This window comes from Apodemus sylvaticus, chromosome 15 (genome assembly GCF_947179515.1).
Source record: "Apodemus sylvaticus chromosome 15, mApoSyl1.1, whole genome shotgun sequence".
NCBI lineage: Eukaryota > Metazoa > Chordata > Mammalia > Rodentia > Muridae > Apodemus > Apodemus sylvaticus.
Genome location: NC_067486.1, coordinates 78,724,999 through 78,846,894, shown reverse-complemented (window position 1 = coordinate 78,846,894; position 121,896 = coordinate 78,724,999). Strand labels below are relative to the sequence as shown.

The following is a 121,896-nucleotide window of genomic DNA, read 5'->3' as shown; positions in this document are numbered from 1 at the left end:
ATAAAACAAAACAAAGCAAAGCAAATCCCACTTTCTTCTAGTTTGTGTTCCTGTTGGCTGTGCCAGCTCCACGTCAGCACCCACCTCTACATCTGCATCCCTTCTGCCGGCGGGGGTGGGACTGATGAGCTCCTCCAGCCCCCACGGCAACTAGCCATCTTCCAGCAGTGGTCTTAGCAAGGCAGACAGCCTGGCGCCGGGTGCCAGCACACTCACTGATGCACTGAGTGCCACAGCAACCCCAGTAGATTCTGTATGACAAAAGTTCCGAGCCGGGCAGTGGTGGCACACCCCTGTGATCCCAGAATTTGGGAGGCAGAGGCAGGTGGATTTCTGAGTTCGAGGTCAGCCTGGTCTACAGAGTGAGTTCCAGGACAGCCAGGGCTACACAGAGAAACCCTGCCTCGAAAAAAACCAAAAAAAAAAACCCCCCCAAAAAAAAAAAAAAAAAAAAAAAAAAAAAAAAGTTCCGCAGGCTGAGGCGTTTTACTCCGAGGGGAGGAAGTCTCCTGGGAACCGCTGCGGAACTCTCTAGTTAGAGGATAATTCTGTGCCGTAGTTCTCAAAGCACTTTGTATTACTTTCAATTTCTTCTTTTCACAAGGTGATCCTAATAGACTGGGCCGATAATCTGTTCTCTGAAGTAGAATCACTGGCCACAAACTTGTTTTTAAGAACTACAACACTGGCTGGAGAGATGGCTCAGCAGTTAAGAGCACTGACTACTCTTCCAAAGGTCCTGAGTTCAAATCCCAACAACCACATGGTGGCTCACAACCACCTGTAATAAGACCGGATGCCCTCTTCTGGTGTGTCTAAAGACAGCTACAGTATACTTACATAAAATAAAATAAAAAATAAATCTTTAAAAAACAAAAACTACAACACTTTGCCTCATAGTCATTTACATAATCACAACCCCCCAGCAACATGCAAATTTATATGGCTATGCGTATGTAGAGGAGGGTGGCTCTGACACTGTGGTAGGAAAGCATTGATTAAGTCAAGAGGTTTTTACAAGGTAAAAACTAAATGTTAGATAAGGATCACTCATGGAAACTCATTAAGACCCAGGGGGTATAAGAAACTTTAAACTCTCTTTAAAGGTTTACTGATAACTACAAGTGACTCTATATTCCAGTCAGAAAAATTGATGTTATCTGTAAATTGATCCTCTAAATCTGTTACATGGGAAACTTATACCTAATTGATTTTGCATTTCCTTGTGCCAAATGGTTATAATTGTGCCTGCCTCACTGGCTACATCTTTTGAAATGGTAATACCAACTCTTTGTGTATAAAAATCCTTACTTTAGAGCTCCTAAATACATTCAGATTCAAGACACCTCTGTGGTTGTTTCTGTTTGTCACTTGCTGAACCTGTATCTCTCCTGAAATCCAAAGTCCTCCCTCGGTCTGAATCTTCCTCCCCCAGCCCCCAACGCTGGGACCGTCTGTGACTTTGGGAGGTTTTCAGCTCCCCCAGCTTATAACATGACAGTTGTTAGGTTTACGTATTTTAAAGCTATTTGTTGGTATTGTTGCTTAAAACAGGGACAATCTGAAGGAATGCGGCTAATTCAGTGGTTCTCAATCCGTATGGGTTGAGACCCCTGGGTGGTCAAACCCTAACAAATAAAAAACCAAGACAGATATTTACAGTTCTTAACAGTAGCAAAATTAGTTACGAAGAGTAGCAACAAAATAGTTTTCTGAGGAACCACACTAAAGGGTCACGTGTTAATTAGGAAGGCTGAAAACCACTGAGGATTCTTGGCTTTGCCATGCCGTCTGCCCGCTAGTGGGTAGCGCAATGGCTCGCAGGGGTGAAACCCTGCCATTGCACGGAGCCCAGCGGTGATGCAGCTCGGCTGTCTCACGGGGGTTGGGGGTTGGGTGGGGGTGTGGGGGTAGGGTGTGGGTGGGGCCTGCACAGCCGCCCTCTGCTTCCCTTAGAAGTGGGTGGCCAAGGAGCTGTCCATTGTCCACCTGCTATTCCCCCAAACCTCAGGCGACATTCCCGGAGACCCGACGCCCAGAAAATAAGACACCACAACACCAGGATCTTGTTAGCTTGGATATATTTTTTTCCTTTTTTTTTTTTTTTTTTTTTGTCACAGAACACTGTTTGCAGTAGAGGAAACCGGCATCGCAGTCTGGTAGTGTCATGGTTTCTTCACATAACCAGGACGTGGTCATCCTTCAGCGCAAAAGCCCTCACGGCACGTACCCTATTGAAATTCAGGACGGCTCCAATATTCTCTGTTTTTCTTTTGTCATTTTTTTAAAAATAAACATTTTTAGGTTTGTCCACAAGAAGGCCACGTAGGCTCTTGGCTAGCGTTAGACAGAAGAGCTGCCGCACCCTGGGCTGCCGCCCGCTCGGGGCTGGCAGGTCATCTTTTTTTTTTTTCAACTCATTTTTATTAAAAAAATAAAAAATGCTCCAACTATCAGTTTTACAAAATCTCTAAGGGAAACACAAGAGCAAGGTGCTGAGGTAAAAAACACCTGAGGTAGCTTTATTTGTGTGTTTTTTTCATTTAAAAAAAATCTGTAAATTTAACGCCCTGGGCCAACAACCTCGTATAAATTGCTATTTTCCTGCGCTTTAAATTTTTAAAGAAAGAAATAACTTCACTAAATGTTGATGGCTTATATATCAAGATGTAAAAAGAAAGTACATTCTTTCTTTGTGGAATTTTCCGTTTGGTTGGCTGATATGGTGGGTTCCTGCTTTTCCTCTTCCAAATGCTAGGACAAGTACCGCCGACTCCTGTTCGCGTGAGTAGCCAAGTGTATAGGCTGAGGCTGGTTTGTGTGGTTCCTTGTGTGTGGCATGGTATTCAGAGCACTGCTTTGCCTGGGTGGGGCAGGGGGTGCATAGATATGGGGAGCAGAAAAAGGATGAAGGGATTCAAAAGAATTCTGGGTAAAGAGGATGGAGGGAAGCGGGGAGGGAGAGAACGAGACAGAACTATATAGATAGCAGTATGCAAAAAAACCAGTTTAAAACCTGTGAAGCTGAGAAATGGGTGTATGGGATAAACAGGTGACAGGGCCTAGGGCCCCTCCTCAGGGACAGTATCCCTTCTGTTGACAGACACAGGTGACCCTCAATTGCCATTAAATGTCCTTGACAAGATTTCCCTCCAAGTGAAATTTTTGTGTGGGTGGCTCAAAGTTCCTTTCTATACCAATGGACCTCACCCAAGACTTTTATCTTCAAAGTCTAGAAAAGCCTGCTTTCTCTTCAAAAAGAAAACAAAATTAATCACTGAGTAAAAATTGGAGTTAGTTGAGTTATCTGATATATTATTTCTAAAATATATTAACGCTGCAGGCACCTGTGTAACCCACAGGCCACGTTTCCTAACCTCCTTCTCCTTCCGACATGTACATACGTGTGCAGAGACGACTTTCCACAACAAAGAAACGGCTAGGAAGCTTGCTTTGCTTTGAGCGTGTTCACCTATGTTAGTTCAACTGAAAGGGATAGCGTCCTGGGAGCTGAGGAGAAATTTGAGTTGGATGGGCAGTGGATGGCTGTTATGCCTGCGGAAGCCAGGGGGAGCTGCGGGCAGGCCGGGCGAGTGGTGTTTCTGGAAAACCTGGCCTTCCCTGGGCCCTCCTGGACCCCAGGACGTGTAGGGTCTGCAGGCCCTGGCCGCTCTGCAGACTGTTCCCTCCTCGGGATGGTCTTTGGTTTGCTCCCGGGCTGCTGGCTGTTTGGTCTCGTCTGTCAGGTGTTGGGAGGGCTACATTCGTCTGTTGTTTGCTGGTGCCTGTGGGAGCCTCACTTGCTGCGCGGTGGGGCCACTACTCCCTGAGGGTATTTCTGCTCCTGTTGCTTCACCTGCTGGACAATTTCCCTGATCTTGCGTTGTGCAGTCTGCAGTGGAAAGAAGGGAGGGGAGGGAGGGCACAGGGAAGAAACAATCCCAGTTCTGAGGCCCCATAGGAAACAGAGGGCTGGGGCTTGGGAGAGGAAAAGTTAGATGCTCAGGCCAATTTCACCTCCCCCAGGCCTGGCAATCAAGGGCAGAATTCCTCTCCACCTCACCCCAAGCCTGCCCGGTAGAGGCCGAAGGCCCTGCCACCCACGGCTGCGCTCTGGTGTGTCCCCACTCGCCTTTCCAAAGCTCTAGAAACATCAGGAAAGGAGGGAGAGACCACAGCCCAGGCATAGCCTGAACATTTGGAGCCCCAGCTCCCCACAGGCTGAACCCTGAGATTGACCCAGGCAGCAACTGCAGGGGTTAGGTCAGAAAGCAGCGGGAAGTCACCTACAAGCACGAGAAGAGCTTTGAGCGTCACAGTTGCTCTCTTCCAACCCTCTCAGCAAACCCATCCAGACACTTGCAGTGCCGGCCTCTCTGGCAAAGGCGCACAGTGAAGTGGGCGTTCTGGGAAGGTAGGGAAGAGAGCAACAGAAAGCTGGGGCCTTCCTGAGCATTAGCCTTCCACAGTGAAACCTGGTGTCTGGCTGCTCTGCTGGGGGCTTGCCTGACAGACACGCGGCTCTCAGAGGAATCCCGGGAGGGCTAGGGATGCTGCAGTCCCAACCTAAGCATGCCAAGGGCTTTGCGCCAACAGTTTCCTGTCCCTGGGGTCAGGGGGCCTAGGAGGGGGTCCACAGCGTGTGTGGCAGTGGGGAGGAGCTGGAGCACGCGGCCACGTGACACAAGTGCAAAATCTGAGCTAGTGGGAAGAGCGGGCAGGAGGCGGCACCCTCGCAGTACAGTAGTACCTGGCTAGCAAAAAAATGCCCGATAATTCTGACGATCACTTCCTCATTCTCGTCCGGCGTTTGGTCACGAGGCACGATGACTTCTGCGCTTGTCAAGTTCTGCAGCTCGTTCACCTGGGAAGGTGGAGAAGGCAGGGGCTGAGGCGGACCCCCACCCCAAAGCCAAAACTGGAGCAGTGGAGGGAGGGGCTAGGGATGGGAGGGGAGGCTCAGTCCTAGTTTCCTTTGTCCTGCCTAGGCCAGGTGTGGGTTTAGGCTCCAAAAGACTGACTGACAGAAAAATGGAGTGTAGCCCTGAGTCCATGGGTCACGTCCAAGCCGGATGCTCTAATTCTGTAGACGCTCGTGGGCACCCCAGCAACAGCCCCCTTAGAAAAGCCTGCTTCTGAACCTGCTTCCTGGTTGCTAGCCATGAGCTGTGTGGCCAGCTGTCTGACACAGCATAAACCACCAACTTTCTTCCCCTTCCCTCCCCTCCCCCTCCCTTTCTTCTGAGACAAGGCTGGCCTTGAACTTGCTACACGGGTGGGGATGACCATCCACTTCTGACCCTCCATTCTCCTCTGACCCTCCATTCTCCATTTCCAGAGGGCTGGGATTACAAACACACAGAGGTCCTGTCTGTCCCTGACCCTTGGCATGATGGGGACGCAGTCATAAGTACTCTGGGCTTGGCCTGCACGTGTGGATCCAGAGACTGTCTGCAGTCCAGGCCAAATGTATTCTTTTGCACATGACTGACTCACTACACCTAGAATCTGAGCTCCCTGGGGTACTGCAGTTCCTGTCACCCAACAATGTCACTTTACATTAATTAATGCACCAAGCTCTAGAGAAACTTATCCAGTCACTCACTTGTTGAGAAAGCCATCTTCCAGAACACACTGGTACCCAACAGATATCCTATTCATGTCAGGGATTAACATGTTTCTCGGAGGGTCCGGCCATTGAACCAGGGCCCCATACTTGTTAAGTACCTGTTCTATCATTGAATTATACTTATATATATTATACCTCCATTTCTGGAATTTAGGTGACATGTATTACACCTTCAGACTAAAAACTTAAATTACTTTACAAGTAAAGTTTTCTCACCCTTTGTTGAGCTAACTCCCCTACAGCAGACAGCAGACTTATGAAAGAACTAGAGAATGGGATGGACGGTAGGAGAGGGGGGGGGCCCTTGAGATTGCCATCACAAGAAGACCATAGGCCAGAGTTGCAGTCTCTGGACTTGGAAACCAGGTAGAGTGGTGTCAAATGGCCAGCAGATACTTTAGGTTCTACCTGTGTGTGTGTGTGTGTGTGTGTGTGTGTGCATGTGTGAGAGAGAGAGAGAGAGAGAGAGAGAGAGAGAAGCGGGGGAGGGAGGGAGAGAAGGAGGAAGGGGGAGAGAGAAGGAGAGAGAGAGAACGTATATGCGTATGAGTATGCGTGTGTGTTATATGGTGTATACATGAGAGTATGAATGAATGTGTGAGTGTATATATATAAGCGTGTATGTGATTGTGCATGAGTATCTGTATGTGTGAGTGTATGTATCTGTGTGTATTGTGGTGTATATGTGAGTGTGTATCTATGTGAGCGTATCAGTGTATGTATACAATCGTATATGTGGTTGTGCATGTGAGTGTGTGTACAATGTATATGTGAGTGTGTATCTATGTGAGTGTGTATGTATATGAGCATATTTGTGATTGTGTGTATGTGTGTGAAGATGGCCTTCTTGTCTTTGGGATATGAATCAGGCCTGGGTGCCACAGTATTCAGGAACAGTGTGGCTTCTGTTCTGAGCCCTTAGTGCCAGCAGTGCTGTTGACCTTTCTGTCCTTGGAATCCTCATGCTTCACCCATGTGTGAGGAGAAGCCGCGCCTGTCAGCCTAATGCCCTCACATATGTGAGTGAGCAGAAGAGGCGGTGGCCAGGGCAGGGAAGCATCCAGGAAAGGGAGTCAGGAGTCAACTTACGGTTTTACCACCTTTGCCAATCACCCTGCCAGCTGTTGACGAGGGAACTCGGATGTGGGCCTCCAGCTTCACCTCTTCTTTGGGATTAAAGAAGTTTTCTTCTTTCAGTTTCCCAAAGATCCGTCCCTGAGCCTGAGAAGAAGACCCGTCCCTGAGAAGAAACTGGTGACTGGGCCAGTGACTGGCCCTGCCTCGGTTTCCTCAGGCCAGGGGGTGCCCATATACTGCCTCACTCTGCAATGTCACTCGGACTGCTGAGCTGCATGGCTTGGCACTGCCTCCTCTAGGGAACGCGTGTGTCTATGCTGGGCCAACTGGTGAGCCACCATGACTACATTCTTATTTCCATATTCCCAGTGCCCCTAAGTGTTTGCTTGGTTGCATTGGTTTAAGACTTTCATAACTCCCTTTCCACTGTGTGCTCAGTTCTGTGAAGGCCATGAGAGCGGTGGTGACAGATGTGGCGAGTCTGAACCTGCGCTGCTGTTCTAGTTTCCTTCTGTGGTGCTGGGAATCAAACTCATGGCCCTGCATGTGCTAGTAAAGTCATCATTTTAGCATGCACGTTGGCCGCAGTCAGTGAGTGCTGTGGGACCATCACCACTATCTGTAATACTGTGGCTCTAGCCTGTTACCCATTAGTGGTACCATCCCGTAATCCCAGTTTCTCAGGAGACTGAGGAAAATAATTATACGGTCAAAAAAATAAAGATTAAAAAAATAACAAATTGCAAGGTCAACCTGAGCAACCTAGTGAGACCCTGTATTAAACTTAAAAAAAGAAAAAAAACTTGGAAGGGGGCCAGGAGTGTGGCTCAGAGGCCAGGAGCTTGCCACCCCCTATGTATTAGGCCCTAGGACTGCCCCGAACCCCCAACCACCACAGCAGTCAGCAGCTGGTCCCCCCTTCCTGCTCCCATTCTCCAGGGACCCCCGTTCCCCTTCTTTCTCTACGGGTTGCTACACGGCACTTCACATCCATGGAGCCGCAGCCTACATAGTCTTATGTGTCTAGGCTCACCCTGAGCATGCACTGATACTTCATTCTTTCATGGCAAAATAATATTCTTTCACGTAGTAAACCACATTTTGTTTGTCCATTACAAATTAATACTTCTTGAAATTCAAGTTTTAATTTCCCTAGAGGAAGGACATCAGAAACAAGGGACTCTCTCCATGTTGCGAGAATTTCTTCAGGGGCTGTTATAACTTCTGCACCCACAGCTGAGGAGAGGCTGAAGACAGTCAACAGAATGGACACTAACTAAAGACCCACCTTTCTGAGGAGAGAAGGCAGAGAGCACAGAGAAATGAGGAACCGGGCCCAGAGTCTGACACCCACAAGCAGCAAGAGAAATGGAGACTAGGATCCCCAGAACTTAAGCTGTCTGCCTGGACCACGCCCTTGGCACTGACCTTAAACTGGGCTTCCGGGGACCCGGTGATGATGACCATCCTCTCACTGACATCCGGGCCTTCTGCTGGAGCGATCTGTGGTTCAAGGAAAAAGCAATGTGCTGATACCCAGACACCCCCCAACCCCCAACCCCCGCTAGCACTAATTGTTGAAGAAGCTTCTACCTTCAAGCCCCATGCCCTGTCTTACACTGTGCTGCCTCAGCCTGGAGATCACTCTTGTGGTATTTTTGGGAAAAAAAAAAAAAGTCTAACTGGGGCTAAATTAGAGAGTTTTGGATTAATGGCATTGGCAGAATTTCAAGACAGCCTAGTGCGGAGTCTGCCACATGGTTATCAGGGGCCACTCTCATAAGCTGACCAAGGAAAAATATAAAACATACAGTCTGAGGCGAAAAGGAGCACCAGGAAGTGTAATGGAGTTATGTGTTGTGCTCAAGGAGATAAAAGTGTAAAGAAAAGTCTTATACTAAATAGAATAAAGATAGTGACCTCAGAGCAAGACCTCATCCAGCCAAGCTTCCGACTCGTGGAAAGGAATTAAACAAAGGCTTAAGCTGTGAAGACAGTAAAGTAACAAACACAGAACGTGAATGAAAGCAGTCTGAGGGCCAAGTTCCAGTCCTGGCAAAGCGTGAGAACTTGGCAGCTTTGGCCACGTGGTTCCGGCTTTAGAGTCGAGAAAGGGGTTGTGGATCCCTCAGTAGTCAGGGAAAGCCACCAAGGACAAGCCCGGGACAAGTTCTTGTTATACTTCCCCTCCACCCTCACTTAAAAAAATCTTTACAGGAAGAGGAAAAGAAGTGGACAACAGGGTTGAGCTGGACCTGGTGGTTCCAGGCAGTGGTTCCACCCACTGAGGAGGCCAAGAAGGAATTGTGGTCCGCCTTGGCAGATGCTCAGGATCCCAGTGGCCAACGGACTTTCTAAGATTGAGGCTGACACTTCGGTGTCTCAGCCCCTAAAGCCCTTTGGTCCAAGCTGTCTCCCTGCAGGTTTTCGATTTTTTGGTTTGGTTTGTTTACCACCTCAGACTACAGCATTGTGGTACGAACAGAGATCTCCTGGGAGCTTCAGGCTGTGGTCATCCTGGCTTTCTGCATCATCTAGGCCTCGGTATTATTACCCGTGCCCAGCCACTGGGCACAGAGCACCCCACGCCCTCATCACACACAGCCACGATGGGCTAGCTACCCCCCCAGTTTGAACGTGAGCCTCTAACTGCAGGCATAGGCGGATGCAGCCTCAGAGGGCACAGGTGCCATCTTCCGCAGGGCGCCACCGTCCTCACCATGCAGTTCAGAAAGCTTTGCTTATGGCTTTCTTCCCTGTCACACTTGCTGTGGGAGAAAGTATAGGCATTCATTCTCTCTCTCTCTCTCTCTCTCTTTCTCTCTCTCTAAGTCATGAGACGCGGCTTAACCCTGGGTTATTTCACGGTAGCAAATTCGTTCTGATAAGAAGGGAAAGCATTTCCTGAAGCGCTTCATGGGGCTTTTGGGGTCATGGCCTTGCGCTGAGTCAGAGCAACAGCTATGGCAAACAATCCCTGACAACTGAGGGGACAGAACACGGCTAATTGCAGCCACATCTGCACACATCAGTATTACAAACCAAAGGGACCTCCCTCTCCCAGCCTTCAGCTCAGACCCGGTCTGTCAACAGGAGATGCTATCAGCTTTGACTATGACTTTATCAGCACTTTCCAGAAAGTTCTTCAATTTGCTGTCCCATAGTCTGTAAGTCCTTGGAGCCTGGGATAAAAGCAGCATGGCTGTGCTGAGTGTCAGGCACCACAAACGCTCCCTCTGCTCAAGTGCACCCCTTAGCTCGGGAAAACCTTTGACCTTCTTTATATTCCTGGGAAGAGGGGACAGTGCTGAGCCTTGGGAGGACCAGGTGTGATCATTACTAGTGTCTTTCTTCTAACTGCGTTGTCTGGCCGAACGGCAAAGGGCTAAGATGAAGAGTGGGAGCCCGCAGGCATGGTTGTGGAGATCGCTGCAGCTCCGTCTCTCGGTGCTGTGACAGAGGAGGCCGGTGGGGACAGGTAGCAACAATCTTACCTTGATGGAGGCACCAGCAAATCGAGCCAGCTGTTTGATGTGTGCCCCCTTTTTCCCGATGATAGCGCCCACAGCCTGGGTCGGGATGAAGAGACTCACAGTCTCCTGCTCCGGGTACTAGAAAAGAACACGTACACAGCTGTCACTCTGACCTACCCCGTCGCAGCCCAGCCACGTGCCGTTGAGAGTCCCAGCGTGGGAAGGCCTCACCGTCTGGGGAGATAACCAAAATGGTGTGGCGGCGTGCGGCCTGGGGCTCTACAGGTGAATCTGAGGAGCGAGGTCAAACCTAAGCAAGGCTGCATGAGCCTGCAAGGCCCTCTGAGCACCTGTTTGTGGGGCGCATGTCCCTCGGTTCTCTGACGCAGATTTGATATTTTTGCTTCCTAGGTCTTCCTCTAAGAACCAAAATGGGTTATTTTGCAATGGATTTAAAAACAAAAAACAAAAAACAAAAAACAAAACGTTTGTCATGCAAGCTTGCTGACGTGTGTCCAATCCTGGTAGAAGGAGAGAATTCCTGAGTTGTCCTGACCCCCACACAGTGCTGTGGTGGGTGTGAGTCTGCACATATGCAATAAATAATACATAAAATAGTAAAAAGGTATTAAATAGGCCTGGCCCCAGGACAGGGAAAGCTGTGCAGCCCATCCTGTAACTGCGAACGCCACCTCACAAGACGACTCCCCCTGCTGTCACCTGGCCCCATGGTGAATACCCAGGAAGGTGGGCAAGCCGCCTATCCCCAGAAACCCCTGAAGAAAGTCAGAGGCTCTCAGGCCGGGCTGCCAGTCTGTGGGAATCATGTGTCTTAGTTGCTAGACTTTGATAAAAGAATACCAGCAAAAAGAAGTGTGGTGTAGTATATGCCTGTGTACATGTTCATGTGTGTGTACACATGTTAGAGGCCAGAGGCTGGTGCTGGTTTCTCTGTCACTCTCTCTCCACTTTAGTGCTGAGGTGAAGGACCCTACGGAACCCAGAACTCACTGAGCTCATTAGAACACCTGACCAGTGAGACCCAGGATCGCCTATCACCAGCCCCTCAGTGCCAGGAGCCCCCGGCACACCTGACTTTTCTGTGGGTGCTTAGAGTTGCCATGCGTGCGTGTACAGCAAACGCTTTACCAACCAAGCCACGTCCCCTGCCTGCCTACTGGAAACTTTTCTTTGGTTTATCATTTTCTAATTGGTTTTTCCTTTGTGTTTTTGGTGTGTTTTAAAAAGTGTGTGTGTGTGTGTGTGTGTGTGTGTGTACATGAGTGCAGATACCTGCAAATAGAGACACTGGATCCCCGGACCTGGAGTTACAGGTGACTGAGCCACCTGACGTGGGTGCTGGGAACCGCAGTCTTCTCGAAGAGCAGCATGCACTCTTAATGACTGAGCTGTAACTCTATAGTCTTTTTGTTCTTTAAGGAAGGATTTTACTCTGTGTGCAGCTTGGGCTGGCTTGAACTCAGTACACAGCCCAGGCTTAACTCGACCTGTTAGTATCACCTGAGCGGCCACAGAGGTAAGGGGCCTCCCAGGGTGGCTTGGTGCTTGCACTCGGAGCTGCATTACTCCCCAGGCAGCCTCAGGCCATGGCAGAGACATTCACAGGCGCAGTCAGCAGGGGATCTAACGTGGCGCTAACCCAGAGCAGGGAAAACTGGGGAGATGGCGGCTGGGGCAGAAGTGAGGGGCACTTACGGAGTGATGGTGCGGGAATGGGCCGAAATGGTGATGAGGGTACAGGCTGGAGAAGTATCCGGAGTGGGTCTGCACATTAAAAAGACATTCAGTGAGTCGGAGTCCATGCATCCTGTCTATGCGCCAACACCACCATCACATCTACAAACGTGTGCCTTTGTATCCCTAAGCTCTGCTCAACTCCCTCTACCATGAGAGCATGGAACCCAAGGCAAGGTGTCTCCTGGCTTCTAAGATGACCCTGGGCCCCTAGGAGCTCAGCGCACGCACCTCACTGCTCTCACCTGCTTTGGTGGAGACAGGCCTAGTGGCTCCTATTTTATAGGGGAATTACAAGTTGTGCATTACAACACACAGAGAGCACTGGATAAAACCCAAGAGTTATTCAGAACAAATAAATATGATCCTAGGAAGACAGACCAGTTAGCTGCATCAGAGATTTCCAGAAGGAACAGAAACTCAGTGGAAAAACTGAAAGTAACAATAAGGGAAATGAAGCAGATGGGTAAAGGCCTCATGTGCAGACGTGGGGAGAGAGGGGGCAGATGTGGGGAGGGAGGGGGCAGATGTGGGGAGGGAGGGGGGCAGATGTGCGGAGGGAGGAGTGGAGCAGGAAGGCAGGTGTGGACTCATGAAGCAGAGCTAGCTATTAAGAAAATCAAAGTTGGGGGCTGGAGAGATGGCTCAGCGGTTAAGAGCACTGACTGCTGCTCTTCCAGAGGTCCTGAGTTCAATTCCCAGCAACCACATGGTGGCTCACAACCATCTGTAATGGGATCTGATGCCCTCTTCTGGTGTGTCTGAGGACAGCCACAGTGTACTCACATAAAATAAATAAATACCTTTAAAAAAAAAAAGAAAGAAAATCAAAGTTGAAACAGCTGTTTTTTCTTTTAATTTATTTTTTTATTTATATGAGTATCTCATTACGGATGGTTGTGAGCCACCATGTGGTTGCTGGGAATTGAAACTCAGACCTTCAATAGAGCCATCTCTCCAGCCTGAAAGAGTTGTTTTTTAAATTGATTACATTACAGTACAGCAAAGACTGATATAATCTATTTATAAATTCTTTACTTCATAGTGGTCCTGTGAGGCATATCTGAGTCCATATTCCTACTGAAGTCAGCCAAACTCTGCTAAGTATGTTTTACATAAAGTCAAGTAAACCCTGTACTCACTGTCACCACCAGGGAGGCAGTGACAGGCGCAAGGTACACAGCCTAGCCTGTCACAGGGAGGAGTGGCTAAAGCTCACGTTTGAGGAGAGCTGAGGACCCTGACCACGGTTCAGCTGAGGTGATGTGCACGTCTTCCACCATCCGCCTCTCCGGCTAGACTCGGCTCCAGATCAGGCTGCACACTGTGACCCCTTAGGAACAAAGCCTGTGCTTTCGAGCCCAGAGAGAAAAGAGTTCTGAGCGCCCTGGAGGCTTCTCAGGCTCCAGGGAGGGGATCCTCATCCTGGGCTGTGCCTTGGTTGGACTGAGAGACAGAAGAGGTGTCTCAGCCCTCAAGAGCATTCTACCCCACCAGTGGCCTCAGGGAAGCCTCACACTCGGAAGGAATGTGGTCAAAAGGCTCTCTTGACCCCGCCTCTTCTTGAAGACTGGGAAGCACATAGACTCCAGGCCTTTCCTATACATGTCTAGGGTTTGGAAGGTAAGCACAGGGAGAGGACCCCCTCGGCTTCTCTGTTCAAATTTCTAACCAAGGGAAAGGAGGCCTCTGCCTGCCTCTGGCTAGAAGCAGCTCAGCTATCAGAACAAAAGTGGGTCACTGTGAACCGTGAGTCTGACACTCACGGCCACTGTGAACCGTGAGTCTGACACTCACGGCCACTGTGAACCGTGAGTCTGACACTCACGGCCACTGTGAACCGTGAGTCTGAGTCTAACACTCACGCAAAGCCAAGAACAGACCCGCAGGACAGATGGTATTCCGAGGCCTCAAGAGTCCTAACAGGAACACTGCCAAAATCAGTCCTACCATGGGACAGAGATTTCTAATCTTTAGCTTGTAAAACAATAGTGAGGTCAGATTCCCGTTATCCCTAGTTAGAGCTGAAGGATTGCTAGAAAAAAAGAATTCAGCAGGAGGTCATTTCCTTGGTCTATGCCTTGGCCTGAATTTCTAGCTCTACAAGCAGGACCATTTTCCCCTGGTCTATCCAGACTCAGATGCCCATATTTGATTGTATTTGTTATCCATTCACTCAAAGGCTGTTGAGCACCACCATGTGGAAGGCCTTACTCTAGGGGAGAGGGACACAAGAGGACAGATGGTTTACTTGGGAGACAAATGTAAAAAATAACTTCAGAGAAGTCTTTTTTTGTTCTGTTTTGTTTTTGTTTTTTGGATTTGGCTTTTTTGAGACAGGGTTTCTCTGTATAGCCCTGGCTGTCCTGGAACTCACTCTGTAGACCAGGCTGGCCTCGAACTCAGAAATCTGCCTGCCTATGCCTCCCAGAGTGCTGGGATTACAGGCATGTGCCACCACTGCCCGGCTCTTCAGAGAAGTCTTGAGCCGGGGTCACCAAGCTTGAAAAGAGTGAGCACTCCAGGGCCTTATAGACCTGGTCCAGATGTGGACTTGACCTCACGTACATCTATGAGCCAAAAGGTATGACTGTTTTTAGGAAAGTAAATTGTAAAGCCCAACCTACTTCAGTTTTGAAGAAACTAAATTTTGTGTGAGACCAGGGGCTAAACTCCAATTCCAGGAAGAAAACCACAAAGTCCACTTGAGCAAACATCCCAACAGCAAGGCCAAGGTACATATAGATAACTCAAGACATCCTGCAGAGAACAGATAACCTGGCCATCCTGTTTGTCAGGTGGTTTTGTCCCTGTGTCCGGTTCCTGCAGGTCACACCAGAGATGAAGTTTTTAAAATATTAACTTGCTGACCCGTATAGAAATCCCCCAAGCTTGCTGTAACCACAATAAATACCCTGTGCCCCAAGACTCAGGCTCTCCCTCTGGCCCGCTGCAATGGATGATGGGAATCCTTGCTCACAAGCTCGTAATAACAGACCCTTATGTGCTTGCACTGGAACTGGCTCCTCCGAAGTCTCTGGGGTCCCTACGGCTTGGACATAACAAATGAGTATGTATTTACAATGATGTAGGTGTCTAACCAGTGTCCTTTCTGTTTCCTATCCATCTCCCCACACTAAGATGGAGCATCTAATGGAAAGGGATCTTCAAATTAATATTTCCTCTGGTGACCAGACAGCAATCTATGAATGACCTAAGGAAGGCAGGGTGCAATCATGTAACAAAAAGGCCAAGGCATGCATATATATATAAATGCATATATATAAAAGCTTTATCAGTGTGTGTGTATGAGGTAGTGTTTTGACGAAGGTGACAGCTAGGTGTGCCTCAATACTGACAAGGGAGAGAGTAGGAGGTCTTTTTTATACCCTGGCCCATTAAAAACTCCCAGTTTGACTCTGCCGGTGGGCAGACAGATATACAGCAGATACCCATTTGTGAAAATTCACAGGCGTCACCACCAGCTCGCTTACTTTCCAAGAACTGCAGGGTGCAAGGTAGAGAGAGGCAGGAAAAACCAGAGATCAGAGGTGTGAACACTGAGAAAGAAGTATTGAAGGCTGGGACCAGGCTAACGCGTTATACTCAAACGCCTCAGTAGCTTCGATGTGATGACAGACTCATCCCTGGCTGAAGAGGGAGTAGGTGTTCCCTCTGGGAACCAGGAAAAGCAAGGACTTGAGCAGTTTTCCATGGTTAGGAAAGGTTCATTGTTCTATCCCAGGCTGTCAAAATGCCTCTGTCCACAGCAGTTTATCCACTCTGGGTTCTCTTAGGACAATGGGGGGCGGGGCACAGGGTGAGGAGGCTGGACACTGAGAAGCGAGAATCAGAAGCAAACTGAACCTGGATCTAGATCAGACTCTGCAGCTGAGATTTTAACCCTGACGGCTTCCATACCCGCACATGACTGGAGCAGTCTCAGTGAGGTGGGGCCTCAGGAGAAGGCTATCAGTAAACTCCCCTATGGACCCACTAACATATTCTCTCAAGTTAACTTACATACATGAAAGGACAACTAAACTTTTTCCAAACAAAAGTTGGCAGGGCAAGATGTCTTATGAGTAGGATTGATCATAACCAAACAGAGTAAAAAAAAAAAATTATAGTTTCTTCAATTTGTCAATAGTAAAAGCTGCCATTTTTCCAATTCATTCTTTGAGGATGAAAAGGCAAGCTTTCTGTTGCTGCTGTCAGAAAGCGTGGGTCTGCAGTGACTTCTGTGGAGACACAGTTGACTAGACTGATGAAGCCCAGAAACAGGCTGTGAGACAGGTGGTGCACTCACCCTCAGGGAGGTGGAGGCAGGAGGATCAGCCGTTCAAAGCCATTCTCAGAGATAGCTGAAGACCAGCCTGGGCTAAGAGAGACCCTGTCTCAAAAAATCAAAGCTAAAACAAAGGGCAGGGTTGGGTTTCAAGTTGACTGATAAAACAGCAGATTACTCAATAACTGACTTTGTTACACACTTAGAAAACATAATAAGGTTAGATCAAGATAAATTCCCTGTAAAATACAGTATAAACACCCCCTCACAGAAACAACAATTGAAAATTAGTATAAGGAAAACATTTTTTATAATCTTGAATGAAGAAGAAGCTTTTTCCTTAGCGTGACATTGCCAAAGCCCCAAAAGAAAATATCACATCTTTAATTTTTATTTATACATTACATTTAACCATGTAACCCAGGGTGGCCCAAAACTTTTGGAATCTTCCCCCCTTGGGCTCCCCAGTGCTAAGAACTACCATTCCGTAATTATGCTTAACCATCCCTGCACCAGTTTGGTCTAAGAGAAAGCCATGGTATTTAAATTGCATGCATCATTTTAAACTGTAATTTCAGTTATCGAGGAGTCTAACTTCCAGATGGACTCTGCAGGGCTCCCTACGCAGCCTCTGGCCCAGGAATGATACATCTTTCAGAGTTTTATAATGGTGCTAAGGCAGTTATCACATCTCACAGCTAAGGTAAAGATGGGACCGCCACATCCAGGTGCGTCTGCTGACCCTCCATTACAGACACACAGACAGTTCAGGGGCATCCATCCTTCAGGTTAAGGATGTTCAGTACAGCACGCTGTACTGCCAAACACCTCAGAAGAGGTTCTAGGAGCAAGGCAAAATGAGCTGTGTCTGGGATATGGTGCCAACTCATGTCTGCTTTCTGGGTGTGAGCACAGGGGCCCACAGAGCCATCAGCAATGTCTAGGCCAAACAGCGCCAATCAGCAAAGAGCTCACCCACTCACCCAATCCTCCCCGCTGACATGGTTTCTACACAGGAGTAACCAAATCTGCCCACAAAATAAGTCCTCGTGTTTAGAGAGGAAGACGGTGGGGAAGGGTAGCCATCACATGTTCAGTGGCTTCAGTCTCCATGTGTAATGTACTGGTCTTGAATGATGTTTATGAATAAGACTTACAAGCAGACAAACATACCATTCACATTCTGCTGAAATTAAGACTCAAATATCAGGTGGTGTGCTGTTTAGACACAAACACTGCGGTGTCTTCTTTCTAAAAGCTTCCTTTCAATAAATGTACATTTGAGTTACAGACAAAGATGGAAACGTGTATCTACTCAAGGATAACCCAGGATTCCTATCTAACATTTGTATTAAATAACTTAACACTCATGAATGTTGCGTGAACAACTCATTTTTATAAAACACACCTCGAGTTAATGAACCAGTGAGGAGTTCCTTCCCATGTGGCATGACAGCATGTTTGACAGCACACGCTCAGAGCTCAGTTCAGTATCCACCCCCCCCCCCCACTGGAAAAGCTCTTATTCAAATTACAACCACTCATCAAGCCAGACTGCATACAAAAGAGTTTGCCCTTCCTCAACATAGGGAAATAGCTGAGCTGCCCGGAGTGCTAGCACAGTGGCCCATGCGTGGGACACGGAGTTACTTACAGCAAAGGGATGGTAGGGGGGACTGGGGGGAACTCCACGGGGCCCTGCTGGTGGAGGAAGCACAGACAGTCCTGTCGAAAAGATGCCAAGTGCACTGAGGTTGAGCCCTGGGATCAGATTGGCTTGTTGCTGGGAATAGAAAAGAAGAAACAAGATGAGGGAGAGATGCCCGGGAAGCCAGGCTCGCTGTGGCCAGCCTCCATCCCACATCCGCATCGCGCCAGCATTTCCCAGTCAGTCAGTTCCACCCCGGTCGTGTCTTGGACTTCCTCACCTCAGCTATTAAAAACAATGACTTCATGAGATTCTTAGGCAAGTGGATGGAGCTAGAAAATATCATCTTGAGTGAGGCAACCCAATCACAAAAGAATACACATGGTATGCACTCACTGATTAGTGGATATTAGCCCAAAAGCTCGGAATACCCAAGATACAGCTCACAGATCACATGAAGCTCAAGAAGAAGGAAGACCAAAGTGTGGGTACTTTGATCCTTTTTGGAAGGTGGATCAAAACACCCATAGCTCACAGCCAACCAATAGACTGAGCACAGGGTCCCCAATGGAGCAGCTAGAGGATCCAAGGAGCTGAAGAGGTTTTGCAGTCCCATAGGAAGAACAATAATATGTACCAAGCAGTACCCCTAGCGCTCCCAGGGACTAAACCACCAACCAAAGAGTACATATGGAGGGACCCATGGCCCCAGCTACATGTGTAGCAGAAGATGACCATTTCAGACATCAATGAGAGGAGAGGCCATTGGTCTTGTGAAGGCTCAATGGCCCAGGGTAGGGGAATGCCAGGTCAGGAAAGGGGGAGGGTGGGAAGCAGGGGGAGGGGATGATATAGGGGATTTGGGGGGGGGGTAAGGAAGAAAAAGGGGGATACCATTTGAAATGTAAATAAAGAAAATATCCAAAAATTTACGTCAGTAGAAAGGCTGGGAAGAGATAGAGATAGAGATAGAGATAGAGATAGAGATAGAGATAGAGATAGAGAGATAGAGAGAGAGAGAGAGAGAGAGAGAGAGAGAGAGAGAGAGAGAAGGCAACAAACCTCAGCCTGACTGTTGCATTTCTTCAAAGCTTCCTGGCCAGCCTTGGGTATAACTCCATCTTACTGCTGGTCAATGATATTGTCACTAGCTGCTTTCCTGCTGAGCCCTGGCCCCCACCCCACTAACCCTTCTCCCTACCCTGTGCCCCGCTGTTTCTCCCCGCCCCCTTCCACCTTCTAACACTCCCACTTCCTCAAAGATACAAGATGGAGTCATGGGGCTCAGAGCCTCCCTCCAGCCTGGCTTCCTCGAGATCAGCGACTGTTTAGAGTTGTGTGCAGTGTCTGCTATGCTAGTACTCAATACATATCTGTTGAATGAAAAACAAATACCAGTCTTTTCTAGTTACCCACAGGTGAGTCGGAGCCTGCACTGGCACCAACACACAGGCAAATCTCATCATCTGATTGGATGATAGCAACTTTTGTCATTTAGCTGCAGCTTCAAGATCAAGTTACTTTACACTTTAACCTAGGGCTAGAGATGGAGAAATGTCCCTATGCTGGCTGGTACCCCGCCTGCCCTAACCCTTGGCTTCCCAAACATGAACAATCGTCTAAGATTTTCTGTTTCTCTGTGGGTGAAGTCACCCTGCAAAGCGCCCCTTTTTATGAGCATGCAGAGCAGCAAACTTGGATCCTTCACCATCACTGTGAGTTGTATGTTAGAACCTGGTGATTTTGTGATTTGGCTCACAGAGCATGGATTTGGCACGGATATCTAGTGTCGTGTTCTGATATGGTTATGTGAGGCACGCTTACACCTCTTCTGAGAACATCCAGATTACATGGAAAGAGATGTTTAGCAAAGCCCACAGGAACTAGTGTCTACGTGACATTTGCACAGAAGGACGCTCCTCCCTCTCACAATTACTGTGCGGTCGGTATGGGGCTGGAGAGGTGTGGGATGGACTGATAGTCCTGTACAGAGTCTCTGCTGTCAGAGCTGGGGCTGCGCCGGGTCACTTTGTCAATATTCACTTCTCTATGAGATGTGGGGATGAAGTAGTAGATGAAGATGCAAATGAAGGCCAAGGAGTTAATAGTGACCGACCCTTTCCGTTCTCAGAAAATTATAGTGAAACATGAAAGATTTTCACTCTTCCAAGCTGAGATTTGCTGACGGATACATATTTTTAGATAATTACAAAGTGAGAATTAAGTAACATGAAGAATGTGTAGTCTTCTGCAAGTGACACAGAACATTCAAGTGGGTGACAGCATTTACTTACTAGGTGAACTAAAAGTGCCAACCAGCAAGCGAGAGATGTCAGTCAGAAGTGAGTCCCTTCTTCTTTTCCCACAGGCAGCCTGAAACGCCTGCTTCAATCAGCCTCAGCTTTAGTCCCCAAGCAGCCCAGGCTAGACAAGGTCTCTGGGCCCTGTGGTAACAATTGTTTTTGGCCCTGCATAATGAATGAACTCTCGGCTTTAAGTAGGCTGCACACATATTACCACAGAAGAGCACCTCCATCCAGTTCAGTGGATATATTTAGACAGACAGGAAGGAAAGAGGAAAGAGGAAAGAGGAAGGGAAAAAAGGAAAAGGAAAAGAAAAGAGGGTCTCACTACGTAGCCTCAGCTGGTCTGGAACTCATTTTACAGACCAGGCTGGCCTCAAACTCAGACATCTACCTGCTTCTGTCCCTCAAGTTCTAAGATTAAAGGAGTGTGCCACCAGGCCTGGCTAAATGATATACTTGAGCTATACCAGCTTAGAAACTGTTGAAATATTTTCCTGTCCAATCATATTAGGGCAGTGGAAGGCCTGTGACTGGATAGGAAAGGGGAGGCAGAGCTAGGAGTTGGGGAGTCAGAGAGGTCTCAGGAGGGGGGAGGATGAAGAATGGAGGCCGACGGGATGATTTCACGAGGCTTTTATCATTATCATTTGACTCTGAAGCCACTGTCTTGGCATCTTGTAAATTGTGATATTATTGATACATAGATCTGATTAGATAATCAGATTAAGCTTTAAGAGTTTTGATTTACTTGGTTACTGGAGTGTGGGTCTGCCGATTACAGGGGTTTATGGCTGAGAAACCACAGCTGGGACGCTGTGGGAGCTGGCCGGGAGAGAACGCTGGGACAAGCTGATGCAACATGGAGGGGCAGGAGAGATGGTAGCATATTAAATATTAAATATTTCCCCACAACAAGAAACCAGGGAACCCACTTTGCTGGCCCTATTTTATTCTCATGTCCAGCACCCAGCCCTGTTCACCTGCATGTTCTGCACACACAGGTGCCGCCCAGTTCTGACTGCTTCCTTCTCTAATACAGAGGTCATGAGCATAACCCCCAACACCCTTTATGGTCTAGATGGTACAATTTCATTGGCTCACACTGACTTGTGTTTACCGCAGTTTTACTGACTGTTTTCTTGTTTTGGTGCCTTTATTCTAGGAAGCCAGAAGTTCTTCACATGTCCCAAGGTACTTCCCCATCAGGGAGCTGTCCTTACAGAGCTACGGGGAAACTAGCAGAGATGGAAGCACTAGGCACTCACGTTAACGGCCAGCATGTCGTTTTCAAAGGCCTCTCGAAGCTTCTTCATGATCTCTATCTCAGCACTGGCACAGGCCTCGATGGTACCTTTCACCGTAATGGTTCTCTCGGGGTTATAGATGCTCAAATCCTGCAAGCTAGCCAGTGGGGAAAAGACAGGAGAATAAAATTCCAGACCACACACATGTTCTGGTAAAGACAAAGAATGGATTTCTCCTAACACTACTGCACAGAAAGAATTCCTGCTACCTAAGTCTTACTAGTGACATTGTTCACATGGGGGGAGGGGGTTCTATGGCTTGAACATAAGGCCTCACTCATGCTAGGAAAGGCCTTCTACCCCTGAGCTGTATCCTCAGCCCCAAGTCTTTGTATTTTGAGAAAAGTCTCACTAAGTCTTCCCTTCAGTTCACTGTGTGGATAATGCTGGCCTTCAACTGTTGGTTCAGCTGTCTCTTCCCCCGAGAGCCTAGATGACAGACCTGACTGATTTTTATTTGAAAAACTTCATGGTGCTGGGGATGGAGCCCAGGTCCTCCCTCGTGCCGGTGCGTGCTCGGTAGGCTATGGGGCTGAACTATGCATCTGCTTCCCATGATGCTCTGGGTAACCACAGCATAGCTGAGTGTACCCCCTCTGAAGAAAAGCGGGGATAGGAACGCTAGCATCACCCTCTCCTGTACATAACCAGTCAGAAGGGGTGGCTTACGATGAGATGGTAATCTTGGTCCCTGTCTCATGCTCTATTTTCTTCAGATTTCTGCCTTCTTTGCCAATCAGTCTTCCAACAAAGCCGTTGTGGGCCAAGATTTTCAGAGGGACTTCCTCAGCCCTGAAAAGACAGAGAGGACCCAGCGGTAGGACAGCTGCTTAGCTCCCAAGGCCCATCGCGCTCGCTTTGTATGAATGGAAACCCAATTTTTTCAAGTTCTTTTTCAAACTAGGGAGCTGGGGAGCTAAACGGCAGTGGGTCCATGTGTCAGGCCTGGCCGGAAAGAAATGACAAAATAATTCCATAGCATCCCGCATAGTCACATTCTGGGTATATATCAAAAAATAGAAATCTTGCCTTATATAATATATATTACATATATATTAATACCTATATCTACCTATATCTATACATTCATATTCATTCTATCATATCTGTTCCTCCAGAGAGTTCTGAGGAACACAAACATGATCTCTCTACCTGTATTGAGTAACACGCTTAGATCTTTTAAACGCATCTCTTAATCTTACGGCACTGACTGGTCCGGGGTCATACAGACTTACAGTTTGGTCTCATCAGCCTCTTTCTGCATAATCTCAAGAATCATGCGGCATGCTTCCGAGGTGCCTTCTGGGGTGGCGTGGATTGTGACAGGCTTCTCTGCAGCCCCAGAGTTCTCCTTCCTGTGGATGTCTACCCTATAGGAAAAGAATCAGGAGCCATAACACAGCAGTATGGCCTAGGGCCCAGGCACAGGGAAGCCCAGTCCCAGCAGACAGTGAGGACAGAGGGAAAGCCGGGAGCACGCCTGATGCTCAGTGCGAGGGGCTCCGCCCTGCCTTTCTGACCCGAGTGCTGTTAGACCAAGGCACAGAGCCAGCCCGTAAGAGCCAGTTTGGTTAGTGAGGTATTTTTTGTAGCCTTTCCAATGCCTGTAGAAGTGGATGGTGAAGCAAGGAGGGAGCCGCCCACAGGAACAGCGCAGACCTCTGCACCCATCACAGCTTTTAAAAGCCATATGCAAACCCGAGTTCCAGCACCAAATCCCAGCATGCTTTATGGATCTGCGTGTCTACAGAGGGACAGCGTCGCGCCTCTCTCTGCCTCCCTAAGCTTTGGGTTTCCGTTCTGTCCCTGTCTGCCATCTTCCAGGCTCTTAAAACTAGTGGCCTAAGAGTCTGGTGACTTTATCAGACCTCTCTGGGTCCTGCTTGTTTTAAAACTTTGAGAGTCACAGAATGGATTCGCAGCCAGTTAGAAGGAACCCAGCCTTCAGCGTGCTGCTCAAACTGGGACATATTTTAAGAACTAATTTCACTTCACTGAAACTTGTTTCCTTTTGAAGCCATGATACACAACTTTTGGAATCAGAGCAGAGATCAATAAAAATTACTTTACAGTGGTACAAACCTGGGCCAGGAGGAACTAGCTTTTAGAATAAAAGGAACATCAGGTCGCAACTTATTTCAGCATTCCTCCAAGGGGTCTGCACATTGGGTCACACAACATGAGTGTCTGCAGCTGGGGGTGCCCCAGACTCTGGAGGAGACTCTCTCTTTCAGGGTACCGGGCAATTGCTCAATGACCGTAATAAGGCATACCAGCTCAGCCAAGAGTATTTGCTGGTAATCTGATGCCTTGCAGAGTGAGCTCAGTTATCTGCTCAGTTGATGTAGGTAGACCACTGTGGCTTCCTTTTCCTCAGAAGCAATTGATACTCAAAGAGGTGAAATATTTTATAAAAACTTGAACACAAGTCACTGTTCTCAAGGCCTGTATCTTCACAGCGTGCTGTGTTCTTATGACATATAAAAATCAACAGCTGTACAGATCATTTTGCCCAGGGGCTGCCTGCCTCCTGTCTAGTCTCCTTAAACAGAAAATCAGACACAAAGCCAGACTCTCTTGCTTGATGTAGCCGTGACCCACAGCTTCTATATGAGGCAACCTAGATGGCCACAGCAACACTGACTTGGCAGGAGGAAAAAGCCCAGACCGGAGCATCCTATGACCCCACAGAGCACATCTCCGCTCCTGTGAAACTAGATGTGCTCCTAGGATGTTAGCATAAAGGGCTATCCTTCCTGGAGGTCCTCAGTGCTCTCTTCAGGGATGATGGTTATGTCATTAGCGTGAACACTCATCACAGCCCCCAGTCTGAGGTGAGTCTGTTAGTAGTGCACTGGAAGAAGCACAGTTCCACATGGCACAGCCTCCCACTACAGCAACAAAGGACCTGACAAGGCTTAGATGGAATGCAAGCGACCCCTCAGAAGGAAGCAGAGGGAGCTCTGGAGGCACCTACCGGGACTGGGTCTGTTTAGTGATGTTCTTTATGGTCAAGCCCTCCTTTCCGATGATGGCACCAACAAACTGGGTAGGGACCAGGATCCGCAGCGGGAAATCAATCTGTCTGGCCTGAGGAGAGCTCCCGGGGCCGTGGCCTTGTTCCCGGGCACGATGAGGGGGTGAGGGGGAGCTCACCTCTTCATCAGGGATGTAGGAAATCTTGAAGGAGTAGTCCTCATACTGATGCCCACTTAGCTTCTCAATTGCTCTGAAACACAGCAGGGTAGGAAAGCCTATCAGAGAGTACACGGAGACTCTCCGGAAGGCTGACTCATCCTGCTCACTGGCCATTCATGTGGTGCCTGTGCCAAGCACTAAGGATACAGGGGCGAGCAAGACAGACACTGCCTCAGCCCCTGCAGTCTCAGGAAACAAAACGAAACAAGCTCTTAGATACAATCTGTACCTCATTTCTCTTTCCCTCTTGCCAAAAGCTGTAGCTAAGGGTCCAAAATTATCACTTTCTTTTTAATCGTAGCACATCTTCATGATTATTTTAATCATATCACAAAATTTAAACATATCTGAGACATTCAGAAATACCTATGCATGAATTAAGGAAGACACTTATTCGATAGCTTCCCTATCTTTATATACACTACTTATTTAAAAATGAATATATTATTGCTAATCCTTACAATCTAGCTAACACTCTATAAACATTTTACATTATCAACAATTTTGGTATGATTCACTGGCCACTCCACTTGACAACAACTTTAAAACGAGGCCAGATCTATGTGGGTTCACAGAACATTTACAAAGGGGCTTCCCTCTGGAGTTATGCCCAGTTCTCGGAAAATCACACATTGTCATGGATACATCTGAAGTTAAAGCTCCTCCTCTGGGGCAAATACCTGGGCATTAGAAGGCCCAGGGTCCATCTGGCAATGTTTCAATATTTACTGCTCTATAGAAGTTAGAGTATATTTATGACCTTAATCCTCGAGGTTACAGATTATCCAAAAATAGCTATTATAAGCAGCAATTCACTACTGTATTTAAAAATTATACATGAAATGGGACAATGCCTTTACACATTTCTGCAGCAATCCTACTAGGGTAATGCTGAGGGTTTGCACATTTATTACAAAACCAAACCTTCAGAATTCAATGAAGATGAGAGAGTACTGTGTAGATACCAGGTGGCTGGGCTATGGCTGTGTTAGCCGGTGATGGCCCAGGCCGCCCAGCTTCACAGCAGAGGTGCTCACACTTTTAATGGTGAACAATTAACCAACCTCCTGAAGATTGTTGGTATGAAAATGGGCAAACAATGTCCTCACAAGGGCAGCGAGGGCATGCCACAGAGATGGGTGTGGGCTATTCCACAGCCATGAAGTATGGACAGCTGTGATACATCCAAGTTACACTGCCAATGAGGCACTTCAAGGACTTCCTACCAGAAGAACCTTCTTAGCTAGGCCTGGTAGTACATGCCTGCAATCCCCCACCCCCCACAAATGAATGAATGAATGAATGAATGCCCAAAAGATTTAAAAAAAGAAAGAAAGAAACTTGGCTTTTGCTATTACTTAAAAAACTTAATCCTAGTCTACTAATAGTAAACTCAGAATTGATCATTATTGGAGCACCAGAGTTATGAATGAGAGCCAGGCAGGTCGGTGGGACACTCGCACGTATCTAAGCCCGCTGTTGTCACGGAGGCAGCTCCTTGTTTTAACATCACACACAGGGAAACGGCTGTTTTAGTCTCCATCACTGAGCTGTGCACCTTCCTCATGGAGACCAGGGCATGCTCTGGGTAAAAGGGCCCCAGAGAGTCTGTCAGAGCAGAGCCTATAGGTGCGGCAGCATAAGGCTGGCTCCCCCTTCCTGACACAGTTCCTGTCTTTGTTGATGCCAAGGCTCAACACTGTTCAGGACAGTCTGTGTACCATCACCAACAGCCTGGTGGGAACTCCCGGGGTTGTTCAGGCGTGTCCGAGAGGACGCAGACTGGCTGGGACCTGTCTTCTCTGCCAAGGTTTCCAGATGCAGCATTCACAGGAAACCAAAGGCAAACCCAAATAAACCCAAGAGGGAATAAAACCAAGCACACTTACATCTTTGCCTCTTCTCTTGTCATATAGGTGACGTTGACAACAGCAGTTTCTGTATCTGTGTTGACTAGGAGAAAAGTAAAAGCTATATCATTTAAAAGTAGCTCTCATCCGTGGGGCCAAGGAAGGATGGGAACTTCAGAGGGAAATGCGCTAACCACTGTATCATCTTAACTGTAGTTATGTGTGTCTCTGTGTCTACTAATGTGTACCCGTAGGATCTATAAATCAAATGCAGGGAACACGGTCATCAGCTGCATCTATGACACGCTGCCCTCTACTTCATGCCTTGTGTAAATACTGAGGAAGCGTGTGTGTGTGTGTGTGTGTGTGTGTGTGCGCGCGTGCGGGGACTGTCCCCGTGTATTTATGTATTTTCACTTTTAATATTTGCACAGAGTTGGCGGAAGTCAACAGTTGTGGACTGCCTTGCAGGTTAGCCCTTTGGGAATGTGCTGTGTCCAGCACTGTCATCCTAAGTGCTGCCGAGTCGCCTCTGCTGTAAACACGATTTGATCTTGTTATTCTTCTGAATTTACTACTTCAGGCTAAAACCACAGAGGGAAAAAAATGGGTGGAAGAACACGACACCATGAAAATAAACAAAAACTGTTCTTCTAGACCTATTTATTATTAATTTTAATAATAATAAAACAGTGCAAAACACACAGTATGTTTCCTATATTCAGCTTTGTAGAGCTACAGAGAAGGCTGTAGACCCAGACTTCCAAAAATGGCTGGGCTTGAATCTTTTAGTAAAGACATCCTATGTGTGTGTATGTGTGTTTGAGTATGTGTGTGTGTGTATCACATACTTATGCTTATCATATATATAATTATAAAAAAGTCAATTATATCTATAAAATATATCTGTGGCATGCAATAAGTATCTATATCCATCTATCCATCAAGGCAGCATAATAACCCTGGGCTATATAGATAGGTACTATTTATAACTATCTGTAAATACACACACACATACACACATACACACACACACACACACACACACACACACACATACACACACATTAATTCAAAGGGCTTGATTGATAAAGCCAGCTTTAACCTAAAAGACCTAAATGAAAAATATGTTTTCACAAAAACCAAGAATGGCAATCAGATCCAGTCTTCAAATATGACATTAGGGAATTTAAAGTTAACAGCATTAAAGATAATTCGAGAAAAATCACAATAAAGCTGCCTTTCAAAGTAGCTAAGAGCACTGGCTGCTCTTTTAGAGGACCTGGGTTCAATCCCCAGCACCCACATGGCACTTCACAACTGGAACTGTTCACATCCAGTTCCAGGGGATTTAACAACCTCACATAGACATACATGCAGAAAAAAACACCAATGTACACAAATGATTCATTCTTAAACTTTTAGGAGTTCTATGACCGTCCCACTTGCTGCATCAAAAAAGGTAAAGAATGTAACTCAGATTCTCAAAGGAATTTGGCAACCCCCAAATGTTACAGACTCTGGGATAAAAACATTTCGCCTAGTAATTTCAAGGCAGCTACAGCCTTGGGTGGGGGTGGGGGTGGGAGGACACTGGGGACAGGTAGGACATACACTGTCATCAACAGTAACTGGCACTGATCCCAGCCCTGGCCTCTGCCCAGGAGCACTCTGAATGCTCTAGAGAGATGCTTATTCAGGGATGCCCACACAGTGCAAAAGGGGGCCTTGTGGTACCTATCTGTAGCCTTCTAGACTGACAGAGAAGGCTGTAGACTCAGATTTCCAGAAAAGACATCCTCTAGGAATCCCAGATTCTTAATTTTGCCCTCACTTCTTTTTTTTAAAAAAAGATTTATTTATTTATGTATATGAGTCTTCTATTTGCATGTATGCCTGCATGACAGAAGAGGGCTTCAGATCTCATTATGGTTGGTTGTGAGCCACCATGTGGTTGCTGGGAATTGAACTCAGGACCTCTGGAAGCGCAGTCAGTGCTCTTAGCCACTGAGCCATCTCTCCAGCCCTTGCCCTCACTTCTTACTAATATTTTTTGTTCTTCAAAAAAGTCTGTCTTCTGAGAGTCACGTGGTCCTCTGATTGTAGAGCAAGCTGAGCTCCAGTCCAGTAATTTATTTCACTGCTCACTCACGTTCCTAAGATGCCACTGGTAGGTTCTGCTGGGTCAGAATCACCCTCAAAGCGGGGAACAAAAGAACAGCTCAATAGTTGACTTGGGGCGCAGGCAGCCAGGCCATCTCCAGTGCACAGGCACTAAAGGGCTCTGAGTTGTCCCACTGCCCTTGAACATCTCCTCAGGTAGCGCCATCCTGAACTTATTTCCAGGTTTTAGCTGCTAATCAATCAGTCTCCTCCACCCGAAACTGGGATTTCAGGCATGCACCACCACATCCAGACCAGCTATCGATGTTGGTCTTTAAACTGTTTTCCAGTTTATATCTGTAAAGTCATCTTGCCCACTCTCTCCACTAGAATGCCTTCTGTTCAATAAGTGAAAACTTTTTAGAAAGCATTTTTTCCCCCCCTGAGTGGTTTCCTTTCAACTCTGAGCATAGGCAAGCAGCACTGAGAAACAGTAAAGTTCTTGCCAATTGCAGAAGGGAGAATACCCAAAGTGCTGCTTCAAAACACCTACGCTAACTACCTGGACAGACTGAACCCCTGGTGAGACATAGGATTCTCTCTGATCTCTTCCCGGGGATGTTATGATCCCTTACAATTGTGTACAAAATACACAAACGGGTTTGCATTGAATGATGCAACCATTTGGTGATACAGGAATGGGAGAAACCGGGTCATTTTATACAAGTGGAAACTGAATCAGAGGTTTTGTAGAAGATCAAGCTCTTGAAGAGGCAGTCAAAGCCAACGCAAAAATAATCCTTACCATACTTAGCTGTTTACACTGTTAGGATCTTAAGATCCAACCTTTCTAGGATGCCTAAAGAGCTAAATAAGACAACAGCTTCAGGTGCCTTTTGTCCCCCCTTAAAACATCAGTGCTTCAGGCTTTACTGGAAAAGGAAGTGTTTCCTGGCACCTGCAGGGATGTTCCTAAGATGGTGGGTCTCAGATCTGAGTGCACACAAAACCACTCAGAGTTTTCATCCATGAGGAATGAGCCACTTTACCCCTAGTTTCCAGAGTATGTGGTGGAACCTAGGAACCTGCACTTTCATAAGTGTGACAGGAATCTCGGTGTGGAAGTCATACTCACAGTGAACAGATGCTCCTGTGTATTCTCACCTCCTAGTGAGCTGCAGCTAGTTAAGGGGCAGCAGCGTAAACTCAACTACTCTCAGACGCAGTAGGCTTGCCCCATTCCAACTGTGTTTGTCCAGCACTGCAGATTTAATAAGCCTGGTGGGGTGGCCACACCTTTAACCCCAGTTTTTGGAGTCAGGAGGCAGGTGAGTGTCTGTGAGTTGGAGGCCAGCCTGGTTTATATAATGAGTTCAGGTCAACCGGAGCTACACAGAAAGACCCTGAAATAATATTCCTTGAACAAGTAAACTGTACAGATATATGGAGTGAATGACTGACAGACAGCTACCTCTGACAGGCTGGTGGATAAATACACTAGAGGATGCATACTTCGGAGGTGCTGGGACTTAGTACTTCTCCCCATGACCCCAGCCTGTAAGACACAGCAGGCATGGCCCTTCAGGTTCAGGAGGCTAATCTCCTAAGTTGGGGTTTAACTTCCACACTTCTTACCTTGCTCCACGTTCTCCACTGTCCCATACTCGGCCAGCAGTCCATCCAACACCTGCAAAGATACAGGAAGAAGGGGTCATAAAGACGACATCAGTTTCCCTCTGCAGGAGAAACACGCTAATAAAAGGGCACAGGAGTGATGTAACTAAGTCGGCCCCACAGGTCCTCATAAAAGATGGAACTCAACGAATCTGAGGACCCAGGGCACTTTTTCTTTCCTTTTATTTTCCTGACTGGTTCCCGACTGTCTATTCACTAAGGTGACACCACAATGTTGGAGCCTTGGTAAATGAACAGCCAGAATCCTATGCCGACCAGAACCAGGCTACTGAAATGAGAAGCAGAGGAAAGGACAAGCTCCTACTCCTCAGGGTTAACCATCATCCCTTCGGCTTTCCCCCAGGGGTCTCCTTATGCTCCTGCAGAGGTCCCGAGTTCCCTCCTAACACCCACTCGGCAGCTCACAACCTGTGAGTAGTGTTCCGAGGGATCAAATGGCCTCTTCTGGCCTCCCGCGCTCCTGCACTAATGTGGTGTACAGAGACCCACACTGGTACACATAAAAAATGATATATCTTTTTACAAGTGTGTTAGTTTTAAGATTTATTTTTGAGACAGGGTCTGGCTGTCAGTACTCTGGCTGCCCTGGAAATCCCTATGTAGAGCAGGCTAGCCGCAGACTCAAGAGCTCTGCCTGCCTCAGTCTCCTAAGTACTAGAATTAAAGTCATGCAGCACTGTGCTTGGCTTTTTTGTATTTTAGAGTGGGGATATGTGTGTGTGTGTGTGTGTGTGCTGTAAACACACACACACACACACACACACACACACACACACACACACACACACACGGACAGGTATCTGCAAAGCCCAGAGGTATTGGATCTGGGGTTAATGGTAATTTGGCTTACTGGAAATTGAACTTGGGTCTCTGCAAAGATAGCTCGGACTCTTAACCACTGGGCCAGCTCTCCGGCTTGGTCCTTTTTCTTTTTCCTTCTTTCTTCTTTCCTCCCTCCACCCTCTCTTTCTGGCTGTTTTAGTTTCCTGTGGACCAGGGCAGTTTGTCCTTAATAGTGAGGCCAGTCCTTAAATTCTACTGTATTTTATATTAAGATAGCAATCTCAGAACTTTTAGTGCTCTGAAAATATATCTTAATTGTTAGTCATAGCAACTAACTCAAAACAAAAAAATATGTATTCTTTTAACAAACTTTAAACTTTGTTTTAAACTTTGTTTCCACAGGCTTCCTGGTGTCTCAACCAATCCAAATGGGAAAAGATAAAAATCTATTCATCAAACCACGTGGTGAGAATCACAGGAGGCGCATGTGTTGTCTCCTGGCCAGAGTGCTGGTACTTGATGGCCAGATACCTGAGGGACCCAGCTGTGAGGGGCCAGAGGGCACTGGGCCAGAGGGGGACAGAGAGAACCTCTAACTCACTTCATACCCTGTGACTGGAGGTTTTGGGGGGAAGTCTGAAGACCTTTAATTCCTAAAGCAAAAGGAAGGTGGGTCAAGGAAGCACGCGCGCCCAGGCCTACCTCCCACTGCAGGTGAGGCGGGATGTTTCGAATCTGGATCTTTCTGCTCCTGTAAAGACAAGACCAGTCTAGAACTTTTTCTCCGCACACTCGAACTCAGAAAATAACAAAACTTCAGATATGAGATCATAATCAAGTTTACTGTCCAGCTGTATCTACCAGACCGTACACAGACATTCCTGCTGTAAACAGTTGGCACCAAAAGAAACCCAGAAAGAATAACAAGTTAAAGAAACAATTTAAATACAGTCTTACATTTCCAATTTCCTACCCAAGTAGTCAGAAGCTAAAGCCTTCATATACTATTTCTATGATCATTCTCTCAAAATTTACATGGTTGCCACTGATCCTATCCTAAACTCAAACACAACTGGTAAAGTCACAACTGGTAAAGTCACAAATGGGCTTTAAAAAAAAAACAGATTTTATTTCAATTTTCATTTAAAATTTTATTTCTGGTAATTTTTATAATTCAATATTAAAACATAAGTACATCTCTTCTCCCAAGCCTCGCAGTCAACACTTGTTTCTGCATATCCTCCAGTTCTACGTAAATACAAGCTTTTTTCTCTTAGAAATACACCTGCGTGCTCTCCATGCCGGCTGGACCGCCATGGTTCAGTAAGAGCAGCGCACTGACAATCGCCCCATCTTAGACAGAGAGCTTCCTCCCCATGCCGGTACTAACTCCATCCACCCAGTCACTTGCCTTACCACAGTCATTTAGACCTTTCATTACGTTTTATTCTTTAGATGCCCTTATTAGGACATCCCGCTAGTCTGATGGCTCTAAATGATTCTGGCATCTTCTGGTTTTTAACATAAAAAAACAAGTCAGGCACGGTGACTCAGGTTTCTTTCTTACACTGACACTCATGAGGCAGAAGGATCATAAGTTCAAGGCCAACCTGGGAGGCAAACAAGCAAGGTCTTTTGTTTTGTTTTTTGAGACAGGGTTTCTCTGTATAGCCCTGGCTGTCCTGGAACTCACTCTGTAGACCAGGCTGGCCTCAGAAATCTGCCTGCCTCTGCCTCCCAAGTGCTGGGATTAAAGGCGTGCGCCACCACCGCCTGGCTAAGCACGGTCTTTTTGTTCCTATCTTCTGAGAGGATATTAAAGCTTTAGAAGAAGGCACATCAGTGTGCAGAGATGCAATCACTCATTGGGGGGGACACTGGAGAAGAGATGTCGGGTTCAAGTGGGTCCCCATTCCTTTCTCCTTTCTTGTGCCAGTATTACCAGACAGTGGCTACATACAGTCACATACTCCCCCATGGCTTCAACCCAGGCCAGGCCTTAGGGAAATGTTGTGATTTAAGCAGAGAGAGGAGGAAAAACAGAGAAGTTCAGATTAGGAAAAACAGAGGCAGGGGTTTCACTTCCTCCATGCACAGGCAGGTTATGAGAAAGTACTTCCGGAAGTTTCATTCCCTCAGACACCGGTAGCCTTGAACTTCTGGACACGGATGGGTCTTCTCCCAGGGTTTAACATGGTTTCAGAAGACAGGCCACAGGTTGGCTGAGGCAAGGTCACATGCTAGGTAATAGATGGAGGGTGTTTGAGACATGGTTTCTCCCTGGCTGTCCTGAAACTCTTTGGAGACAAGACTGGCCTTGAACTCACAGAGGTCTGCTTGCCTTTGCCTCGTGAGTGCTGGGATTAAAGGCCTGCACCACCAGGCCAGGCTGTTGTGTAACTTTTATAGTGTGAAAATGCTTTAATGACCAGGATGGGCTAGGATGCAGAACCTCATGTCTTGTGCCAGGCCAAGAAAAGCAGCAAAAGACTCAAGAGCTACTTTCTGTCCCTGGGTGGGGAAGGCTGGTATGTCACACTCTTCAGCCATAGTTTTTAATAAAGAGGCATGCCTATGGTGGCTACATAGAAATTCCCTACCTAAGGGGTCACCAAACTCATTTGTAGAAAAAGTCATCAAAATTTTCAAGAGAACAGAATATTTTTAAAGGAAAAAAAATTTTTTCAAATATAAATATTGACTCTGATAACCAACATAGCCCATAGAAAGAAACTCATTCACGAGCTCAAATATATTTGAACAAGGATAGCTACTGTATACCTACCTACCTACCAGCAGATGATAAGCAAGGACAGAGCTGTAATATACAGGAACACGCAGCTGGAAAATGGAGCAGGCATATACACATGTGCCCAAGCGGGGGACTCTCCAAGGCGTGTTGTTACAAAAAACCAACCACTAATTAAGTTGACCCTGGTTTTGTTACTTACTTACCTTCCTTCCTTCCTTCCTTCCTTCCTTCCTTCCTTCCTTCCTTCCTTCCTTCCTTCCTTCTTTTTTGTTTTTTTGAGACAGGGTCTCTCAGTGTGGCCCTGGTTGTCCTGGACCTCACTCTGTAGACCAGGCTGGCCTCGAACTCAGAAATCCACCTGCCTCTGCCTCCCAAGTGCTGGGATTAAAGGTGTGCACCACCACCGCCCGGCTGTTTTGTCACTTTATTATCTTTAATTGTATGTATATGTAGGAGTGTACCCTATGTGTGGGTGCCCACAAAGGTCAGAATCAGAGCCCCTGAAACTGGAGTTACAGGTGGTTGTGAGCCAACCAGCAAGGGACCTGAACTTGCAAGTGCAGTCTGTGCGCTCAGCCACTGAGACTCAACAAGAGCCTCCGAACTTTCTTAAAAAACAAAAACAAAAACAAAAACAAAAAACCTATAATGTACAAACTTTTATTTTGGCTGGCTTGAATTTACTATGTAGCCAAGGGTGGTTTTCAACTTGTAAAGATACATTTTTCCTTTCTCGGCCTCTTGGCTACTATAGGAGTTTTAATTGTTGACCTTTATTAAAGCAAAGCAAAACAAAACAAGCACAAGTAAGATGGGGCTGGAGACACAGCTCAACGATCGGCGCTCAGCACTGAGGAGTGCTTATCTACACGTGTACACTGCAGGAACCTCTCTGATGATGGCTGGGAAGGCATGGTCTATGAGCAAGGCAGATGTTGTTAGGAGTCATTTTGTTGCTGTATTCCTTAAGCAGAGCAGCAGTATTTGGTTTTGCCCTAGGTCCCTGGCCTAGCCACCAGGGCAGTGTCGGCAAGGATTCCATCTTATGGAGTGGGCCTTACGTACAATCGGGTATCGGCTGGTTATTCCCACAAGCTTTATGCCACTACTAAGCCAGGATATCTTGCAGGTCATCAGAAGGGTTTGTAGTTGGGTTGGTGTTTCCCTTTCTCCTTCGGCAGTGCACAGAGTACCGTAAACACTAGTCAGAAGGGGTGAAGGGTCTAGGTAGGCACCAACTCAACTTCTCTTTGTTTAGTGAGTTGTGATGGTGTTGCCTTCAGCAACGGGGACTTACCCTCAATGTGTGGAGAGCCACCCATAGCCTGGGTCGTTTAGGGGTTTCCATGGAGCCCCTTGGGTCAATGACTTGAGGGGATTAACCCATTTCCTTGCACTGGGAGTTTGGTGAAGAGAGATGTCTAGTTGGGATTTCATTTGATGATTCCATTTAGATTTCTTTCATATATATATTTCAAGAAGCTTTTACTGGGCACTGGGGGCACACACCTTCAATCCCCAGCACTCAGGAGGCAGAGGCAGGTAAAAGAGAGTTCAAGGCCAGAGTTTCAGGACAGCCAGGGGTACATAGAGAAACCCTGTGTTGAAAAACAAAAAAAGAGAAAACAACAACCAAACAGAAGAAGGGGAGGAGAAGGAGGAGGAGGAGGAGGAGAAGGAGGAGGAGGAAGTGGAGGAAGTGGAGGAGGAGGAAGAAGAAGAAGAGGAAGAGGAAGAGGAGGAAGAAGAGGAGGAAGAGGAAGAAGAGGAAGAGGAAGAAGAGGAAGAAGAGAAAGAAGAGGAGGAAGAGGAAGAAGAGGAAGAAGAAGAGGAAGAAGAGGAGGAAGACAAGAAGAGGAGGAAGAGGAGGAGGAAGAGGAAGAAGAAGAGGAAGAAGAAGAGGAAGAAGAGGAAGAAGACAAGAAGAGGAAGAGGAAGAAGAAGAGGAGAAGGAGGAAGAGGAAGAAGCAGCAGCAGCAGCAGCAGCAGCAGCAGCAAATGACAATTTACCTTATTAGGTTTCCATATGACTCCTCAAATGGTCCCTCCTCATACTCCCTCTCTTACCCCACACTTCTTTTCCCCTCTCCTGCTTTGATCCTCCCTCCACCCCGGAGATCTCTTTCCCACCCACCCATAACTAACTATTGTATTTCTCCTTCCTAGGGAGAACCCTCCCGCACCTGACCCTTACCCTATACCTATCTTCCGTGCTGTGGGTTGGTGGGACTGAAGGCTTGTACACCTAACTATGGAAAACAGTGTGCCAGTTCTACAGATGCTGGCATCTCTCTCTTAGAACCCAAAGGACTCTCCATACTACTACAGAAGACACTTTCTCAACTGTGTTCATTGCTGCCTTGTTCATAACAGCCAGAAACCAAAATCAGCCTAGATGTCCTTCTACAGATGAATAGATAAACAAATGTGGTACGTTTACACAACAAAACATTACTCAGTTTTTAAACTGAAATCCTGAAAGTCACATGTAAATGGATGAAGCTAGGGGAAAAAAAATCATCCTGCAGTAAACTCTGGCCCCAAAAGACAAATATTGTTAAGTATTTGCTTACATGTCAGCTGTCAAAGTCTTTGATAAGCAGGCTCCAATCAATACAACCCCTGCAAGGCAAACACTTTACTGGCTAATGTGTTCCAATTCTACACCTGTGGTTTAGACTGCAGACTGACCACCCCACCCACACCTTCACTCAGAGAGAAGGCAGCACTGGGGCCTTTCCCCGCTTTTGTTTTAACTGAAAGCAGAGTAGGACCCTAAGTTAGCAAATGGTGCCTTACTAAAACTACAGTCACTTTCCCCATGGCTTTAAAATACAGGAACTTGGGACTCAAATACACGTAAACTGTTTGCAGTGGGAAGGACAGGAGGGCTGCTTCCATACCAGGACAAGGGGAGGGCCATCCTGGGATCACAAGATGGCTGACTCTGCAGCCTCATCAACTGTAACTGCAGCACTACTGTGGATTCCCTCACTGTAAACCACTGCAAAGCAAACCACACACAGTCCCAGTGTATTTCCCAGTATTCTAGGAACGCCACTATTTCTGTACTCTAGATTCCCAAGGGTGACAAAAGTTGCAACTGGGTGAATTTCAGATGAAATAAATGTCAATTACAGCTACTAACAGCTAGAAAAATTATTTTCTCATGATAGAATTTGTTAAAGCTTTGGCCATGCTGGGCTGGCTATTTCAGTTGAGAATGAGTTAGCATGATTTGTAGGACCCTAGCTCATCACATCCCAGGCTTCGTTCTAAACCTAGGCTCAGGGATCCCCAGGGAAACTGTAGATATACAGAGAAGCTGGGGAAGCCAAGCATCCTGTGGGATGCAGTGAGGAATTCCACCTAACTAGGTAGGTAGAATTGTCCCACCCGTGTCTACAGCGACCCTGAGATCCATCAGATGACACAGGGTTCTCACTGGAGCACTTTGGACCACCCACTGTCTGCACAGCAGGGCAGGTGTGCTGACTGACTGTAGGACTCATACAACGACAAGTTAGACACTGCAGTGATCCAGAGCGCTGTCCGTGGACCCCTGCAGTTACAAATGCAGTGACTTCTCCTTACTCTGTATGTATGTTCCTAAAGCCACACAGTCCCTGTAGCTTACAACTCATGTCTCCTGCACATCAGGCAGAACTCCTGAAAGCCATGATTGGATGGAACAAAACAGTAAGCACAAGTGTCTTATCTGTGTGGTCTACGGTAACACAGCACTGTGGACTGCGTGGCTGGCATACAGTTGCGGCCCCGCCTTCTGCCGGGGCCCTTGGCTGGGTCATTGTGTAGCAAAGAGTCACAGGGGCATCACTCTGAACCTTTCTTTACCTTGGGGATCAGGATTTCAACATAAGACCTTGGTGAAGGTGGGCACAGCATAAACTTTCAGACCAAAGCATTAAGATAAAGAGGGGGAGATTGGGAGGCGGAGAGGCGGGCACACGAAAAAGCCGACACTCTTCTAAAGCTTCAGACACAATTTCCTACAGACACCAAGTACAATCACTCTCCTCAACTCATACTTTACAATATAAAGAATAGCTTTAGCTCTCCCATCTTCTCTGTGGGCTGATACTCTCTCTGCTGCCCCTTCAGTAGTCACCAGGATGCAGACCAATCAAGTCGCAAAGGCACACAGTAAACATCCTTCAGTTTGTAACAGGAAGGTTTCCCCAAACTGCAAACTGCCATTATTTCACTGGGTCTGTGTAGCTCACTGAGGCCTGACCACTCCCAGTGACGCTGCCACCACTGTCTAAGTCTCAGCTAGGGAGTGGTTAGGGTTTTGTTTGTTTTTTTTTGTTGGTTTTTTTTTTTTTTTTTTTTGCTTTCTATATTTAAATATTTGCTCTTAAAACGTCACATTGGAATTGTCAATTCAACAACAAAATTTTGTATTTCAATTATGTACTCTGTTTCAATAGACCCCAGGTAGTCTGTATTCCTTTAGACAGAACAACAACTGGTTTTTTGTTTTTTGTTTTTTTTTTTTAAAGATTTATTTATTTTATTTATGAGTACACTGTAGCTGTCTTCAGACACACCAGAAGAGGGCATCAGATCCCATTACAGATGGTTGTGAGTCACCATGTGGGTGCTGGGATTTGAACTCAGGACCTCTGAAAGAGCAGTGAGTGCTCTTAACCACTGAGCCATCTCTCCAGCCCCAACAACTGGTTTTAAAAGGAACTCTCCTCGACATCAACCTCACTGGAGATTTTCACCAAACTCTCTTCTACAAGAAGGGTTATTCCAGAAACTTCCCTATAGGTGGGGACATGTGGAAAGTCACCTGCTTCAGTTTTTTGTTTTTTCGAGACAGGGTTTCTCTGTGTATCCCTGGCTGTCCTGGAACTCACTCTGTAGACTAGGCTGGCCTCGAACTCAGAAATCCGCCTGCCTCTGCCTCCCAAATGCTGGGATTACAGGTGTGCGCCACCACCACCCAGCACCTGCTTCAGTTTTGACAGGCCATATCAGGCCTCACAGGGCAACATAAATTTTGAGAACCTCCCCAAAATATAGGTGGGACAAATTCTGAGAGCTCCCAGACAAGGATAAAGGCATTCATGCACCTCCTGAAAGGAAGCATGCATTCGAATTCAGGAACGTGAGGCATTTGATACAAAGACTGCATCTGTCTTTGTACATCCCAAAGATGCACTCTCGCTTTGGCTGTCCAAGGTTGAAACAGGAGAAGAAGGGAAGCATCCCATTAAGCCTCTTTCTTTCTGCTGTGATAAAGTCCTGTTGTGTGGTCGTCGTGGTGGTGGTGGTGGTGGTGGTGGTGGTGGTGGTGGTGGTGGTGGTGGTAGTGGTGGTGATGGGTGCCGTGTGAGACAGGATTTTGGAATGTAGATCACGCTAGTCTTGAACTAACTATGTTGCCCAGGCTTGATCATGATCCTCCTGCCTCAGCTTCCTGAGTGCTGGGATTACAAGTATGTACCATCATGCGTGATGAAGTTTCCACTTAACAAAATCTGTTTCTAGAAGAGTGATTAACTACCTTTATGTGGGCTCTGACTTAAAATCTGCAACGAAGACTAACCAGGAGACAAACAAACATTTACACACAGCAGTGAGTCAGATAAATAACAAGGACCCAGAGTTCTCATGTGAGTGTATGAGGATGACCTCCCGTGGCACCTGGACACACTCGTCAGTCACCAGGAACCGCGTCAGCATCAGACCCATCCTGGATGTGCCCTGTGCCTCCTCTGTTAGCTTCTCACCTTTCCTCAGCCCAGAAGGCAGGGCCACAGCAGTGCTCAGCTGCCAGCAGCCTTAGGAGCATCTGCTGCCAACAGGTGATCTTCCAATTTATAGATGACAGTGACTATAAACAAGCCACTTTCTCCCAACTCCACATTATAAACAACGAGTCAATACCATTTTACCTCCAAAGAAGAAACTACACTTTCAGTCTTTATCATTACAATCATGAGGATGGATGTGACACTAAATTCTAGATGAGACCTAACCCCCAAGGCAACAGGAAAGCCTTGAAAAGCAGACCATTACTCTCCCTCGTGAGCTTCTCTCACCAGCCAATCAGATGGTGTCTAGTCAAGAGATTCCTTCTCATCCCGTTGAGGGTTGGTGTCCTGAACAATCCGATCACCAACATTCCTACCAGAGGCTAACACAGATGATCGTCAAGTTTTAACTGAAAGTGTTGCCAAATGTGTAACAAACCCTGCTAAGCATCTATTAGAAGTCAGTGCCTCCAGGTTGTCCAGCCGGCAGCGCGTGGGCTACACGAAATCTGGTTTAATAGCCGTAAGATATAATAGACTCTACTAAAGGCGAAGGGCACCCAGGGAAAGCGGGGGTGGGCCTGTGCTGAAGACCCACGCGGCACCTTTGCTGCAGCATGGCCACATGGAGGATGCACTCTGTCCCTGTGCTTAGCTCTGAGTTTCTCCTGTCACACAAGGCAGATCCGGGGAAGACCAGCAAAACCCTAGGCTGCATGGACAATGTGCACCAGAAGAACAGGGAGGGGGAAGTTTTAATGGTTCTTTATCATAATGCTAGGTGAGCCAAACAGAGGTTTCTCATGAAGGGAGTGAAGGAGGGGCAGACACCTGTAATCGCAGCTCTCTGGAAACCATGTGAGTAAGATCCCACGTCCAAGGCTAGCCTTGGCCACAGAGAAAATGCAAGACTGGTCTGTTATCAAGACAACACGTAAAAGGGAAAGCAATCGGCACATCTGGAAGGTCAGGAGGAGGTAACAATCAAAGACCATCTCTGGCATCTCATAGAATGCTGTGGTTTGGGAATCTCCAAGGATCTCTTATGATTAAAGACTGGTCCACAGGGTGGGAGGCAGGACTCACAGTTTATGGGGACAAGGAAACCTTTGGAAAGTAAGGCCGAGCAGAAGATCCTTGGGTAACTGGGGACATGAGGCATTTCCTTGTGATGACTTTGGCAACTCAACTCATACGCTCCTTTTTCAAAACATAATCACATGGTCGGTGGTGCAACTCCCTTCGATAGCATTCACTCGTGCCGAAGTTCTCACTAGAACTCAGCTGCTATAGACTCATATTCAATCTGTGTGGTAAGTAACCTTTAATCTTTATAATCTTAGTTGCATCGGGTATCTGTTATAGCAATGAAAAGGTAATGTATAGCATGTTGATTTTTTTTTAAATTAGCTTCAAGAGCTCAAGTTACACAATTTGAATACATAGAAGTCTACTGAGACTGGGGACACAGCTCCATAGCAGACTGGTTGCCTGGTATGATCAAGGCCTTGGGATCAGTCTCCTAGCCAAGACAAAGGGAGGGATTTAAACTCACCTTAAAAAAAAAATCCCAAAGAATCTTTTTTAAAAATAGATGAGACAGCAGACTATAGAAAGAATAAAAATTGCTTTTAAAAAAACTGACTACTAGCTGGGCGGTGGTGGCTCACGCCTGTAATCCCAGCACTCTGGGAGGCAGAGGCAGGCAGATTTCTGAGTTCGAGGCCAGCCTGGTCTACAGAGTGAGTTCCAGGACAGCCAGGGCTATACAGAGAAACCCTGTCTCGGGAAACAAACAAACAAACAAACAAACAAACAAAAAACAAAACAAACAAAAAAAACTGACTACTCTTCCAAAGGTCCTGAGTTCAAATTCCAGCAACCGCATGGTGGCTCACAACCATGTGTAATGGGGATCTGATGTCCTTTCCTAGTTTGTCTGAAGACAGTGACAGTATACCTACATACATGAAATAAATACATAAATCTTTTTAAAAAAGAAAAGGGCTGGAGAGATGGCTCAGCAGTTAAGAGCACTGACTGCTCGCTCTTCCAAAGGTCCTGAATTCAAATCCCAGCAACCGCATGGTGGCTCACAACCATCTGTAATGAAATCTGACGCCCTCTTCTGGTGTGTCTGAAGACAGCTGCAGTGTACTTACATATAGTAATAAATAAATCTTTAAAAAAAAAAAAAAAAGACCCTAAATTTGTTTCCTCCAAATTTCAAATATATCTACTGCAATTTAAACTGAGGAAAATTAATTAGGGATAACTTCCTAGATAAAAATTGGTTCAAGGTCCTCCCAAGCTGCTTGGCGCTGCACAAAGGCCAGCAGGCCCAGGACTACCATCTCGGTGATTGCGCACACAATTCCCGCCTCCCACTGTCTCCAAGTTCCCGTCTTTACAGACCATCCACCGGCACGCTCCAGCAGGACCCCTGCTGAGATTGATGGCTCTGTCCCTGGGCAGACACAGGAACGGCTTCACCTGCCTGGCACAGCCACACAGTACACTGACAAATGACTGCTCCTTAAGGAAACGCACACCTCTCTAGAGTTATTAAAGTGGGACATATGAGCATATGGTGTATTAAAATTATACCAGAAAAACAGGCCTGAAGAAGCACCAGGCTGAGGCAAGGGTGCAGCTCCCTCACAAGGCTCCCATAAAAACGACACCTAACATGGAGGTGACAATCCAACCTGGCACCTGACCCTCAAGGGCCCAATAGACAGAGAGTTACCAAATACCCCAGAACGTCACTCTGTTGACCTTTCTTTCACACTGCTTTCCACTTGTCCAAGCCCTCGTGCACCTGACCCAGTCCCACCACCACCTCACCTCGCTGCTGCAGCTCAACGCTGCTCTGGGACCTGCTCTACACCAGGGGCAGCCATCCCAGCACCCCAGCCCAGGCACTTTCTGCTCCCACAGAGATGACTTTAGCATTCCCATCAGGTCTGCCTCTTTAATCCCTCTGCAGCCGTTCTGCAAAGGAGACACATGCAGGTGTATTTAACTGTGTGTTGTGTGATTCTGACAGTGAAGGTTAGTAATTAAGAAAACCCTTGCTCACCTCAGCCAGGGCCATCAGAAATGCAGGCGAATCAAATAGCTGTCAACGATTTATTGGTATTCAGTAAATTCTGACATTGTAGAACACAAGCGTGCTTCTTCCGTCTGTGTGGCATATCCACAATACCCACAAACAGGATGTCATACACAGGATGTCAACACCTGATCCAACACTGCTGAGAGTCATTTACCCTTTTATCAATGCTGGGCTATGAGGCAGGCAGCTAGACAAGATGCTTCCAAACCACAGTCAAAGCAAGCCTGCTGCAAAGAGAAGGCAGGGCAGAGAGCCTGCACAGGCTTCCTGTGGTTCAGGCTACGAACAAAAGCCCAAATATCCCAATGAACCTTACTCACATTAAAATTTTAACTCGACAAACAGGGCAAACAGCTGAACTCAGAGAAGTTTTAGAAACCCTCATTCAGCACCAGTTATAAATTGTCATCTCTGAGCTGAGAAAAAGGATGGCTGAAATGTAGAAGCCCACTGTGAAGAACTTCAGAAAACAAACAAGGCTTACCCTGAAACCCACCAGAGTCCGACGGCGCAGTGCCTGGTGCTGAGCTTCAGACAGAGGGTAAGCAGGGACAGGCTTCCATGAGCCATCTGCAGTATAGCCTCTGCTCCGGCAGCCCAGAGGGCAGATAGAGCTCACCACCACAGCCTCTGCCTTCAGGAACTAAGTCCACAGACAAGGGAGCTGGATCAGCAGACCGACGCAAGTCTGCATCCTCCTAGCAGCTGGCCATGAAACAAACTTTAATGATGGGCAGTAGCAATGGGTTTTGGAGACTATCATGCCCAATTACCCTGGCCATTGAGTCTTCCAGTGGAATCCCCAGACAGAACAGAGACAATATGCCCTACTACACCATTCTTGACCTACAGATTCTGTAAATATACAGAGCTTATGTTTGGGCTAATTTGGGCTTGCTATGTCACCATAGATTCTACAAGTAGATACAGACTGTCCCAAGGCAATGAGGATCCTGAAAATTCGGGGGAGTATTTAAAAGCGGGCTTTAGGATTCTAGGAGGTTAATCTGGAGGAAAGATAAGCACATTTAGAGGAAACCATTGGTTCCATGTGATGCGAACACTGAATGTCCCACGAGGAAGCAGTTTTGGGGTACACATTAGATTCTGCAGGCTAGGAAAAGTGAGATATTCAAATGACTTCAAGACCTGAACTGACAAAATAGAAAGAACCAGACATATTCAGAAGGGATTTTCTCGCTAAAAGTGAGTGGAGAAAGAAAGTGGATCTTATCTGTGATTGTGGGTGCTGTGGTCCCTTGGCGGGTCCTGAGGACAGTGAGGGAGGCTTCCATACGGCCCTAGGAGTGCGAGTGCCCATGTCCTCTGGCATGCTACGTGACACAAGAGAAAGGATCCTAGTAAACTACTGAGCCTTAGAATGGGCCCAGAGTAGGGCGGTGGCTGATCCCCACCCCTCTTCCCCAGTCTTTACTGAAGCCCCCTCGTGTTCTGGCAGCCTGGCAACTCCCATGTGACAGTGGGATTGTTGGCAACTCCAGAACTCATGTTGATTCCCCATCAGTCCAAAGGCCATATGAAAATGCTTGCTAGGCCTACATGATCTGTTCACAGTCTACATGTATGTTCACAGTCTACATGATCTGTTCATAGTCTACATGTATGTTCACAGTCTACATGTATGTTCACAGTCTACAGAGTGCCCAGTAAGAAGTCAGACGTGTGTGGCCAGAAGGTGACTGATGATTTTTGACTGAAACCTTAGAAACAAATGAGACCATAGTAAGAGAACTCGTGGCCTCCAGGTGCCTACAGTCAGTGGAACATCAATCAAGTAGGAGGGAGTGGGGCTGCTCCATCACAGAGGCAAATGACTGATGTACTGATCCGAAGAACTGGCGTCTATAAAAAGGCGAGGAGGCAAGGAAGGGATACAAAGTCAGAGGAGAATCTCTTTGATCAAGAGCTGTTCTTCGAAAGTTGTGAAAGAGATTCTCTGAATCTCAAAGTGATATGGACAAGGGAAAGTGTAGACTGACTAGAGGAACAACAGAAGTAATTCCAGAAACGAGGGTATCGCATGAGCAGCCAGAGCACTTGGGAGGCATGGGCTGAGCAGGAGCCGGCCTTACGCCAACGCCTTTCAGGATGCTCACCCTGCTTCTCCATGGTGGGCAGACACCACATGAAACACTTGGGCTGGACGAGGTGTCTGGGACCTAGCACAGCAATCAGCCTGCCCACGAGCAGACTCAACAGAAAGGCGGCTCTACCAACCAGAGCAGCTCTGAGTCCCAGCAAGAGTGGAAGAAAAGAGGTTACACTTTTACAAAACCTTGGTAGGAGCTCCAGGAAAAGGAGCATTAAAATTCTACTGGTTCTGTGTTTGCTTAAACACTGCTTTCAATAAAGGACAGCAAGGACAACAGTGTTTGAATAGCATTTAGAGACTTTCTATAAATGAAGAGAGAAGGTTTAAGAAAAATAAAGCTGGATAGACGGACGGTGGTGGTGCACGCCTGTAATCCCAGCACTTGGGAGGCAGAGGCAGGCGGATTTCTGAATTTGAGGCCAGCCTGGTCTACAGAGTGAGTTCCAGGACAGCCAGGGCTACACAGAGAAACCCTGTCTCAAAAAAATGAAAGAAAGACAGATATAAAGAAAGAAAGAGAAAGAGAGAGAGAGAATGAAAGAGAGAAAGAGAGAGAGAGAGAGAATGAAAGAGAGAAAGAGAGAGAGAGAGAGAAAGAAAGAGAGAAAGAAAGGAAGAAAGCAAGCAAGCAGGGATAAGGAAGGCAGTAGACAGCCGGCTGCCTACTGTATACTATTTAGCTTAACACTCACAGTACTCTCAGAAAATGCTGGCAGTCCCACATCTGACAGAGAAAATGCAGACGTTAGGTGGGGTGTAGCTGTGTTGCCAAGGCTTGCATAGTTAGTCCATGCCAGGACAAACCTGCTTCCAGAGCCCATGGTCTGGACAGGTCAATCTCTGTTAAAAGCAACCTCTCAATAATAACAAGTTCAACATTAGTCAAGTGTTAACTAATGAGCTTTGTGGTTAGGTACCAACAATGGCTATTAACCTGCAACTAGAGACTGTATGGAGGGGCACATCTCATCACGTACACACATAATACTGATTATATATAATACACACGTGTGACAGCAATTCATACATGACAAGTGGCAGGACCACCCAACTGTGTGAGAGGCAAAGTCCTGGCATCACCGTTGTCCCAGGGAAGCCTCTCTCGGCACTCCCATGCTGCCCTCCACTGACCATCCGTCGTCCCTGCCCCATGGTGTCTGACTAAACCTGTAATCAGGGACTCTCTTCTCTCCGTTCCTTCAGAGTCTGGACTTGGGAAGAAGCACTGATAGAGTCAACGGACAGAGCAATCTCCATCAAGCTGTTAGCTGATATACCATCACGAATTTAATGCAGCTAAGATGTGTCTTACAATCATGAGAACAATTGTAATGATGGTTGTCTTGAGCGTTCTAGAGGGCTGAAAGAGGCAACGTACGGCAAACAGATCTTTGGACATTTCTGCAGCCAATCAAGCAACCAATCCTGCAACCAGTAACCCAAGTGTGGAATCCTATTTACACCCATGAGTTAACTATTGGGCAGACCAACTCATTAAGGGAAGTGGCTGTTACTATGACACCCAGCTAGTGACAGGCAATGTTAACAGCAGCCGCCTACCCTAATCTCACAGCCAATAGGAAGCAGAAGCAAGATTCAAACTCACACTCCAGAGACACCTTTCCTCAGTAATTCCTGCAGTTCTGGCATCCCCTACCTTTTGGGAGTCCACGGGGATAAAACTATATTCCTCATTGTGCCAAGGTGCTTCCCACTTGCTGATATTTGCAAAGGTTGTGCAAATAAACAGTGACTCCAACTACAGGTGGCACAGCCTGACTGGAGGCATGAGTACTGGGCCATCAAGTCCCACTGTCGTATGCTGTTGAAGCAGCAACAATGATTAAAGTTTAACTATGTAGACTCCGGGGTCAAATTTACACACAGAAAAAGGTGATTCAACAAAAGTATGAACACAAACTCCCGTTGCATAGGGAAGATGACTTGGAGAGAGATGGTGACAACCAGGAGCTGGGAGCTACTTTCTTTCTGTCTGGAAATCCAAACCCACTAACAGAGATCAGCAATAGCAGACACTTAGAATTGGGTATGTGACAGATGCTTCTTGAAAATGAACAAAGCAAAGCTGTTACTTTTGGAGACAAAAACACATGCATTTGTCTCCAATGCTGAAATCTGACATCTCGAGTGGAACTTAGAATTTCAAATATACATATAAATGGTCACACGCCCACAGGTCCCCCATACCTGGAGGTTTGCGCGTGGTCACAGCAGTGAAGCCTACAGTTTAATGACACTAACTCAGCATGTCAACATTTGCAAGCTCTGAATTGTTCAGCCGTCCATTAGTTTTCAAATGACTGCAACGTCCTGCAGTAGTCAATGGTTTTAAAGTACAAGTACATTAGGAGTTCTTCTTGGGGCTGGAAAGATGGCTCAGTGGTTAAGAGCACTTACCACTTTGCAAAGGACACCCTGTCACTTGTGGTTCCAGTTCTAGGGGCACCCATGACCTCTGATCTCTAGGCACCTACATTCATGCAGAGCATATAAATGCATGCGCGTGCGCCGTGTGTGTATGTGTGTGTGTGCGCGCACGTAAGCACACAAATAAAAAGAAATAAATACATGAATCTTCTTAATTTTATTCATATGGAGCCAGCCTAGTGGCGCAGATGTGCACTCAGGAAACTGAGGCAGAAGGATCAAAAATTCAAATCCTGTCTGGGCTTCAGACTTGAGTTCAGGGCCAGGCTAAACAATTCAGTGAGACTATAAGTTGAAACAAAGAGGGCTCAGCTAGGCCCACAGCAGAGTGCTTGTCTAACAAATGTGAAGCTCTAGGATCCATTCTGTACAATGAGAAGGAAAAGGTACGTAAGGAGGTAAGTTAGTTTGTCGTTCATACGGTTTCAGAGACTACACCAAAATGAGACTACCCCTGGGAGGGAGCTGGAGAGCAGGCCCAGGGGCTCGGGTCACTCGATACGCTTTCAGAGGACCCAGGTCCGTTTCCCAGAGGCTCAAAAGCACCTGTAGGTCCAGTTCCAGTGGCTCTGATGCCCTCTACAGACACTAAACACTTGTGGTGCGGTCAATCATGCAAGTAAGACACTTGTACACATGAAATAAATCTAAAGAGACACTATGGAGGCTGGAGAGAGGGCACAGCAGTTAAGAGTGCTGACTGCTCTTCCAGAGGTCCTGAGTTCAATTCCCAGTAAGTACATGGTGGCTCACAGCCATCTGTAATGAGATGTGATGCTCTCTTCTGATGTGTCTGAAGACACATACATATAATAACAAATAAATAAATAAATAAATAATAAATCTTTCAAAAAGAGAGAGAGAAACTACTATTCATCAGCATCAAAGATAGATACACACAGTAATCTGAAAGAGCTATGAAAACTCTTTGGGGTGGAGAGTCATCCCAACGGCTACAAGAGCCCCGTTGCCCGAGTGTGGCCTCTGGAAACCACTTGGTGAAAGCAGACAGATGACCTCTACATGGGGGCTCCCGCGACACCACAGATGGAGAAAGATGTCATGAGAGACGCTCCCACGCCTTAGCTTGCTCCGGCTTCCTTCTCTGCACTGCCGGGGTCCACCCTGCCCATAACCATGACGCTGTCTTCTCGCCGCTTCCCCCCTCCTGCACCAGGCTCTGCTGCTCTCTCGCATTCGCTGAGGAGCTTGGGAAGGCTGCAGTGACGTCCTCACGTCTGCGGGAGACTGAGCTTGCCTCTTTACCCCTACCAGGTGACAGACTTAGACCTCACCTAGCCTCGCCCCCCCCCTTTCTTTTACTGCAGACTTGAGTAACAATGGCAGGGAACCGAAACTTCTGTGTGTTCCAGGGAAACTGAGGCCAACAACAATGGGGAAAGAAGCTGAGGAATAGTTAAAAGAGAAATGTCAGTGCATACTTAATCCCACCTACACAACACACTGTGGACCAAGGGAGAGGCGGACTGTTGGTTGGTGTTTTGCTCAGATTTAACAGATATCAAATCAGAACAAAATAAATGAAATAAACATAAACGTCTACTTCCTAAAAACATATAGTAATGCAGAAAAGTAAAAGACCTCAGTAAGAGACTCAGTAAGGTGAAGCAGGAAAGAAAAAAAGAAACATTTACAAACTTGGTGATAAGTCAGTAACATGTCCACACTGTAATTTAAGAAATTGTTTAGTTACTTAGAAAGAATCCAGGTATTCAAGCATCACGGGGACTTTAGGACTGTCTGACACTCTTAACATCTTTGTCACAAGGGGGCGCACCTTGCCTTACGGATTCTGCAGCCAGAGGAAAGCCCTCAGAAGGCTGTTCACCTCTGCCCGTCTCTTTGGACCTGGGCATCACAGCAGGAATCAGCATCTGCTCAATCTGCCTTCGCTCAATCTGTATTAGTAAACTCTACCCACAGCTCTGAGTTGGACAAAAAGTCCCAACTCCTTCCAGCAGGGATCACGTAAGTGAACCCTATCTTAAAAATAGAAAGTATCAGCTCCTTTTAGAAAAAGGAAGAATGAAAAAGACAGCTCCTCCCCAAGGCCAGAGAGATCATATTCTCTTAGGTTTTATGATATTTATCTTTGTTATCGTGTGTATGTCTAAATGAAGCCAAGACCTTGGTAAGGAAATAAGAACTTAATTACAGGGCTTCTCTGGGAAGACACAGCAGGTATGAGGTCCAAACGGCTGAAGACCCACGATCACTACTTGACACTCCTAACCTCACCCACCGCATCCCCTTCAGGTTTCTGCTGAGTTGACCTCCCTTGCCTGACGGCCACAAAGCAGAGACAGTTCCAAGGCTACCTTGCAATTGTCCAGGCAGAAATGGAGGTATCCTACTAGACACTTCTGCCTCCTGTCCCTGGCTGTAAGACAGTTGCCACAATAGACCCAAGACATGGGGTTTCCCAGGAGTCTCAGGCTGGGAAGTGCCAATGCTGGGCCTCTGGTTCCAGCAACAGGGTGAGAGACTGGCACCCGAACAACAGTGATGGGGCGGGCCGCGCCTTCACTAGGACGGGTAGTTAGTTACTCGTGTCTCCTGCCTGCTATTGAAACCTGAATTGCGTGTTAGGACAGGGAGATAGATGGCCGGAGGGAGAGTTCTCTCTCTGGATCTTTGTTCTTCCTCCTAATGTGGCCACGCTGAATAACCCTTTTTCTACTTTTCATAATGATTTGTCTAATTGGCCTGCCTGTCGAGGTTGGGTGGCTAACCCTGCTAAATGAGGCTGCCAGAGTCAGGCTCTGGTCCTGGATGCGCTTCTGTTGGCAGCTTTAACCAAGATTTTATGTGATGCTCGAGTCAGCTCTGGTGTCTGTCGCCTCCTGGGACAGTATTACAAGGCTGCTCCATACCCATGCAGGGACAATTCAAGGGGAACTGAACTGCATAAGTCACCGACTACTCCACTTTACTGAATGTGGCTGTTTATCAATACACTCCTATCTTGTTTATAACCTGAGATCCCAGAAGGGGGCACTGGGGGGGGGGGGGAGAGAGAGAGGAGGGAGGGGAGGGAAGGGAGGGGAGAGAAGGGAGAGAGGGGAGGGGGAGAGAAGGGAGGGGAGAGAGAGGAGGGGGAGAGAGGGGAGGGGAGAGAGGGGAGGGGAAAGAGGGGAGAGAGGGGAGAGGTAGAGAGGGGAGGGGAAAGAGGGGAGAGAGGGGAAGGGGAGAGAAGGGAGGGGAGAGAGGGGAGGGGAAGAGAGGGAAGGGGGAAAGAGGGGAGAGAGGGGAGAGGGGGAGAGAGGGGAGAGGGGGAAAGAGGGGATAGAGAGGGAGAGGGGAGGAGGAGGGGAGGAGGAGGGGAGGAGGAGGGGAGGAGGAGGGGAGGAGGGGAGGAGGAGAGGAGGAGGAGAGGAAGAGGAGAGGAGGAGGAGAGGAGGAGGAGAGGAGGAGGAGAGGAGGAGGAGAGGAGGAGAGGAGGAGGGGAGGAGGAGGAGAGGAGGAGAGGAGGAGGGGAGGAGGAGGGGAGGAGGAGGGGAGGAGGAGAGGAGGAGGAGAGGAGGAGGAGAGGAGGAGGAGGAGAGGAGAGGAGAGGAGGAGGAGAGGAGGAGGAGGAGGGGAGGAGGAGGGGAGGAGGAGGGGAGGAGGAGAGGAGGAGGAGAGGAGGAGGAGAGGAGGAGGAGGAGAGGAGAGGAGAGGAGGAGGAGAGGAGGAGGAGGAGGAGAGGAGGAGGAGGAGGAGAGGAGGAGGAGGAGGAGAGGAGGAGGAGAGGAGGAGGAGGAGGAAAGGAGGAGGAGAGGAGGAGGAGAGGAGGAGGAGGAGGAGAGGAGGAGGAGGAGGAGAGGAGGAGGAGAGGAGGAGGACGAGAGGAGGAGGAGAGGAGGAGGAGGAGGAGAGGAGGAGGAGAGGAGGAGGAGGAGGAGAGGAGGAGGAGAGGAGGAGGAGAGGAGGAGGAGAGGAGGAGGAGAGGAGGAGGAGGAGGAGGAGGGGAGGGGAGGGGAGGGGAGGAGAGAGAAAGAGAGAGAAGCTGATAGAATTAAAAAGCCAACCGCTCAAGACATCCTCTGTGACATCTGGCTGAGTCAGCCGGCTTCCCCACAACAGCAACCAGACTCAGCCTTCTGATGCTGATATGAAAAACTGTGTAATCAGAACTGGGTGGCAAATCCATGCTAGGAAGAGCATGCATGACCTCACCTTAAAGTTAGAGCTGGAAGAGCCCTCAGCAGTGCAGTCTCCTACACAGCTTGTCTTATTTCCTTTAGTACTTCAAATTTCAAGCTAGCAAATTTTACCATAAGAATAAGATAATCTTTTACATTGAACATTTTTTTCTTTTAGGGTTCTTTAAAAATTAATTTTAGGAGCTAATTTTTAGTTGGCTCAGTGGTCAAGAGCACTGGCCGCCCCTTGTAGAGGACCTGGGTTCAGTTCCCAGCAGCCACGTGGCAGCTCACAACTATCTGTAACTCCAGTTCCGGGGACTCAACGCCATTTTCTGACTTCTGCCAGCAGCCAACAAAACTCTCAGACATACATGACATTTTTAAAAGTTAGTATTTTAGGTTAGCGTGTGAAGTCCTGGGTTTTGTTACAGTGTTTTCATGCACAGCAGTCGTTTTTAGCTCCTGTGTTGATGACTGTAAGCACATGGTGTTTGTGTCCTTCACGTCCATTCTTAAGGGCCATCAGGCATCTCTTCAGCGCCCCTTGGCCAAGCAGGACTGGTAAGCTCCTTTGGCTTTCCCATGCCCTTCCCTCCAACAGTGCCAGCTCCTCTTTAAATTCCTTCTGATCTGTCAACATTTTTCTGTAGCCAATGCATGCTCTTACCCTGAAGAAACACTCTAGGTACTTCTGTTTCCCAAGAGTTCAGGAGTCCAAGGGTAGCTCAAATCCACAATCAACTCCAAGCGTTGACATCAAAGTCTACAGCACCATGCATGAACATGTGCATGTCTTATTAGTGTAATTAAAACAAACAAAAATACGAAGGAGATACACTAAATTAAGACAGCTGTCAAATGGGGGTTTCCGTGGTCGTGATACGGAGGAACTACTCTAAAGAGACACTACTCTGTGGCCTGCCCCTCTCCTGCTTCCAGTGAAACAAAAGACAGCATAGAATGAAAGTTTCTCCAGGAATCTTGTTTATGGGGAGGGAAAGGTCTTTGTGTGTGGGGGGGGGGGGGAGGGGGAGGTAAAGGTGGTAACTACACCTCAGAAGAAACGAGAGAAGGAAGTGAGAGAGCTGTGCCACTCAGGCTGCGGGCTCACAGCCTTTGTTTTTTAAGAGATAGGATCACAGTTTCCATCTCTGCATCAACTGCAAGGTACTATACTTTAATCCAGCAAAAAACTTTAAAAATCTACTTCTCAATAAAGTAACCCTAGGTTTACTGAGACATCTGTCCTTAGCACCCTCAGTGTGTGTCTCGATAGACTAAAACGGTGGGAGGGGGCGGGGGGGGGGGAACAGTGGGAGACTTCTCTGACCTTTCCCATGAACTCTGACCCAAAAAGGTCAGGATTCCGTTCAGGGTCAGGATCAGGCAGGATGGATGAGCTAGCTTCCAAGGGAGGGGGCGGAAGTACTGCCAGGACAAGAAAGTTGCCCTGCAGGCTGGAGAAGAAAAACAAACTTCAAAGGTATAAGGTTACAGGGTTGAAGGTTAGAGAGTCTTCTGTAAGTTATTCTGCATGTGACTGTGTGTGTGTGTGTGTGCGCGCGTGTGCGCGCGCGCGCGTGCACACGTGCTTATGGGGGGTTGTGGTCTCACGCATGTACATCTGGAACCTGGACACTGGAAGGTGAGGACAGGCTCTCTTCAATCTCTCACTGAAGGTGGGATTTGCAGTTTCCAGCCACTCTAAGCTAGCTGGCTTGCCCTGAGGTGCTGAGCTGGGCTCACAAGTGGCTGCCAGGCCCACCTGCTTCATGTGGGTTCTGGGGGTGCTACTTAACTTGTACTTAACTCAGCTTTATCCAAGAGTCATGGCCCCAGCCCAGAAGAGAAGTTCTAGGAACATCTATTGAGCAAAACGCTAGCCTTCCACCTGCCTGACCTTCCCACCCCAAAGAAAGCTAGCAAATTAAGAAATCTAGATTTCTGTTAAGAGCACTTCCAGAGGTTCTGAGTTTAATTTCTAGCATGGTGTCTCACAGCCGTCTACAATTGGATCTAATGCCCTCTTCTGTCATGCAGACATACAAGCATATAGAGTATGTATATACATAAATAAATCCTTAATTAAACATGTAGATTATAAAAGCTGTTGTATATGTAAAAGCTCTCTAAACTGTAAATATTCTGACCCTTCACCTCTCACTGACCTTGTGTTACAATACTGTCACCAACCCTGGGATTGAGGACTGGCTAAATGGGGTATTAGATCATTTGTTTTTATAAGGTCTTCATGGTCGTCTCAAACTATGAACAGAAACTAGCTCAGTTTCTTTAGCAGGTAAGGATGCACCCAGTTGTGACAAAAGCTATTTCTGTCTTTTTAAAGGGGGATTTCAAAGGGATTAAGGGCACTTTGGAAAACAAGCCTGAAGAATGAAGTTCGAACCCTGAGCCAAGTGGGGGTGTATAGACAGGGGACGCCACAAAGCTGCCCTCTGACCTCTGCACACAGGCCATGGCCCTGCACAAACACAAAGGATACGTTAGAAACTGAACAAATAAAGGGTATCCTCTAGCAGAGCTAGCTCAGGATCACACCAGCACACTCAGAGACAGAAGCACAACTGCCACACACTGAGGGCACTGCCCGCGTAAGTTCCAGGCCACCCCACCAGTGTAAGACCCGTCTCAACAAAGCAAAACCTGCGCTCCACACTATCAAGCTACCCTCGGTAATGTATGGCTGTCCTGTAATTCTAAAGTCAGTCTAAACCTCCTTCTCAAGTTTTTTCATGTAAAAGAAAACTTTTTTTACCACTTCTTTGGGGGATTCTGTACAATGTGTTCCTCCCTCAGCTCTCCTCACATCTATCCGTTTCCCAAACCTTTGGGGCCTTCTATCCCCAGGTTCGTGATACAAAGACAAACTCAGACATCTCACAACACCTCGGGTCAGCCACTAAAGCAATTTAAAAATAGGTATTATAATCTAAGAGCTTCTCTTCCCCCCCCCCCCCGTTTGGGCTCATTGAGAAATTCCTCACTACTTTATATGTGCCTGTGCACACCTGTCCCGTGGTGCAGGCTTGACGGTTAGGTCTGAGGGGACCAGGGAGCTGGGAGTCTTTGCTCGCCTTCCAGTGTCCAGGTTGTGGGGCACAAACTCAGGCCTTCAGGCTTGGAGGCTGGCACCTTCACCCACTGAGCTAGCAGCTACCTTGCCAAACCAAGAACAGCAACTTACTGTAAACATTTACACATCAAATCCAGGTTGGCAAAGAATAACTGTCTATTGGTTTATTTATGAGTTGTCTGAACTTAAGAAATATCACAGGAAAAAAAAACACTAAGAAGTTGAGGTCCTCACTTGAATGGGAGTTAAATGCATAATCACCACTGTTTAGACACTAGTGATGATAATAAACTCAGGAGCCTACAGTTCAAACAAGCTATTAGCATGGATACATATGCAAAGAGTGGGGGGTGGGGAATGGCCTGGGGTCCTCCCTCTGACAGGCTGGCCTCTGACTCTTTGGTGACCCCCTGGCTGGCTACCTCCTCCCAGGCCCAGCAGCCTTGGGCAAGCCTATTTCTTGTAGGGACCCCCTTCTGTCTCAGGGAAAGTCTGACAGGAGAAAGTTTTCAAGTCCTTTTCCTACCTAGCCAAAGATCAGATGCAGAATAAGTCTGGATGTGGGCTTCCACCAAAAGACAGATGCTCTATTACAATTAAAAGCTATGGTGTGTCCAAAAGGTTCCTGATATCAAGCCAAGAAAATAAATTATTTTAGTTCAGAAGGAAAGCAATCTGTTCCTAAGACAAACCAGAACAAGCATACAGACCTACGGAAAGCTAAAAGTATACCCAAAGCCGCCACGTCTGGGCTCTCGGTCCCCAGCTGATTCAATATGGGAAACTCAGAGTTCCTGCCTCCACTGAGCGTGTACAGGGACACAACTACTGAATGACAAGGCTAATGTGACAATGACCTAATATACTTGATTTAATCAGAGAAAAGATTTACGTGGCTGAATTAAAGAGACCACCTCCAGTAGATAGGCATGACCCCCAGCGGAGGCATGGGGCCACCCACCCATCTTCAAAATTTTAACCCAGAATTGTTCCTGTCTAAAGGAAATGCAGGAACAAAACTGGAGCAGAGACTGAAGGAAAGGACATTCAGTGACTGGCCACCCTAGGATCCACCCGATGGGCAGGCGCTAGATCCAACACTATTACTGATGCCATGTTGTGCTTGCAGACAGGAGCCTAGCACGGCTGTCCTCTGAGAAGCCCTACCAGCAGCTGACTGAGACAGATGCAGATACTTACAGCCAACCATTGGTCTGAGGTCAGGGACCCTGATGGAAGAGTTAGGGGAAGGACTGAAGGCGCTGAAGCAGATGGCAACCCCATAGGAAGACCAACAGTGTCAACTAACCCTGACCTCTCAGAACTTTCAGAGGCTGAGCCACCAACCAAAGAGCATACACGGGCTGGTTTATGGCCTCTAGTACATATGTAGCAGAGACTGCCTTGTCTGGCCTCAGTGGGAGAGATGTGTAACCTTGTAAAGACTTAATGCCCCAGGGAAAGGGGGTGCTGGCAGGGGTGAGGCAGGGGTTGGGATGGATAGGGGAACAACCTCTCAGAAGCAAAGGGGAGGGGTAAAGAACTGGGGAGGAGGGACCGGTGTGGGGGGGGAGCAACATTTGGAATGTAAACAAAATAATTTTTTAAGAAAAGTGCCTCTAGGGCTGGTGAGAAAAAGGTAAAGGTGTTGCCGCTGAGCCTAATTAATGGCTCGGGCTGTGTTCTGATCCTAGACCCACACGGTGTAAGGAGAGACCTGACTCCCACAAGCTGTCCTCTGATCTTCACACGTGCACACATAAATACATAAAATAAATAAACGAAACTTTTAACATTTTTAGAAGTACTTCTAGTTTTCTGCATATGCTACAATAGTAGTCTTTAAATTCCTCATTCATACCCCAAAGCAGCTGAAGTTATTTCTTGCCACTTTTAATGGGAAATTTAACTTTGTTAGTAAAATCTGTTTAAAAAGCAAAATGTATTTTCTACATGTGGTGGTTTGAATATGCTTGGCCCACAGGAAATGGCTCTATTAGGGGGCGTGGCCTTGTTGGAGGAGGTGTGCCACTTTGTAGGCAGACTTCAAGGGTTCCTAGTGCTCATGGTCCGCCTAATGAGAGAGAGACAGACTCTCTTGCTGGCTACCTTCAGACCAAGATGAAGAACTCTCAGCTCCTCCTCTAGCACCTTGCCTGTCTAGACACTGCCATGTTTCCTACGATGATGATAATGGACTGAACCTAAAAAGTCAGCCAATTAAATGTTGTCCCTTATAAGAGTTGCCTTGGTCATGGTGTCTCTTCACAGCAATAAAACTCAACTAAGACACCACATATTTCCTACAGACTGAATCTAGTAAGAGCATATTGTAGCCTTTCTTTTCAGTAAAGAATGGGCAGGGACTAAGATAGATAAGACACTGACACTGTCTTAATCTCTCCTTCACCTGAGAAAATGCAGGGTTGGGACTGGTGAGAGGGAATGAACTTAAGTATCATGCAGGACACCCTAATTAGTCAGTATTCACAAAACACCAAGGCCACGTGACAAGGACACTTTCCGCTTCACAGCGTTGCTCAAAGGTTTCTCATCAAACTGAAAACTGTCAGTGGAGGGAGGGATTACTTTCCCAACATTTGAGCTCCATGGGTAACATGGCTTCCTCTAGTGCTAGCCATGACCGGTGTCACTCCTGGAGACTGCCAGCTTCCTCGGGATGCTCTCTCCCCCCTCCAAGTCTGACCCCTATTTCTATCTTCTGCTGTCTTCAGGCATCAGGCCTTGAATTAGGAGAATCCACATCATTGGGTGAGATGCAGAAAAGAGTACAAAATTATCTTGGGGAAAAGTCAATTCACATATCCCTTGGAAAAAAATTAATGATCGTCTCCCCAAAAAAATTGTTCTTGTGGAGCCCACTCAGCCACTGTGTCATGAAAACTCAGGCAGCTGTCTGACCCAAATCCAGCAGGGCACAGCCATTGTCTCCAGCACCTCAATTTAAAATCCTGTCCTCTAAAGACCATCGCTGATTCCCAATACCCACACTACACATAAACAGCAGCAGAATCCTTCTCCCACCATCCCCAGCTCAGGACCAGGGAGCCATATTGATTATCCTCCTCAGCTTTGTCAAACTTGCGTGTCTCCTCAGTAATTCAACTCCTGGTCTCTCTCCACCATCTCTCTCTGCGTTCTTTGAGCTTTCTCAGTCAATGTCCCAGTACAGACTTTTTACTAAGCTCCTTCCTAGTCATACCTTGTCTCTCCCTCCTGCTGTCCATTTTACCCACGGACACATGCTCCCCATCTCTCTGCCAATCAGAAACAGAAGCATCTGCAGAATGAATTCTACCTGCCTTGTCCAGGACACAGAATTCTCTATGGTTCCAGCCAGTGATCCAAATACATTGCAAAACCATCTGTCCAGCAAGCACCAGCTTTCCCACAGAGGGTGTGACCAGTTTACCTTTGGCGCTGTGAGTACTCCGTGACCCTGATCCACAGAGGTAAAAAGCACACTTCTGAGCGTCAATACAAGGCACTGGGCCTTCGTTACATGGCTGAACAACAGAACAGTGTCTTCCTCAGGCTTCAGAGACTCACCACTATCCCATCTAACCTATGAGGTAGTCAAAGACCTTCCGAGTACCCAGAGTGTACATCAATTCAAACACATTCAAACACCAAAAAATTCAACATTCAAAGAAAATCATAGGCTTTGGAATAAGATCTAGCTGGTTATGTGGAAAGATGTCTGACTTTGCTCCCACTTTGGTTTCCTTCTCTGTAAAGAAAGGACAGGATGGCTCCTCCTCGTAGGGTTGCTTTGAGAATTAGGCAAGGTGATTCATATGCAACTCATACTGGTCACATTCCACCACTGAGGGAGGCCAGGCGGGTACTCATGGGGGAAGCTAGCTACAGGAACTGAAACAGAAGCCAAGGAGGAGTTTAGCTGCTTACTGGTTTACTCTGCCTGATTTCTTATAGAACCCAGGCCCACCAGCTAAGGAGGGGTGCCACGCCCTCCCTGGTAAGGTACACCCTTCCACATCAATTAAACAAGAAATGACTACAGAACTGCCCACAGGCCAGTCTGATGAAGGCATTCTTTCCTTAATTATGACTTTCTCTTTCTCAGCTTTCTCAATCGTGAGTCTGCAGGCACTGATTCCACTACAAAAGCCTTGCCCTTCACTGTCAGTGGGGGTAGAGACCATGGTGTCACACCTGGTTTCTAGTGCCAGCATATGTGATACCTCATCACTGCCACAGCCTAGTCAGGAAGCCACTGAAGAGAACTCACAAAAGTTGTGATAGGGACACTGAAGTGTGGCTCCCACAGTTGATGGCTTCTGGTGAGGGTGCAGGGAGGGAGGGACTCCGTTTTCTTCAGGGGTTAGCTAGTGGGAGTTTGATCATGTTCCAGTGAATACGTGGACAACACAAACTGGACTTATAGTTTATTTGAGGGGGGGTGCGGGGGAGAGCCGTGTCATAAAGGTTAGGGTAGGGTCTGGAGAACTAGGAAGTGAAATCAGGCTGTTATGTAAAATTCCCAAATAATCAATAAAAACACCATTGGGGTGGGGGGCTTCTCTTCCAGTCAAGCAGATAAAAACCAACCAGTGCACGCCAAGAACAGAGAGATAAGAAACTGTAATAGGCAAAAGCACCCTTAAGAGATAAGGCTACCCTGCCCTCTGGCTTCTGCAGAGGTTTCCATGCAGCTGTCCCTGAATGCTGGACAAGCTGGGGGTGGCCTTACTAGAATTTCACACTTGCACAAGTAACTCAGAGTCCAGACCTGGGCTGCAATCGCTCAGGAGCCACCAGTAAGCCCGCACTGAGATAAGAGCTGCAAATAGCAGCGTGTCCCAGGGGCTAGAACTCAGGCGGTGATGGGGTGATAGTCGTCCTTCTGTGCTGATAGCACAATCACAAAACTGGTCTGAACACTTTCTGTAAATTTTCTAACTTGTGTAAAATAGGGAAATTGTATAATGATCTCACCTTTAACAATTAATCACCCTCAGGCAATCTCGCATCATATATCTCCTAACCCACACAGGCAACAGCTCCTCACGTTGTGGTGACCCCAACCTTAAAATTATTTTCACTGCTTCCTCATAACTGTAATGTTGCTACTGTTGAGTCACAGTATAAACACCTGATATGCAGGATTTTTGTGTGACCCCAAAGGAGGCAGAGCTCGACCGATAACAAGGGCCAGAGGCTAAGCTCTAGTCACTGAGCAGCTCTGAGTGGCTTGTGGACACCCTGCTTGCTTCCCTTGAGCCCTGCCCACTTCATGAATCTAGGCCATCAGTCTTTAAAAAGAGAGAGAGAAAAACCTATTGATCAAGCAATTGAAACAGACTAAAAATCCTAACAGACAAGTTATTAGCAAGAAAGTCCCCATTTAATATCATTTAAATCTCATCATTGGTATTTTGGCACACGCCTGCCTTCTCTCAGTGTAGGGTGCTAAGAGAGACATCTAAGCAGCAAGGACTCTAAACAGGGCCTCAGCTCCAGTGCCTGACTTACTGGACACCTTAGGGACAAAACACACTTTCAGAAAATGGAACCACCACGTGAGGTCTCCAGTCACATGTGTAGCAACCTCTGCTGCTGCCTCATAGCTTGGACCTAGCTATTTCATTCAGGTATACAAACACCTGCGACTCTTGAACAATTCAGATCTCAAGTGCGTGGAGGGTGTGATCGCAGAGCACCAGCTCTGAGGGGAGGGAGGCCATCTTGGGAGGTCTACCACACAGGCCCTGAAGAGGTTTTCTGCAGACCAGGCTCATCATGATTCCCAGAAGGAAGATCCCTAAAAATAAGTAGTGAGCGTCTCTCCTATGTGTCATTATGTTACGATAAAACAGCTGACATTACGACAGGCCATTAGTCACAAGCCATACTGACTCAGGTTCCAGCCTGCACAAGGGTTGACCTGGGCTACAACTCACTGAGGATTCTATTTGACAGTTCTCATAGTGCTCAGCCTTAGCCTTACCCGGAGACTGTGTGGCTGTACTGGGAGGAACTACATATGTCTCCCTTCCCACCATGAGGTGTCTACTATTTGGCTTCCAAATCACTTGAGTCCAGTGATTTATTTCTTCCCTCCTCCTTCCCCTTGCTAATTTTAAACTCAACTCCAAATTAATATTTTTTGAGAGATAGTGCAATGCCTAGCCCCTCCTATGACTTGTCATGACGGAGGAATGAACATCAGCACAAAACATCTTGTGGCGGCCTCAGAATAGAAAGCAAGCTTAAAAGTTTCGGTTTCTTTTTTTGGCCCAAAGCTGCCAAAGCATCAGTTTGCTCTAACTTCCCCTCCACATACACACTTTCCTCCCCTCCCCTCCCATCTGCTAGGTTGTGCCCTTCCCCCAGCCTGGAGTAAGCTAAACAAACCTTGAGTGCTTGCCACTGAGTCATCTGGCCTCGCCATTTGCAATTCCTAGAGGAGTAGATTGAGCTTGCTTTACAACACAACCCAGCTGAAAGAAAGGGCGGGTCTGTGGGCTTTCCCTATATAAACGCAGTGCTGATATTAGACTTTGAGCCTTGATCAGAAACTTTGTCTTGGCTTCATCCTTCTCTCGCACCCCTGTCCTTTCTCATTCCTAGCCTCCCTTTCATGTAACCCAGTTCTCCATGGCCAATGGACGGCTACACTATATAGTTAGTGATAACAAGGGATACACACAAAATAAAATTAAGACACTGCGTGGCAGCAGTGAGAGTGGCATGCTGTGGACACCATGGAGAAGCAGCACGGGTCAGCGGAGGCGCGTGAGAAGCACGCAGCCCACCTCCCTGCTCGGGCTCTGCCCTCGTCAGTGTGCTAGATGCTGATGCAGGATGTGCCGTTCCCTCCTCACTGTGGGTACCCGAAGGGTATGGACCTGTGGAGAAGGCATGTCCAAAAGCAAGGAAGCATGGAGAGGGCTGCCTCCGACACACCCCACTGCGGGGCTTCAACCACACGTTCACCGCCAGACCCTGATTTCACCTTTAGCTTAAGCTCTTTGACTACAGACGTCCTGTGGAATCCGAGAACAGAGAAGGCACGCTGGCTCTGGTCTTCTAGACAGGTGATGAGACTACAATGGTAACTGAGATCTCTAGGGTGAAGCTCCTGTCCATCAGGAAGTGACACTGTAAGCCTAAACGCAGACTATCCCACAAGCTGGCTGGTAGGAGGGACCGTTAGGGCACAGATGCACCGGCCGCACCACACGAGGCTTCAGTCCTGGACAAACATGACCTGCTTGCTCCGCTTCTTCCCCCAAACCAAAGGCTAAGGAGCTAATAGCTGGGTAACAAGCTCACTGTCCACAGCTGTGGACCACTGCAATGGGGCCCACGTAGTCAGCTACTATCAAATGGCGGTTCTTTTCAAGTACAATTTAAATAGCAATAAAGATCAAAATAGTGCATCTGTGCGTCTGCTCAGGTCTGCGCGGCCTCTGTTCCCTCCCTTTATCTGCTGGTGCTCTCTCTTGTCCCACCAGACAGTCCCCTCTTTTGCGCTCTCTCTCTCTCTCTCTCTCTCTCTCTCTCTCTCACACGCACACTCACACACAGTTTTCTCCCTTTCTTGTCCCTTACTCCCCTCTCTCTCCTCACACTCCTCCCCCTTCCACGACCTTTACATATTTTCAAGTCTGGCACAGACACAGGAGAGAAATGGCCTTGTCTTTGTCTTTCTGAGCCTGGTGTGTTTCGCTTAACGTGATCTCCTGCTCCATTTCACTCCTCTTTATGGCTGAACAGTATTTTGTGCACATGTGCCCTGTGTACCCACTGAGCATATTTGCCAAGGCTTTTGATCCGTTCACCTGCTGACGGGCATCCCAGCGGCTCGGTATCTCGGCTGCTGTCACAAGCGCTGGCATACTGACTTAGATTCCTCCCTGTGGTTCAGCCGAGTCATACGGTTCTATTTTCAGCGTTTGAGGAACCTCCGCACTGATTTCCGTGGTGACTACACTCATTTCCAAACAGCAGTGTCTTGAGAGGCCTCCCTTCCCCACAGGTAGTATAGTTAAATAACATCCTGAATTATTTACTATGAAATTAAAAAACTGTGCACTTCTCCTCCTGCCGTTTCTTGTGTTTTGAGTTTGTGTTTTAGAGAAGAGTCTTACTACGTAACACCACCAGCCTGAAATCAGGAGGTTACAGGCGGGTAGGCTCCTATGTTCAGTCCTGACAATCAAAGCACTTTAAGTAGACCAGTGCAAAACACGTGTCGGCAAACAGGGCTGGGAGGCCACACTCAACCAGCCAGTCACCTGCCTTTGTCTTAGGGTTTTGTTTTGTTAATATTCAACAAGCTAAGAATACCTCTTAATTTTTTAAAATTACATTGGTTGATGTGTTTATTGGTTGTTTATGCATGTATGGAAGTCAGGCAGCAAATTCTGAGAGTGATTTTAACTTTTAAAAGGAAAGTTTGAAAGAGCTGGCATCAGGGCTACTTCAGAAAAGGCACCGGCCACCAAGCAAGTTCAGTGCCCAGGACCACATGGCAGAAGGAGAGAGGCAACCTTGGTAAACTGTCCTCAGACCCTCACTTGTACGTATATACACACACACACACACCACATACACACACACCACACACATGCCACATACACCCACATACACCATACATATACACACACCCACCACACATACACCCACACACACCCAACACCACACATACACCCACACCCACCACACACATACACCCCCTCCATACACACCACACACACACACACCACATACACACACACCACACACATGCCACATACATACACCCCACATACACCATACATATACACACACCCACCACACATACACCCACACACCCACACACACCCAACACCACACATACACCCACACCCACCACACACATACACACACACCACACATACACATGCCACACACATACACCCCCTCCATACACACCATACACACACACACACCCAACACACATATTCCCCCACCCCCACACACCCCCACATACCCCCAACACACACCACACACATACAACCCCACCCCACACACACTCCCCACACCCCCAACACACACCACGCACACACACACACACACCCCACACCCCACACACACACCCCACACACATACACCCCCACCCCCACACACACCCCACACATATACACCCCCCACATATACACACACCCCACACAGATACATACATATAAACACCATACACACACATACACACACACCAAATAAATGAATGTAATACAAATAAATATAAACAATAAATCTTTTCATCTTGTATACTTCATAGATGGTTTAGTATGTTCTGATTATTGCTTTTATTTTCCAAGTCTGAAAGATGAATCAATGTGAACCACATACAGTATCTTCTTAGATGTTAGAGAAGTTTGGTGTTGGGTTTGGTCAAGGTCGCAGCCCTGATGACCAGCGAGACCAGGAACATACCATACCCATCTCCTTACCTGCGCGCTGAGGCGTTCCCATTACACAAGTGCTCTCCTGGATGTCTTCCAAGTGTGGCTACCCAAAATAGCTTAAACATTCTCTACATATCTGACAGCATGCCATAGTATAAAATTCATCCTTCCTAAAACAGGGGGAGAGCAGACCCCCAACCCGTTTCCTGCAGAGTAGCCTGCACTGAGGGGTCAGTGGTGCCCTGCCTGACTACGAGGTGGAGTATCCTTGGCAGACTGCTTCCGACCAGTTCCCAGAACTCTGCCAGTGTGTGTGTGTGTGTGTGTGTGTGTGTGTGTGTGTGTGTCCCTTGTTCCTATGGAGCAAACACGGTCACAAGCTCCAGAAGAGACTTGACGATGTTTTCTTACATGCATTTGTTTCCATGGAGATGGGAACATGGCTGCAGGTCAAAGGGCAGCTGGAAGGGGCTGGCTCTTACTCCACCATGTTACGGTCAGGCCGCAGACCTTTCCCTGCAGAGCCATTTCACCAGCCCCAGTAGACTACTTTCTAAAGACTTCCAGGACATCTTCCCGCCATCACCTAGCAAACCACAGTCCTGTTTCCACCAGCCAGCACCAGCTGCCGTCCTTAAAAGGGACCCTGTGATCAAGCAGATTGTTGTCGGAGTCAAACTGAACAGATCTCCCCCTTGCCACACACCTCCAACAGAGAAATGAAGAACACATTTGAAACAGTCACCTAACCACGGAGCCATTTCCTAATACACTTCGCCAACTAGAAAAGAACTTCTGAAGTAGAAATAAAAGGATCCACTACTTAGAAAAATGTTTGTAATTATAAAATACCACAAAGTTAAAGTCACTGAAATGGGGAGTATAATCCTGGAATATAGGTGAGGGCAAAAATGTTTTCCTACACTCTTTTGGGAAACTGATTTGGTTGTAATTAGCAAGTCCCTTTATGATTACAGTCTTCAACACAATAATTCCACGTCCAGGAATTTACACATTAAAGATGCGAAATGCGGACAAAATCAGATCCGTGTCCCTTTAGGGACACCTGTGGCTCATGGGAAAGGGGGAAAGTATCATTTCTTGAGAGAAATACTTCTCTCTACTCCCCTGCAAAGTACAGGAAACAAATGGGTGTTTATATGCTTGGGGCATGAAGACAGTATAAACATGTACTTAACCTCCTTCCTTTCCCAACAGAGTGCTGCTGTTACAGATCCCCACAGGCCCATAAGAAACCAGGAAGAAGACTCCCCATCTTGTATGCAGGAAGAGGTGTTCTGGGGCACAAGCCTGGAGGTGGGGGGATCCTTGAGCCCTGGCTGGGAGATTTCCTTCAGGACTTTTAAGTTTAACTTAAAACAAAACAAGACAATGAGGACAAATGACTGCACTTAAACCCTTTTAGAAAGCTAGCAATTTAGTTATTTCAAGAGGTCACTTGATACTAAATACCTTCGTTCACGGTATATTTTAAGTACATGCATATAGAGACCTCCTAGGAAGGAAATACAGCAGTGAAGGACGGGTCCAGCACTGGGATGGCCAGGTTCCCATCATGTGACTAAGGCCGCGCTGCCCCCTAGTGGTGGAGGGATCAATGAGCCCCTTTTAAAGCTTTAAACTCAAAAGTTAGAAAGAGGCAACAAAGTCTTTAAAAACATAACTCTTAAATGCCGAAGCCAGCTGACCAAATGAGGCCATTCAGTTTTAGAGCCACTGCTTTAGTATTCTACAGTTCTCTGTTCATAGACAAAGTCAGGTCTCAAGAGATAAGCAGTAATCTGGGCATGGTGGCACATGCTTTTAAACCAGCACTCCAGGGGTGGAGCGGGCAGATCTCTGAGTTCCAGGCCAGCCTGCTCTAGGTGGTAAGACCTGCCCCCCCCCCCAAAAAAAACCACACACACACACACACACACACACACACACGCAAATATCAGAACTTGTTTATTTCAAGCCAGGAAAACTACACAAACCAAGAAGCTCAAGCTTCCACCATGCTTACAGCCTAGTAGACAATGACCAAACTATGAATGAATGAACGAACGAACGAACTACTTTTTCAGACTTTCTTTCCAACCAAGTGCCAGATGCCTTCAACGGTGGCTGCCACATTCTTCCCTCTGAAAGTTCAGCCCAAGTGATTTGTGCCCGGTCCGTGTCTATGGCTTCTGATGTCTTCCTCTTAGACTCATTCATCAACAATGCGGTCTCATCAGAGGGGAGATAGACTGTGGGTGTGTAGCTCACTCAGAAAGGAAGCTACTACTACTGCCTACCAGACACCAGCACGCACTTAAGAGAAAGACTGGCTGGGAAGCCCGGCTTCACGGAGCTTATCCGGGGATTCACCATGGCCTGGGGAAGCAGGCTTTGTCATGGTTGGCAAACTCAAAGGGCACAGGCTCACCACACCGTGGGAGGACAGCAGCGGGCTCCACCTGCACAGCATTTGAAATGTTACAGTGTTTCCTTTGCTTCTTGAGTTACAAGCCTGTCTCTCACTCCAAAGAAACTAGTCAGGAAGATAAATGCCGGCCAGACTGTGGAGCCCGAGGGTGAAGCCGGATTGGAGCCGGCTGACCAGTGAGTGGCAGATTCACATCAGCGCTTATCTCCCTCAGCACCCGCCCTCGAGTCACACCGCAGGGGCTAACCAGCCAGCAGATGCACGTGGTGAGAAGCAGCTGTGTTCTTACCGTAACCAGTGACAAGGGCTTTTTAAATCCTGGCAGTCGGCACAGAACTTAAAAGCAAAGAAGTCTGAAAGGATTTTAAGTAACAGCCAAGCACCTTAAGTCCTAGGCTTGAGAAGTCAAAGTAGGAGGGTCATCACAAGTTGGCGGCCAGCTTAAACTACACGGTGAGACTTGACACACACACCCCCATCCAAAAAAAATAAGTTAAAAATTTACAAGAGACACAGCAGAGTGCAAAGCTTGGGAACAGCCTCGGGTAACCAGTATGAGTCAAGCTGTTAGACTCTTGTGGAGCAGGGAGCTAGGGGTGGAGGGGCAGGGCTTGTAGGGCAAACCTGGCAACCTTGGCTCCATCCTCAGAACCCAAATAAAAAGAGAAAGAGACACCCCAGCACTCGGGAGGCAGAGGCAGGATGATCTTTGTGAGTTTGAGGCCAGCCTGGTCTACAGAGTGAGTTCCAAAACAGCTAGGGCTACACAGAGAGAAACCCTGTCTTGAAAAACAGAAAAGAAAAGAAAAGAAAAGAGAAAAGAAAAAAGAGGAGAAAAGAAGAGAAAAGGAAGACAAAAGGAAGAAAGAAAAGAGAAAACCAACGTCACAGATGGAAGGTGTGTTTTACCCATCTATTTACTGACTCATTGAAAAGTAATGTTTCATGTATCCTCATGACAGTATTTTAAAGCAGCTATTCAGTTTCCTATTCCAAATGTATTTGTGTACAGAATATAAAGCCAGGGCAAGGCTACAGAAAGCAAGTTAGAACTGACAAAATGGCTCAGCAGGTAAAAGTTCTCGTCTCTGAGCCTGATGACCTGAATTGATCTTGGAGATCCACATGGTAGAAAATGCAAATCAGCTTCCCCAAGCTGTTCTCTGACCTCCATACGTGCACACATGGACACACACGCAAGTAAATGACTGCAAAGAGCACAGTGTAAAACTTGCCTGTGGAGGGGGCCGAAGAGAGGGCTCAGCAGTTAAGAGCACTCACCGACTGTTCTTGCAGAGGACCCAGGTTCAATCCCCAGCACACACATGGCAATCCACACCTGTAACTCCGAGATCTGACCCCTCACACAGACACACATCCAGGCAAAACACCAATGCACATAAAGTAAAAGTAAGTAGTTCTTAAAAACTGACAAACCATGGATGGGCATTTCAAAATTTGCTATGCTATGGGGCTCTATAATGAATCTTTTTAATTTTTTAATAAAATTTTTAGACTTACTGAATATGTGTGAATTTTTGGCTGCATGTAAGTATGTGGACCACATTATGTTTGGTGCTCTTGGAGGTCAGAAAGGGAGGACAGATCCCCTAGAGCTGGAATTACAAATAGCTGCAAACCAGCAGGGGTGCCGGGAGCACTAACCTAAGCCCTCTGCAAGAGCTACAAGTACTCTTTTGTTTGTTTGTTTTGTTTTGTTTTCTGAGACAGGGTTTCTCTGTGTAGCCCTGGCTGTCCTGGAACTCACTCTGTAGACCAGGCTAGCTCGAAATCATAAATCCACCTGTCTCTACCTCCCAAGTACTGGGATTAAAGGTGTGCGCCACCACTGCTCAGTGCAACAAGTACTCTTAACCCCTGCCATCTCTCTAGCTCCAAATCCTTAACATGCTCTGAATGTCTGTTGCGTACATGTTCTGGCCAGGGAACAACTTCCAGAGTCCTCCCAGGAACAAGGCCCACCTCCTTTGAGGCAGGACTGCACACTGGCCAGATCTCACCTCCGTTGAGGCAGGACTGCACACTGGCCGGATCTCACCTCCTTTGAGGCAGGACTGCACACTGGCCGGATCTCACCTCCATGGAGGCAGGTCTGCACACTGGCCGGATCTCACCTCCGTTGAGGCAGGACTGCACACTGGCCGGATCTCACCAATTAGGCCAGCCTGGCCAGCCAGCAGCCTGCAGGGATCTTGTGTCTCGGCCTCCCCAATGCTGGATTACAAGTGCATGCTACTGTGCCCAGCAATTTTATACGGGATCTGAAGATTAAATTCAGGTCTTTGTGCTTGTAAGACAGGTGCTTTACTGACTGAGCCATATCCCCAAAGCCCTTAGCCACATTTATAGGCAGTTTTAGGTAATCCTCAAGTCAGAAATTCTCAGGAGAAATATTTGAATACAGGTAATAAATACACATTTGGGATCTCAAATATAAAAATCTGTTTTGAGTCTTTGAGTATTTTCTACACACACACACACACACACACACACACACGCACGCACAGGTGCATGCGCGCACACACGCACAACTTTGCTATTTACTAATAGCCCAAGAGATCAAATGGAGGGCCAGTATACAACCACTCTGTCCTCATCATAATGGCCAAAAAAACCAGGCCAGAGTTGATGATCCAAGTCCAATCCTTGGGACCCACATGGTGGAGGGAGATAACAAATTCCCCTAAGTTTTCCTCTGACCTCTAAAGAAGCTGTGGCACACTCAAGAACACAAACATACATGCACAGGCACACACAGTAAATAAATACAACAAATACTTCAATCCCAGCTATTCTGAATTTCTTTGTATAACTTAAGAATTTGCTATGGAAAACATAAGCCAATACAGGAGCAGACAGATACTATTTACCCATCTCCTTTAGTCCTTCTCTCTGCAAATTAAAAATGTGATCGACAGCATAAGCAGTGTCTGGGGAGTTGGGGGAAGAACATTGTCCATCTTCACAATGCTGAGGTTCAATCCTGAGGAGAAAACACCCGCAAACATGAAAGCCCTTCCTGCAAGATACTCTTGAGCATACCTTCGAAAGTCTGTTGCTCGTGAGGCTCAAAGGTTAGCCTTAGGGGTAACACTGCAACCGGCCCCTGCAGGGACCTTTGGGAACTGGGCCCTCAGAGACATGGCGGGGCATGGTGCACACCTCTATTTGTAGCTGAAAGCACCAAGTCTGGTGAGAAAGCACCAAGTCTGGTTTGATCACTGCAGAGCCAAGTATTTTAAGCATCTCACAAGTTTCTACCATACCATGTTGAAAAAGCCTACATACATTTATAGGGGAAGCTCTAGTACCCACCCAACGTCCATAGGTCTTGAGAATAAGTTCCATTCTGCACAGTTTGGCATTGATGCGGCGGCCATTAAAATGGATAGTGCAGAAGGTGTGGATGACAGGCTGAGCATACAAGTACCACACGTTAGGAGGTGCGGGCTTAGCACTCAAAGTAGAGGCAAGCAATCACAAGTTCAAGGTCATCCTCACCTACATAGTGAGGGTTCAAGACATAAGGCCCTGTATCCTGCCTCCCGTAACTTTATTCATCATCAGGAATTAATGGTCATGGTTACCCTATTCTTGCCTGATAACAGCTCCATGACTGTAATGGTCTGAATGAAAACTGACCCCATAGGCTCATAGGAAGTAAACTATTAGGAGGTGTGGCCTTGCTGGAGGAAGTGTGTCATGGGGTGGGGCTCGGGGGCACCAGAGAGGCCCAGTGGCTCACATCTCTTCTCGCGGTGGGCAGATCCAGATGTAGAACTCTCAGCTACCTCTCCAGCACCATGTCTGTCTGTCTGTCTGCTGTCATGCTTCCTGCATGACTCTAAGACCTCTCAAGTGTAAGCTAACCACAACTAAATGTTTTCTTAATAAAAGTCTTGGTGTCTCATCACAGCAATTAAACCCAAGCTAAGACAACGACCGTCCATACAATGATTGGAATAGTTGAACACAAGGCAGGGTAGGGTCTCCACAGAGCGGCCATGTGAGTACACAGACCTCCAGGTTGTGGCTGGCAGGTAGAAAGTCCTGCCCTTGTAGCTCAGCTACCAAACAGCATCTACTTGAGATTTTTACCCAAAAGTTCCACATTTTTCTGAACATTATCTCAGGACATGCACAGGAAGAAGTTATATAGTTGTAGTTAACCACCTGACTACAGCCCAGTGTCATCAAGTAGGCTTTCTCAACTTGTACTTATAATTTTTAGTACAAATTTACTTCCATTAAGATGTCATAGACAAGGGGCTGGAAAGACGGCTCAGTGGTTAAGAGCACTGACTGCTCTTCCAGAGGTCCTGAGTTCAATTCCCAGCAATCACATGGGGGCTCACAGCCATCTATAATGGGCTCTTACGCCCTCTTCTGGAAGGCAGGTGTATACGCAGATAGAACATTCATATACATAAAATAATTCTTTTTAAAAACAAGATGCCATAGAAAAACCAGGCAAATTATGACAGTTTATGGACAAAAGGTGTGATGTATTTAGATTTAAGGGATAGTCACATATCATGGTCACAGTGAAGAGAGCTGCAGCTATAGGAAAGAGTATGTGAAAAGCCTGGGAGTAGGAACACTGGGGCACCACAGGGCACAAGGACCATGCCACCAGACAGAGGAAGTGGTGATGTTGAGAGAGCTCAGACCCCAGGAGTCTCGGAGACCTGAGATCAGCAGGAGTAGAGCTGCTCTGTATCCGTTTCTGTATCTGCTCTGGAGCCATGACCGCCCCACTGAGGGGGCCATGACAGCCAGTCACATAGGGGAAACACCTGGAGTCCTTCCCCATGCAAATAGAGCATCACTAACATCCCTGAATCCCACCCCATTCCTCAATGTTTATATAGTCCCTACTCACAAAGCATAAAGCACTCAAGTTATTTCACAAAGCTGTAACACTTGGGGAAGGGCTCTGTCTCCTGAAGCACTCAGCACTGGACTTTGGATTAGCCTGCCAGGCCAGGCTCACAGCCCTGCTACTGGTGCTGTTGTAGGACCTCTGCTACCTGCCCTGCAGGATGCCCAAACCTCCTCGCTTCTCTTCAAAAACCAGTGACACTTCCAGCTTTCCTGGCTGCACTTGAGACCCATGGAAACTCTTGGTCCTGGTTTTGCTCTGCCCTTTAAGTGGCTAGAGGACAACAGGATACAGACAGGCAAAGAAATTATAACCAGTCCCAGAGTCATGTTCCCTGGGGGTACAAAGGTGTGTCAGACATAGGCCATGCCTGTGGGACCCCAGGAATCCTAACAGAAGCCTGCTATGAAATTATTATGTTCTAAACCTGACACTACTAGGGAAAATGATGCACTTGTGCCTTCTTTTTTTTAAATTTTTTTAAAAGTATATTTATTTATTATATATAAGTACACTGTAGCTGTCTTCAGACACACCAGAAGAGGGCGTCAGATCTCATTACCGATGGTTGTGAGCCACCATGTGGTTGCTAGGAAGTGAACTCAGGACCTCTGGAAGAGCAGTCAGTGCTCTTAACTGTGGAGCCTCCTTCCAGCCCTTGTGCCTTCTTTTTAAGTTAAACAGTTCTTTATACTCTCAGACCTAAGTTCATTTTATTGAATTAATAACAGAAGAAAAAATAAGCCAATATTACATATGTAATTCCAGACTTAGCTGAGGCAGGAGGATCCCCACTTGGAGGCCAGCCTGGGGTTACATGCAATACATTATTTCACAGGAAGGAAAGGGCTGGAGAGATGGCTCGGTAGCTAAGAGTACTGGCTGCTCTTCCAGAGGACTTAGGTTCACTTCCCAGTATCCACATGGTGGCTCACAACCATCTTCAACTCCAGTCCCAGAGGTTCCAATACCTGTCTTGACCTGCAAGGGTGCTTCACATGTGCCATACACATGTATACACGCAGATATAAACATGCACATATCATATATTTCACCAGGATTTTTAAGCATTTGTTTTGATTCATCTGTGTATGTAACTGTCTATCTGTCTGGCTGTGTGCATGTGACACACGTATGTGGTTGCTTCAGGGGCCAAAAAGAAAGCATCAGACCCTTTGGCGCCTGAGTCACAGGTGACTGTGAACCATGTGTCATGGGTGCTGGGACCTAAACCTCAGTCCTCACTACTGCTCTTGTAGACAGCCTGGGCGTCGTTCCTAGCAGCCAGCGGCAGCTTAGAACCACCTATCACTCCAATCCAGGGAGACCTTCGTGTTCTCTTCTGGCCTCTGCAGGCACCGTGCACACATTAAGGCAAAATGCTGATACATAATCCAAATAAATCTTAAATATATATATATATACACAGCAGTTATCTTTAAAGCTGAAGAATAGGAAGCCAAAAAATCCCTGATAACCTGCTCATGTTACAAAGCCATGAAACTGAGGCTGGACGCCCAAACCATCTGTCCGCTGCAGGCAGCTCCTACGCCTGCTGCAGTGCCTGTAATCCCAGCAACTGAGGAGCTGCAGCAGGAGGAGCTGCAAGTCTCTCAGCCCTGCCTAGACTAAGTCGTGAGGCTGTCTCAGACAAAAACAAAACAAAACATCCCACGTAGCAAACAAATGGACTCCCACTCTTGCTGTAGTGCAGACCCTGGGTTTGTAGAATCCCCACCACCAGGGACCCTTTTACTGTTTTCTCTTACAGAGATCATATTCTAAAATATTTTATTGTTGGCTTGGGGAGATGGGTCAGGGTTTTGGTAAAGCCCCTTCCATGAAAGTTCATGGGAACACACAGAGACTGAACTGAAATCCAGGAAGCTTTGCATGGGTCTAACTTAGACCCTCTCTGCATATATGTTATAGCTGTGTTGCTTGGTGTTTTTAAGCAACTCCTAATAGAGGGAGTGGGGCTGTTTCTGACACTTCTGCCTGCTTGTGGGACCCTTATTCTCCTACTGGGCTGTAGAGGTGCCTGGTCTTCCTGCAACTTGATGTGCCAGTGTTTGGTTGATAGCCCCAGGATGGCCTGACCTTTTCTAAAGGGAAAGGGGGAGTGGATGAGGATGTGCTTAGAGGAGAGGAGGGAGGGAGAACTGTGGTTGGGAGGTAATGGATGAGGGAATAAATTAATTTAAAAATTGAAATAAAAAAGAAATAGCAGAAATAAAAAACCACCAAACCCCTCAGCCCTCTTTGCTTAAGCGAGATTATGTCAATTTCCATTACTAGGAACAAAGAAAACAAGGTTTGAGGTTACAGACACAGAAGGATAAAAAGTATCATCCCTGACCAAGTGTGCCAAAGGTCGCCAGCACCCAGCTCACGCTGGGCTTGCTCCTGGCCCTTCCTGCCCTCTAGTTCTCATCCAGGAAACTAGGTTAAACCTCTTTGCTGCAGGTGTTCAGGAGTCCCGCAGACAGGCAAGCTGCATCATGTGCGATTACTCAGTTCTTGCAGCCATGGCTACCCGACACCCAACACAGAAACTTCACCATCTTTACCTCTAGAGCAGTCCCCCCTCAGCCAAGGGTCAGAGAAGAGGCGTCAGGCTACACATGGCATGGGGCGTGGAGTGGCACAGCTTCTTTAAATGCAACTAGTGTAAATGACATTCATTACAGAAAGAAATCTTTTATCATGTAGAGAGGGACAAGAAAAAAAAAACTACTTTCTTCCCACTGATCAATCATTTGACCTGGCTAATTTTGTATTATAACTTTCTTTAATTGTTTTCAGTATTGTAGTATTTTATTTTCTATCCATTAAAGACTCATGTTTAAAAACACTTATAGCCAGGCAGTGGTGGTGCATGTCTTTAATCCCAACACTTGGGAGGCAGAGGCAGGCAGATTTCTGAATTCCAGGCCAGCCTGGTCTACAGAGTGAGTTCCAGGACAGCTAGGGCTACACAGAGAAACCCTGTCTCAAAAAAACAACAAAACAACAACAACAAAAAAAAACAAAAAAAAAAAACAACAACAAAAACCCATTTACAATATTAATTAAAGTCACAGTAAGGGTGTGTTTTTATATTCCAACACTGGGGATTCAGAAGAGAAGACGGTCAACACAATCACAGGGAGAATCTCTCAGTTCAAAACTTGAAAGGTGCAGGACAGTGGTGGCGCACGCCTGTAATCCCAGCACTCTGGGAGGCAGAGGCAGGCAGATTTCTGAGTTCAAGGCCAGCCTGGTCTACAGAGTGAGTTCCAGGACAGCCAGGGCTACACAGAGAAACCCTGTCTGGAAAAATAAAAACAAAAACAAAAACAAAACAAAAAAACAAAACAAACAAAAAGAAACAAAGAAGATTCTGTTTACTTCACCATTAGGAATACTTCTTAATGCTGGACAGCACCTTTTTGGTAGGTGGTTGTTCTTAATTTTTAGCTGTTATCTGTGACTGCATGAACTTAAGTAGAGAGAACTCACCAATTGTGATAGAAAGGGGGTGGGGGTGGGGGTAGGGGCAGGGCTTAATGGCCTTGAGACCAATAGGTAAGATGGTCAGGCAAGATTCAGGAGTGGAAGCCCAAAAACAAGGGAAAGCACGCACACGCGCGCGCGCACACACACACACACACCATGGAGACAGACATACATGTACACAGACACACACAGAACACAGGCACACACAGGCATACTGAATGAAAAGGGGAAGAGGAACATGCCTAGTCCTGGGTATAGAGGTGGAGAAGATTTACTGTACATACGTGGGAGAGAAGAGCCAGAGGAAGGGACATCTGAGAGAATCCAGAGTGGCCACTGGCCCTAAGCTATGTGGGGAGATAGGGAAGGGGGGGGAGGAGGGGAGAGGGAGAAGAGGAGGGGGAGAGAGGGAGGGGGAGGAGGAGGAGAAGGAGGAGGAGAGAGGAAGGAGGAGGGGGGGAGAGGGAGGAGGAGAGGGAGGAGGAGGGGAGGAGGAGGAGGAGAGCGGAACTAGGTACAGCAGTCAGGAGGCCTAAGGTAACCAGAATGGTTGAATTATTATGGGAAGGGCAGCGCAGGTCCTGGGCTGGAGAGTTTAGGGTAGGGGTGGCGTATGCCAACCAGGAGAGCCCTTGACAGGAGGGGACTGAGGGAGAAGCAGGTGGCCAGTGTCCACTTTGATATGTTAAATAGGCACCTCAGCCACTTGTCCCAGGCTTGAAACCTAACACAAATAAATATACGCACGCACAGAGACACATAGAAATAAACACAGATACACGTGCACACACTAAACGCACACGTACTTTCAAGCGACAAGAAAAAGAACAGATGCCAGACACTGCTCTTGCTGGCTGGCTGGTGATGAATGTCCCACCACTTCCCGGCAGCTTTAGACACCCCGGGTCCCTTTTTGACTGGTTCTTGGCCATTCTCACAGGACTCTTCTTTTGGTTTTATTTTCTTCCATGTGAAACTACAGTGTGACTGTTCAGTGCTCCCCACGCTATGAATAGAACCAGTTCGTGACCGTGAGTCACCAGCTACGAGAAACTCAGGAAATTAATAATTAACAGGACACTTGAAGTGTTCACAAGGAGGAAAAGTGGGTGGGTGGGCAGGCCAATCCGCCTTAGCTGAATGGTGTCTCCGGGGCCTGAGACAGAACTGATGTGTCTTGAAGTCAGGGCTACACAGACGCTCCAGGCCAGCCTGGGCTACATGCTGACAGGCTTCTGTGTTAAGACTGTGTTTGAAAAGCAGAGATATAAGAATTACTTTCTAACTGAAGAATACACAGAGGGAAGCTGTTCATTTCAGATTTTCTACCAATTTACTATTATTAAACTACTGCATATTATATAAATAAGCATATTACGCATAATATAAACATACAATTTATATTATTTACATATTTATATAATTTATAATACATTACATTTATTATAATATGAATATATCATATAAACATCATATAGCTATCATATATTATTATAATATTAAGGATAAGTTTTGAATAATTATAAAACTCATTTTTTTTGTCGTTAGTTTTGAGGAAAAGAAAAGACATTTTTGCCATCAGAAATGTGAGCTAACTTAGGGTGCACCCAGGCATTTGTAAAGCAGTAGCAGCTCCTAGTACCACATACTCTGGGGTCCAGATGATGGTGTCTGCTGCTAAACCACAGTCTAAACCACAGAGCAGGTGGTGGGCATGAGCTAGTCACTCCTGGCCCTTAGCACAGGTGGGCAGAAAATAGCCAGCAAACAGAAGTAAATAAAGAGGCCAATAAATAAAACCAACCTCCAAAATGACTAAATTGATGAGGTCAAATGTTCTTTCCTCAATTTGACTAGCAAGTAAGTGTTTCTGGGCCAACAATGGCTGGCAGTCGCCAACAGGTGACAACCAAGGAGCTTGCCTGAGGTTTTCATCTCAGAGGATTCCTGCCACCACTGTCCTCAGCCCACCCACTCACCAATACAAACGTAAACAGGCTGGGGGAATGCAAGGCAGACCCAGACCGTGAAATCGTTCAGAAAAATAGGACTTTTAAATGTACTGAAGTATCCTAACTAGGGATTAGAAGCGTATAGTAGCACTTGGCCTGTGACTCCAATAATAATACTTCTACAGAAAAATATATTCCAACAGCTATGCTGTGGTTCTAGTGACAGCCACACATTTCTAATTCCTCCAGTGAGAACACTGGTCAGTCAGACATAGAGGGAAGCGGAAGGAACGAACTCTCCAAGGACGAGAAAAAATTTAGAAGAATTTGTAGACAGCACACCATCCGTGGATATGACAAGGGTTCGTAGAGCATTTCACAGCAGTTAAAACCTGCGTCTATTTCCATGCAACATTAAACCCTCGAAGGTTCATACTGAGCCCCATCTTCATGGAAACTATTACAGCCACCTGCTTGAATGCATGATTAAGGCAAAAGTCACCTTTCAAATTCTAACAAGTCCTGTTAAAAGCAGATTATTTTCTTAGTGGGGTTCAGATATCACCAAATTAATGTCAAAAAAGAAAGGAAAAAAAGAAAAAGAAAAAGGAAAGAAAAAAAGAAATGAAATTGCCAATATATTTATTTATCATAGATACTACCAAGGTTACGACCAAGGATTTGAAGGGTAGGGTGGGTGTGGCTCTGTAAGAGAATGTTTACCATGAATACAGCCCTGGCCTAGATCCCAGGCACAGGAGATTCAAAGACAGAACTTGTGAGCTCACTCACCAACCTACCCTTCCATCCATGGACCGCATCCTACATTAGCCTCCACAAAAAGAAGACAGAGTGGGGGCACACGAAAGAGACCTGTCCTCTGCCAGTCACGTCGAGTAGCATGCTTTGCTCCTTGAGTTGTTCAAGCCTTACTGAAGGGCCAACTGAATGAAGCAGGAAGGTAAGAAAAGCTTTCAGACCTATCGGATGATAGTAGGTGCTAAAAATAGAAAAGAGCCGCTGCTCCTCAGAGATACACAAACAAAGCCAGGAGTTTTTCAGTCACAACCATCAGCATTCCTAAAGACGCCATAAATAGGCCTATAAGAAACAGTGATGTCAGACTCTCCAAGTCAAGAACTGCCCTTCCCCCATAAGGAGCCTCTGCTCTTCTCCCCCAACTACAGCCTCCCACTGCCCCCCAACCCCCACAGCAGTACCAGTAGTGCTCAGTGCTTCAGTCCGGATGACCACAAGCTGGCGATAGCTGCAGAACTCTTCAGACCTCAGCGGTATAGGAGTTAAACAAAGCCCTCCTGGGTTTCGTAAAGCCTTCTTGAATTGGAGGCTATCTGCTCTAGACTACCCAAGCTGCACGACGTAGGCCTTCCTATATTAAGAAACTTTGTACAGCAGAAGGAATGCAGGTTTTACAGTCAGACAAACGTAGATTGCGTCTGAAGGTTTTCTTTTCTCCTTTCTTAATGATGGACTTAAGTCTGCTCTTGTGGGGTTCAAAGAAGGCTGCCACCACAGAGCCACTGGTGCATCAGCAACGGTCCTTGTTAAGTGGCCTCTGTTTTTTATACGAAGCCAGGTATACTTCATCCTTCCCATCATAATCTACGTACTGGCCGCACAAAGCAGTAGACTTCTGTTCAAAGAGCTCTGGTTATCAATCAGCGGATGCTTCACAAAGGCAGAAGCCAGCTGACATAAGCCACACGATGCCTATAGTACAAGATTAACCAGACTTGTCTCCAACGAAGCCATCTTCCCTGCTCGGCACACAATACAGACTAGGGTGCCCCTGGTTCTGCACTGACCTCCAAGTCTCTCCTCCTGGCCTTGCTTTCTATATCAGCTGATGGGAACCCAGACAGCATACTTATTGCAAGGTGCTGTTAGGAAGGGACTTTCAAATACATTTTTGTAGGGGTGGCCAAGTTGGCACAATTTTTGAGTGTGGGCAAACGGTGTGTGGAAAATAGGCCAGAAGACCTGGCCCAACCCGACTGAGTGCCTTACTGCTCTCCGGCCTAGGCCAGCAGTCCCAGTCTCTGCTGCTGTTTCTGCTACAGTGTGAGCACCTACCTGCCTCACCTGAAAGGTTACAAAGGTTGGGGAGGTTACGGCCTCTCACTGTACCAGCTAGGACACACGCAATAAAATGATCTTAAGCAGCTGGAATATTGATGAGATATAGGAATTCTACCTGCCCTTCGTGCTCCTGCAGCAGATAGATGCCTAAATAGGAAAAGGTTCCAAGGAAGCCAGGGGAAAAGGTTTTTTTTTTTTTTTTTCTCTCTGAAAGAAAAACAAAACAAAAAAACCTGTTCCTCGGGAGAGCGTAATGTCTCCAGCCTGGGCAGTTAGCAAAGGTCATGAGGGTGAGCGCCAACATCTGGAGTGTGTTGTTGTGTCTTACCTGGAACCCAGTCTGCATTTAACTTAGAACACACTGTTAATTAGGGACCTTGATGATAATGGCATGTCGCTCTGTAAAGGAAGTATTGTTTGAATCAAACTAGTGTAGCAATAGTTTCTTGGCAGGTGTGCCATATTGATACAGAGCGAGGCACTCACTGACAGTCTGAGAGCAACTGCTACAAAATTGCCACAATCCAGTGTTTCAGTTTAAACTGTGACTCAGATTATGCAAAATACTGTAGACATTCTAAGGCAATTACCAAATAGATCACCACTGGAGAAAACCGTTGTCTAACTTGGTCTCTGTGATGTTCTTCTAGCTCAGGAGCTCTGCCTCTAAAACTTGGTGTGAGGAGCATACCAAATTCCTTAACTAGAAACAGTTCTTTTGGCTTTCTGAGATGTCCCACTATTTAGCACTGGCTGGTCTCAACAAGCTGTAATTCCCCTGCCTCAGTCTCTTCTTACAAGTGCTGGGACTAGAGGTATGAGCCAGCCACCTTATCTGGAAAAAGGGGTGGCTCCCCCCCTTTTACATTTTACTTTGTGTGTGCACGCAGCATGGTTCAGGTTAAGGTGAGGGTTGGGTCTCACCTTTAACCGAGTAGGGCCAGGAGCTCGACCTCAGGTGCAGGTTATCAGCACGACTACAAATACCTTCACCTGCTGAGCCATCTCACTGGCCTGGAGGAAAGACTCAGCCTAAGCCCAAATTCTGGGTCTGTCAGCAGTCAGCTGTGTGAGCAACCCACCTGGTGCTCATTTCCTCTCAGGTCAAGTACAAGAAGCACACACCTGCGGGGCTCTAGTCCTCCAGCCTGCTGTTAATCTGTGGCAAGTTCCCTTGCCTATACATACACACAGAGGTGTGCTTGCCCACTCCTATACACACACACACACACACACACACTCACTCACTCACTCAGCTGGATCCCCATCCTGAAGTGAACTGTGGGGAAGACATTCTTCAAGAACTCCTGAGACAGTCCGAGAAGCTCAGGTTCTCCGAATCGTTCCTGTCCAAATTCTCCAAGTAGAGTATATTCAACACTAGATTCAGAATCTGTTGCTGAGATGACCCACATTTTCCCCTCATGCTGAGACCTCTGGGGAAACAGTCCCCTAGCATACACTACATACATGCTGATTTTTCTGAGAGCAACATTCATATTTAAATTCCTACGATTGCCTGATTGCCTACAATTACTGCGCTGTTTACTTCATCACGTGCTTCAGGCCCACTCTATGATTTACTTGATGCCAAGGCCTTGATAAGGGAGTTAACACTGAAATGTGACACTGTGAATATGGGAAAATACTACTGTTGACAATACCTGTATAACACACACACACACACACACACGCATGCACATACAAATCCCAGCATGCATATGGAAGTCAGAGGACAACCTTAGGTGTCAGAACTACTTTCCACCTTGAGCCAGGGTTCTCTGTTGTTTTCCCACTGTGTACACCACACTAGAAGCCTGCAAATTCCTACAGAGTCTCTCCTATCTCTGTCTCCCATCTCCCCGACAGGAGCCATGGGGTTACAACTCCCAGTATGCATCTGATTATCTATGTGGATTCTGGGTTTAAACTCAGGTCCTCATGCCTTTAAGACAAATGTGCTTACCCACTGAGCTCTCTCCCTAGGTCTGCTTTGGGTCTGGTGAGATGGCTCACCAGGTAACAGTATTTGCTAAGCGTGAAGAGTTAAATTCCAATCCATCTCACCCACATAAAAGCTGGGCATGGCGACGGAAGCCGTAACCTCGCATGCGCAGGGTTTGCTGGCCAGCCTCTCTGTCCTGCCAAATCACTGAGCACCAGGTTTTCCGAAAGAGCCTGTCTCAAAAAATGAGGAAAGCAACAGAGGAAGACACCGAAGGTGACCCCTCCCCACTGTACGCTTACAAACAATGGGGGGGCACACACGCTCTCACATATATATCCACATACACGTAACTATTTTTAAGATCATATGTTTGTGTTAGTTCTTTGCCTAAATATATGTCTGTGCACTACGTTCATGCCTGGTGTCTGGAAGAGGGTGTCAGATCCCCTACTGGGGGGGGGGGAAGGGGGGAAATGGCAAGGGGGGGGAGTTTCAGATAGTCATGAGACTCCGTGTGGGTCCTGGGAACCAAACTGGGTCCTTGGTAAGAACAGCAAGAGCTCTTAACCACTGAGCCATCACTCCAGGCCCCCACCCCACCCCACACTATTTTATAGGGTATTTTCTCTTGGGGGTGTTTATAATATGAAAAGCAGGGGCTGCCTGCTCAGTAAGGCCCAACTAAACAAACAATAACTTTACAGTTTCCTTTATTAACCTTTCAGGAGGAAGACACCTCAGACGACAACTGGAAGTGTGTTCTGACCTTCTGGCCACCCATATCAGTACTGGCTGTACACTACCTACTCAAAGCTGCGCCAGAGCCCAGCCCCTCAGACCAGGTGGCTAAGGTCCCTCCCCGCATCCTTAGGATGTCCATCCAGACGCACCTCTACACCATCGGGGGCAGCTCTGATTCAGTAGACTCTGCATTTACATCTTCCACCCCAACTCCAACCTTACACTTCTAACAAATCCCCTGTAGTGCAGATGTGACTGGCCCACAGGCCACACAGAAAACTATCAACTTAGCCTTCTCTGATTTAAAGAACATTATTGTTATCCTAAATCAACTCCTTAAAAATTAACCTCTGGAGCTCCTGGGGAATGGACCACCAACCAAAGAATACACATGGAGGGGCCCCTGGCTCCCACCGCATAGGTGGCAGAGGATGGCCTTGTCGGACATCAATGGGAGGAGTGGCCCTTGGGCCTGAGCATGTTCGAAGACCCAGTGTAGGGGAATGCCAGGGCAGGGGGACAGGAGTGGGTGGGGGGGGCATCCTCACAGAGGCAGGAGGAGGGGGGATGGGATGGGAGGCTTCAAAGGGGAGACCTGGAAAGGGGAAAACATTTGAAATGTAAATAAAGAAAATATCCAATAAAAAAAATTTAACTGCTAGGCAGTGGTGGCGCACGTCTGTATTCCCAGCAGTTGGGAGGCAGAGGCAGGTGGATTTCTGAGTTCAAGGCCAGCCTGGTCTACAGAGTGAATTCCAGGACAGCCAGGGCTATACAGAGAAACCCTGCTTAAAAAACAAAAACAAAAACAAAAAACCCCTTCACTTAGGAAAGGAGTGCTAAGGTTTCAGATTGGTTTTCAGCAGTGTTGGCAGAGAAAGGGATTTTCCCTGTATGGTGATACAAGCCCGTAATCCCAGCAATGGGTAAGTAGAGGCTTGAGTTCAATGTCCTTCTCTGAATGCTAGCCTGGGCTACAAGAGGCTAAAACACAACAAAACACTTTCTGCTTAGTCCTCAATTTAAAAGGGTAACAGCTAGCCCGGCGGTGGTGACTCACCCCTGTAATCCCAGCACTCTGGGACGTAGAAGCAGGCAGATTTCTGAGTTCAAGGCCAGCCTGGTCTACAGAGTGAGTTCCAGGACACCCAGAGCTATACAGAGAAACCCTATCTTGAAAAAAACCAAATCCCAAAAACAAACAAAGCAAAAAAAATAAGGGGGTAACAGCTTTCTTACTTTTCCCTAAGAATGGAACCAAATAAGCGGTCATAAAGAGATACAATGTATCTCGATCCTTGGGAATCCCCTTGTACAGCCAGCCAATCTGGAGAAACACACACTGTGGGTGTCCCTTTCCTTCCTGCTGGGCTGTAAACAGACACACAGGTCCACGACTGAGATCTAGAGAGAGCCACTCAGAAGGACCAGAAGTCACTTGACTCAGGACAAGACCTTTTAGATGGGTGTTCAAGGACCATGGGGCCGAAGGGAGCAGCCAGCTCTCCAGTGTTCACACCAACTTTTACAATGCCTCTGCAGTTTACTGCCTGCCCCACGAGCTACCTGGACCTTGTCCCCTGCCACTTCAGGAATGATCATGCTAACAATACATGCTAGCTTGAATTCTAGGCTGACAGGCTCGCTGTTTTTCCTACCTTTGGACTCACCAGTATTAATCCAATGCTTCCCAATCAGAAATCCCTCGCTGAATGCTTGGCGGTAAATGATAAAGAGCATGTATGTGGGGAACAGGAACTGCATCCCAGGGGTGCCCTCAGGTAGAGGGCAGACCAGGTTTCAACTGTCTTTTGTTCTGAAAGGCACCCCGGCCAAGCCTTAATGCACCACAGGCATTTAGAAGTGTTGCAGAGAGCTGGGCAGTGGTGGCGCACGCCTGTAATCCCAGCACTCTGGGAGGCAGAGGCAGGCGGATTTCTGAGTTCGAGGCCAGCCTGGTCTACAGAGTGAGTTCCAGGACAGCCAGGGCTATACAGAGAAACCCTGTCTCAAAAAACAAAAAAACAAAAAACAAATCCAACCCCCCCCCAAAACAAAACAAAAAACAAAAAACCAAAAAACAACAACAAAGAAAAAAAAGAAGTGTCGCAGAGAGGGAGTTCTCTTTCCCAGTGGTGTAGCCTCTGCAAGTTGCACAAGATACTATCAAACACAGTGGGGCACCCAGAGATGTGAAAATAGCAGGGGCCCCCATGGGAAGAATGGGTTATTCCAACACAATTACAACATCACCATGAGGTAGAGAAGCCCCTTTATTCCCACCAGCAGACTAAAGCACCACCCACAATGTTTAGGTCTCTAAAAGAAATACCCTGGGGCTGGAGAGATGGCTCAACGGTTAAGAACACTGACTATTCTTCCAAAGGCCCTGAGTTCAAATCCCAGCAACCACATGGTGGCTCACAACCATCCGTAATGAGATCTGCTGCCCTCTTCTGGTGTGTCTGAAGACAGCTACAGTGTATTTACATATAATAAATAATAAGCAAATCTTTGTGCTGAAGCAAGCGAGCACAAGCGAGCAGAGGTCCTGAGTTCAATTCCCAACAACCATATGATGGCTTGTAACCATCTATATAGCTACAGAGTACTCATATACTTAAAAGTAAAATAAATAAATCCTAAAAAAAAAAAGTAAAAAAGAAAAGAAAAAAGAAATACCCTGGCTGAGACAATGCCTAAAATGAAATTGTTTCTCAAGGAAAAGCATTCATAAATACCTCTGTGGTGGTTTGAATGAAAAAGGCCCCGTGGACGCTGATGTTTGAATACTTGGTCTCCAGTTGGTGGAACTGTTTGGGAAGGATTGAGCGGTTCAGGCTTGTTGAAGGAGGTGTGTCACGGGGAGTGGGCTTTGAGGTTTCAAGCAGCGCCTGCCATCCCCAGTGAGCACACTGCCTGCTGTTTGTAGTTTGCGATGTGAGCACTCAGCTGTTTTTAATCACAGCAACAAAAAAGCAACTAATACAACCTCTTCACTAGAGCTCAAAGAAATTTAGATGTTAACTGGCACAAAGCTGGCTCTAGCAAGCTGAAGTGGAGGTTACAGACTAAGACTACAAGCCCTGCAAGCCTCTCTTGCCTACCAACTATACAGGACATCGTCTTCCCTTGAATGCAAAGCCTTAGCCTCCGTCTCACCTGAGTGGGGCTGGTGGCTCACACTTGACATTCCAGCGCTCCAGAGGCTGAGGCAGGACACTTGACACAATGAGAAAATCAACAGACCGCCATCACAGAGCGGGCACTTTAAACCAGAGAGCAAGCTAGTTAAAGATGTTTGCAGAGCATCTGTACTGTACTTACAGCAGAAACAAGTCACATTTTTACTCAAAGAGAAAGCGAGGTAGGAGTTTAACACAGCCAAGTCTGACAAACACCTGGGCTGGAGTATGTAATTGAAAGTAGTGTTTTAATGCACCTGAACAGGAATTATCACTGCCTTCCTTTCCAACTAGTTTCAACTGACGATGCAAACTGTAGAAGTGAACCACATCCATCCAACTCAGGGAAATTTAACTTGCTTGCATTGCTTATGTTTTCAGAGTGGCAGTTTGGAAATTTGTGCTAAAGGACACATGGAAAATGGGACCTACTTCCTGTGGCTCCTGGGACCTACTTCCTGTGGCTCCTGGGACCTACTTCCTGTGGCTCCTGGGACCTACTTCCTGTGGCTCCTGGGACCTACTTCCTGTGGCTCCTGGGACCTACTTCCTGTGGCTCCTGGGACCTACTTCCTGTGGCTCCTGGGAGCTGGGAACACAAAGCAAGAACTGGAGGCTCACGTATTAACTAGTCCTGACGCAAAGGCATTTCTCCAAGTCCACATGGAAGTTACTTCACAAGAGCTGCCTCTGGTCTCGATCATACACACACATAGTCAACATTTTAAACTGTAGAGGAGTCAACAAGCCACTCAGATCACAGACCAAAAGCTGGGCATGATGATGCAGACATTTGATGCCAGAACTTAGCAGCAGGGGCAGGAGGATCTGTGAACCTCAAGGCCAGGTTGGTTGGTTGATCTAGATAGTGAACTCCGGTCCAGTCTCAAGGAGAGAAAGGAGTAAGAAGAAAGATTCGGAATACACACTGGTTCAGTGGACTATGTAAACTTTGCAGAAAATTTAGCACTGCGTTTTTTTTTTTAATAATAATAAAAAAAAAAGCACCTTTCTTTCTGAAGTAGACAACACTAAGGGACTAGGATTCTAAGACTCACTCTACACAAAGCAAACAACCAGGGCTAGAAGACAGCTCAGCAGTTAAAAGCAATCATTTCTCTCCTAGGGGACAGAAGCTCGGTTCCTAGAACCCACATGAGGTGGCTCGTGAATGCTCATTAACTCCAGGTCCTCAGGTCCAGAGGACCTGACACAGACACAGACAGGCAGACACTCACACACATACACACAGGCTTCCACAGACACTTGGAGCACCTGGTGCACAAAAACTCACATGTGTAGACACATATGCTGGCTGGTTTTATGTCAGTTTGACATAATCTAAAGTCATCTGAGAGGAGGGAACCTCAGTTGAGAAAACCCTCCTTAAAATCAGGTTGTAGACAAATCTGTAAGGCATTTCCCTAATTAGTGGTTGATGGGGTAAGGACCAGACCATTGTGGATGGTACCAACCCCAGGCTGTGGCCCTGGCTTCTATAAGCAAGCAGGTTGAGTAAACCAGGGACAGCAGGCCAGTAAGCAGCACCCTCCATGTCCTCTGCATCAGCTCTTGCCCAGGAGCCCGCCCTGCCTGAGTTCCTGCCCTGACTTCCTTCGAGGTGAACTATGATGTGGGGGATGAGCTGAAGCCTTTCTTCCCGTCATGGTGTCTCCTCACAGCAATGGGAACCATAAGTAAGACAATGAATAAAAATGAATAAGTTTTATTTTTAAAAGGAAGCTAGAACTTCCCATGCCACATAATTTACGTTCCCAGAAACTTTTTCTTAAGTTACATGTATTCCAGGAATAAGAACATTGCAGCTAGCCAGTGATAGCTTAAGGAGGCGTTTGAGATCATGACTGTTATCATCCACTCTGACCGAGTAATAAGTCAAGCAGCTCAGGGCAGCCTAGATGCAAAGCTGGGAAGCTGGTGCCAGTTTGGTAAAATACAGAACAAATCACCTGATATGCACATGGGTAAGCTTATACCAGAGATATGACTCAGTGGCTACATTTGCTTAGACTGCTGTAAGCCCTGACTTCCACTGCCAAACATGGGTGTGCTTGACAGGAAAAACAATCTCTAAATGCTCTCAAATCTCTTCAGACACGCCAGGTACCAGCAGAAGTGTCTGTAGTGTGTTTCTAGTTAGTGTGTGATAAAGGGAGAAGCCAAAGATCTGAGGACCCCATGGTTTTCGATTTCTTGGGGGAGGGGAGGGGAGCCTGCATGTGTGTAATATCAAAGTGACCACTGTGTTCTGCTGGAGAAAAATGTTCGTGTTTGGATAGTAAACGGCACATTTCTTAGAAAACCTATGATTTTAAAGAGTAAATCTATTTCCCTCTTGTAGGCCATGGCTAACCACAGTATGGCGTAATTCTGGAGAAATCAGACCTCACCCAGTTACAAAAATAGCAAAAAGGACTCTCTGCTGCTGGCAAAAATGTAGCAAACATCTGTATTGATAGTAGAAAAGTTCTGTATGTGTGTCTTCAACTAGGTATTTAAAAATCATCAGCTCTTTCAGGTGAGGCAGGGAGGGAACAGTTACTTCTACAAAAGGTGGGCAGACTGAAATTACTCTTCAGAGAAGAGAAAGAGGTTAAAACAATAACAAAAATCTAAAACTGAGGATGAGAGTAAAAATGTATCCTCGCCAGAGGCACTAAGAACCTGTGCCTCATTCTGTAGTCTCCAAAATGGAGACAGTGGACGTCTTCTTTACTCTACAAGTGTACAGAAGAGTCAACACAATTCAGTAGCCAACAACTGAATTGTGATACAACCATCATTCCCTGGAGTCCAGTTTCACTCTGAAAGGCACTGTTAAGGCTACTGTGTTGGCGTATTTGCCCTTCAGTGTAAGACAAGAAGAAAGCACACGTCTGCTTGTCACTTCCTGGTTGACTTCAACGTCACCATAGCTCCCAAAGTTGTCACCTCCTGACATTCAGTGTTCTGAGAGTGTGGACTAGACTTAGTGTCTCATGTCTAATAAAGGGAGGGTATGCAAAAACAATAGTAAGGGCATGGAAGGTAGCTGGTGACATCATTGTCCTGTGTTGGGGAAGCCTGCTGACACAATCCCAACAGTGAGGAGCCACAAGCAAGCCTTCCAATGACCGGACAGCAGCTTGAGCTGCTGTCTCTGTCAATCTGTCTGTCTGTGTGGACCTATAAGAGTGCACCCTGCCCTGTAAAACTAGGGAGACTGAGGCAGGTCAATCTCTGAGTTCAAGGCTAGCCTGGTCTACATACCTTCTAGGCCAGCTTGGTCTGCATAGTAATTAAAAAAAAAAAGTATTTATGTTCAGGCCAGGAATGGTGATATACGTGCATTAAATCCCAACATTCGGGGGCTGGAGAGATGGCTCAGTGGTTAAGAGCGCCAGTTGCTCTTCCAGAGGTCTTGAGTTCAAATCCCAGCACCCACATGGTGGCTCACAACCATCTGTAATGGGATCTGATGCCGTCTTCCAGTGTGTGTGAAGACAATGGTGTACTCATATAATAAATAAATAATTTTTTAAAAATCCCAACATTCACCCTGGCAATGATGGCCTATGCCATCTCTGAATTTTAAGTCAGCCTGGTTTATAGAAAAAGTTCCAGAACAGCCAGGGTTACAAAGGGAAATCCTGTCTCAAATACGTAAGTATAAAATAGAACCAACAATAACAACCAATACCAACAAAACAAACAAGCAAACCCAATAGCCAAAACCTCCAACATTCCAGAGGCAGAATTCCATGAGTTCTAGGCCAGCCTGGTGTACACAGGCCAGCCAGTGTAACATAGTGAAACCCTGGCTTTAAGAAAAAGAAATGTGGGTTGGAGAGATAGTTTGGAGGTTAAGAGCACTGACTGCTCTTCCAGAAGTCTGGAGTTCAATCCCCAGCAACCATATGGTGGCTCACAACCATCTGTAATGGGATCTGATGCCCTCTTCTGGTGTGCAGTTATACATGCACATAAAGCACTCATATACATAAAATAAATAAATCTTAAATTAACAGTTAAAAAAAGGGGGGGAAGGCAGAGGCAGGCGGATTTGAGTTGGAGGCCATCCTGGTCTACAGAGTGAGTTCCAGGACAGCCAGGGCTACACAGAGAAACCCTGTCTCCAAAAAACCAACCAACCAAACAAACACAGAAGAAAAATGTGGTCAAAGACCAGTCCTCCCTCTCTTCATCACCCTGCCCTGCAAAACAGGGTTGGCCATTTTTGTGGAATCACTTGGATCCTGTACTTCCAAACTGGTATCTGACCTATGCTGGCTGGAATCTCAGTGACCAGCTTCTTCATGCTTGTGAATCATAGCACAGACATGTCTTTAAAGTGGTAATTCCAGTTTTCAGAGTACTATCTGTATTGACACAAATAGGCTGGCCCCTGACTCACCATGCAGAGGATCGACTGCTGACAGCTCCCCCTGCACTGTTGGGATGACAGAGGACTCACTGCACCAGGGTTAGGCAGCACTGGAGATTCAATCAGGGCTTCCTGGGGCTGGGCAGGCCCTCTGCCAGCGAGCTACATCCCCAGCCCTCCGAGTGGTTCTTATTTTTATTTTTTGAAAATATCTCTTGAGTCCACAATTTTTACTTTGGCCTTAATGAATATTTATTGCACCCAGAACCAAAGATCAGACTCTAAACAGCCTTCAAAAATGCCTCAATTTAATCTCACAAAAAGTACAACGCTAACAGGAACATTTTCAAACATAGTTAAACACACCACTTTTCATCAATGTATTTCTTTACTGGTCTATTTTACTTTCAAAACCATTTGCGTTTTCCAGGAATGGTGGGACACATCTGCCATCCTAGCACTTGGAAAAGCAGGGGTGGGCTGATTACACATCTCAGGCCAGTCAGGGCTACATGGGAAGACCCTGTCTTAGGAAAAAAAATTAAAACTTTCTGTGTCACCTTATGATGGTAGACATTTACCTGAGTAACCCAAGGTCATATTCTCAGAAGTGTTTATCTGAGCTGGCAATGGGTATAGCGGCTACTTTTTTTGGTGCTGTGATAAAACACCATGACTACCATCTTGGTTTGTAGTTCCAGAGGGTAAGAATCCATCATGGTGGGGGCACATGGAAGTGGGTGGCAGACACTGCAGTGGGAACGGGGTGCTAAGCTCTCACACCCTCAACCACAAGCACAAAGCAGAGGCAGCGACCTGGAAGTAAGCAAGTTCTCGAAACCTCAGAGATCAGCCCCAAGAAGCAAAGGCTTCTTATCCGGAAGCAAGCAAGGCTGTAGCACCCAACCCTTTCCACACGATGCCACCCCCTGGGGAGGTGTCCATACGGCCGGCTGTCGAGGACGTGTCTCATGCAAACCACGCTGGAAAGGTGTTTGCCAGGCAGCCTGATGACCTGAGTTAGATCCCCAGAACCTAGGTAGGAGAGAATACACTCCTGTAGGACGTCCTCCGACCTCTATGGTGCACGCGCTTATGCACACAAAGAAATGTAGAACAAAGCTTTAAAATATTTGCCAGACACAGAGAATCACCGGTCCCTAGTATGTGAATTACAGCACTTGCTAGAGCTGCCTTGGTGTGGATCAGAAAGCGGAACCATGTTATTCCAATTAAGTGGAAACGGGGCTATATTTTATCATATGAGCCTGTATTATGTGCTACAATATATGTACAATATACACAGTCAGTATATCTATTTCCTATATTTAAAAAGATTTTAGATGGCTCCACAAAACAAGTCCCTGGAAAGTCCTGCAGCTAAACCAGGCAGCACGGCAGAACTGGCGAGCTTCAGGCTTAACGAAACACCCTGCAAAGAAACAGATGCCAACCGCTGGTCCCCACAGGCACACACAGAGGGTGTGGGGATGCGGAAGACACAAGGCATCCAGCCTAATAGAGAAGGGTTTTCCTCTTCTTACTCGTGGACAAATTGAGAGAGCGGGCAGTGGGTAGGGTGGGCCGTGGGTAGAGCGGGCCGTGGGTAGGGTGGGGTGCTGGACACCAGTACTCAGGAAGCAGAGGCAGCAGACCTCTGTGAGTTTCAGGACAGCTGGGGCCACATAGACACTGTCTCGTCTCAGAATCCCTTCAGTCACTTGTTCACTCATACTCACACTGACACATACACAGTCACTCACTCTCACAAATACACACACTCACATACTCACTCATACACTGTCTCTCTCACTGTCTCTCTCACACACACACACACATACTCATACACTGTCTCTCTCACTGTCTCTCTCACACACACACACACTCACATACTCACTCATACACTGTCTCTCTCACTGTCTCTCTCTCTCTCTCACACACACACACACACACACTCACCACTCACACATACACTCTGTCACTCTCACAGACACACACAGACACATATACACTCACACACACATACAGACACACACACTCTTGTCACTCTCACTCACGCACACACTCATACACACACTCAGACACACACATACACACAGACACACACCCTCCATTGTGTCTTCAGCTCTTGTTATTTACTTTATGGATACACATACTCAGTAGAGAGCAGTAAATGACAACCCACAAGCCTTCTTTAACCGCTACCTGTGTCTTTCTGGATCCTCAATGTTTCCAAACATTTTTGAACTGTTAGCAAAATTTAAAAATTTGGGGATTAGGAGCTAAAGAGATGCTCGGCAGATAGGAGCACAGGCTGCTCCGACAGAGGATGCAGGTTCAGGTCCCAGCACCCACATAGTGGCTCACAACCAACTGTAACTCCAGTTTCAGGGGATCCAATGTCCTATTGGAACCTCCACAAGCACCAGGCATACCCGTGGTACACATGCATCTATGCAGGCAAAATACACATAAAATATAAATATAAGTAAGATCCTGCATTAAAAACTGTTTAATTTCTCTCTTGGAAATTGTATTTGCAAACACTGGCCCTACACGTCCCAGTGGCCACAGGTGGCTGGAGCTCTCTTCTGCACACTCCAGAAACCTCTCTCTCATCTTATTGCAAAAGGGAGATGTATATATGTATGAGGTCACTGACCCTGGACGGCGAGGCAGCGGGATTGAGGGCACAGACACAGCAAGGAGAGTGCCATGCCGGGCATCACCCATGGACTTCCAAAGCCCTGCGGGCTCCCTAACTGTCCCTGGCCTCAGGTAAGAGTAACGGAAGAATGGGGTTTTTAAATTATTCGTTCGTTCCAGGTTTTGCCAACAGACAAAGCCAATAGGAGAAACTAGAATCTACATATCCCCAGAAGATTCACAGGTTCATCAGCAGGGAAGCACGGCAGGCTGTGTAGGTCATGACTGCACAGCTGTAAGCCACCGAGCATTCTAGGATGGGGGGGGGGGAGGCCGGAAACCTCCCACCCCAGTAGCTCACCCCACCTAGCTCACCAAGGGGCTACTGCCAGCCGATGGCTGCTGCACAAGGAGCGAGAAGCAGTTCTCTTTAAGCATGTCGTCACTGGCTTGAGCACGCGCCAATAGATGGCCTCAAAGGGGGGGGGGGGGCGGTGAAAACTGGGTTTGGTAAATTTTATTTAACTATAAGTTTTTAAAACCTGAAGTGAGGACAGGGAAAGAGGGAGGTGGACCTGAGGAGTTTGGAAGAGGAGTGGGGAGTATGTACAAAATTCTCACAGTTAAAAATAAGGACAACTGACAAATGTTTCAAAAATTTCAGGTAATTGTTATTACTGGGATCTATAAAATAAGTGATAAAAAAAAAAAGAACTGTGTAAGAAGGGGAAATTACTTTACACAGCATGACCACTGATAATCTCTTGCTGCCACTATGATTTAAAGGCTACTTTATAGTTTATTCAAAACATTTTCAGTCATCAATAATGTAATTGTGGGCCAATAGCATGGCTCAGCAGATGAAGGAGCTTGTCTGGCAACCCGAGTTTAGCACTGCAATCCACAAGGCAGAAGGAGCCCCTGCCCAGCTTCGCACGCATGTGCCGTGGTCCGCATGCCTCCCCAGTAATAAATACAACTTTACATGACAAATGTAACCATAACTTCTTTTTCACTGTGCTTACAATCTTTAAGTTTTCAACTTGTTTTTATTTATTTATTTATGTATGTGTGTGTGGTGTGGTGGTGCGCACTCGTGTGTGCACATGTGTGAGTCTGAGCATGGGTGTGTACCACAGCAGGCACATGGGGGTCAGAGGACAGCTTGCAGGAGTGGATTCTTGGAGGCTGAGTTCAGTTTATCAAGTTTGATTGGCAAGTGCTTTTGCCTGCTGAGCCATCTTACCGGCCCTTCTTAAAAGAATGCTTTTATAAAAGGGGAAATCATTTGAAATGTAAATAAATTATATCGAATAAAAAAAAAAAAAAGAATGCTTTTATTACCAGATATTAGTTACACATAGCACACGGTTTCCATTAGGACATTTCCCTGTCATTACATACATACATGTCATTACATATATTACATACATGTAATGTGCTTTACGCTCGCCAATCTGTCCTCCTCACTCCCGCAGGCCCCTTCCACTTTCCAAGCAGCCACTTTCTATTTTTAGCTTTTTTAAGGGTAATACCCTCTTTCTGAATAAACCCCATGTGATATGGAAAGAGTATGACAACCCCCAGCCCATCTGACTCGCTGGCTGTCAATCGACCCTGTTTAAATGTTTTCAAGAGTCTGTTACTCCAGTGCGGGAGAGCCCCGGTGGTTACTGGTAAGAGAGCTGTTCTCTTCTGGACGGGAGCATGAGCATGAAGCCTACAGCTTGTCCCTCACAGGAGAGGGCCCCATGTCGCCATTCATAGGTGACACCAGTGTATTTGTGAAGGGCTGCTTGCCTAGAAGATCCTCAAGGAAACTGTTGTTGATTACAGGGAAATCCATAGATTTAGGAACCTGCCTTGCAGCTGGCAGAGCAGCTTCTACAGTGAAAGTGACAGAGGCCAGAAGGCCACCACACAAGAGGGAAGGTGCCCAGGGGACCAGGAGAGGGGCTGGGTGCTCTGCAAGCCAATCAAAGCCTGGCTTAAGATCATCCAGACCTCACACACTGTGTCTGAGGTAGGCTTTTTTCTTTTTAATACCACACCCCTTTCTAAACCAAATTCGAGAGGCAACTATAGTATCTACAGCAGCCATGAGCACAGCCACAGAATGGAGCTCTCCAGAACACGCAGCTACTCCTTGTCTCCATAAATAAACTCTGCGATCCTCTGTCACAGGCTCTGCGGAACAGTGCTAAAAACCACTGACAGAGAAAGTCAAATTCAGAGTTTAGCCTTGAAATCTGTCAGGTAGGCATACAGAACACTGTGATCATAATCACCATATGTAAGCTAACACACAAACCTGCTAGGCAGTCGCAGCCTTTAATCCCAGCACAGGGGAAGGAAGAGGCAGGCAGATCTCTGAGTGTGAGGCCATCCTGGTCTACTGAGTGAGTTCCGGAACAGCCAGGGTTATACAGAGAAACCTTGTCTACAAAAATAAAAACAAACAAACGACAAAAAAAATCCACTAAAGCTACAAATCAATTTTGGTAGCATTACTGAAATAGATATAGATGTCAAACTATTTATGTGAACATCATGAACAAAAGAACTAACTTTTTCAGGGCAAAAGTCTGAAGATGCAATCACATGTTCCCAGGCCTCCTTAACCCTGAAAAGGAGATGCCCTTTTACTAGATCTCAGTCTTATCTTGGATATTTTATGATGAACAGATAAAATGTGTAAAATTTTAAAAATAAAAGCAGCTAAAATTTAAAAGTCCTAAGTCATTAGACTTCTTTTTTAACTCCCTAAAAGGAAGAATAAGTTGTATATTTCTAAAGATGTCCTATTCCCTCCTACTCAGGTGTCCCATCAAGCACAGGGTCAAAGTTCAGGCTTCAAGGCGCCACTGTCAATTACAGAGAGGGGGAGGGAAAGGCTAGCTAAATCCACAAGTCAGATGAGTTATATATCTAGATTTATTTTCTATCCTTCAATAATTAAGAAGGAAATGAGAGAGATGTCTTCCCTTTGCAAAGGATGCAGACAACTGCACTTAATGGGGGGAAACGTTCAGCAAGGACAAACTCCTTCCCAATCTTGCACCACTTTCAAAAAAATCTGCAGTGCATGGCCACACACTCATAGAAGCTGGTGTGTCGGCTGCACAGTTCAAGGAAGTGTGTGCCACAGACAGCATACATTCCAACACACTGAGCAAGCACACACGTGCCTCCCGAACTGCCCCAAACCTCAGCCGGTGGCGAGGGACACTGGAGCGAGCATACACCCAGGCCTCCAAACCAGCTTTCCTACCGCCCTCAAAAATGCAAAGGGAAGGCAGCAGGAGAGGAGGCGGGCAGGGCAGGGGCTTAAAGACCTGGTGAGCAGACCAGTGAATGACACCAGGGAGTTTTCAATTGTCAAGGAAAGAAAGGTTACAGAGCTGCTCAGCCCAGGCAGCCCTGGGAACCACCGACCACTCCTCTCTGGCTCTGGAATTCCAGAGAACACAGCTGCATGCAGGCTTCAGCCAGCCAGGGCCCTGTTTCTGTGGCATCTCCTCCCCTTCTTCTTCCTTTCTTTCTTAATCAATGAAAGACTAAACGCTTTTTCAGTGTTAATCTTTCATCATCGACATCTGACAAAGAAATACACTTCAGAACTCCGAGCATACAGTATGAAGAAAAACATCCATTTTTCAAAATAGGGTTGTTAACATCAGAGACTAGGAACTACAGAAAAAAGTTCCAAGGGAGACAAAGGCCCACACGCGGCAGCATTGCCAGCATCCCATTCAATGGCGGCTGACAGGAAGCTACCTGCACACAGGAAGGCCACTCAGTTTTTCCGCTTCATTTCTCAAAGAGAAAAAGGTAAAAAAAGATATGTATTAAAAACTCATCTTCTAAGCCAGGTGTAGTGGTGCACACGTTTAGTGCCAGGCAGCCTCTGAGTTCTAGGCCAGCCTGATTTGATCTATGAAGTGAGTCCAGGATAACCAGGGTTGCACTGAGAAAGCCTGCTTTGAAAACCACACACACACACACACACACACACACACACACACACAATGTATCTTCTGATACCTTAAGCTACCTCTAGGATCTCCACTGATAAAAGAAATCATCCTTTACAATTTAACACATTTCATAATATCATCTTATGGTTATAAATGTATCACCTTCAGTGTTGGGACTTGTGAGAAGGCTGTCTGGCCACTCCTGCTGCAGGATATACAAGACACAGCGCACACAACAACAGGACAACCTGGAAGAGACCCGGTGAGGATCCAGTCCTGATAGTATCACAGAAGCCAGAGACCTCAAACCAGACCAATGACTCATTGCAACAAACATCTGGAAGTGAAGGCATGTGGACAGAGAGCTATACTGTGGGACACACTGTAACACACTACAGCGTCCATGATGACATGTTTTCTATGATTTAGTTTTTGCTTATTTTTGTATTGGGGGGGGGGTTGCAAGGGTGGGGGGATGAGTCAGAGTGGGGTGCATATTGTGAAACTTAAAGAATCAATAAAAAGTTAATTTAAAAAAATGTACTACCTCCCTCTATAGAAGAAAATGAGTTTCATGTTCCATAGAAAGAGCCACAAATGCACAAGATGCAGCTTCCGCTCAGTAATTATTAGTTACTCTCTTCCTGTCCCATCCTCTGAGTCACAACTGCACAGAAAATGCCACATCGAGCCCTGAGCTGTACAACTTGAAGACCCGCATAAGAAGTTAGAAGTAACCCTTTACCTACTTTTTTTCCCTGACAACTCCACCCTCTGTCCCACAACCACTACCATTAGTCCACAAAAGTCAAAGGAAGCCAAACGGTGAGTTCAGAGATGAAGGGCCCTTCACATGCGCTCAGTTACTGAGTGTGTCGTTAAGAACGTGACTCCATTAACAGCATATCTCCATTTACACCCCACGCAGAGGTCAAAGACCTTCCTCACACAGACAATGAAGCAGAGAAAGACAGACTGGCAGCTCCCACCAAGGAAACAAGTCAAAACTCAGCACCGGCTCCTGCGATAGGCTGAATCCAGAGAAGCCCCCCAGGTGAATTCTTCAACTCTACAGAAAGGGATATAATGCTGACAAGAACCAAAGTCAGCGCCTAACTTTTTGGCTCAAATGTGCTATTTTGGTTTTATGGCCTACTGGGACAGACAGGGTCTCTTCAATTTGTTATGTAGACCAGGCTGACCTGGGATCAACAGTGTGCCACTGTCCCCAGTGAGGAACATCCTTCTTAGCACTGTTCTATTTCTTAATAAAAAGAATATAAGCACTAAAAAAAAAAAAAATGAAACAGTATAAACAGCAGCCAAACAAACCCACCAAACACCTCACTGGATAAATGCCCCATATGCTTGACTATGGTAAGCAGACAAAAGCATGGATCAATGCTGCTTTTAAAATGATGTGCTTTAATCCCATCACTCAGAGGCAGAAGTGGGTGGATCTCTGTGAGTTCAAGGCCAGCCTGGTGTACAAAGTGAGTTAGTTCCAGGACAGCCAGGGCTGTTACACCTGTCTTGAAAAACTAAAAGGTAATTAAAATTTTGTGCCTATTTCTAATTATTTTTCTTATAAAAATAGTGTAGTGCAGAAGAGCAGATCCCTTGGACCAGGGGAAGAATGAGGTAGCTGCAAGTTTGGGCACTTGACAAACAAGTTCTATCGCTCCTGCTGGGATCTGGACACCTTAAGCTGATTCACTTATGATTAAGTGTTAAGTGAAGCCCTCTACAGTAAGAATCGGCGCTGGACCTCTTGCCTGGGTTTTTCCCTGATACTAAATGTATTTATCTGCCTTAGACAAATTTGAGAAATTACTCCATTTCTCTAAGACTAAGTTTCCTCAGATGAGAAACTTTTCCCCCTTTTCCAAATCTGACTTAGAAAAAGTAAAATTTCTGTCGAAGAGGCCATGATAGCTTTATTACTTATTGTATGGACTGAAGCAGCCACAGGAGCTACACCTCACCACAGTGTTCTCTAGTACTGTGTTCAGAACAGTATCAGATCATAAAACCTTTAAGAATTGGAAAGTCAATTCACACTTCCATATGTATTAAATAAATACATGACAATGAGAAAAATTGCAATTATCCCTCTAGTTGCAAAGATTTGCACAAGTGTTTCTATTTGCTAGATAAAACACTAAAAGACCGGGAAAACTGTAAGCGTTTGCATTTTAAGAAATAAAACCATAAGAGACATAAACAATCAGAAGATGCAAGAATAAGCAAGCAATGCACCTCAAGAATACAAAATTATTACTTGGGGTTCGTGGTGGGGGTGGAGGTGAGAGTTTATTACTGCTTCGGGGACAATGTCTAGCCATAGACTTAAGGATGGCTTGTGGACATGATGGTCCTTTACATAGAAGCACTCATTTCTGTTTTACTTCTCTAGCAACATGTCACCCAACTCTGAACTAGATTGAAGGTACATTATGATGATTTTTTTGCTCTTCTTTGATAGTGAAAGTGACAGAACCTAAGGTTTTCTGTAGTAATAATTGCTTTCCCCTATCTTGTGAAGCAGCCTTACTAAAATCCACAATCAAAACGGAAAAAGTAAAGCCTTAAAAATAATCTGGAACACTGCAATTTGCTGCCTAAAATAGAACCCATACCATCCACACCACCAAATGAAAATTATAAGTTTGTAAGCATCAAGTCAAATGATAAAGCAAAAGACTTAAAATGATTAAATGCACTAAATGAGGGTCATCGTCTTTACTGTAGATATGTGCTGTTTGCCTGTTTTTGTGTGTTCATTAACATTGCTTGAATATTCCCCCAAACTAATTTGTACTTCTCATGACGGCAAAGAAATAAAACCAGACCAATCAATTATTTAGGCATGCCTTCTTAAACACTACTCTTCTGTCCCTCAAATTAAGAAGTCAGACATAGCTTTTGAGATATGCTTTTTGACTAGAAGTTTCAAAGCACACATTTTTTTTTTAAAGTTAGTTTAGCCAAGGCTCAACAGTCTCTTAAAAAAAAAGAAAGAAAGAAAGAAAAAAAATACACTCAAGTTGTTTAAATATATTCTTTAAAATTATATCTTAAATTATATTTATAATTTTCTAAGCAGCTTCCAATTCTACGCCTTTTCTAATAAAAACTGATCCATAATTGGTTGTGCAAAAATAACAAAACATCCTCCCAAGTATGGCATTTCTAAGTGAACATTCACATGCAGTAACACACTTTAAAAGCTAAGCACAGTAGTGTGTGCCTACGATCCCAGCATTCAGGAGGCTGAGGTTCACAGGTTCAGGAACAGCTGGGGATGCACAGAGAGACTCTGTGCCTTAAAAGTGTGTGTGTGTTTGTGTAGGGTCATGGAGGAGAGCAAAGCCTTCATGAAAACTGAATCTGAGAGAACTCTAAGGAGGTAGCTTTTGCACTGTACAGTCTTTAGCAGGTGGCTGGCAGAAGTGATGATGGCACCTGTAAAAGCTAGGCATCACTTAGGGAAGATGGTATTATGTGTGCCTTCCTTTGTGAGTTTCAATCATCTAGTGATTTTCATTAGCTTTGTCTGGACTGAAACTCAGAGTAACGGTTGCTTAATTAAAGATCTCCCCTTTTGTCTTCCTATTTGATCTGTGTAAAACTATTGCCCCCCCACCGAATGCACACACACCACTAAATCAAAGGGATGACAATTTAGTTCAATAACAACTGACAACTGTTCCTCTACTTTTGAGGGTTTCATTAGTAGACAAGGAATAGTAATTCAATTGTAGATAGCAGATTATTTAGAAAATATCAAACATTTATAAATAGTTCTAGAAGAAAGCTCTTTTTTTTTTTAACTGCTTTTCTTCTTGTAATAAATTTGCCCTGGTCTCTGTTCTTTTACACACAATACAGCATTATTAACATTCCTCTTGAATGCAATAAGAAACTTAAAGCAACCTACACACACACACACACACACACACACATACTAGTTTAAAATGGTGAAATAATTTTCACGTGTATTTAGTTTTGAATCTTCTAATCTTTTATATGTATTTTAAAAGGTAAAATCATTTCTTAAAGAAAATATACTTTAGGCCATGATATATAAAAGACTTTCTCCAAATATTATTAATTTCCCCTCATCTATGAAATGACAACCTCAGCTTAACATGAGACACATAACTCTTAAAGGGCTTCTTAGTGATCATTTTATTATCTATAGTTGCAAATAAACATTGTTATCATTATAAAGCACAATGTAGCAAATGGACTATGTATCAATTCTCTTTTAGAATTAAAGTTTAAGTACTTAAACACTTGTATAAATTGCTATCTTACAATTTAAAAATTGATACTATTTGATGAATTAGAAAATTAAGCAAAATAAAATACATTTTATTTGTAGACCTCATTTGTTTTTAATGTTTAATAATATGCAAAAAGCTAAATGCTAGCCTCTTACAAATATTTTAAGACTACATTGTTATCAAAATACCAAGTAATTTTTTCTTTACCATTTTTATTCCAATCCTAACACTTATTTCTAGAGATCAGGAAAACATGTGTTCTCTAGAGGAAAAAAAAGGTTATCTTTTAAAAAATGTGCTACTGCAATTTTAAAGCTAAATCTAAGTGACTTTACAGTTTGATATCATATGACATTGTATTAATCTATCCACATATGTAATTAAGCATGGCCATTACTTTCTAATTCAACAAAGTCTTTCAATAAAAGGCTACTAAATAAGATTTAAAACTAATAAAGTCTTTCTTGTTTCTAGAAAATCAAAATTTAATGCAGAAAAAGCCTTTGTTACAGGGAGGGCTGGAAGTTGGGTGGGTTTGGGGGTTGGTATTTAATTCAGCTATACACAATGTAGCACATACAAGCAGAATACAATTGGGATGCTGTTTTCTTTAGCATTCCTATAGGAGCCCAAATTCATTTGCATTGGAGAAAAGACAATTACTGATTTTAACTCATGAAAGACAGATTCACAGTTTGCCCTGACCCACCTCGGAGGATCTAACTGTCCTAGTAGAGCCCTATCTACCACCATTCAACTACTTCCTACAAGTGGGCAGATACTGCCAGCTGTTTTAAAGTTCTGTTTCTCACAGAATCATTCAACTTTAAAGACAAAAGCACATTCACGTTAGTAACATGTGTACCAGTGTGCAGACATGACTTTTTAGATGACTTTCAGCAGTATCCAAAGTAAAATTTCTATCAGAAAGTTTCCCTAACTTTTAATAACACTTTTAAAGTTATCAACTTTTTGCTCTTAAAATCTCTGACCTACAGGTACTTACTATATGAATACAGAAAAAAAGTATTTGTATTTAGAAGTCTGAAACCAAGTAGATTGTAAGCAGAACAAATGATAGGCATACCTTACTGGACAATAATTTGCACTTACAAAGGATGAAACATATGTACTACAAAGAAAAAGAATTCTCGGGGTGACTGAGAAAACAGCAGTGTCTAGTCTGTCTACTTTGTAGCCACCGGTATAAAATGATGCTATGTTATTTAGCTGAAGCCCCAGTAGTAAGCAAATAGTATGCCAATTAATTCCACAAAGACTAAAGCATCTTACAAATTATCATTAGCTTAAAAAAGTATTTGGAATATAGATGTTAAAACAGTTCCCTACAAAAATCAAAGAACCAAGCACAGTATTAAAAAATTAGCATTCAATTGTCAAATCATTTTTTTCAAGGAGGCAAACAAGAATAACTTGTTTTCCTCCAGCTTTACAAAACTCAAAAAAACACATACACAAATTTACTTTCAACTTGTCAATTGCAGAACAAATGATGTTTTTTGCATCAAAAAAACAACAAAAGAACAAAAAATAATAATCACTGCATATAACATGAAAGCTTTGGTCTTAAACATCACAGTACCCTGTTTGTTGTTGTTGTTTTAAGTTACCAGAAGCATAGTTGTACCCAGGATTATGGAGAATTTACTGATGCCTCATCCCAAAGGCTGACCTCCGCTAATTAATTTCAACCAGTTTAGCCTTCTCCCCCTTAGCTGCACAGCAAATAGGTAACTTTTGATTTTAAACTGAAAGAGAGAAAAAGAGAGTAGAGTGTGGTGTGTGTGAGTGTGTGAGTGTGAATGTGTGAGAGAGCGTGCGTGCTGGAGCCACTCTCCAGCTGGCTGCCATGTATTTGGTATGTTAACTGTCTTCAGGTGGAGTCAATCACACAGCCTGCTCACAGATTCCTCCAAGTTATTTCATAATGTCAACATGTTCAAAGAAAGCATTTATTTGCCGGGCAATGGTGGCGCATGCCTTTAATCCCAGCACTTGGGAGGCAGAGTCAGGTGGATTTCTGAGTTCAAGACCAGCCTGGTCTACAAAGGGAGTTCCAAGACAGCCAGGGCTATACAGAAAAAGAAAGAAAGAAATCACTTGACCGGGCATGGTGGTGCACGTCTGTAATCCCAGCACTTGGGAGGCAGGGGCAGGTGGATTTCTGAGTTCGAGGACAGCCTGGTCTACAAAGTGAGTTCCAGGACAGCCATGACTACACAGAGAAACCCTGTCTCGAAAAACCAAAAAAAAAAAAAAAAATCATTTATTCCTAGGACTATAAAAGCCCTAGACTGTTCATTTAATTTATGCTAAAACTTGTGACATGACTACTTTTGAATTCATATAAGCAGAATTATGTGACACTTCAGCCAAAAAGCAAACAACTCCTACATTTAAAAACAAAAACAAAGTGGTCTTTTTGTTGATAAGTTTTAGGTGATCATGATGACTTTATATAAATTAGTACTTCACTTGTTTTGAAAATTAAATAATATATACTGCACTGTGGAATAATGGGACATCAAATAACTTCAGTTAAAAATTAGTGACTTTCGTTAATTTTAATTTCCAAACGGATTCACAAGAGCAAGACAGCCAACAAAAATGAAATAATCATAGATGCACACCGCCTTAAGGATTCTCGGTGGTTCTAACATCAAATCTTCAACTGTTAAGAGATGAGTGGTTTAAACTTATAACAAGTATTTAGCATCCCAGAAAAGATCCCCTTACACATCCCAACTTAAAAAAACAATAATACTGAAGGAAAATAAATAAGCATAAAACACTTTACAGAGAGCCAGATACACATTTTCAGCATAAAAATCCGTTCAGTATAGCAGTCCAGACTGCAAATCATAATCCTTAACTTTTCAAAAACAAAAGTATTCAACAGTTTTCTAATGTGGCACAATCATTTCCAAACAGATTCTGTTACATTATGATGTATGTATGTATAACTGTGCACACAGTATTTTTTTAAAACTCTCCAACACGCAAGTATTTATAAAATTAATTTGTTTTAAAATGTTCTCAATCCTGACAGAGCTTGGGCATACCTCAGACTAAGAAGGTGGAAAAAAATCAGCCTTAGCCTCCCCATTCAGATACTAAATGAAGAACGGCAAAGAAACGTTAGTTAATGGGATAAAAAACTAAGTTAGGACACGTGGTGGGTGGGGGTAGAAAGAATAAAGGTTCCCAATTTAAAGTCCACAAAGAGCTTTAAACAAAGATGTTCTCCTTCATTCTTTCATAATCACTGGGGAAACCCAACCCCCACAAAGCGTGTTACTCCTTCATTAACAATAGCTAACTATCGACTTCACCGCGACATTGTTTATCCACCAACGTTTCTCTAAAGCAACAGTAACAACAAAATGCTCTGGATCCAAACCCAGGCTTCAGTTATTAAAGTCTGGCTTCTCCCGGAATCCAGTACAAACATGCTACTTCTTTAGAATACTGTGTAAAAAAACAAAACAAAACAAAACCGTATTTACTGAACTATTTTATAATTCATCACTAAACTATGCAAAAAAGTAATTAATCGCATGGTTTAGTTAAGCAATTCAGCTGACACAGTAAATATTTACTCTTAACATCTCACAGGAAGTTTGCTATTGTGCTGGGGTTAGGGATGGTAGTGGGGAATGAAAGGCAGTGTATGATAAACAACTTAATCGGTCACAGCCAACTGAATCCACCTAGTGTTCTCCATCCCGACCCTAATTAGGCACCAAACGGTTTGCAAGCACAGAAAACACCTTATATAATGAAAGTAAAATAATAAATAATAAAAATAGTAACTTTCTAAGCTATGTATGTCCACTAACAAAACCAACAAAAGCCCCTTTATCAACCATATAGACACTTTTTTAAAAGCTGAGCGTAGTTTTTTTTAAGTTATACGTATGGAAGCCCAATCACAGAAGGGATAAAGAAAAAAGAAACTAGGCAAAATATATTTACCTTAGCTTTTTAGAGACTGAGTAATCAACTTCCATGATTTTCCCATGCAATTCCACTTTACCTTTAAAACAGAAATTTAAAGCACTCAGAACCTCCCAGAGTCAAACCCGCGGGGGTCAGGGAGGGGCTCGCACATTACTCCGCGCTCGGCTCCGCCTTCTGGAGCCTTCAGGGGTCTCCACCCGGCCGCAGCTGGGCGAACTTAGCGCCAACTGTGATGAAAAGTGGGCGCCCCGGGTGACGAGCGAGGAGGGACGGGTTCAAGCCCGGTTCCGACCCCAGGTATAGCTGTGGGTGGCATTACCGGAAAAACACATTTAATAAAGAGCGGCGCCAATTTGAAAAGATGAGCTCATTTGAAACTCAAGCTGCAGGGCTGGCGCGCCTCGGTCTCTCCGGCCCCCAGCACCCCATCCCGCCACCCCGGGACCCCGAGGCTCCCAGGCGCTCGCCCCCTACCCTCCTTGCCAGCGGTCCCGGGGACACGCGCAGGAGTCCCTGGCTCTGTGGACGCCTGCTTTGGAGTGACCCAAAGGTCTCGCCAGCTTGCCCCGCCGCACAGGTTTCCCAAGGATGGGGGTTCCCTTGCGGGGTCGGGGGTCGCAGGCCCCCCGAGAGCGTGGCCCGCCGCGTGCGTGTGCGGGATGAGAGCTGGGAGCGCGCGCGCGGGCGAGTGTGTCGCGCTCCGACTCCCGTCTTGGCTCCAGCGCGCTCGCGGGCCCCCCGGTCGCCTCTTTCCCGGTTCTCAGCCCGGGCCCCCACCGAGTTGAGACAGGGTACCTCGTAAAAAGGTGCTTCTGGCCGAGCAGGAGGCGGGGAGACGGGAGGCGGAAAGCCCCCAGCCCCGAGTTCTTCTCAATAAAATCGGACAAAAAATTCAGGGAAAAATAGGAGCGCTTCCGAGATCAGAGAGAGGGAACTGAGCTTCGGGAAAGGACTGAGGGAGATGTGCGGTCCGACAAGGGACGGGTGGGGAAAAACCCCAAGACCTCGAAGGGTTCAGTGGGTGAAGTCGAGGAGATGCCGAAAGTGGGGGGCCAGAAGACAAGAGGGGGGTCTCAAAAGGAGAGTGCGGCTTGGGAGACGACAGAGGGCGAGAGGTCTTTGGCACGAGGCATGGGAAGAAGGAAGGTCTGGCTAGGAGGAGAGAAGATGCTGGATTTGGGGAGTCCCTGGCAAAGGGGGTACTAGAAGGATCAAGAAAAAGAAAAACGGGGGACTCTGCAAAGGTGGGGGCGGGGGAAGCTCCGGAGAGCAGCTGGGCACTCCAGGGGCGCTCCTAGGGAGCCAGCGAGCCTGGGGACCCTCGGAGGGGCACAGGGTCGCCCGGACTCTGAGGCCCAAGGGTCTCGGTTAGCTCCCGCAGTGGGGGCAGGGCAGCCGTCCAGCCCGGCACGAGAGTCGCGGGGCTGGTGCGTGAAAGTGAGCGTGAAGGCGCGGGAGTCGCGGCGGGCGCGGCCCGTGGGGCTCGGCCTCCCCGCTGCCGCCGTCCCGAGCCGGCGAGGCGCGGCGTAGGCAGCGCCGAGTGCTCACCGGAGAGGGTCTCGATGGCGCGGATGGCCCAGTTCTGGTCGGGGTAGTCCACGAAGGCGTAGCCGGACTTGAGGAGGACCTGTCCGGCCAGGGGCAGTTTCCTGTCCCCGAAGAGCTGCCGGAGGTCGTCGGCGGTGACGGCGGGGCTCAGGTTCCCGATGTACAGCTTGTTCATCATCCGCGTCTTCCCGAGAGCCTGCGGCTCCCCCGGCCCGGCACCCGGCGCTCCCGCCGCCTCCGCTGCCCTCCTCTCTCCTCCTGCGCCCGCCCCCACCCCCACCCTCGCCCTCAGCCTGGCTCCCCCCACCGCGGCCGGCCCGGCCCGCCCGGGGGCAGAGGCGGAGGCGGGGACTCAGCGCGGCTGCCTCCTCCGGGCAGAGTCCCGGGCGGGCGTGCGGACAAAGCGCTCGCTCTGCCTCCCGGTGCTGGGGCGGCGGCGGCGGACGCACCCCGCGCGCCTGAGAGTTGGAGCGGCGTGTGCACCGCCGAGAGTGCGCGCCCTGCCCGTCCCGCGCCGCGCGCTCCGAGGGCTCGGCGCTCCCAGGCTGCGCGCCCGGCGGGCGGAAGCGGCGGCGGCCCGAACGGCCCGGGAGTGGCGGAGCAAGGCGGCGCGCGGGAGGTGAGGGGCGCGGCGGGGGGCGGGGTGTGTGCAAGGTGGACGCGACGTGGGCGCGGGGCGGGTGAGGTGCACCTGGAAGAGAGCTCTGCACACCACGGCTGACAACTTTCCCCGCGCGTCCCGAGCCATGCATGGATCTAGAGACTCGCTGCGAACCAAGCTCTTGGAGAAGGGGGCGCTTGTGGTCAATGGACGGAGGAACACACGGGTCCCCTCCCCCAGACCGTGTATCCTAGGAAAGTTACCGTGGCGCCGAGCCTCAGTTTCCCCAATCAAGAAAAGAGAGCCAGACCCGAGGCCAGGTGGTGGACGGCCAGGCTGAACGGCCGGTTTCAGTCCCCGGCTTGGTAGGCGTTCCCTGAGCTCTGGAAAGAACTAGGGAGTTCAGTTGTCCTTCCACGCGGAGGACGGAAGAGGCAGGGTCCTAGACCCTCTCCCGGGAAGGAGCCAGACAGATTGCCAAGCGGCAATCTAAGTCACATGGCCCCGTGGGAATCGTGGTAATGAAAGGCTACAGACGAGAATGGAAGGATTTTGAGGTGAGATGATTTTGGACTTCTGAGTGTGATCCGGGAACTATTCCTTGATTTTTAGAGGGCTTATGTGGTGGGAGGTATGTCTGGGTGAAGTCACCATGGGCCGTAGGGTAGAAGGCCTGTCGTCTCCTCTATACTCAGACCCAGCAGTATGCCCCAAAGTGTGCCAACATCCCTGAGCCTAACTTTTATCCCTAAAGAAAATAAAACAACCACCCCTTGAAGGCTAGCTGAGTAATGTGTGGCACACTGCACTCTGCTTCCATTTCTTTGCCCAGGGAAACTTAAAAACTGGGGGCACAGGGGTGGGGAGCGGTCCGTAATTACTTGTCTTGATAAGGAAGTGATGGATTCTTTCTCATCTAGATATTTACTGACATTTCAATTATAGCTTTCATCAAATATTCACACATTTTCCTCTCTGGATTTTACTGCTCCTCAAACTGGGAATAGGGCTTTGAGAGGGTTCCCCAGACAGACAGATAAACCAGGGATAGATGCGTCCTAAGTAAAATGTGGAAAAAACTCGCAAGTGAAAACAACCTGTGTGTGCACAAATCACAGCAGACTGGAAGCAGCCTTCAGATTATTTACATGAACGCTCCTAATTACGGTAGTCATCTTTGTAAGGATATGTTTGCCTATTTACAGTAATCATAGTTACAGGCTACAGAAGACAAGGAATTGCCTTGGGTTGGTGGTCTCCCTCGCTGAAAGGTTAGTGAGCCTTATATGTTGTGTTACATTTTGAAACATGTCAAGTGTTTGTGGCTAAACCATGGCAGCTCTGCCAAGCAACATATACAGTCGACATATACAGTAGACCGATTCTTTCTTAGCATAGGTGGGTCCTGGGAGGAAGGGGGCCTCTTTTACACTGTCACTGAGATTACTTCCAGACTCCTTTCTGGGAAGTAGCTGCTTTTTGCTGTCTTTGGTGTGTTCAGTCTTGGTGACACATTGTAAGCGGTGCTTCAAGAAGATAGCACAGCATTAGTAATCACAAAGGACACTTTTCTCCTCTTGTGGTTTTTTTTTTTTTTTTTTGGTCTTTTTTTGTTTTTTTGTTTGTTTTTGTTTTGTTTTGTTTTTTTTGTTTGCAACAAAGGATTGATCAAAAGAAGTTGAAGGAAAAAAAGGCATACTTGGCTCACAGTTTGAGGACACAGTCTTTCCTGGTCACATGGCATTCACCACCAGGATGCAAAGCTGGCGTTGAACTCACTTTCTTTCTTTATGTAGTCTTTTTTTTTTTTTTTTTGGGTAGCCCATGAAACTGTGCCCCCTATATCTAAACCTAGCCCCTCACAGATGCCCTGAGTCATCTGTGGTGACTCAAAATCTCATCAAATTGACAAGATCATAACATTCTACCCAGCCAGTGGTGGTGGTGGTGTATGCCTTTGATCCCAGCACTTGGGAGGCAGAGGCAGGCAGATTTCTGAGTTTGAGGCCAGCCTGGTCTACAGAGTGAGTTCCAGGACAGCCAGGGCTACACAGAGAAACCCTGTCTGGGGGGGGGGGGGGATTCCACACACACACACCCAGCCTCTAAAGTTTGCTTTCTTCTCATAATAAAAATACATTTAGTCCAATTCTTTTGTTTGTTTGTTTGGTTTTTGGTTTTTTGGATTTGGTTTTTTCGAGACAGGGTTTCTCTGTGTAGCCCTGGCTGTTCTGGAACTCACTCTATAGACCAGGCTGGCCTCGAACTCAGAAATCTGCCTGCCTCTGCCTCCCAGAGTGCTGGGATTACTGATGTGTGCTACCATCACCGGACATTTAGTCCAATTCTAAAGGCCCCCCCCCCCCATGGTCTTAAATATTCCTGACACTGCCTGAAAGTCCCAAGTCTCTAAAGACCGAGGGTTGCCCATTTCTGGTAACAATGACTTTATAAAGACTCCCATTCCAGAGGGAAGAAAATAATGGGGGGGGGGAGGGGCTGACCAAAAACAGAAGCAAAATACCGCAGGGCAGACAAGGTCCTACAGCTCCCAGCCATCTGGGACTCCTGAGGAACTAACTCTCTGAGCTCCAGAGGGCTGGAAGGCTCTACTCCATCACCTCTGCCAACTTGCAGCAAGCATTGCCTCTGCTTGGAGCTAGCTTCCCTTACCATCTGCAGCTTTCCCTCCTGGCTCTCCCTGTCTTATCATCTCCAACATGGAGTCTCCGTTGCAGGTCAGGCTTCATCTTGTCAGAGCTCACAGAACGGCCTCATGGGGATTCTTTACAGGGACATGAACCCTGCCATGCATAGTCTAGCCTCAGAGACTCTCTGGAACGGTGATGCTACATTCTGTGACACCTTTCCCATCTACCTGTCGTGCTGACAACTGCTATCATGTGGATGTTGATGCCAGGTTCTGCTGCCAGCTCCAGATGGAGCCTGCCTCCACAGTTTCCTCTTGGACCATGGTTCCGTTGGCCTTGGTGTTCTGACCCTGGAGAAACACATTTTTCCCAAGTAGGTTTTTTGTTGTTGTTTTTGTTTTTTAGGGGGGCGGGGGTTGAGTAAAGAACCCCTTCAGTAGCATTAACCCCTTTCAGATAAATTTGTATTTTGGAAATCTTAATAGATGGGATCTTCCCTTCAAACTATCTCTCCTGTAGTCCCAGTGCAGAGACCCATGCTTCTCAAGGGTACGCTTTCCTTAACAGTTACAGCTGCTTTCAAGTCTGTCAAACTTTAGGTTTTTTTTTTCTCTCTATGCATTCTCTAACTCTAGGCCTGAATAAGCAGTGAATTGCAGCTGTACTACAGTGTTGGCCTGTCTTCTTGAGATTCCCTCTACCAAGCATATTAATCCCATTACTTTTGAATTCAGCCTCATTCAGGTTCTCGGGACATAGTCAGGAGGCAGCGCCAGTATTTACAGTAGAACATAAATGGCCCCTAACCCAGTTCTCCATAGGGTTCTTGTTCTCCTTGGGAACCTCATGATCTGGGTTTCCACTGCCCACATTTGAGTTTGTAGTTTTCCAAATTCCCACCAGCCTGGCCTGTTGAGTTCTGCCTACAGCATTATAGGGCTTTTCTAACTCAAGGTTCCAAACTTACAGTCCTCCTATAAGCCAATTCTAAGCTCTTCCAGACCGTACAGGCAGGATTCTTACACCTGTGGCCCCACTACTGAGTACCTGCTTCCTAGACTGGTCATTTCTTGTGCTTTGAGAGTACCATCCACCCTGGTGGGGAAGGCATGGATCTGGGGTGTGAAGAAGCTGCTTGTGTTGGGTCTACAGTCAAGAAGCAGGAAGAATAAAGGCTGGTGTTCAACTTGCTTTCTCTTTCTGCAACTTAGCGGTCCAGCCCATGGAGGATGCTGCCACATGCATTTAGGATGGCTCTTCCCACCCAAACCCAGTCCCTCAGAGTCCCTGAGGATCCCAAGTCCCACCATGTTGACATCAAGATCAACATGTGGTAGCCGCAGTTCCAAGAGGCAATAGATGTTCCGTGGTAGGAAAGGGCCCAGGGAACCTGTGGAGATGGCAGGGCAACCTCTAATGGGAAGCCAGAAATCTATAGAGGTCCTCACTCCTACCTAATGAAACTCACTCCTGCCTGTTTCTCTTGAGCTTCGCTCCATTAGCCCTCCCTAGAGAGCTGAAATGGTTGCCAGAGTTCCTGTGTGGTCTTGTAAACCTAGTAAAGCAAGATGAGAGTTTAGGATCAGAAGTTTGGGTACATTCTTCAAGTATTCACATTTTTTTTTTAAGATTTATTTATTTATTTATTATATGTAAGTACACTGTAACTATCTTCAGACACTCCAGAAGAGGGCGTCAGATCTCATTACGGATGGTTGTGAGCCACCATGTGGTTGCTGGGATTTGAACTCAGGACCTTTGAAAGTATAGTCGGTGCTCTTAGCCGCTGAGCCATCTCTCCAGCCCCCACATTTCTTTTTAAAACCTATGTGTGGTGGTTTGAATATGCTTGGCCCATAGGGTGCAGAGGAATTTCCCTTAATTATCTAATTGGCTAAGAAAGATGACAAATAGCCAATCAATGGGCAAAAATGAGGAGGCAGGTTTTCTAAGCAGGATAGGAAGAGGAGGGGAGGAGGAGTTGGAGGAGATAGTGAGTGGTGGAGGACAGAGGGAGGGAAGCTGGAAGGAAGATGGAGCGGAAGCACATGGCCTGGAGAAACTGCAAGTAGCAGGGATTTCACAGCTGGGGAAGATAGCAGTGTAGAGGCATGTCTGCCCCATAGGCGTGCAGTTTATAAATATATAGCTGAGCTGTGTTTTCCTTGCATGGCTTTATTGGAGTTGGAGATTTACCTCAATAATAGGGAATGGTATTGTTAGGAAATGTGTGGGAGGAAGTGTGTCACTGTGGGGTGGGCTTTGGAGGTCTCCTCCGATGCTCAGGCTCCGCCCATTGCAGAAGAGAGCTTCCTCCTAGCTGCCTGAGGATGCCAGTCTCTCCTGGTTGCCTGTTGATCAAAATGCAGAACCTTCTCCAGCGCCATGTCTGCTGGCATGCTGCCGTGCTTCCTGCCATGATGGGAATGGACTAAACCTCGAATCTGTGAGCCAGTCCCAATTAAACGTTTGCTTTTTATAAGAGTCGCTTTGGTCATGGTGTCTGTTCGCAGCTGTCTGGAAGCCCTAACACTATGTTAGCCTTTTCTCCAAGAGTTTCAGAAGCAGTAGAGGATCCCACAGCTTCCTGTTGATTCTCTGTGGCATGATAGCAGCAAGGTGGATGGAACAATGATTTCCTTCTCCCATTTTGCAGGTGGGAATACTGAAGCCCTGGGAAGCAGCAAGCCATTGATAGTTACGTGCAGGCTTAAGACACATGTGGTAAACATAATTGAGCCTGACAGCCCACAAAGGGTCAAGTCTTCATCCTGGATTTTCACTACAGAAATATATCTGCCTCTGGCCAGAGGTACTTTTTGATGGAATCACGTTAGCATTAAGTTTTTGAAGCTACATAACCACAGGGGAAATCGTTATCGAGGTAAATATGGTCGGTGATTTTAGATAATGCAAGAAGCTGGAAGAGAAAATGAAACCATACTGGAAGATGAGGCCAAAGCCAGCATGGTGTAACTGAGAATGTCACACCAGCATCTGTGTGTACAGTAGTGTTTAGTAGTATCCCTTAGACATCTTCTGTTGAGTCGATGCAGGGGAAAGTGTCTTCACCTTGCTCCGTTCAGATTCCTCATTTGTGAAATAACTCAGCCATTACCTCACAATAAACTCCACCTCCCCTGCACTTTCCAAAGCTTGAGCCTTCTCAGAACTCTGCCCCTTTGCACATACTGTTCCATTTCCCTGGAATAACCTGTCCTTGAATGTTGCTTTCTCGGAATAACCTACTCTCGAACGTGCTGTTCCCTGTCCTGGAATGCATTTCTTCCACTGTAACCCCCTTTCTCCTCCCATCTTGGCACCAGCACTTGACATAGATAAGAAAAGATCCTGGCTAGTAGTCATAGTTGCTTGCTGTTATAAATATGCTTAAAAAGAACTCACTAAAGGACGTATCTTCTGTGGTTCTGTGTTTGGTTTTTGTACTGGGATCGATCCCACGCAGATGCTCTACTGCTGACCAATGGGATGTGAATTATATCTCAGGGTTTTTTTAATTATACAAGGGGCCAGGGAGATGGCTCAGGTAAAGGAGCCATCTGCCAAGGCTGAGTGCCTGATTTAATCCCTGGAGTACACATAGGGGAAGGAGAGAACCAAGTTGTCCTGTGACCTCCACCTGCATGCCACAGCATCATGTGTGCATATATATACACACACATAGACACATAAATATTAAAGCTGTCTAAGTTATATGAGAAAAGGTCTTCCCTTTATGTCTCTAGCTTGGCGGTGGTGGCTGTGATCCCAGCATTTGGGAGGCAGAGGCAGGCATATTTCTGAGTTTGAGGCCAGCCTGGTCTACAGAGTGAGTTCCAGGACAGCCAGGGCTATACAGAGAAAAAAACCAAATCCAAAAAACCAAATAAACAAACAAAAAGTCTCTAGATGAACAAAACTTGTTTTTTTCCCTTCAATCTTCAAGGCAGCATGACCTCATCCAGGTAATATTGTTGAATAAACGGTGGTCTCCTGAGCCACAGATTGAATGAAGACATACGTGCATGATGGGGCTTGTCCTTTATCCCCTTGTTGAACACATCCATGTGCTTGTGGCATCGCAGTGCAAAGCAATGAGGATGCACAAGAAGGAAGCATTTTCCAGACCTGACAGGTTTATGGTCAGTTGGGGAGGCAGATGTGTACACAGATGTACCATGGCATTTCAGATGTGACAGTTTATTAGCAATCAGATGTCATTCAGCCTAGGCTTACCAGAAGTCATCATGGAAGAATTGATACTGGAAATGTGGTTTGAAGGATAAGTTGGTGTCTTGGTTAGGGTTACTATAGCTGTGATGAAATTATGACCAAGTTGGGGAGGAAAGGGTTTTTTCAGCTTATCTTCCATATCACAGTTCATCATCAGAAAAAAATCAGGGCAGGAACCTGAAGGCAGGAGCTGATGCAGAAGCCATGAACGAGTGCTGCTCATAGCTTGCTCCCCATGGCTTGCTCAACCTGCTTTCTTATAGGACCAAGGACCACAAGTCCAGGGATGGCACTGCCCACAATGGGGTGGTCCCGCCTCCAACAATCACTAATTAAGAAAATGCTCTGCAGCCTGATCTTCTGAAGGTATTTTCTCAGTTCCTCAAAGGAGGTTCCCTCCTTTCAGATAACACTAGCTTATGTCAAGTTGATGTAAATAACTAGCACAGTAGGGGTTTACTAGGCTAGGAAAAGGCATGAAAGGAATTATAAATCTGTGTTGGGGAGCTGGAGAGACGGCTCAGTGGTTAAGAGCACTGACTGCTCTTCCAGAGGTCCTGAGTTCAACCACATGGTGTCTCACAACCATCTGTAATGGGATCTGATGCACTCCTGGTTTGTGTCTGAAAACAGCTGCAGTGTAGTCATATAAGTAAAGATAACTTTTAAAACTGTGTGTTGGTTTGAAAGAAAGTGGGCCCCATAGGCTTACAGGGAGTGTCACTATTAGGAGGTATGGCCTTGTTGAACTAAGTATGGCTTTGTTGGAGGAAGAGTGTCACAGAAGGATGGGTTTTGAGGTCTTGTGCTCAGGCCAGGCCCAGTGTGGCATTTTCTCTTTGTGCTGCCTGCTGTTCCAGATGTAGAACTCTGAGCTCCGTCTCCAGCACCATGTCTACCTACACACTGCCATACTTTCCACCATGACCATGATGGACTAAGTCTCCCCACAGCAATAAAACCCTAACTAATACAATATCCTCGACAAGAAGAATAGCATGTAAGGGTGTAGAGAGAAGGTTTCGTGGTTAAGAGCACTGGCTGCTCTTCCCAGCAGCCACATGGAAGCACACAACTGTCTGAAACTCCAGTTCCAGGTGACCTGATGCTGCCTTCTAGATTCAAAGGCACTGTATGCACATGCTGCACAGACATACATGCCGCCAAAACACTGACAGACAGACAGACAGACAATCATCTCCACACCTTTCTTAGAGGTTCCATTATTGTAAAGAGACACTATAACCACTCACTCTCTTTTTTATTTATTTATTTATTTATTTTTAAGGGTTTTTTTTGGGGGGGGGTTGGTTTTTTTCAAGACAGGGTCTCTCTGTGTAGCCCTGGCTGTCCTGGAACTCACTCTGTAGACCAGGCTGGCCTCGAACTCAGAAATCTGCCTGCCTCTGCCTCCCAGAGTGCTGGGATCACAGGCAAGCTCCACCACTGCCCAGCTAACCACGCCCTCTTATAAAGACAACATTTAATTGGGGCTGGCTTACCGTGTCAAAGGTTCATTCCATTATTATAGCAGGAAGAATGACAACCTGCAGGCAGACCTGGAGCTGGAGAAGGAGCTGAGAATTCTACATCTTGACGTTGCAGTAGTTGATTAATGCTGCTCAAATTGTCCTGGCATGCACGAGTGCAGCCTTCTAGTTTAATATGCCTTCATCAGCTCAGTGGCTGGGCCCCTCCCCGAACACTGCTAACACCTCTCCTCTGATGCTCCCGAGTTATTACTTACTAAAATCTATGTTCCATCTCTGTTGTCCTAGCCCCGGTCAAGGGGGCCTCCTGGGGCTGTTCTTTCCTGCCCCTTCCATGGTTGCTGTGCTCTTTCTTCTGCGCCCCTCAGGTCTGGACCTTACCGCTTTCCTGCCATGGCACTCCTCCTCTCCCCTCTGTCTCCCTGCCACAGGCGTCTTTATTTACCAATCAGGGGTCAGGGACCCTCATAATGCAAGCATTAGACCAAATCCACAATATCTCCATCCAAGGCAACGAGTAGAGTCTGTCTTCCAGGCAGGTAGGAGGAAGGTCTCAAAGCCCACCTCCATAGTGACACACATCTTACAACAAGGCCACATTTCCTAATAGTGCCACTCCCTTGGCCAAGCATTCAAACACATGTGAGTCTATGGGAGCCAAACCCATTCAAACCACTACAACCCCCAAAATCAAACACACACTTAGATTGAGAAATAAAAACAAAAGAGAAACAAAAGCCAAAGTTCTCAAAATCAAAGACAAGTTCTCCAGACTGAAGGGTATGCAGAAGGTTCAGTGCAAGAGTGACTTGTCCAGAACGAAAGCATGTCACTGTGACATCTAGCACTCAAATGGTAAAAGCATATGTTGCTGGGGTAAACAGTGTGCAGAGGATTTGGAAAGAGAATGGCAAAACAGTTTTCAGAAACTGGACGGTAATGGGGCAATGCTTTTGAAACAGGGGAGAGATTGTTTTAGTCTGACATTCTAAAGGTAGACAGATTACAAAGTCATGCAAAGATACAAATATGCCCCACTTAGTGAAATCATCTGAGAAATAAGTACCAGCCACACTGAAAGAAGACATGGGCTTGGGAAGTAGGGTCTCCAATACAGAATATTCTGCAGAGATGCCTAGAATGCCGTCATGCACCCATCCAGACAGCAATGGGCACAGGTTGGAAGAAGAGAATGGATGGTTTGGAGTGAGGCTGAAGAAGGACACCCACTCCCCAGGACAAAGGGGGGCTCATTGTTCATCAAACAGTAAATGTTGCTGATAGAACGACAGGCATATGGAAAGCACAAGTGGGAAAACACATGACCATTCAAGCCAGGAGCCTTGGCTGTAGGCTCGACTGTGAAAATGTTTGTACAGTCACAAGCATTGGCACATTACACAGGCAGCTACAAGAGAGCTCTACAGAACAACCAGAAGAGCAAAACCAGTGGAGAAATAAACAAAGACCGTGAAAAGACTAATTCACAGAAGGCAGAATGCAAGGAAGCTCATATGCCAGTGACTGAGAAAATTAAAACCACTCCAGGGCTGGAGAGATGGCTCAGTGGTTAAGAACACCGACTGCTCTTCCAAAGGTCCTGAGTTCAAATCCCATCAACCACATGGTGGCTCATAAACATCTGTAATGAGATCTGATGCCCTCTTCTGGAGTGTGTGAAGACAGCTATAGTGTACTTACATATAATAAATAAATTAATAAAAAATAAAACCACTCCAAACTAGCAAATTGACTAAGAGTTTTAAATTCTGAGGCCCTGGAGGGGCAGAGCATCAGAAATGATTTTTTACCACTGTCCTGGGTGACTGGCTGGGACCTCGACCTATCAGAGCTGAAGATCAACTGTCAGCCCTCTTCAGACCCTACACCTGATAACCTCGACCTTATAACAGAAGACCCCAGTGCATCTGCTCAGCCTGTGAGGATACACTGCCTCCTCTCTCACTCACTGCAGAGCATTGTTTATGATCTAGAAAACAGGAAGCAGGCAAGAGTCGAACCATTAAAAATCTGAAATGCCGCTTGGCCCTGGTGTGGGAGAATAGAAAACAGGCCAGAATCTCAGTTTTGTGTGTGTGTTTGAGGTGGTAGTGTTTCCTGGGTGCACAGGTCTGCTGCCTGCAAGCTTCTGAGAGCTGGAGGCTGATAGCACAGAGCCCAGGCTGATGGCAGGGATTAGTTGTCACTTTTTTGTTTGTTTGTTTGTTTTTTTGTTTTTTGGATTCGTTTTTTTTTTTTCGCGACAGGGTTTCTCTGTATAGCCCTGACTGTCCTGGAACTCACTCAGTAGACCAGTCTGGCCTTGAACTCAGAAATCCCCCTGCCTCTGCCTTCCAAGTGCTGGGATTAAAGGCATGTGCCACCACCATCCGACAGTTGTCAGAATTTTTAAGTAAAATTATTAACCTTATTTTAAAAGGCAATAATAAAGCTTGGTGGTAAATATATGGATATTTAGCTTCTAAAAATCTTGCCTTAACAAATTTTTATTACAAGACAAAGAATGCTTTTCAGGTTTGACTTTACATCATAATCATTAGGATAACTTTAAAAATGCAAATTTCTGAGCTGGCAAGATGGTTGGACAGGTAGAAGCACTTGTAGGCCGGCCATCCTGATGACCTTCCTTCCCTCCTCAGAATCTACATTTTAACAAGAGAATTTCCAGCTGGGCAGTGGTGGTGCACTGCCCCCCCCCCCAAAAAAAAAGAGAACTTCCACAAGGCGTCCTCTGGCCTCTACATGTGCTTTGCGGCATGCACTGGTGCACTCCCAAAATAAATGTCATTTTAAAGAATACAGATTTTCAAGATCTATCAAGGGAATTGTTGTTGTTGTTGTTATTATTATTGGAAATAGAATTTTAAAGGTCCCTCTCCTAAATCTTCCCAGATCCTCCACATCCCCACTCCCTCAAATCCACACCCTTTCTTTCTGTCACTCATTAGAATAGAACCAGGCATCTAAAAATGGCTGTGATGATAATAAAATAAAAATAGAATAGAACAAAACAAACAGCTGTGCGTGGTGGTGCACGCCTGTAATCTCAGCACTTGGGAGGCGGAGGCAGGCGGGTTTCTGAGTTTGAGGTCAGCCTGGTCTACAGAGTGAGTTCCAGGACAGCCAGGGCTACACAGAGAAACCCTGTCTCGAAAAAAACCAAATCCAAAAAAACAAACCCCCCCCCCAAAAAAAAGCAGAAAAAAACTGATGAATAATCACAAGAAACATAGACTCTGAGACACACACATACATTAGCACACACAGAAAACAATAAAAACAAAACTAGAAACCAGAATATATAAGCAAAAGATCTGTAAAGTTTAAAAGAAAAAAGACAAAGCACTGTGAGGTAAAAATAACTCCCAATATACCATTCAGTTCATTTTGTGTTGCGCATCTGCATGGGGCCAGCCCCTCAGTGTGGTCTGTGTACCTGGTGAGACTGCTGGATGACTACATTTTCTTTTGTGAATGGATATCAATTGGAGATAGCTTCTGAGTTAGGGGTGTGCTCTCATGTCCACTTCCCCTCTCAGCACAGGGACCCCATCTGACTTAGCACTGTGCGAGCCCTGTGCATGCTGCCATAGTCTCTGTGAGTTCATATGTGCATTAGTTCTGCTGTGTTTAGAAAACATTGTTTTCCTTGGTGTCTTCTGTCTCCTGTGGCTCTTAGAATCTTTCTGCCTCCTCTTCCACAGAGTTCATTGAGCCAGCCCTGAGGGGAAGAATTTAATGGAGATACCCCATTTAGGTCTGAGTGTTTCAAGGTCTCTCACCCTCTGTACGTTGTCCAGTGGTGGCTGGGTCTCTGTATTTGTTCCCATCTACTACAGAAGGAAGCTTTTCTGATGATGGCTGAGCAAGGCACTGATCTGTGACTAGAAAAAGTTACTAAGAGTCATTTTATTTCTCCATTTCTTTAGTAAAACAAGAGCATTTGGGTTTCTCCTGTGACCCATCTCCTCTCAGGTTCTTGGCCACCCAGGCAGTATCAGGGTTCCACCTTATGGCGTGGACCTTAACTCAAATTACATATGGGTTGGTTACTCCCACAACTTTTGTGCCACTACTGCACCACGGTGTCCTGCAGGCAGATCATCATTGTAAAGCTCAGGGTTTATAGCCGGGTTGGTGTTTACCTTTCTTATTTGGGAGTGTGCAGGGTGTGAACACAAGTCAGTAGGCTGAAGGCTCTAGGTAAGCACCAGCTCAACTTCTCTGTGTTCAGTGAGTTTTGTGAGTGTTATGTTTAGCATGGGGCCTTACCATTAATTTGTGGAGAGCCACAAATAGCCTTGGCAATAACTGGAGTTTGGGGGTTTCCATGAGGTGCCTTTAACCAGCAATTCAGATACAATCCATTCCTGTCACTGGAACAGTTAGGGAGTTGTCTGTCTCTCACACACAGAAGGGCTCAGTGGTTAAAAGCTCTTCCTGCTCTTGCACTGGACCCAAGTTCAGTTCCCAGTACCCCAAGGCTGCTCCCAAACATCCTTAACTCCAGTTCAGGACTCAATACCCTCTTCTGACCTCTGTACACACTGCATACTTGTGATGTACATACATACATTCAGGCAAAACACTCAAACTATTGCATTAATTATTTAAAAAAAAAAAAAGACTTGAAGCCTTGGAGATAGCTTCTGAACTGTAATCCCAGCACTCTGGGAGACAGAGGCAGGCAAATTTCTGAGTCCAAGGCCAGCCTGGTCTACAGAGCGAGTTCCAGGACAGCCAGGGCTATACACAGAGAAACCCTGTCTCGAAAAAACTAAAATACAAAATCCAACAAACAAACAAAAAAGACTTGAAGTTGGGATAGGTTGATTGTAAGGTTAGATTTGGGAGGAGCTAGGCAGAAGGATAGGGACTGGATCATTATAATACATTGCATGCATATATGAAATTCTCAGAAATTTAATACATATATTCAAAAGCACATGAAAACAATAAGATAAACATTAAAACTAAAATCTAGCTTTTTCAGATTTTACAGGTTGTGTCAATGACATTTGCTGTAACAAAAGAAAATTGAAATCAGTTTTTGCATTTGGGTGTGTTTGTTCTCCTTTAAACTACATCATTTATTGGTCAATTGTTCTGTCCTTTGTGTGTGTGTGTGTGTGTGTGTGGTTTTTCCAGACAGGGTTTCTCTGTATAGCCCTGGCTGTCCTGGAACTCACTCTGTAAACCAAGCTGGCCTCGAACTCAGAAATCCACCTGCCTCTGCCTCCCAAGTGCTGGGATTACAGGCGTGCTTCACCACACCCAGCCATTTGTTCTTTCCTGTGTTGACATTTTTTGATGTGTGAAACATGTCTCTGTCTTGAGTGCTCTCAAAGTGGATTTATCTGATGTTGACTCCTAAGTAGATTTAGGAGATTTAGGTTACTCACTGGAACACCATAGAGATGACACTGTTTAGGTAATAGTATGCACTGTGTCTGGGGGACACGCTGCTCGGGTACTGGTGGTTATGTCAGTCTAAGTCACGTTTCTGTGTTACAAACTTACTAAAGACTTTGAAACTATGTAGCTACTTTCTTATCCTTAAAATTCAAGGGGTGGAGTGGGGTGTTAGTGTTTGTTGTCCTAGTATTATTTTCTCTCTCTTTTTCCCTTCCTGTTCTAGGACCTCACATATCCTAGACAAACTGAGCCATAGTCCTATCCCTATTGTTGATTCTTCATTGGATTAATCATTATGGTTATAGTAATTCAGCTTGAATGTATAGAATTACTCATCTATCTTTGATCAAGAAGTTTGTTGTTGGGGCTTGAAAGGTGGCTCGGTGACTAACAGCACATACTGCTCTCACAAAGAACTCAAGTTCAGTTCCCAGCACCCAACTCAGTTGGCACACAGTCACCTGTAACTCCAGCTCTTGGGGGTCTAACACTTCTGGTCCTCATTTACACAGACATACACACATAATTAAATATAATGTGGGTACAAGTTTTTAATCCCAGCATTTAGAAGGTAGAGGCAAATGGATCTACTAAGCTCAAGGCCGTCTTGATCTACAAAGCAAGTTTCAAGCCAGCCAGAGGACATATAGAGACCCCGTCTCAAAACAACAATAAATCTTTTAAACTGGCACTAAAGAGATGGTTCAGAGGCTAAGAACACTGGCTGCTTTTCCAGAGGACCTAGGTTTAATTCCCAGCACCCACATTGTGGCTCCCAGCTGTAGGTTAACTTCAACTCCAGGGGATCTGAAACCCTCTTCTGGCTTCCTCAGGTACTGCACAGATGTGGTGCACAGACATGCATGCAGACAAAATATCCATGCACATAAAATAATTTTTAAAAATAAGTGTTTTTCCAGTCTTCGATCACCTAACATTTGATTTTGGCCTAAGAGTGTTTAAGTGTTTAACACTTACTAGGGCTGTAGTCCCTTCTGCGGTTTTGCTCTCCATCTGGAATTTGGCTTGTTTCCCTTCCTTCCTTCCTTCCTTCCTTCCTTCCTTCCTTCCTTCCTTCCTTCCTTCCTTCCTTCCTGCCTTCCTTCCTGCCTTCCTTCCTGCCTTCCTTCCTTCCTTCCTTTCTCTCTCTCTTTCTTTCTTTCTCATGTTAGTTTTACTCTGTTGATTTTTCTCTTTTTATTGCCATTTAATATGTAAAGTATTAAAATGGTTGTAAATTGTAGTTGCTTGTATTCTCATGTTACTTTGGGTCCCCAAAACTGCTCACGTGAGTGTACACCCATAAGACACTCAGGGACCCCACCCCCCAGTTGGTTCTGATTGGTAAATAAAGATGCTGACAGCCATTGGCTGGGCAGGCAGACAGAGGCGGGACTTCTAGGATTCTGGTGGGGACAGAGAGGAGGGGAAGAGAAGGAAGAGGCCTGCCCATGCCGGAGAAGCGGAGGAAGAACGCCATGCTTGAGGAGAGGCATAGCCAGCACGTGAAGGAGCCGGGAGATGCAGCCCAGCTGGGCAGCCCCCTGGGTCCAGAGCAGCTAAGACAGAATGTAGGATTTAGTAAATAATAGCTCACGATTATCAGCGGGGAGTAGATTAATCATATGTGGCCCAGCCATTGAGCTGATTAAGACATATCAAAATATAAAGACTGAGTGTGTGTCTTTCATTCAGGAACCCAGGACATTGGGGTGGGTAGAGAGGAATGTGCCACTGCAGGAACTCATTTATTTAATACTATAGTAAATATTAATAAGGCTGTCCATCCCCTCTTCTTCTGTCTGGCCCATCTCTGCTCATCCACAAGGGTGGCTGTCCTTAGTAATCCCTGGTTTATCTTTTATATGCTTTTCTTTTTGTACAATTAAACTCATGCATGTTTTTTTAATTCCTCTTC

The 121,896-nt window shown here is 46.4% G+C and overlaps 1 protein-coding gene across 1 annotated transcript; it reads right to left on the bottom strand.

The window, feature by feature from the left end:
- Window positions 1-2,110: 2,110 nt before the first annotated feature.
- Igf2bp2 (insulin like growth factor 2 mRNA binding protein 2) lies at window positions 2,111-105,820 on the bottom strand. Its single transcript, XM_052158864.1, has 16 exons — window positions 105,568-105,820; window positions 104,035-104,095; window positions 31,812-31,860; window positions 30,267-30,318; window positions 26,568-26,631; window positions 24,458-24,709; window positions 22,716-22,850; window positions 22,150-22,272; window positions 21,442-21,577; window positions 17,877-18,005; window positions 11,896-11,964; window positions 10,201-10,317; window positions 8,135-8,209; window positions 6,719-6,850; window positions 4,751-4,864; window positions 2,111-3,892 (listed from the first exon to the last, which is right to left on the bottom strand). The coding sequence occupies exons 1-16, from the start codon at window positions 105,743-105,745 to the stop codon at window positions 3,797-3,799; spliced, it is 1,782 nt and encodes a 593-aa protein (XP_052014824.1). The 5' UTR covers window positions 105,746-105,820; the 3' UTR covers window positions 2,111-3,796.
- Between the last annotated feature and the right edge of the window lie 16,076 nt (window positions 105,821-121,896).

Bases quoted from the DNA above. Each gene is read 5' to 3' on its own strand.
- Igf2bp2 (XM_052158864.1), bottom strand. From the start codon at position 105,745: ATGATGAACAAGCTGTACATCGGGAACCTGAGCCCCGCCGTCACCGCC. The intron at 22,273-22,715 runs GTAAGTCTGTAT...CTGTCTTTTCAG, and splicing joins GAGGCTGATGAGACCAAACT to GGCTGAGGAAGTCCCTCTGA. The intron at 10,318-11,895 runs GTAAGTGCCCCT...GTTCTTTTCTAG, and splicing joins CATTCCCGCACCATCACTCC to TACCCGGAGCAGGAGACTGT.